A 121091-nucleotide genomic window follows, 5' to 3' on the forward strand; every position below is an offset into this window, starting at 1 on the left:
ATAAATGTTTCACCGGCTTCAAAAAAATCACATCAAAGTAAAATGCCCTATTTTTACCAACTGTTCAGGAATTTCTAGACATTTGGCAACCTCTGACTGGGCACCTTGCAGAAAAAAAACACCATTCCCTGCTCGGTTCAGCATTGAGTATTAAATCTTTCCACATAAGTTATTGGAAAAGGCTGCTGCTCTATGCACTATTTGCAGTTTTCTATGATTACCACAAGAGGGCGCTCCTCTACTGCTGTATAGTTTTCTCTAGCATTACACTAATATTCCGTTCTAAAAGATTTTTTTTTGTTATTCAGTTTTTTTCCTTGCAGTAAAATGTAAATGTTGCTGCTAAAGGAGTTCTTCACCACCACAGTATCATAAATAAAGGAAAGAGGGACAGATACTGTGGTGTATGGAGCACTGCGTGGCAATTTGTATTTCACAGTAAGTCACTTCCCAAACCTCACTCAGTTTTTTATTTGTACCCACACAGAAGTATTGTTGCTAGTGAAGCCCATTAGTGTTCCTACACAGTACAATAGCCCTAATATGGCTGCCACACACAGCATAATGCCCCCATAGTGCCTGATACACACAGTATGATGCCCCCACAGGGCTCCCTACACAGTATGATGCTCCCAAAGTCCACCACAAAGTATGATGTTCTTCACAGTACATCCCTCCATTACAATATTATGCCCCCCACTCTCCCCCAACATATGCATGAAGCCCTCACAGTGCCCCTACACAAGCGTCTCACTTGCCTAAGTGTCCTGTAACATCCATGCTCCTTTACTACTGAGCTGTTGCCCAGTCACCTGGAGTAGGAATGTTATATGACCTGAAGATCCCTCCAAGTCCTTCAGTCTATACCCAGACAGAATGTCTGACAGTAATCTGATGGCTCCACCATCATATTCAACAGTATATACATGTATATTATGGATACCTCGCAATGTTATGTTTTAATATTGTCATAATTCAAAATGGGGATGGTATTATATTCAACTGTATCTTGGTCCTGAAGATGGAGTTGAAGGCAGGACACACCCATGACCTCCGGGGACAGCTGCTAAGTTAATTCTGTATCCGCGACAGTTTTTAGGTATGTGATATTATTTAATTAACTCTTCATAGGCCATTACATCAGATAAATGAAGGTCCCATATATGGCACCCCTAGAATTAACCATTTAAAAGGAATCTGTTACCAGGTTTTTGCTACTTAATCTGAGAACAGCATGATGTAAAGACAGAGATCCTGATTCCCGCAAGGTCCTCCTGCTCAATAAGGCACATGTGCAGGCCCGTCTGAAGTTTGCCAATGAACACCTGGATAATTCTGTGAGTTATTGGGAGAAGGTGCAGTGGTCAGATGAGACAAAAATTGAGCTCTTTGGCATTAACTCAACTCGCCGTGTTTGGAGGAAGAAGAAGGAGGAGTACAACCCTAAGAACATCGTCCCAACCGTGAAGCATGGTGGGGGAAACATTATACTTTGGGGGTGCTTTTCTGCAAAGGGGATATGATGACTGCACCGTACTATAGGGAAGATGGATGGGGTCATGTATCGCAAGATTTTGGCCAACAACCTCCTTCCTTCAGTAAGAGCATTGAAGATGAGTCATGGCTGGGTCTTCCAGCAAGACAATGACCCAAAACATACAGCCAAGGCAACAAAGGGGTAGCTCAAAAAGAAGCACAGTAAAGTCATGGAGTGGCCTAGCCAGTCTCAAGACCTTACTCCCATAGAAAACGTATGGAGGGAGTTGAAGCTCCGAGTTGCCAAGCGACAGCCTCAAAATCTTAATGATTTAGAGATGATCTGCAAAGAGGAGTGGACCAAAATTCCTCCTGACATGTGCGCAAACCTCATCATCAGCTACAAAAAACGTCTGACTGCTGTGCATGCCAACAAGGGTTTTGCCACCAAGTATTAAGTGTTGTTTGCCAGAGGAATCAAATACTTATTTCTCACTGCAAAATGCAAAAAATGTATCTAATTTTTTTTTGGATATTCTATCTCTCAATGTTAAAATTAACCTACCCTTAAAATTCTAGACTGTTCATGTCTTTGTCAGTGGGCAAACTTACAAAAACAGCAAGGGATCAAATACTTATTTCCTTCACTGTATCAGTTCTCTGAATGCTGAGCTGTGTATAACCCCGCCCACACCACTGATTGGCTGCTTTCTGTGTACACTGTACATAGACAGAAAGCTACCAACCAGTGGTGGAGGCGGGTTTATATATATAGAGCTCATGAATATGGAGGACTACCTGGCAGTAGGGCTACTAGTCCTCTAGTGATAATCTCCTGCTGATAAAAGTTATTTTATCAAAACTACAACAAGCAGCCCACTAAGTGATACATTGTTGGAGTCAGGGTCTCGGTTTCTACATCATGCTGCTCTCAGATTAGGTGGCAGGATCGGTGACAAATTCCCTTCAAAAGAGTGTAACACCAGCACCCTGATACACTGTTTCATGGCCACACCTAGGCAGGTTAACGATTCAACAATATTCCTTACATCCATGGTAATACAGCAATTTCGGGTAGATGTCCAAAATACAATTGTCTCAGTCCACAAGATCCCTTCCCTGGGGCGGTAGTTGCACGGTCGGATGAGAGAAGTAGTAGCCTCCTCTCCCGACTCGGGCACCACCCGCACCGCGTTTCCGGTGCGATTTTGCGCCTATTGATTTTCATTGAAACCCAGCAATTCCGCAGGTATAGATATTCTACAGGTTTGCGGCGATTCAATGCAAGTCAATGGGTGCGAATTCGCCATGGAATCGCACAATAAATGGTAATGCTGCGGTTTTTACCGCAATGGTAATCCGGAGCGGAAATTTCTGCATCATGTGCACAGCACATCTAGATTACCATTGCTATACATGGCAGACCTATTAAAAAGCGGTTTTAATGCATTTCTGCGGTGGAAAAACAGCCGCGGAAACGCATTAAAACCGCATCGTGTGCACATAGCCTTATCTGGTAACTCATGGACATCTTTGGAATAACATAAAAACCAGAATGATGGGATCCAGCTTGATAAAGAAATCATGAATTTTCTGATCAATAATGTGTAAGGATAAATAGTGATCTACTAAACCACTAATTTTATCTCTAATCCCGTAAGTGGGGTGGTGTGATAATGGTAGATAAACCTCTCTGTTGTTGTTGAATTGAGACATAGTTTTCTCTGTATAAGCAACCCGATCCATAATAACCATGACAGCACCCTTATCTGCAGGTTTTATCACGATGTCCCTACCATCTATAAGGGACGTAAGGGCTCGCATCTCTTGAAAATTCAAATTGGAAGGACGATTGTCCTGAATTGATCTGTTGGGTGAAGTGAGAGACTTCCCTCTCAATGATGGAAATAAAAGTTTCTACAGGTGGGTTATTCTTTGAGGATGTAAAAGAACTCTTCAGTCTATGGCGTAAAAGTTGTAGATTCACAGGTATGTACTGTGCAGCGGGACATACCATACAGATATTTCCACTACACAGAGCATACCTGTGCTCATGACGTCTGTAACACACCCCGCACCTATTCCGCTGATCTCTATTAGTCTATGTAAACCACACTGGATAGCAATCACAGGAGTGCACATCCACAGGGCAATATCCCATTTACCTACTTACGCTGCTTTCTGTTGCACGCGCTTGATCATTTTGCAATCCGGTAAGCAGTGTTAACGCTTTGCACTTGTGTGTTTCTCGGTGTCGGCTACACTCACCATTGTCATTTTCCCTTATTTTCTATTAAACACACGTTTTTTTTACTATTTTGTTTTCATGTGTTTATTCTTTCTTTGCCTCCCTTTGGTGTTTCTTTCAGGTACTACATCTGAGACAATAGATTCTCATATATTGAGTCCTCTGTCTTTTATGTTCTGTGATGGGTACCCTGTTTCACTATATTAGAGACTTTATAGGATTACGTGATTTATCCTTTTCATTCAAGACTTTATTAGATTCTGACCTGTGATTTACTTTGTGTCTGTATATACTTTATGTTATTGACATATGTTAACAAATAATCATACAGTGGTGTAGCCATTTCATATATGTGTAAATTTCATTTGTTCTACTTTTTGTTTTCTTATAAGATTCTTGTCCATTTTTTCTTTATGTGTTCCCTAGTCTGAGGAAGGTCTTATTGTTAGACGGAAAATTTTATATTTTTTTGGATTACGGTTCCAATAAAGCTAAATTCTTCTAATTGCTCAATTGGAGTGCCAGATTACTTTTTATACTTATTTTTAATCCTAAATGCCTATTTATTTAATGCCATCATCTAACCTATTTTCTAATATAATTGAATTAAATATTCTCTATCCTTCCCTAACTACAGTACACCATCTGATTTTTTGGATGAGGCTCTGTTTGAGATTCCCAGTGCATGCTGGGATACTCATACAAAGCACCATCAGTGGGCAGAGGCTGCAGTCACTTCCGCAGTCCCTGCCCCCTCCCTGAAATGAAGCGTTATCAGTGATGCTTGTCTTAGGGGCTGGGCTAGTCCTTGAACAATGTGCACTTTGTCTTAGGGGCTGGGCTAGTGCTTGAACGATGTGCACTTTATCAACCTTTCCCAGGATGATAGAAACTCCTGAAAACATGAAGAGTTGCTTATAAAATGTAATTTTCATCTTTATTCAAGCATTGTTAAAAACAGCGATCACAATGATCCATATTAAGAAACAGGAATGCCTCTAGAGGGCACTGTGGAAAAATAGCTCGACACTATCAGTGCTTTTCCAGTATTTATTGCACATAGCCCATTATGACCAAACAACAGCCACATATCAATATATAGCTCAAACTATCACCATGCATAACTGTGCTAATAAGGCTTAAAGAAGTTGTCCGCTACGTTTTCATTGATGCCCTATCCTTAGGATAGGGCATCAATGTTTGAACGGCCAAGGTCCCGCACCCGGCACCCCAGCTGATCAGCTGTTACCGGTGCCGGCGGAGGCGACCGCCAGCCAGAAGTGCTCACCTACAGTGCTTGGCTGTCTAACTGTAGTGGCCACCGCGGAGTATTGCACATCAGCCGATGGAAGGCAGATGTGTAGTACCCCGCCACGTCCACTACAGCTAGTAGTACCCCGCACCCGGCACCCCAGCCGATCAAACATTGATGTCCTATCCTATGGATAGGGCATCACTGAAAAAGTAGTGGACAACTCATTTAAGCTTATGGATTTAATCCTATGTATCTGTCTGAAAATACTGAAAACAACCACTTACTAATCCACCAAACATCCATGGTGTGGCTGCCTAGTATTCTAATTGCACAGGTTTGCATAGGGTGTCATTCACACCATTACTTGAGAATCACCTCTATCCATATAGCAGCCTATTACCAATGCCCCTACTGTTACATCAGGTGGGTGGCAATATGCACCTACAGGCCAGACACCCCACATAACCCAGCCACCACTGGAAGGACCCGGCCTGTATGTCTGGTGAGTTAGTAAGTGCTTGTTTCATCAGTATTTTGCACCTGTGCTGCCCTCGCCTTTATCATGGGGGACCTGCTGCATCCTGCTTGTGAATTTGTGTCTGGACATGGTATTGCAAGTATGGCTGCTTTTTCTCTCTTTCAGTGATGTTTTTCTTTTTCTGAAGAGCCTGACTGTTTCCCACCCTCCAAAATATTGTATAGGTTAACCAGCTTCTTATGGAGCTCAACATCTATTGTTCTTGAGATTAATCATTTAATGAAAACCAAAAATCAGAAGGTCCCAATTAAACATTTAGAGTTATTGAATAACCACAAGTTGTATATTAAACCAGGCCTCAGTGAGTCAGTCACAAAACCCTCAGTCTGATATTGATTTTGGGAGAAATTTGTATCTCATCCAAAAATTCCTGGCTCTCGGCATATTCATGTGACTCCGAGAGCTGACGATTACTGAAAGCCAAATCTTGTTTGCTCAGAGAGTATTCCTGAAAAAAGAGAGGAGTGGAGATTGACACGCTGCAGTCTAAGGTAAGTGACCTGCTGTTCTCCTTCCCTGGAGTCATCAGTTTATGTAACTTCTATAGAAAGGATTTATGTGGTGATCTATTCTTCTTGTGTCCTCATAGGCCGCTGCGTCTTCAGTTTGTTTTCCTAAAAAAAATGGCTCATGGGCATTGAACAAAGTAGAGCCCTCTATTTTGTCTTTCCAATGCTATACGCACATGACGTCCATTTCAGAAGCATTGAGCCTGAAATTCGGCTGAAAGTGTCGCAAAACCGCAGCAAAAAAAAAAAAAAAATGAACCTATATAAAAGCAACATTGCTGTGCACATGTTCAGTCTTTTGTTTCTTCTCGGGCCACGTTCTCATCAAGAGCTTTTGGTAAGTTTTTGATGCGTCGAGAATGCAGCATCTTACAGTTCCAGCAGACTGGATGGGATTTACAGAAATCTCATACCCACTGTCCTTTTTTTTTTTTTAACCAGCGTAAACTGACCTGTGGTGCGTGCTTCAAATCCGCAACATGTCAATTGCGGGTACGCTGACTTTTATGTGCAGACTTTTCCCATGGACTTGCATTAGATGCAGAAAATCTGCAGGTAAAAAAAAAAAAAAGCCCCATGTTTTTAGTGCGTTTTTACACATCAAGAACGCATGTAATCCGCATCTAAGTATATCAATAAAGTTTTATCAAAGCCAAATACCAGGAAGTATCAAAAACAGAGCAGCTTTATTTAAAAGATGATGAGACAAAAACACAAAGACCCATGTAAGGCCACATTCACACGTTCAGTATTTGGTCAGCACTTTAAATCCGTATTTGTAAGTCAAAACAAGGAGAGGAACAATCAGAGGAAAAGTATAATAGAAACACGTCACCACTTCTGTATTTATCACCCACTCCTGGTTTTGGCTGTTACAAATACTGATGTAAAATACTGAGCGTGTGAACGTGGCCTAATAAAACCACACACAAATGCAAGTAACCTAATTTACTAAGTGCTGAAATTGTGCACCATTGAAAACTCATCATGGGAACATACAGCTGCAGCGTTCGGAAACCATTAAGGCGAAGTTCCCACAATGAGCTTTTGGTGAGTTTTCGATGTTGCAGATGTTCTGCACCTATTAAGTAAAATAGCTTACTTGCATTTTTTATTTTTTTTAAAAATACAGTTTAAAAAAAAAAACTCACCAAAAAACCAATAGTGGGAATGTAGCCTTACGTGAAAAATCTGCACCTAAAATGACCTGCAAGAGTAATTGACCAGTTTGGGATGTGAAACATGCATGGCAGGTCAGCTTATGCTGAGTAAAAAAAAAAAAATCACAGCGGGTATGAGATTTCTACAAATCCCAACCACTTTGCTGGAACTGTAAGACGCTGTGTTTTCGATGCTGCGAAAATACATGGCGTCAAATGCACCAAAAATTCATAGTGGGCAAGGAAGTAACCTCATTCTTCAGGCAGATTCGTTTGGATGTCAATTACTCTTTATGGCCATGTTCACAATTTGGTCATAAGTTTACATCAGGAGTGGAAACACGTCACCACTTCTGCATTTATCACCCACTCCTGGTTTTGGCTTAAAAATACTGATGTAAAATACTGACCAAATACTGAACGTGTGATCGTGGCCTATAGTTGAAAGTACAGAGCAAAGGCTGCAAATAAACAATGGCAAGACTGCCAGCAGAGCAGCTTCGGTAAAAACACCGCTGACTATTTTCACCGAAATGGCTTTGCCTAGGAAACCCCTGGAATTAAGACCGTTTTAGATTAACAAACATGATACTGCTATATAGTGTCAAGATAAAACTGCTATGCACCGTGCAGCCTACATATGACTACCATGTAGTGCCCAAAGATATGTAATATCTAAATAATTCTTCCTTAACCCCATATGGACTGGGCCAATATTTTCAATTCTGACCAATGTGTTTGAACCCTCCTGTTTGTTTTTTCCATCTTGTGTTTTGCAGTCACGTGACCATCTGCCTTTATATTCCAGCTCCGCCCTTTTGGCTGTGCTGGACTTCAGTGTTTGACTGTTTCTCTAGCCTGGTGCTTCGGTGCCTTTCTCTGTCAGTTCGCTTGGTCCTTCTGGGACCTCTAGTACCTTTTTGTCAGTTTGTCTTTTTGTGTTCTGCAACAATTTCTCTGTTTAGGAGGTGTCCCATTTTTGTCCCAGTCCTTAGTTCTTTTAGGGATGCCCTCCCTTTATGCTATAGGTCTCCATTCAGACTAGCCGAGGACTAAGGCGGGAAATTTGGCAAAAATTTAGCAACTTTCAAACTTTGAATTGTTATGCCCTTAAATCAGAGAGATATGTCATACATAATAGTTAATAAATAACATTTCCCACATGTATACTTTATATCAGCAAAATTTTGGGACAAAAAATTAAAGTTATAAGGGTTAAAAGTTGACCAGCGATTTCTCATTTTTCCAACAAAATTTGCAAAACTTTTTTTTTTTTTTTTAGGGACCACATCACATTTGAAGTGACTTTGAGGGGTCTATATGACAGAAAATACCAAAAATTGACACCATTCTAAAAACGGCGCCCCTCAAGGTGCTCAAAACCACATTCAAGAAGTTTATTAACTCTTCAGGTGCTTCACAGGAACTGATGCAATGAGGGAAAAAAAAATTAACATTTAACTTTTTTTCACAAAAAATATTAAATTTAGACCCAATTTTTTTTTTTTTATTTTCACAAGGGTAACTGATAACAATGGACTCCAAAATGTATTGTGCAATTTCTCCTGAGCACGCTGATGCCCAATATGTGGCAGAAAACGGCAGGGTTCAGAAGGGAAGGAGCGCCATTTGACTTTGTGAATTCAAAATTTGCTGGAATAATTAGCGGCCGCCATGTTGCATTTGGAGAGCCCCTGATGTGCCTAAACAGTGGAAACCACCCATAAGTAACTCCATTTTGGAAACTAGACCCCTCAATGAACTTATCTAGATGTGTGGTGAAGACTTTGAACCCCCAGGTGCTTCACAGAAGTTTATAACATAGAGCCATGAAAATAAAAAAATCACAAATTTTATTTTAGTTCTAATTTTTTTATTTTCAGAAGGGTAACAGGAGGAAATGGACCTCTCATTTTGTTGTGCAATTTCTCCTGAGGGCACCACTACCCTACATGTAATTGGGAACTACTTTTGAGGCACAGTGCAAAGGTCAGAAGGGAAGGAGCACTATATTATAGGGCAGATTTTACTGTTATGGTTTGAGGGTGCCATGACCCACTAGAAAAGCCCCTGAGGTGCCAGAACAGCAGATTCCCCCATAAATGACCCCATTTTACAAACTACGCCTCGCAATGAACTCATCTAGGGGTGCAGAGATCATATTGACACCACAGATGTGTCACAGAACTTTATACCATTAGGCATCCATTTTCAAACTGGGATAATGGATAAAAATGCCACCAAAATGTGTCCCATAATTTCTGCTGAATGTGGCAATACCCCATATGTTGCTGTACAGTACTGCTTGGGCACACGGCGACACTCTCTGGAGGGATGGAGCGCTATTTACCTCTTGGAGAGTGGATTTTCCTAGAATAGTTTGCAGACTCCTTATACAGAGCTCCTAAGTGCTAGAAGAGCAGAATCCCCCTCCCCCTTCACACATTACCCCATTTTGGAAATTATACCCCTGCCAAACATCAGGACGCTAAATGTGGTGTAGACACACTGTGGGACACAGAAGGGCGGGGGGACTTGTGAGCGCAGAATTTGCTGAATTTCTTTTGGGGGGCGAGAAGCCAATTCCAGAGCCTTTGTACTACCAATAACATGGAAGCACCCTATATTTCCATTAACACATGACAGACCTGAGTGGGGGCTTTTTATGTGAAGCTTTTATTGGGAAAATTTTACATAACATTTGGGATCACATTTATCCTGTGCTCTACACTGAGCACTTACTTTGGGGTTTCCATCAAATCTCTGAATCGCGTGATTCAGATGAAACCCCTGAGGGATCCATTCACTATAATGAGATGAGGCAGCATAGTTACTCTGGACTCCGTCTGGCATCTGTTCAGCATTGTCCTTCTTTACAGAGGTGCACAAAACTGTGGCTGACCGCGCTTTTATCTACGCCTAAAAATATGGACACCGCCGAATCATAGGCCATGGTGCCTCAATTTGCCTCATCAATGAATCTTTTGCTGGGGGTTCCGTCTAAATCACGTATTTCAGAGATTTACACGGAAACCCCGGTGGAGGCGCTCAGCGTAGAGCGCAGGATAAATGTGAGCCGAGCCTTACTGCGATGTTTCGGAGTCAGAATGAGCAAAACCGCAAGTGAAGGATTGGTTTCATTTATTTTTTACGCCGTTCCTCATGCAGTATAAAAGTGATTAGACAACTTTATTCTTCTGGTCGGTGCGATTACAGCAATACCAGATTGATATCGGGTTTTTATGATTGGCAGCTGTCACACACTAAAAGATGCTTTGTTTTTGTTGCAAAAACTAATGTTTGCATCGCCATATTATAATAGCTATAATTTTTCTAGATTTAAGCCGACAGAATCATGTGACTGTTTGTTTTTTGCAGGACAAGTTGACGTTTTTATTGGTACCATTTTCGGGAAAATTACATTTTCTGATTGCTTTCTATTCTGATTTTTGGGGAGGCAGAATGAACAAAAACCAACAATTCAGGATTTTTTTTTTTGTCATTACTTGTGTGGTAAAATTGATAATCCAGCTTTATTCTCCGGGTCAGTACGATTATAGCAATACCTCAGTTATGTAATTTTTCTTTTATGTTTTTGCGCTTTTACATAATTATTTTTTCTATAAAAGCTTTTACTATCTTTGTATCGCTTTATTCTGAGCGCTGTAACTTTTTTATTTTTCTGCTGATGGAGCTGTATGGAGGCTTGATTTTTGCGGGACAAGATGATGTTTTCAATGGTACCATTTTTATTTACAGCAGTCTTTTTTCCAGTGGTATGATGAAAAGGCATAGTTTCCCATGTGTTTTTTTTTTTTACGCTGTTCACTTAAGGGGTTAACTAGTGTGACACGTTTATAGATTGGGTCATTACGGACGCGGCGATACCAAATGTGTGTACTTTTTTTGTTTATTTTTGTTTTTTTACATAAAAATGTGTAATATATTTTATTATTTTTTAACTTACAAGTTTTTTTTTTTAAACTTTTTTACTAGTCCCACTATGGACTTTCATTTTTTTCGCAGGTATAATATATATCAATGCACTAGAATTGCAGTACATTATACCTGTGTGGAATACTTCTGAGACCATGCTGTGAGCATGGTCTTAGAAGGTTTCTGTAGCTTGGTGACCCGGGGATTGTCATGGTGCTCGAACTGACATCCTGCCATGACGGGTTATCCCTGTCATTGGGCGTTAAGGGGTTAAAGATGGTGTAAAGTGCACAAGAGCCGTAGTCATGATGGAGCTGCTGTCCGGTTACGCTCTGGCACTTTACAGGCAAACGGTGTCCCTGTCCTAGTGTCCTGTCAGGTGTGGGGTGCATCACTCTCACCAGTAGGCTGCAAGTCTCCACTACTTCCAGGCTCCAATCCTCTGGAGCCACAGTACACAATTCAGGGGACACCATGTTCTTTATAACAGGCAAACGTTTAGTAGTCAGTTCAAATTCATCAGGTGGTAACATGTGGGACAGGGTACAGCATTTCACGTTTCTTCCTTCCTTATTGTAGTACCTCTTCAGTCCTGTCACTAGTTCGTCCCAGACTACCCCTAAGCTCACTGACTCCGTCAGCCTCAGAGGTTTCCTGTCCACTTAATACAACACAAAGAGAAGAGGGGGGATGCCCAAACACTAGGGAAAGGGGGAGTGGAGACCCCTAGGCAGATCTAATATCACCCTGCCTACCCTACCATCCCTATATAGCTTCCACACCTATCACTGAGAAGGAACCTAAGCCCTGGATGGCCCTAGATATGGAGGGGGAGGGGTGAACACTGGTCAGGTCCCACTACAAACTAAAGACAACAAGGTAGACAGACAAAGAGGATAAACTTAGCTTGAGCAGACACCAGAGGAGTAATGCCAACTTTCCTTAAAGGGCAGCAGAGAAGAAGCTAGCCGACTGCTAGTGCTCCAAGCCTGTACAAAGGTACATAGAAGTATCACCAGTGATTCCCTTGAGTAAACTGAGTGTTTTTAACTCCCAGGCAAAGGTGTGTCAATCAGCAGCAGGAGGTGGTCACCGATAGATCCAAAAGGATGAAGAATTAAGAAGGCGTCTATAATGCCAAGTGTAGTGACCTTCTACAGCCAGATCCAGGATGACTGTCTACTACACCTGACACATAGTGAGAAACCTGTGAGAAAATACTGGTATATCGATTCCACATAATACTGCACATCAAATAAATACTGATTAAAACTGTCATACAATGCATCCTCCAAGAGGATCCCATTCTCACAGACATCATAGTCAGTGGAGGCCTTGGACAATCTTTGCTTTTATTAGTTATTTTTTATGGATGTCATCTGTATAGGAAAACAGTAGTTTTTATTTCTTCACAAATAAGACATAGAAAATGTGATGGTTGCTATCACTCGGGGTGGCATAGTATGATTAATGGTTGCAGAACAGCCTTAAAGGCACAGTACTCAGGATCATGCAAGCATCCACCTCACCCAATCATAGCCACACATCATCCACTTTCTTTGTGGTAAAGAGCCTCTTTTACTTGAAGCAACAAAGCCATATAACAATAAATGTCCTTATGTAAGAAGAAATAAACATTATGTTCCTTAAGGTTGATAGTCTGTTTTATTATAAGAGTATGTGTAGCACCCCGAGGGCTCGGCTGCTACAGGGGTATTGCACCTCGAACCAGAGGTGTGGTATTCCACTCCCGGGTAAGGATGGAGTGTGGACTAGAACTCAGTTAGCTGCATGCACCACATACATCCCATTTCCGGGGGACAGATCAACGGTACTCCCACCAGATAGATGTGCAGGTACGACAGCGTCTGTCCCTGGCTGGAGTGGGAGGGGGGGAGGAATATCCCAGTGGTGCAGGAGCAGAGAGGGGAGGGACTCTGGGCATAGGAAGGAGCCCATTGGTGGCTAGTCACCTGGGCTCGGGTGTCAGAGGGAGTATAAAAGGTGGGCACCATCTTAGGAGTTGAGTTCAGTCAGACAGAAAAAGAGAAGAGTAGTGACAGGGAGCAGCAGCCCTGTCTGGGTGCTGCTCCTGAAGGGAGCCAGAGAGAGAAAGACAAGAGGAAAGGAACAAGGAACAAGGAAGGAATGGAACCTGGAGAAAGGCCCAGAGACATGAAGGAAGAGGGAACCCGAACACGCTAGGAGTCAGCGGGTGAAGGGTTGGCAGATCAGGGTACCGGATCCCGAACTGGTGGAGGCCACTTATCCTCAGCCAGGAACCGGAGGTCGTGGCCACGTCTTGGCGCGACCACTCACTACACTCACCATGAAGGCACGCCACATAGGGTCAGGGAAACCGGAGATAGGTTTCGCCACCAGAAGGCCCGAGGAAGCTGGACATGGGTGGGTCCCTAGTGGGGACGGCCAGAGAAAGGAACGGAGAAAGGAGTTCAAGGTCACACTCTGGAACTGCCTGGGGGTTGGTCGAGCCCCGTACCTGGTGGACGCAGCACGGCTCGGGTCGTCATCACCTGCAGAACTGACACTGATAACATCTGTGAGTAAAGAATTGAAAACTGCAATCAGTCTCTGTGTTCCATCGCACTACCAGCACTAAAGGTACCGGGACGCCCTTTCTATCACTCCCTTCACCCGCACCAGCTGCCCTGAGGCCATACCTCTCCCGTTGGGGGTTATACCACCATTGCTGCACACATACCACCGGCCTCAGCGGACTGTTCTGCAGCGGCGGCCTTGCGACCGCAAATCAACGGGTGGCGTAGTCGACACTTAAACAACATCTACAAAGACTGCCACACACTTAGTTTGACCACCCTGGGCACGGACCGGGTCCCCGCCACTCGGAGACTACTACCCCCATCGGATCCGGCTCCGGGTATTCCCCCGCGCACACGTGCGCCGCACTACAGCACTGGCCCAGGGGGCGCGTCATATGTATTTTGCATTTAATTGTATTTAGTAATGCGTAGACATTGTCATGTGATGTATATACTGTACTTTAATGGGAAGTATTTAACTGCACACCTTAAGGTCCCCGGCCTGACGGTATGTGGGCTGCAATATTTATTGGTGCCAGCATGATTTTTTTATATAAGGTGTCATCGGGTCTCATGGTGTCCTGGTCCTCAGGTATTCAAGGACTTGCCTGAAAGAGCCTATCCCTGATGTGATGCTGGAACGCTGCAGCCAAATTCTTTTAAGGATGTTTTATGATCATTGTGTATCATGATACATTTGTAACGGGGCGCAGGGTGGTAGTCGGTGGCGAGTGTCGTGGTGCTCTCCTCATCACCCCGGCCCGCTACAGGAAAATGGGGACTGGATTGTCCCTGGGTGTGTGTTGGGTGTTGGATGCTGTGCTGTATGTTGTGGGATCCTTGACTTAATTTCATGCTAGTGTTGGACAAGTGCAGATCTTCCTTACTTGAATGAAAGAGACCACAGTTCTTAATAAAAACAGAACAGTTCCGTTTACTTTTCTCCAGCACAGCCTTAGAAACAAGGGATCACGGTTACAACAGTTACTGCAACACACGGCTTTTCAGAGATGGTATAGCACAGTCTTAACCCCCACACAGCGATGATCACTGTGCTTGCTCCTGTTGATCCTCCTAGTTTCCCCCACACACCCGTCTCTCTCTTTTCCCTTCTGACAGGTCCTTACTCCAAACTATCCCTCACTCTACTCACTTAAAAATGGCCAAAAACTAAACCCCCAGTGCTCCCTCACTCACTAAGGGCGGCCCCCAAAACAGTTAACCCTCTATGTGTCCCCAACTACCATGAGGGAAGAGTAATACAAAATGTAAACCTTTGTTGACTCTGTTGCCATCTAATGGCCAAACCCCTAAATAACACAATTCACATTACACAAACACACTTAGGCTATGTGCCCACGATGCAGAAATGAAGCGGAAAATTTCCTCTTTGTTTCTGCATGTCCTTGCCCGGAAAAACGCGTGCGGAATTTGACACCCGTTTTTCGCGCATTTTTGAAGTGTTTTTGACATGCGGAATTGCCTTGCGTTTTTAATGCATTGAGAAGGCAATTCCGCATGTGCAAACGCACAAATAATGGACATGCTGCGGATTATTCCGCACATCAAAAACGCTGCGGAAAATTCCGAAGCATGGGCATTGAAAGTGCGGATTGTCATTGAGGACCATGGGGCACGGATTACCAAACCTTTTACAACCGTTCACGCTGTGCAAAAACGCTTGAAAAAACGCATCGTGGGCACGTACCTTAAAACAGCTTTAGAGGGGAATAAGGTTCCCAGCATACCCTCACACATTTACTACTTTTATACATATATAGTTAGATCCTCAAAATAACAGGAATGATCCATTCATATACATAACATAGAGCCTACAGAGGATATTGAAGGTGCCTCTGTAGGCTCTACATTTACTACTTTGCATTTTGAGACGTGACTTTATGCACTTACTATTTTCTAGCTGCCCCTTCCTCCCTTGGTGCAATTTTATTTCCTTTTAAATATGGTCTTTAAAGAGGCTGTCCATTACTTTTACATTGATTGGCTATACTTAGGATAGGTCATCAATGTCTGAATGACAGGGCGCCAAGTATCAAGCCCTCACCGATCAGCTCTTCCCGGTGTCAGTAGCATTCGGAACAGCTCAGTCAATAGAATAGTGGCCATTGCCAGGTACTGCACATCCACCCCTTATTGATTTGAACATGAGGTATACAGTGGTGGCCAAAAGTATTGGCACCCCTGCAATTCTGTCAGATAATACTGTTTCTTCCAGAAAATGATTGCAATCACGAATTCTTTGGTATTATTATCTTCCTTTAATTTGCTTGCAAGGAAAAAACACAAAAGAGAATGAAGCAAAAACCAAATCATTGATCATTTCACACACAACTCCAAAAATGGGCCTGACAAAAGTATTGGCACCCTCAGCCTAATACTTGGTTGCACAACCTTTAGCCAAAATAACTGCGAACAACCGCTTTCGGTAACCATCAATGAGTTTCTTACAATGCTCTGCTGAAATTGTAGACCATTCTTCTTTGGCAAACTGTTCCAGGTCCCTGATATTTGAAGGGTGCCTTCTCCAAACTGCCATTTTGAGATCTCTCCACAGGTGTTCTATGGGATTCAGGTCTGGACTCATTGCTGGCCACCTTAGAAGTCTCCAGTGCTTTCTCTCAAATCATTTTATAGTGCTTTTGGAAGTGTGTTTTGGGTCATTGTACTGCTGGAAGACCCATGACCTCTGAGGGAGACCCAGCTTTCTCACACTGGGCCCTACATTATGCTGCAAAATTTGTTGGTAGTCTTCAGACTTCATAATGCCATGCACACGGTCAAGCAGTCCAGTGCCAGAGGCAGCAAAACAACCCCAAAACATCAGGGAACCTCCGCCATGTTTGACTGTAGGGACCGTGTTCTTTTCTTTGAATGCCTCTTTTTTTTTTTCCTGTACACTCTATGTTGATGCTTTTTCCCAAAAAGCTCTACTTTTGTCTCATCTGACCAGAGAACATTCTTCCAAAATTTTTTAGGCTTTCTCAGGTAAGTTTTGGCAAACTCCAGCCTGGCTTTTTTATGTCTCGGGGTAAGAAGTGGGGTCTTCCTGGGTATCCTACCATACAGTCCCTTTTCATTCAGACGCCGATGGATAGTACGGGTTGACACTGTTATACCATCAGACTGCAGGGCAGCTTGAACTTGTTTGGATGTTAGTCGAGGTTCTTTATCCACCAGCCGCACAATCTTGCGTTGAAAACTCTCGTCAATTTTTCTTTTCCGTCCACATCTAGGGAGGTTAGCCACAGTACCATGGGCTTTAAACTTCTTGATGACACTGCGCATGGAAGACACAGGAACATTCAGGTCTTTGGAGATGGACTTGTAGCCTTGAGATTGCTCATGCTTCCTCACAATTTGGTTTCTCAAGTCCTCAGACAGTTCTTTGGTCTTCTTTCTTTTCTCCATGCTCAATGTGTTACACACAAGGACACAGGACAGAGGTTGAGTCAACTTTAATCCATGTTAACTGGCTTCTAGTGTGATTTACTTATTGCCAACACCTGTTAGGTGCCACAGGTAAGTTACAGGTGCTGTTAATTACACGAATTAGAGAAGCATCACATGATTTTTCAAACAGTGCCAATACTTTTGTCCACCCCCTTTTTTAGGTTTGGTGTGGAATTATATCCAATTTGGCTTTAGGACAATTCTTTTTGTGTTTTTTCATTGAAGACAAATTAAATGAAGATAATACCAAAGAATTAGTGATTGCAATCATTTTCAGGAAGAAACTGAGTATTATCTGACAGAATTGCAGGGGTGCCAATACTTTTGGCCAACACTGTATGTGCAGTACACGGCCGCAGCCACTATAGAGTTGACAGAGCTGTGATGTGCAGCTCCATAACTGAGCAGTTCCTGCCACCAGTGACACCAGGAACTGCTGATTGGCGGGGGTTGCCGGGTGTTGCACCCCCCACCAATTAGACATTGGATGTAAAAGTAGTACACAACCTCTTTAATGATCAATTTGTAGACACCTGATGAAGGAGCCAGTTTGGCTCTGTAACTCAGCCATTTTTTACTTGTTCCAGCGGTTTTTAGAATAATGTGGATTAGTAAATCTTTGCTATGTCACCATAAGGGACAGCAGTCTAATTGAGCTACAGCCTCATTCCAGTAGATCGTTTTTTTTTTCTCTTGCTTTTCTTCTTTTCTTATACCCCTCTGTTCCAGGAAGGATTTGTCGGCAGCAGTCGGTTCTGTTACTTCCAAGGGCATTCAGCTATCGTGCACTTGGCACAGTGACATCCGGTTATTTTTCCTTCATTTTTATACATTTCTTATATTGCGATAGGTCATTCTTTAGGTACTTCTTTTTGTCTCTTGTAGATTTTTTTTTTTTGTACCACGTGGTGGCTGCACTAGACAATTAGTGATGGTGTAAACATAAGTCATAAAAAAATATGGTGATTGATTGAGTTGCCTAAGCCTTACATATGGCTGATATTAACAATGATTTGGTGTTATCCTGGGTCCCAGAATGCAGCTGTAAACTCTTTATAGCACTAGCGTGTATGCAATGTATATGTGGTTGCTGCTGGTGTAGAGTATTGTGCCTGTCCGTCTACTGCATTCATTGTAAAGGGGGAGAAGTTGTCTAAACACCCTATCTGAAGACTTCTCATATATTATTGTATTGATCTGCTGTTTTATATGTTCTATTTCATGTGATTTTACATATACTGTGTTCTGCAGTAATAAGTTAACCTAAGACAACGTTAACAGTTAGTGCCAGCCCAGGTTTGGGAGGAGTTATGTGGGCACATAGGAAGCTAGTTTCTGTTTATTAGGCAGTTGATGAATAGTCTTTGAAGGAATAAGAAGTATTGTTGTTTAGAAGTCCGCAAGTTGGAGAGTGTGTTAGCGGCAGAAGAATTGAAGGGTGAACAAGTTCTACAGTAACAGAATTCTTACACCATGTATTACAGAGATATGAGAAGGTTCTTTTACACCATCAGTTAGTACCTGCCATAGAAGAGCAGAGAAGGAGTGGGCTACAGTAAGGCAAAGTATAAACCAGTCGTGGAGGTTTAGAGAAGTCCTATTCCGACCAGGAAAGAACACAGGGTGCTCATTGCAGTGGAGGATAATCAGACTGAAGGCCAGAGATGGGAAGCTTAGAAGTACTATATCACTCTTGATTTGCAACTATACTATCAATATGCTGTTCGAAACTAGAAATAAGTATGAGTCTCTGCCTAAGGCTATGGCCCTACTATCAGTATTTGGTCAGTATTTTTCCTCAGTATTTGTAAGTCAAAGCCAGGAGTGTGTCAAAAATGCAGAAGTGGTGCACTTTTTTTTTTTTATTGTGCCTCACCTGGTCTTGGCTTACAAATGCTGAGGAAAAATACTGACCAAATACTGATAGTAGGGCCATAGCCTAATGCAAAAGAAATGTATGAAGTTTTGTGCATGTTATCAAGTGTTGAAACCCTGTTTGAGGAATTCCAGTAAAAACATTTTTATCTTTTTAAAATGGATGGATCCTGGTCTCTCTGAATCCATGACACCACTTGTGGCCTAAAAATGGGTATGCAGCAAACCCCCAGAATGCACACATACTCATGGGTACCGTAAATGGATGTTTTGGGACGGCGATGTAAAGCTTATCACGACAGAGTCCTTTACATCATGTCAGGTAGCCTGTAGGTAGTATCAGACCATAGTGACAATTGTATTTTATTGGATCATTAATTATTGTTTACATCTTGTCAGAAAAGACAGGAGGGCAGTCAAGGGTGTAAGTACCATAGCAGTAAAGTGGAGTGGAGCCAATTTTTGTAGGACCACTCCACAGCTTGTACTAAAAAAATTGTAGAAAGTTAACCCAATAATCATGAGAAAAAAAAAATGAAGTGGGGCGAGCAAACAGGTGCAAAGTATTCATTACCCAGTTGTGGTAGATTTAACTACCAAAAATAAGTCCCCCCAACTTCACGTGCACCCCTGATGGTAGATATATTAAAATTAAATTTCCAACAGGTACAACTGGAACCTCTTGCTATCTATTCAGATTACTCTGCAAGTTGGGGAAATAATAAGAAGCCTTTTAAAAATGATCTGCAATGAACCTTTGTCCACAGGATGGATTTCTGCTCACTGGTTACCGTCCTCATAGTGATTCTCATAACCAGCATTTTGGTTAACTATACAAAGATTTTGCTGGAGAAGTCCAAGCTGCCTCCAGGACCAACTCCTCTTCCCATCATCGGCACTCTTCACTTGATGAACTTCAAAGATATTGTAAAGTCTCTGATGGATGTGAGTAATGCTGGAAACAATACTTAGCACGCATTAAGGATTCCTAATGAAAATCTGTGGATATAAAGAAATGATGGCAACATTTATGTAATGTTTAGATGTTGCTTAAGATAGGTCTGTCACCATTTCAGTGTCCAGTTTTTTGCATTTATTTTATTCCCAATGTTCCCCTAAGTATTCCATTTTTTTTAAAACACTTCTCCAGTGTTTTGTTTTTTTTCACCGCTGGAGCAGTGCTTGTAATCTAAGGTCCCTGACTTTTAGGCCACAGCCACACTATCAGTATTTGGTCAGTATTTTTTCTCAGGAGTGGGAGTCAAAACCAGGAGTGGGTGATAAATGCAGAATTGGTGACTTGTTTCTATTATACCTTTTTTCTCTGAATGTTCCTCACCTGGTTTTGGCTCCTACTCCTGAGAAATACTGATAGTGGGGCCGTGGACTTACTCTTAAACTCACCTGCTGCCGTCTTCACCTTTATCACCACCGCTCCCGTCAGTCTCCAGCAGTTTGTGACATGCCAGATCACTCTAGTGTTTCATGCAGAGAGTCAGAAGTCACTTTACAATGCAAGTCTCTGAGAGTCTCATTCTGGCCTCATTCTGACTCTCATAGATTTCCATTGAGATGTTATGATGTAACTTCTGACTTCCTGACAGTCAAAAGTTGTGGTCACAAGATGGCGCTACGGGACCAAAGCGGTGCTGAAAAAAAGGTGAAGACGCCGGGGAAGGTGGTATTCGTATTTGGATTTGACAGAGTTCTCACATAGATGGTTATACACGGCAGCACTTTACACGACAGCACTTTACATTTCTTCTTCAGCACGATCTGACAGTCACATGAATACATTTTAGCAAAATCCATCTTTACTACTTTTCGCACATGTCTGAAGCAGCCACCTTTTTATGCCTTCCGATGAAGCAAGACATAGAATTCCTTCCCTAAATCTTCCACACTGGGTTGGCAAATTGCAATTCACCACTGTATAAGGGCTACCTTGTCCAGCCCACAGAAGTCTGAGGACTAACAGTAACTCTGCTCCACCATTGTTCCTGTTTGGGCCTCTCCCAGTTAACCACCAAGCTGTAATTACTTCTAGAATAATGCTTCTGAAACTCTTCCTGGCTTCCCGTTGTGGAAAAATTTGTTTTCTGTCTGGTTGATGCTCACTGTGCTGTAACTACAGGCACTCTGCAGTACTATAAATTAATGCAGTAACTTGGAAATGCACATTACATTTATTTGAGCATCTTCAGGAGATTCTGATCATTCTTCCATTCTCTTAAGCAATGACTCCTTGGTAGACAACATAATTTTTATCTCTAAATTAAAATGCCAATTTCCCAGAATCCATATGGTGGATTTACCCAGCACCCTCCAAAAAAACCCAGAATACTCAAGGGAGAGTCAGGAATAAAATAAGACTAAGTACTGGTCACAAGTGATGAGCGAGCATGCTCACAAGTACTTGGTACTCGCCCGAGCATCTCAGTACTCGAGATGCTCGGAGCTCACCGAGTACTTGAGCATCTGCCCGAGCATCTCGCGGGTCCCCTCCCTGCATGTTTGGTGCTCTTTAGAGCGCCAATCAACATGCACGGATTGCCTGCCACTCACTGTAATGCTGTAGCCATGTTGGTTGTGGCATTACAGTGATTGGCTGGCCGCACAGCGTCATCAGGTGTATATCAGACCTGACGCCACTGTGCTTGTCACAGTCACCCCGGAATCAGACAGTGTAGAGAGAGGTGCTGCTGAGCTAGGGAGAGACTTGGTTGTGTATTAGGTAGTAAAGGGAGAAAACAAGTACATTACACATATCCATCTTAACAAACAGTCCTTCTGAGGACTAATCCATCTGCAGAGATATCAGACAGGCAGTGTATATAGCATACTGCAGTGAATATAGCACAAGAGGCTCCATTCCAGTTTTGTCTGCTGCTGCTGTTAGATATTTCTAGACATAACCACAGGTCTCAGGGGCCAGGAATAATTTTTTTTGGATCTAATCCTCATTATTTGCTTAAAAAGCAATCCAGAGAACACTGTTTTTCTGCGTCATTTGCTTGTTGGCACTACAGAATACAGCCAGGTCCTTTCCATATTACAGCGCTAAAAATCCAGCTATTTAAAACGGTGGTTTGTCCGTCACACGGATCACATATAATTGCGCTGAAAATACTGCCATTTCTGGCCTCCATTCTAATTTTTTTTTCAGCGTGTCAGCAAAGTTTTTGACATCAGTTTGTTGTTCAAAATAGTTACCTACAGGCCAGGTATTTAAAACTGTGGTTTGTCCATCACACGGATTACATATAACTTCACTCCAAATGGCTGAATTTGGAGTGAGCGTGGAAGATATTGTCCTCCATTTAAAATGGGCAAGGCTCATGGCAAGGGACGGGGAACTGGACGTGATGGTGATGGTGCATGCAGAGGCCGAGGCCGTGGACAAGCTGAAATTGTGCCACAACAAACATCCACATCTTCTCGCCCGATATTCCTGTCCCAATTACTAGGGGACCACAGCACACTGCTATTGAACCCAGAGCAGTGTCAAAAGGTTGTTGGTTGGATAGTGGATAATGCTTCCAGTCACTTAGCCTCCACCACCACCACCCTGTCTTCCACACGGTCAAGTCTCAGTAGCCGTGAGTCTGGACTGCATATTTCTCACCCTGATCCTCCTTCCTCCTACCATGCCGAGTGCGCGGAGACTACTGATCCCACACTTGGACGCTCTGAAGAGCTGTTCACTTTTCCATTTATAGATTCGGGCCTCTCGCCCGGTCCACTTGAAGCGAGGCAAGAGGAGATCGCAGCTTTGGGCAACCACGGTCACACGAAGGTGACAGTGGTAACGTGTCACAAGAGGAGGACGATGATGAGACACAATTGCCAGAAAGTCAGGAGGAGGACCAGGGTGCGGATGTGGAAGAAGAGGTGGTTGGTGATATAGTAACTGACCCAACCAGGCAGGAGGACATGCAGAGCGAGGACAGCAGCACACAGGGGGAGAGAGGCAGAGCACCCCAACAGGCAGGAAGAAGCAGTGTGGTGGCCACAGACAGAAGGAAGGCAACCCCTCCCCGTTACACCAACATGAAGGAAGTTGCCAGTACAACTGTTAGGTCTTCCCGAGCCTGGTTGTTTTTTAAAGACTCAGCCGATAACCCCAAAAAGGCCTTTTGCACCACCTGCCAGGCCAGCATCAACAGGAGTGGCAAAACTTGCAGCCTGACCGCCACCAGCATGATCAGGCACATGGCAGCAAAGCACCCGACTTTGTGGGCCGAACCCCAGGGTCCAGGAACAGTGTCTGCGGGTGGCACCATTGCTTCTTATGCTGTTGTGCATGCAAGCCAATCCCCTGTCCATGGTGCATGCGAAGATGCCTCCTGCCCTGCACCTGTCGTTGCACACTCTCAAGTAGCAGAATCAGGAAGCACGTCCACGTCCTTGTCTTAGCGCAGCGTTCAGTTGTCCATACCCCAGTCCTTGGAACGCAAGCGCAAATATGCAGCCAACGCCCCACAGGCCACACTACTAAATTCCCACATTTCATGACTGCTTGCGCTCGAAATGTTGCCTTTTAAACTCGTGGAGACGGAAGTTTTCTGCAACCTGATGGCGGCGGCCGCCCTTCGGTACTCGGTCCCCAGCCGCCACTATTTCTCCCGGTGTGCCGTTCCCGCATTACACAAGCACGTGTGCCAAAACATTAGCCGTGACCTCAACAACGCAGTTACCAGGATAGCACGTGGACAAGTGCTTGTGGGCAGGGACAGTACATCTCGCTGACGGCACACTGGGTTAACATAGTGGAAGCCGGGACCCAGTCAGACCTTCGGACAGAACACGTCCTCCCGACGCCAAGGATGGCAGGCCCTAGGTCAATCAGGGTTGCCCCCACAGTCTACAGCTCCTGCACCTCATCCTCCTCAGCCTCATCCTCCTCTTCAGCCTCCATCTCCGAAATGACCATCAGTCACAAGCTGGAAGCACTGCAGCACTGCCTCAGCCAAGTGACAACAGGCTGTGCTGAAGCTAAATGCTTAGGTGACAAACCGCACAATGCTGAAGAGTTGTGGACAGCTCTGAAAGAGCCGGCAGATCTGTGGCTCACACTGCTGAACCTATTGCCAGGCATGGTCGTGTGTGACAATGGCCGGAACCTGGTGGCATCTGAGGCGAGGCGAGCTCTCACATGTACCATGCCTGGCCCATGTGCTTAACCTCATGGTTCAGCGGTTTCTCAAATCCTACCCGGAGCTGCCGGATCTGCTTGTTAAAGTACGCCGCCTGTGTGCCCATTTTAGAAAGTCACCTACAGCTTCTGCCACCCTTGCCGTCTTTCAGCAGAGTTTGCAGCTTCTGCCTCAGACTAGTGTGTGATGTCCCCACGCATTGGAACTCTACACTGCAGATGTTGGGAATGATTTGTGAGCAGAAGAGGGCAGATGTTGAGTACCAGCATCAACAAGGCCGTCGATATTCAGTTCAGACTCCACACATAAGACCTCAGGAGTGGACATGGATGTCAGACATATGTACCATCCTCCAAAACTTTGAGGACTCCACCAAGATGGTGAGCGGCGATGACGCCATAATTAGCATCACTGTCCCGCTTCTCTGTCTTCTGAAATGCACTTTGCTCACAATCAAAGAGGATGCATTGCAGGCAGAGCATGATGAGATGGAGCAAAGAACCATGCAGGGTGATTACACACAGCCAAGCCTCATCTCATCCCAACGTGGATTGGGTCACAATGAGGAAGAGGAGGAGGAGGAAGAACAGGAGCTAGTTTCACGCGCTATAGACGGTACTACCTGCACAACTGTCATACCGTCTGTTCAGCGTGGATGGCCAGAGGACAGAGAGGAGGAGGAGAGCATGGTCAGTCATTCTCTTGGTGAGGACACGGAAGTCTTGCCTGTTAGCTGTCTGGCACGCATGGCTGAGTTTATTTTATGCTGCCTTTACCCTTAACACTCGCTTCCTCAAAATTTTGGGTGACAGTCATTACTGGTTGGTGACACTTCTAGACCCACGCTACAAGGAGAACTTTATATCTCTTATTCCTGAGGCTGACAGTTCTACAAAAATGGGGCAGTACCAGAAGGCCCTTGTTGCGGAACTATTAAAAAAATTCTCATCTGAAAAGGCAGGTGGCAGAGGTCACAGTTCGTTGGACAAACAAGGAGTACAGGCAAGAGAGACACAACTACAATCCAGCAGAGGCAGGGGAACACTGTCAAAGTTCTGGGAGAATTTTCTCAGCCCCTCCCATCGCACAAGCCCTGAGGAGCGGGGTACTCTCACAAGGAGTGCAAAGTTTGGGATGATGCTGTGAGAGTACCTTGCCGACCGTACCAACGTCCTCCGTGATTCCTCTGTGCCTTATAAATATTGGGTATCCAAGCTGGATACGTGGAATGAACTGGCTCTCTATGCCTTGGAGGTCCTGGCCTGCCCTGCCGCCAGCGTTTTATCAGAGCGGGTTTTTAGTGCCACTGGTGGAATTATAACTGATAAGTAGTGTTGAGCGAACATGCTCGACACTGCTCAGTACTCGCCCGAACATCACGCTACTCGGGATGTTCAGCGAGCACCGAGCATTTCCGGGTTACTCGGGCGGGAGCTCGGGTCTCCGCCCTGCATGTTTGGTGCTCTTTACAGAGCCAATGAACATGCAGGGATTGCCAGCCAGTCACTGTAATGCCGCAGCCATGTTGGTTGTGGGCATTACATTGATTGGCTGGCCGCACAGCGTCACCTCGAGTATTTAAAACCGGGCGCCGCTATCTTGGACACTGACCGCTGGGATCAGACAGTGTAGGGACAGCGCTGCTGATTTAGGGAGAGATATATACTGCAAAATAGTTAGTGTAGGGTCTGTAAAGCCTGCCAAATAAAACAAACATTCCTTCTCCGGATTAATATCCATCCAAGATAGCAGGCAGGCAGGCTGTATAGGAGATGCAGTGGTTATACCAGTAAACGCTGCATTACAGTCCTGTGTGCTCCCTGTTGCTGAAATTGCTGGACTTAGCTCCAGGTCTTGGGGGCCAGGAAAAATCCTTTTTTTTTTCATCTAAATCCTCTTTTTTTTTTCCCTCCTTCACACTGTACAAATACTCATCTTATTAACCTTTTGGTGTCCCCCCCCCCCCTCCCCCCCCCAAAAAAAAAAGTGTGTCTTTGACAGTTCAGACACAAATTATATTTTTTTTAAAGAGTCTGGTGTAGGCCAGAGAAATAGAACTCAAACCTCTGTATTATCCACTTTTGGGACATTTTTACCTAAAAAAAACAAACAGTTTGTGTGTCGCTCACTGTTCAGCCGCAAATATATCTATTTAAAATTGTCTGGTATACCCCAGTAAACAATAACTGTGGTTTTGCCATTCCACGGTAAAAAATCTCTATAGAAAAAATACCAAAAGCTGGATAATAAAGAAAAACAGTTATAGTTTCTCCCTGATTGTTCAGATTGTTTAAAAGAGTCAGGTGTAGGCCAGAGAAATAGAACTGTGGTTTTCCTCTTCCACGGTTCTAATCTACTTTCTATTACCCTTTTTCCATTGATAGTGCGAGTGTAAGCTATTTTACTTCCTTTACAATGGGCAAAGCGCGTGGCAAGGGACGTGGAACTGGAAGTTCTGGTGAATGGTGCGTGCAGAGGACGGGGCCGTGGCCAAGGTGAAAATGTGCCACAACCAACAGCGACATCTTCTCGTTCCCACTTCTTGACCGAATTACTAGGGAAGCACAGAACAACACCAGTATTGCGAACTGGTCAGTGTGAACAGGTTATTAATTGGATAGCAGATAATACTTCCAGTTACCTGAGCACCACCACCTCTGGTCTGTCTTCCACACGGTCAAATGTTAGTAGCCGTGAGTCTCGACCGCATACTCCTCCATACCCTGATGCTCCTTCCTCCCACCATGCCGAGTGTCGTCAGACAGCAACTGATCCCACACTTGGACACTCTGAAGAGCTGTTCACTGGTCCATTTCCAAATTTGTGCCCCTCGCCTGCTCCGCTTGAAGTGGTGGAAGAGGAGATCCTATGTAGCAATGCCCAAATATTTGAACAGCCACGGCCACAGGAAGTCGACGCCGGCAATTTGTCACAAGAGGTGGACGATGACGAGACACAATTGCCAGGAAGTGAGGAGGAGGATCGTGGTGCGCAAGTGGAAGAGGAGGAGGTGGTGGATGATCTAGGAACTGACCCAACGTGGCAGAAGGACATGCAGAGCAAGGCCAGCAGCACACAGGGTGAGGGAGGCAGAGTAACCCAACAGGCAGGAAGAAGCAGTGTGGTGGCCGCACACAGAAGGCGGGCAACAGTTCCCCGTAACACCAACACGAGGGACGTTGCCAGTACAACCTGTAGGTCTTCCAGAGTCTGGAATTTTTTTAAAGACTCTGCTGATAACCCCAAAAAGGCCATTTGTACCACCTGCCATGCCAGCATCAGCAGGGGTGACAAAACTACCAGCCTGACCACCACCAGCATGATCAGACACATGGCAGCAAAGCACCCGACTTTGTTGTGTGAACCCCAGGGTACACGATAAGTGTCAGCGGGTGTCACCACTGCTTCTTCCGCTGTTGTGCTGCAATAGAACCCCCTGTTGTGTGTGCAAGGCAATCCCCTGTCCATACTGCATGCAAAGATGCCCCCTCCTCTCAGTCTTCATTTGTTATGGCAGTTTCTCAAGAAACAGCATCAACGTCCACGTCCCACCGCAGCGTTCAATTGTCCATATCCCAGACCTTTGAACGAAAGCGGAATTCCGCAGCCAATGCTCCACAGGCCACAGTCCTAAATTCGCACATTTCACGACTGCTAGTGTTGGAAATGCTGCCTTTTAGGCTGGTGGAGACGGAATCCTTCCGCAACCTTATGGCGGTGGCCATCCCTCGGTACTCGGTCCCCAGCCGACACTATTTTGCCCGGTGTGCCATCCCCGCACTACACAAGCACGTGTTCCAAAACATCTGCCGTGCCCTCAACAACGCAGTTACTTGGAGAGTCCACCTGACAACGGACACGTGGACAAGTGCTTGTGGCCAGGGACGGTACATCTCCCTGACGGCACACTGAGTAAACATAGTGGAAGCCGGGACACAGTCGGACCTTGGGACGGAACACATCCTCCCCACACTGAGGATTGCGAGCCCTATGTCAGTCAGAGTTGCCCCAACAGTGTACAGCTCCTGCGCATCATCCTCCTCCTCCTCATATTCAGCCTCCATCTCAGATATCACCACATCAGTTACAAGCTGGAAGCACTGCAGTACTGCCTCCGCCAAGCGGCAACAGGCTGTGCTGAAACTCATAAGCTTAGGTGATAAATCTCACACTGCTTGTGAGTTGTGGAAAGCTTTGAAAGAGCAGGCAGATCTGTGGCTGAGACCGCTGAACCTACATCCAGGCATGGTCGTGTGTGACAATGGCCGTAACCTGGTGGCGGCTCTGAGGCGAGATCACACACGTACCATGCCTGGCTCATGTGCTTAACCTCGTGGTTCAGCGGTTTCTTAAATCGTACCCCGAGTTGCCACATCTGCTCGTCAAAGTACGCTGCCTGTGAGCTCATTTTCGCAAGTCGGCTACAGCTTCCGCCGCCCTTGCTGTGTTGCAGCAGCGTTTGCAGCTTCCGTCACACCGACAGGTGTGTGATGTCCCCACATGTTGGAACTCTACCCTCCACATGTTGCAAAGGATTTGTGAGCAGAAGAGAGCAGTTGTGGCGTACCAGCTGCAACAAGGCCGTCGATATTCAGGTCAGACTCCACACATAATGTGCAAAATGAAGTGGACAGTGGGGCGCCAGACGCTGGAAAAGGCGCTCAAGTTGGATAAAAACATACCTCCTTATTGAAGTTATGATGCCCACTCAGTGGGCATAACTTCAATAAGGAGGTTTGTTTTTATCCAACTTGAGCGCCTTATCCAGTGTCTGGCGCCCCACTGACCACTTCATTTTGCACATTGTTCACTTTTCCTGCTGGGAGTTGTGGCTTGGGGCTGCGGAGATCTGGTTACACCTCCAGCTGCAGGACCTGCAATGATGTCACCACCCACGTGATCCGGATTAGGAACCATGTGACTGGAAGCTCCACCTGCTAACCCAGAGGAGACTCTGAAGGCATCGTGGCAGCGCTATTAGTCCAGTAGCTGTTTCACCCGGGTTGTGCAGTCTGCACAACCAACCCAGGTGAGCAGACCACCATACCTTACAGGCTCACACAAGCACTGCGCTTTTCCCCCCACCCCCCATTTAGACTCCACACATAAGACCTCAGGAGTGGACCTGGATGTCTGACATATGTACCATCCTGACAAACTTTGAGGAGTCCACCAAGATGGTGAGTGGCGATGACGCCATCATTAGCGTCAGCATTCCACTTGTCTGTCTTTTGCAACGCTCTCTGCAGAGAATTAAAGAGGAGGCATTGCAGCCAGAGTATGATGAGATGGATCAAGAAGCCGTTGCGGTCGATTACACACAGCCCAGCCTTATCTCATCCCAACGTGCATTGGGGGACAATGAGGGAGAGGAGGAGGAGGAAGAACAGGAGCTTGTATCATGCGCTGTAGACGGTAGTACCTGTACAACTGTCATACCGTCGGTTCAGCGTGGGTGGCCTGAGGACAGGGGGGAGGAGGAGGAGGAGAGCATGGTCAGTCGTCATCTTGGTGAGGACACGGAAGTCTTGCCCGTTACCAGTCTGGCACGCATGGCTGACTTTGTTACGCTGCCTTAACCATGACCCTCGCGTTGTCAAAATGTTGGGTGACAGTCATTACTGGTTGGTGACACTTTTAGACCCCCGCTACAAGGAGAACTTTCACTCTCTTATTCCTGAGGTGGAGAGGTCTACAAAAATGTGGCAGTACCAGAAGGCCCTTGCTGTAGAACTGTTAAAAAAATTCCCATCTGAACACGCTAGCAGCAGAGGTCACAGTTCATTGCCCAACCAAGGCGTACATGCGAGAGAGACGCAACTCCAATCCAGCAGAGGCAGGGGAACACTGTCAACATTCTGGGACAGTTTTCTCAGACCCTCCCTTGGGACAGACCCTGAGGCGCGGGGTACTCTCATAAGGAGTGGAAAGTTTCAAAAGATGGTGAGGGAGTACCTTGCCGACCGTACCAGCGTCCTCCATGATTCCTCTGTGCCTTTTAATTATTGGGTATCCAAGCTGGACACTTGCAATGAACTCGCTCTGTACGGCTTGGAGGTCCTGGCCTGCCCTGCTGCTAGCGTGTTATCGGAGTGTGTTTTTAGTGCTGCTGGGGGAATTATAACTGATAAGCACACTCGCCTGTCAACTGACAATGCTGACATGCTGACCCTTATCAAAATGAACAAGGGCTGGATTGGGCCAGACTTCTCATCACTACCAAATGACAGCAGAGTAACATAAAGTTAAATCCACTGTGTTATTTCGGGAGGTGTATTCACATGCACCGCTACACACCTACCCATGGGTATACGCTTCCTCATTTTGGCTGTTTTATGTTCTTCTCCTTATCCTCAGCCTCCACCACCACTATACCACCAGGGTGACCGTGGTCCGTGTTGCCATTATTGAAAGTTCCTCCGTCCTTATTTTTGTCAGCTTTTGCTTGGAAGGTGTAACGGGTCTGGGAGGCGGAACCTCTGAGCTACTATACAAGGGGGCGGCCCTTGTAAGGGAGCGGGTGGCGACCAGGCAGGCAGTCACAGCAGGTGACCGGGACAGTCTCTAGAAGAACGGGCAGGAGGTCACGGCAAGTGACCGGGGCAGTCTCTGGATGAACGGGCAGATGGTCACGGCAAGTGACCGGGGCAGTCTCTGGGTGAACGGGCAGATGGTCACGGCAAGTGACCGGGGCAGTCTCTGGGTAAAGGGTTGGTACGACCTGTGGCGGCTGATGGTAGACGTGAGCTCCCAGGTGAGCAGGCGAGAGTCTCTGGATAAACGGGTGGTCACAGCATGTGACGGCGGAGCCTCCAGGAAGACCAACAGACAGGCGGCAGATGAGCGCTCCCAGGTGAGCGGGCAGAAGTCTCTGGACAGGCGGGTGGTCACAGCACGTGACGGCAGAGCCTCCAGGTAGGCTAGCAGACAGGCAGCAGATGAGCGCTCCCAGGTGAGCGGGCAGGAGTCACTGGACAGGCAGGTGGTCACAGCACGTGACGGCAGAGCCTCCAGGTAGGCTAGCAGGCAGGTAGCAGATGTGCGCTCCCAGGTGAGCGGGCAAGCTGGTCCATAGACAGACTGACAAGAGTTGGAAGGCAGACCGTCGGACCTCAGGCAAGCAGGCAGGTAGTTGATGTGCGCTCCCAGGTGAGCGGGCAAGCTGGTCCTAAGACAGACTGACAGGAGTAGTAAGGCAGACCGTCGGACCTCAGGCTAGCAGGCAGGTAGCAGGATATCAGGCAGGAATTAGACAGCATACTGGCAGGTAACTCGCAACGGGACCTGAGGGCTGAAGCAGAGTAGTGAACAGTGCTACAACATTGCTCGGGCACCTCCATTTTGGAGGAGGTGCCTTTTATATGGGAGGTCCTCCGGCAATTGGCCGGGGACTCCTTAGGACGGCGCGCGCGGTCCCTTTAAGAGAGGGGGAGCGCGCGCGCGCCCTAAGCACACTGCCGGGGAAGGAGCGCGTGCCGGAAGCAGCGGGGAGAGCAGCGCTGGAGGACGCCGCGCCAGGAGCGGGGAGGTGAGAGGGACGGCGTCTCTGCCTAGAACGGGGCAGAGACGCCGATGCTACAGTACCCCCCCCCCCTTTAGGCCCCCTCTTTTTTTGGCCAGAAAGAAATTTCTCAAGGAGAAGCGGGGCGTTGATGTTCTCCCTGGGTTCCCAAGTTCTCTCCTCAGGACCAAACCCCCTCCAATCTACCAGAAAAAAGGTTTTTCCTCTTACCCTCTTGGAGGCCAGAATACTCTCTACCTCAAAGATGTCATCAGCGGAAACCGGAGCAGGAGGGGCACCTGGATTTTTGGAAAAAAAGTTAAAGACAACGGGTTTGAGGAGAGATACGTGGAAGGAGTTGGGGATCCGTAGGGTGGCCGGGAGTTTTAATTTGTAGGCCACAGGGTTAATTTGCCTGAGGACTTCGAAGGGGCCGATGAATCGAGGACCCAACTTGTAGGAGGGTACTTTGAGCCGCACATGTTTGGATGAGAGCCAAACCTTGTCTCCCGGACGGAATTGGGGCGGATCCAGACGTCTCTTATCAGCATATCTCTTCATCCGCTCAGAGGAGAGAAGAAGAGCGGACCTGGTGCTCTCCCAAATAGTAGAAAATTCGCTGACAAGAGACTCCGCAGCAGGGTTGTCCACAGAAACGGAGACAGGAAGTGGAATCCGGGGATGTTGGCCACCGACTATAAAGAACGGGGATTTTGAAGAGGACTCGCTCACATGGTTGTTATAAGAGAACTCGGCCCATGGTAGGAGATCCACCCAGTCCGAGTGGTGAGCATCAACGAAGTGCCGGAGGTAGCTGGACAAGATCTGATTGATCCGCTCCACTTGACCATTGGACTGAGGGTGGTAAGCGGAGGAGAAATCCAGGGTAATGTCCAGCAGCTTACATGTGGCTCTCCAGAAGCGAGAGGTGAACTGAACCCCACGATCCGACACGATGTGGAGGGGCAGACCATGGAGACGGAAGATGTGGCGGATAAAGTCTTTAGCCAGCTCGGGTGCAGACGGAAGACCAGGCAGGGGAATGAAGTGGGCCATCTTAGAAAAACGGTCAGCGACAACCCAAATGACAGTGCAACCGGCAGAAACTGGAAGGTCGGTGATAAAGTCCATAGCGATGTGTTGCCAAGGAGCAGCAGGTACGGGAAGGGGCAGGAGATGGCCGGCAGGTAGATGTCGGGGAACTTTGTTACGGGCACAGGATGAACAGGCCGTGACAAAGTCTACCACGTCCTTACGCAGGGTAGGCCACCAGTAATGCCGGGTAATAAGTTGGAAGGTCTTCTTTTGGCCAGCATGGCCAGCTAGTTTAGAAGAATGTCCCCAGCGAAGAACCCTCTCCCGATCTGGCACAGCTACGAACGTCTTACCGGGTGGAAGACGAGTCAGATCCAAGGGGGCCACATTCATTACCTTGGAGGAGTCGATGATGTGCGTAGGTTCCTCCTCTTGATCGGAGGACAGGAAGGACCGGGACAAGGCATCAGCTTTGACGTTCTTGTCCGCCGGACGGAAATGAAGAATGAAGTCGAAGCGGGCAAAAAACAACGACCACCGGGCCTGGCGAGGATTGAGTCTCTGGGCATTTTGGAGATATGCCAGGTTTTTGTGATCCGTGTAGATAATTACCGGGTAGAGAGCCCCTTCAAGCAGATAGCGCCACTCTCCCAGTGCCAATTTGATGGCTAGCAATTCCCGGTCTCCAATGGAGTAATTGCGCTTCGACGAGAAGATTTTGGAGAAGAAGCCGCACGTTACCATTCTCCCAGTAGAAGACTTCTGGGTGAGCACCGCTCCGGCTCCGGAAGAGGAGGCCTCAACCTCCAGGTAGAATTGTTTATTACAGTCCGGACGGTGCAGGACGGGAGCAGAGGCGAAGGCTTTCTTTAGGGAAAGGAAGGCCTCCTCGGCTTCAGGCGACCATGTCCTGGGGTTAGCCCCCTTACGGGTAAGTGCAGATATGGGAGCAGTCCGAGACGAGAAGTGTGGGATGAAAAGACGATAATAATTAGCGAAGCCCAGGAATCGCTGTATCGCCTTCAAACCTTCAGGACGAGGCCATTTTAGAACGGAAGAGAGCTTCTCGGGATCCATTTGCAGACCTGTTTGGGAGATGACATAGCCCAAGAACGGAAGGGAGGTCTGATCGAAGAGGCACTTCTCGTATTTGGCGTAAAGGTGGTTCTGCCGAAGCCTAAGCAGGACCTGACGAACATCCCTCCGGTGTGTGGGGAGATCCGGAGAGAAGACCAAGATATCGTCCAGGTATACCACTACGCAGGAGTACAGGAGGTCACGGAAGATGTCGTTGACTAGTTCCTGAAAGACCGCGGGAGCATTACAGAGACCGAAGGGCATCACAAGGTACTCGTAGTGACCGTCCCGGGTATTGAATGCCGTCTTCCACTCGTCTCCTTGACGGATACGGACCAGATTATACGCTCCTCGTAGATCCAGCTTGGAGAAGATCCTGGCGCCCTTGAGACGGTCAAACAATTCGGAGATGAGTGGCAGGGGATATTTGTTTTTTACCGTGATGAGATTGAGTCCTCTGTAGTCAATACAGGGACGTAGCGAGCCGTCTTTCTTTTTGACAAAGAAGAATCCGGCTCCAGCCGGGGAGGTAGATTTTCGGATAAATCCCCTAGCCAGATTCTCTTCAATGTACTCAGACATGGCTCGGGTCTCGGCTGCAGACAACGGGTAGATACGCCCACGGGGAGGAGTGGTGCCAGGTACCAGGTCGATCGGGCAATCGTATGGCCTATGGGGTGGCAACGTCTCAGCTTCCTTCTTACCGAAGACGTCCGCATAGGGCCAGTAGGGAGCCGGGAGACCAGGTAAGTTAGCTGGAGTAGGCTGAGGGCGAAGTGGACGGACCGGGACCAGGCAGGTCCTATGGCAGTCAGGACCCCATCGGAGTACTTCACCGGACCGCCAGTTCAATACGGGTTCATGTGTCTGGAGCCAAGGTAGACCTAGCAACAGGGAGTGAGAAAGTCCGGACAGCACATGGAATGAGATCTCCTCAGAGTGCAGCATTCCCACCTGCAGGGTTATGGGTTCGGTGACGAGCAGGATGGTCTCCGAGAGAAGTCTTCCATCCACGGAGGCGACTGACAATGGTTCAGCCAGGGACTTGGTGGGAATATGGTATCTCTCTACCAGAGACTGGGAGATGAGGTTTCCAGCAGCTCCAGAATCCAGATGGGTGAGTTCAAAGAGACGGTTTTCTCCCCAAGCAATAGAGACCGGTAAGGTCAGAGACGGAGAGGGCTTACTTTTGTCTAGGACGACCTCTCCGAGTGGTCCTAGACACTGGCGTTTCCCGGCTTTTCCGGGCAGGAACGGATGAAGTGCTTCATACTGCCACAATAGAAACAGCTTCCCTCTGCTCGGCGAGATTCTTGGCGAGAACCGACCATCTTGGTCTGGTCGACCTGCATAGGCTCAGGAGAGTGTAGCTGAGGAGAGACTGAGGGAGTGACGGGTTTCTGAAAAGTAGGAGCTAGACGTGGAAACCTCCTCTCACGGGTGACCTCTTTGGCACGCTCCTGGAACCGCAGGTCAATCCGGGTGGCAAGAGTTATTAGGTCATCGAGAGTGGTAGGAATATCCCGACCGGCAAGTTCATCTTTTATATGGCCGGACAGACCCTCCCAGAAGACGGAAACCAGAGCGTCATTATCCCAGGCCAACTCCGAGGCAAGGGTACGGAACCGTATGGCATATTGGCCCACGGTGAGACTTCCCTGACGGAGGCGTAGCAGAGATGATGCGGATGAGGTCTTCCATCCGGGTTCGTCGAAGACTTTCCGGAAAGCCGTGAGAAAGGCAGGCAAGTCGGACACCAGGGGGTCTGATCTCTCTCATAGAGGATTTAGCCAGGCCAGGGCCTCTCCGGTGAGATGGGACATGATGAAGGCAATTTTGGCCCTGTCGGAGTTAAACTGGTGAGACAGGAGTTCAAAGTGCAGGGTGCACTGATTTATGAAGCCCCGAGCCTGGGCGGAGTCGCCTCCGAAACGAGGAGGTGCAGAAAGCCGGGGTCCGGGGTAGGATACCATGTTATTAGTGGGCAGTGGAGCTGCCGGATTGCGAGTCATGGCACTGGCGGTGGTTGCAGGCAGAGAAGTCAGAGTGTCCAGGCGAGAATTGACATTCCGCAGGTGACCCAGGATGGACTCCTGTTGGGACCTCTGACGGGACAGTTCATGACACAGGTCCGAGAGCGAGGGAGCTTGGGGGCCACCGGGTTCCATGGCCCGAGCAAACTGTAACGGGTCTGGGAGGCGGAACCTCTGAGCTACTATACAAGGGGGCGGCCCTTGTAAGGGAGCGGGTGGCAACCAGGCAGGCAGTCACAGCAGGTGACCGGGACAGTCTCTAGAAGAACGGGCAGGAGGTCACGGCAAGTGACCGGGGCAGTCTCTGGATGAATGGGCAGATGGTCACGGCAAGTGACCGGGGCAGTCTCTGGGTGAACGGGCAGATGGTCACGGCAAGTGACCGGGGCAGTCTCTGGGTGAACGGGCAGATGGTCACGGCAAGTGACCGGGGCAGTCTCTGGGTAAAGGGTTGGTACGACCTGTGGCGGCTGATGGTAGACGTGAGCTCCCAGGTGAGCAGGCGAGAGTCTCTGGATAAACGGGTGGTCACAGCATGTGACGGCGGAGCCTCCAGGAAGACCAACAGACAGGCGGCAGATGAGCGCTCCCAGGTGAGCGGGCAGAAGTCTCTGGACAGGCGGGTGGTCACAGCATGTGACGGCAGAGCCTCCAGGTAGGCTAGCAGACAGGCAGCAGATGAGCGCTCCCAGGTGAGCGGGCAGGAGTCACTGGACAGGCAGGTGGTCACAGCACGTGACGGCAGAGCCTCCAGGTAGGCTAGCAGGCAGGTAGCAGATGTGCGCTCCCAGGTGAGCGGGCAAGCTGGTCCATAGACAGACTGACAAGAGTTGGAAGGCAGACCGTCGGACCTCAGGCAAGCAGGCAGGTAGTTGATGTGCGCTACCAGGTGAGCGGGCAAGCTGGTCCTAAGACAGACTGACAGGAGTAGTAAGGCAGACCGTCGGACCTCAGGCTAGCAGGCAGGTAGCAGGATATCAGGCAGGAATTAGACAGCAGACTGGCAGGAATCTGGCAGGTATCTGGCAGGTAACTGGCAACGGGACCTGAGGGCTGAAGCAGAGTAGTGAACAGTGCTACAACATTGCTCGGGCACCTCCATTTTGGAGGAGGTGCCTTTTATATGGGAGGTCCTCCGGCAATTGGCCGGGGACTCCTTAGGACGGCGCGCGCGGTCCCTTTAAGAGAGGGGGAGCGCGCGCGCGCGCCCTAAGCACACTGCCGGGGAAGGAGCGCGTGCCGGAAGCAGCGGGGAGAGCAGCGCTGGAGGACGCCGCGCCAGGAGCGGGGAGGTGAGAGGGACGGCGTCTCTGCCTAGAACGGGGCAGAGACACCGATGCTACAGAAGGCATAAGCAAAGACTATGGGAGACCCACTCCCCAATAATGGGAATAATGTTTGTAATATGCTGTACTGTATGGCTCTTGTAAGGGGCATTAAAACAGTCTTGTTAAGCTACTGTGACGTCCACCACTTTTCCAAGGGGCATTAAAACTGTCTTGATAAGCTCCTGTGACCTCCACCACTTTTCCAAGGGGCATTAAAACGGTCTTGTTAAGCTACTGCGACCTCCCCAACTCTTCCAGCGGGCATTGCATTTCCTCCAAATTTTAGTCAGCTTTTGCTTTTCCATGCATAGGCGAACACTAAGGGAGACCCACTCCCCAATAATGGGTAGAAGGTTTTTAGTACGCTGTAATCCACATCTGTTTCAAGTGACATTGCAGTTCCTCATAATTTTTGGAAAGCCTTCCATTCACTGCTTAGGCCAACAGTGCACAGGAGACCCAGTTGCTATAAATGGAAAAAATGGTTTAGTTAAGGCCCTCTGACCTCCATGTCACTTCCAAGGGGCATTGTAGTGCCTCTAAATTTTTTGTAGGTATTGCACTCACTGTATGCCCTATAACTGTGTAGCCGAACCGCTCCTTTTGGTACAGAAACATATCCTACACGACATGTGTGGTTGACTGGCCTGATATTGATGTGAATGGTCCCTGTTCCTCCTGCTCTTTCTCCTTTGCCACCACCTCATCCATCATTCATCACCTGAAGCTTTGTTTTAACGGGAGTCATAGAACTGGGATAGTAGCAGGAAAACATCCAGCAATCCTCGGAGGAGGTAGGATATGCGCCAAAACACTGACCACCTCAGGCCTAGCCGCTACTAGATACATGCGCTTGCATTCTAAGAAAACAAAGCAGATGCTAACTTCTGTCATCATCATCATGCTCCTCACCTTGGCACTCTCAACTCCCCTGATGGAGAAGCCAGGGCCCACCAGAGGAGTCTGGTTCTCTGGTGGGCTCGTCCAATGCTGCCCTAAAGCAAGCCAGGCTAAGAAATGTGTGGGGGAAGTTCCCAGGAGAAATAGGGGCGGCTGGGGACCGTTTATGGACACACGGGCGCCCCCAGGTGGCTGGGGACGGAGTGTGGACACCCGGGCTGGGGACTGAGTATGGATACCAGGCCGTCGAAGCTGTCATGAGGTGGTGGCCAGCTTCGGCCTACTCCAAACGAAAAGGCCCTATTTCAAGTGCAAGCTAGCAGTATGGCATTGCAGCCTGGGGGTAGGTGGGTGTCAGGCTGCACACTTACGCTTGCATTAAAAGAAAACAAAGCAGATGCTAACTTTCATCATCATCATCATCATGCTCCTCACCTTGGCACTCTCAACTCCCCTGATGGAGAAGCCAGGGCCCACCAGAGGAGTCTGGTTCTCTGGTGGACTCGTCCAATGCTGCCCTAAAGCAGGCCAGGCTAAGAAAAGTGTGGGGGAAGGTGACAGGAGAAATAGGGGCGGCTGGGGACCGTTTATGAACAACCGGCCGCCCCCAGGCGGCTGGGGACCATTTGTGGCCAACCGGCCGCGGGGCGGCTGGGGACCGAGTTTGGACACCTGGCTGCCCCCTGGTGGCTGGGGACCGAGCGTGGATATCCGGCCGCCGGGCGGCTGGGGACGGAGTATGGATACCTCGCTGCCGAAGCAGCCATGAGGTAGTGGCCAGCTTCGGCCTCCTCCAAACTAAAAGGCCCCATTTCAAGTGAAAGCTAGCAGTATGGTATTGCAGCCTGGGGGTGGGTGGGTGGCAGGCTGCATATTTGCGCTTGCATTGCAAGGAATGGGGGAGATACAATTGAACATTGCCCTGGGACAAGGACTTGCACGGGGATAGTTGCAAGTCTGCATCTTCTAATGCGGCAAGGATCACTTCTGATGGGCACACTTTTAGGCAGTGACCTGGGAGTCAGAGATGCTTCCAGGGGTCTTCCCCATGCTGTCCCCATGTCTTTTCAGCACTGTATGCATGTGTCACACAGAACATGGCCAGATAAGGTTGTAAAATGACATTTCCCGGTGAATGCATTTGTCACGGTTGAAAGCAATACAAAAGTGCAAAAACGCATGAAAAATGCTACTTGTGAACATAGCCCAAAGTGTGGAGGAGTATTTTTTGGTTATTTATTTTACCTTATACACAAGTCTTTACCCTGGAAAGGAAGTTCCTTAGCATATTTCACAGGGAAACCGTTTCAGTTTCGTTTTTGAACATTTTATTGTGAGCCTGTAAAAGTGACTTAACCTTCCTCTTGTGACCGACCCGTTTTAGGTTTTAAATGCCTACAAATTCTACATACATTTGTTTATTGCATCAAGACTTTTTGTCTTTTTCAGGAATTTATTTTTAAACAAAATACAATAAATAAAACTATTTTACTAAATTGTAAAAATGCTCTTATTAAAATTATAACATTTGTGTTGTTGGGGTCAATTTCGACCCAGGTCTAATATAAGAGTAAAAAAAACAATAATAAGTCCCAAAACTGAACTCATAAACACAATATAAACCAACATCCCACAGCCAGCTCTACCTCCAACAACTTGAGTTAGGGACATGTCCAGGCATGTATGGCCAAATCAGCTTAGAGTTGGTACTTTGCAGAGTATACATCTTCAGTTTACACATGCAACAATGAGGAGAAGATTTGATGTAAGCCAAATTCTGGATTATATCTTAGATGATAATGAATCAGAGGACACACAGCAGCAAACTGATACAGATGAACAGGTTTCTGAGGAGGAAGATGATGTGGAGTATCAACCGGAAGACACAGACAGTTCTGATCAGTCTGATGAGGAGGTCACTGGTGCTGAAGCTGCTCCCGCTGAAAGATTCAAATCCAAAAGTGGCAAGATCAGTTGGAGCTCAGTACCTCCAGATGTACATGGCAGGGCAGATGCTGCAAATGTCATAAAAATGACCCCTGGGATCACAAGGTTTGCTGTGACAAGAGTAAGTGACATCAAGTCAATAAAAAAAAAGTCATTATTGCTATGACAAACCTTGAAGGAAAAAAAGTCCACGGCAACATGTGGAATGACCTTCATGATGATGTCCTGGATGCCTACATTGGTGTTGTTCTCCTTGCTGGAGTGTACAAATCCTGCAATGAGGCCACTGATAGTCTCTGGGACGCATCGACAGACAGGAATATTTTCCGGGCAACAATGTCACTTCAAAATTTTCAAATTATATCAAGAGTCCTCAGATTTGACAACAGAGACACCAGAACAAAATCTGACAAACTTGCTCCCATCAGGGATGTTTGGGAGAAATGGGTGCAGCTCCTTCCACTGATGTTCAACCCAGGGCCAGAGGTGACAGTAGACGAACGTTTTCTCCCTTTCCGAGGAAAATGCCTCTTCCGGCAATACATGCCAAGTAAGCCAGGCAAATACGGAATAAAAATTTGGGCAGCCTGTGATGCAAAAACTAGCTATGCATGGAATCTACAGATTTACACAGGCAAGTCTGCAAGCGGCATCCCTGAAAAAAAACAAGGAAAACGTGTAGTCCTCGATATGACTACTGGACTGCAGGGTCACAACATTACTTGTGACAATTTTTTTACCAGCTATGACCTTGGACAAGAACTTCTCAGGAGGAAAATCACCATGGTGGGCACAGTGAAAAAAAACAAACCTGAGCTGCCCGCTGAATTGTTGCAGATGAAGGACAGGGCTCCACTTTCCTCAAAGTTTTGTTTTTACAGACACCACCACTGCTGTTTCATACTGCCCCAAAAAACGACGGAAAGTGGTACTGATGTCCACACTTCACAAAGATGCAGCTGTGTCATCAGGAAGTGACAAAATGCCCAGAATCATCCTGGACTATAATAAAAACAAAGGAGGAGTGGACAACCTGGACAAGCTGACTGCCACCTACACTTGCCAGCGAATGACTAGGAGATGGCCAATGGTTGTATTTTACAACATCCTTGATGTGTCAGCATGCAATTCATTTGTGTTGTGGACCCACATTCACAAAGGATGGAATTCAAAGAAAAAACACAAGCGGAGGATGTTTCTTGAGGAACTAGGAAGATCCCTTGTCAAGGTGCACATTGACGAAAGGGAACGAGTGCCCCGAGACCCAGCCGCTGCAGCCTTGGTCCGACAACTCCAGAGCTCAACAAGTGGTTCGTCCACACCCACAGCAACACAAAGAGCATCATCACCAGCATCCTCCTCAACCAGGCCTGCCTCAACATCAACCACAACAGCCACAACCCCAGTGAGACCACCGGATTCTAAAAGAAAGAGGTGTCAGGTCTGCCCTAGCAATAAGGACAGAAAGACAAACACATCGTGCTTCGGCTGCAAGAATTATCTCTGCAAAGAACACACAAAAAGTGTCACTTTTTGCCACACATGCATCTAAATACTAATGCATCTAAAAACTAGTACTTGATTTCTGGTGATTTGCTTGATTGTTGTTTGTTTGTTTGACCTAGAAAAGCTACTTTTTATTATTATTGCTATTAATGTTAATATAATTTTCATCTTTTATTTGTACTAAAGTTTTGTAAAAAAAAAATCTGTTTTTTGCCTTTCATAAAGTAGTTAGATATGGGTCAAAATTGACCCGTAACACCATAGATGTTACTAGAGTTAATAATATAAAATATGTAATATGTATACTTTTTTTTACAAGAAATGTGTTCTAAAACCCTTCAGTAATAGTCAGGTAATATAACAAACTTTTTTAAGTTTATATTATTCTCTTGGGGTTCATTTGACAATATTTTTATATTGAAAATGTAGGGTATGCTCTCAAATGAAAGGCCCAGGGGGCCACAACAAAAATATTAAAATCAATCCTTCCATGGATGAGAAACCCTAACAAGGTAACTAAGAGGTAAGAAACGAATTGGATCATAAATAACTGTTTTTAGGGTATTCTAGGGGTGATTTAAGACACGGGTCAAAACCGACCCGTTAACATAAGAAAGAGTAACAGAAAGCTAACACAAGAGGAAGGTTAATATCTCTGACCACGTTGTTGACAGCAGTGACCTGGGGGTCAGAAATGCTTCCATGGGCGATCCCCATGCTGCCCCCATGTCTTTTGAGCACTGTCACTATCATTTTGGGCACTTTTTAGGCTTTCTACAGACTGCCGGGGGTGCCGCCGCAAAAATGCTCGGGTCTCCCATAGACTAACATTGGGCTCATTGCTCGGGTCGAACACCCGAGTATCACGGTGAGCTCGGCCTGAGTTTCGAGCACCCGAGCATTTTAGTGCTCGCTCAACACTACTGATAAGCGCATCCACCTGTCAACTGAAAATGCTGACAGGCTGACTCTTATAAAAATGAACAAGGGCTGGATTGGGCCAGACTTCTCAACACCACCGAATGATAGCAGCATAACATAAACTCAAACTCAAATCCAGTGTCTTTTTTTGTGAGGTGTATTCCCATGCACCTCTTCACACCCACACATGGTTATACGCTTCCTGATTTTGGCTATTTGCTCTTGTCCTCCTACAGTATGTTCATGCATACCCCCCAGGCGTAAATGTTTGTCAGCCCTTACACTTAGTGCATGGGCATTACAAGTATAGGAGACCCGCTCCTTTCTAATGGGAACATTTTTTTATGAGGCGCTCCTCCACGTCTCTTCCAAGGGGCATTGGAATGCCTCAAAATTTTTGACAACCCTTGCATTCACTGCATAGGAAAACACAATGGGAGACCTATTTCCTAATAATGGGAACATTGTTTTCTGGAGGCCCTCCTCTAAGTCTCTTCAATGTTCTCATTATGAGGAAGTAGGTTTCCCATTGTGTTTGCCTATGCAGTGAATGTTATGGTTGCCAAAAATTTTGAGGCACTCCAATGCCCCTTGGAAGAGATGTGGAGGAGGGCCTCCTGAAAACAAAGGGGTATTGGGGTGCGTCCAAATGTTGGGCAGCCCTGTCACTCACTGCATACGCAATAACAGTATAAGTGACCCACTCTTTAGTAATGGGAACAATAATGCATCGCCGGCTGATAGCTCTCTAAGAAAAGTGAGGGCCAACTGCTGGCCCTTTAAGAATAGTAAAGGCCGCCTGATGGCCCTATAAAAATAGGCTTTGTGACTTTCAGAGTCCCTCCTTCATAAATAAAGCATGATGTATCTGATATCTCACACACCACATGGCCAGATAAGGTTGTAAAATGTTAAAATGACATTTCCTGGTGAATGCATTTGTCTTGGTTGAAAGCAATGCAAAAATGCAAAAACGCATCAAAAAACTTTACGTGTGAACATAGCCCAAGGTGTGGAGGAGCATTTTTGTTTTTGGTTATTTATTTTGATTTATTTACAAGTCATTACCCTGGAAATGATGTTCCTTAACATATTTCTCAGGAAAATCCATTTTGGTTTCGTTTTTGTATGTTTTATTGTTAGTCCATAAAAAGTGGCGTAATACCTCTGACAACGTTGTTGACAGAAGTGACTTGGGAGTCAGAAATGCTTCCAGGGGTCTTCCCCATGCTGATCCCATGTAATTTGAGCACTGTTCCCCCTCGATTTGGGCAATTTTTAGACCCTCTGCAGACCACCGGGGGGGGGGGGGAGCTGCCTGAAAAATGCTCGAGTTTCCCATAGACTTACATTGGGCTCGTTGCTCAGGTCGAGCACCCGAGCATTTTAGTGCTCACCCATCACTACTGGTCACTTTTGACCTAGTGACAGGTCCACTTTAAATTATTTACTCCTTTCATGAAGGAAATCAGCCATAACGCAGACCTTGTTAAGGTGGCTTACACACTCTAGAGAGTGATTTGCCATCACTCCCAAATTGGGTAAAGGTGATTAGTCCCTGAAGAAAACAGAGCTTATGTTACATGCACGCCGCTAGGTTCAGATAGGGGAGAGACAGGTTGCATGAATTCTTTGGAATCCTAGGGGGAACCGTTACTCAGGGCGACAATGTCCTGCAGCTTCTCTCAGGCACACAGGGGTATTGACCCTCGGGCACAAACACATAGGTTGTCTTACTTGCTGACCAGACACACTTGACAAGAATCCTCATAAATGGTAGAAAAGTAGCTTTTAATAAGAAGCCGCACACCCAGTGTAAGTTAAGTCTTATCAGCAACAGGCTCCAATGACAAACAGTGCAGCACAGCAGTTCACAGTCTTCCCAGTAGTACAGGACAGCACAGTTCTAATGCAAAGGCACATTAATGAACACGGCATTCTTTACTGTACAGTGAGATGGAGGAGGAGGAGGGGGGGTTTGCTGAGGGAGATGATCCCTGTGACACCATTTTTCCAGTCCTTATCTTTCTGCCTAACAATACTCTGCACTGTTAGTTCAGGAGCTCTACCTAACCTGTGCTTAGCTTCACTCCTGACTTGAATCCATTATACTTGCGTGGGCGCTTCTGTGAGATGCAGAACACACACACTACCTTTCTCTTCGGCTCAAGCCAGACAGTAAACAACTTCCCCACAATCCCCCTAGGGCCCTGCTAAAACACTCCCCTTCTTCTGTGACTGTGTCAACCCCTTTAGTTGCTGGATGCTTTTGTCTCATGTGCTTGTGTTACTTCTAATAGTTGCTGAAAGCTTTGAAAGCAATAGCACTACTTCTGCATATCACACTCTGCAACAGCACTACTTCTGCTTGTCACACTTAGACATATTAGATTTGAACAAAACATCCTTTATTAGTCTGAAAAAACTGCTATTAGAAATATATCTTCAGGTGTCTTGTCTCCTTCCCATACATATTGTCAACTTCATGGATTAAGTGACTTTCTCATGTTGAATTAAAGGGGTAGTTGCTGACGACTATCTGCCTGTTGTGCCCGGCGTCGATCTCTGCCAGCACATAGTGGTCACAGACCGTTTCTTCCGCTGATGTCATGTTGTCAGAGCAGCAGCTTCTTTTCTTCTTTGCTCTATTGATGGGTGTTTCTGCCGATTTCATGCTGATTGACAGCTGGCTCCCCTCTATCACCATGGTATTGGCAGTCACTGCTCGTTAACAGAGCAGCCTGGAAGAAGCGGAGCTGATCTGTTGAATTGAAGCAGCAGAATCACTAGTAGGAGTGGTCTGTGATCACTCTGAGCTGGCTACGGGTAGATGAGGCTGGTAGTTAAAAACTAACAATCAGGTAGTTACTAGGTCCATAGTAAAAAAAAGTCCTGGATAACACCTTTTAATAACTTGTCACGTTGAATTATTTTTCCGGTTTCTCTCCTAGTTGTCGAAAAAATATGGTGACATATTTACAGTATATGAAGGGACCAAGCCGCTAATCGTGCTATGCAGTTACAAAGCCATTAAAGAGACTTTAATTGACAAAGCAGAAGAGTTCAGTGGTCGAGCCTATTGTCCTTCGTTCTCTGACTTTACCAAAGGAGACGGTGAGTATTGATCTTGGTTTCATCCAGGTGGCTCTAACTTTTCATCACACTTGATGAGTGGTTGATTGTGTTTTTTTTTTTTTTTTTGAGAAATATTTTGCTCCTCCTCATCAGTTGCATATGGTGAAGGTGACTTAACTGCTTTCCTTTTGTTGTCCAAAGAATAGACATTCAAAGAGAATCTGTCCCTCCTCTTTACACCTAAAATGTTCTGGTACATTCTTTTCTTCTTCTCTTTATAGACTGTAGATCCCCTCTTTTGTGTTAGATGCTAGTTTAGGGTTATCCTCTTTACAGCACTTATTGTCTATGGTCTGTAAGATTAGTTGCTATGCTTAATCCTCTCTCGTCTTTGCAAATAGTTCTTGATCAGTCCCACTTAAGAGATATTAAGGGCTCATCTAATAAGATGGATTCTCTAATTCACAGTTCAGAGTGAACAACACGGATGGAAGGTAGTGGCGCAGTGGGCAGGACTTGCCAGCTGACGAGGATCAGCAAGGACCAGGACAGTAGGGTATGCTGGATAGCAGGTAGAGAAGTGGAACAGAAAGCACATAGCCAGGAATGACACACAAAGGAAATGAAGATATATATATATAGTCACTTCAGGGCCTGCAGCAGTGTTAGTACTGTGAACAATTCCAATGAAAAGTTCATTATGCTTACTGCAGATGAAGGGTTAATCAGCAAACAAATGGATTGCAGCTGGCAGCAATAATGAACAGGCAAACTAGTTTGAAGTGATGATCCACTCTGATGCAGCTGAGTTTTTAGTGTGAACAAATCCAGAAAATAATTTTTTTTTTTGGTTACAGCAGATGAATTAGTTAGTTACTGGTCTGAGCCAGAAAGTAAATGCAGATTGTAGAAATAAACAGGAGTTTGCAAAAAATTGCCAGCTGAGAGAACTGGAGGTGCAACTCTAAAGGTAACTAAACACAAAGCTTACTAAATACTCCTTCACAAAAGGCATAGTGTTAAGGTGTCGCATAACATTTCCGAACAACTGGAGAAACCAAATGCTGAGCACAGCAAAAGGTGGCAGCCATAGGGGAAGAGAGCAGAGCCCAACTCTGCAGCTGATACAGGTGTGTAACAATATATTTGTCATCCTTTATGTTCACGCTTGATCTTGTGAGTTGCAAGATCAAACGTGACAGATCTGTGACAGACCTGTAGCGAAAGTTTTGTTATTGGCCTGAACATGGTGAAATTGGTTTCTTCATCCACTTCAAAGGAAATGTTTCTCTACAAAAAGACTTGATTTCTGTATTGAGGAAAAGAAAAAAGTGCTGTGACAGTAGAAATCTGCGTTATGTGCCTGCCTTCGAGGTCCCACCTTCCTACCTCCATCCTTCTACATCACTTATCTCCACAAGTCTTTTTCTCATAGGTTCTATTTCAACTGTTCACTGGTGAACATCTAATAATACGATAACCAGATAACAAATGAGATAAAGACCAACGTGAAACAATACAAACATCATACAATTTTAGCAAACTCACAGTATCCTTTTCATTCATAAATAAAAATATTCATTGCTGCACCAAACAAAATCACAAAAAAAGGTAAATAAAAACAATCTTTATCAAGTACTGTGAAGACCCAGGGTCTTCCATGGGCGGAATGCTACGCAGACAACATAGGGTGAGTCTAAAACAGCGTGGCAATACTTTATTGAACCACAAAGCGGACAATAAACACAAAGAACAGTCCCAGCCAATACCCAAAATGGTACAACATTACACAGTCTCACCCTTCCTTCTCTGCCTGCCTGGGATAGAACAGCTGCGACTTTAGAGACTTCCAGGGCCGACTACCTCAACCAGTGGCCCCCCACTTCTGGCGGGCTCCAACAGAGAGAAGGTAGCGGCAACCTTTGGAAGCTAGCAGTCCATCGAGGTACAAGGACAGGAGACTCAAGGTCCCAATCTGGCATCTCCGAGTTTCCATGGGTCCAGATGACCAGCGGGTCACTATCTGGCTTCTCCGAATATCTCCATGGGTTGCAGGCGACTGGTGGGTCGCTCCTGGCAACACCAAACAACATATCCATGTTTCTCTGATGGTCAATGGAGCAAATCCGTATCTTTCCAGTCAGGGTCGATACACTTAGACTAGAATCATGTAGAATACAAATCTATGTCTCTTTGGGTAGTGCCATGCAATCCATCTGCTGTCTGGAAGGATGTCTCTCATTCTCCTTATAAAATCTTTTTCCAAGCTCTATTTCAAGTCCCTCTGCTACAGAAGCACAAGGCGCTTTTTAAGTACACATCCACAGGTCAAGGGTCATTAGTCACATGTCAGAGGTAAAGGTGCAGGGCATTACTCGCATGGCTCAGATCTCAGTGTTTTAGCTAATCCATTTACATAGTTGGTATCACAGGGGCTATTGTAAATACACATCTAGCTGACTTTTAGTATAATTTGTCATTAGTATAGTAAACATGATTGTTTCCAAAGGAATAGAATTCAATATTCAGGGTTATACAAATACTGGTCTGTTCTTATTGACCAGACACAAATACACAAAGATATTAGGGTATTTCTCTTGGATTAACAAATCTAAACGTCAGGCTTATTAAGATTTTAGGCTACATATACAGAGTAGAAACAGTGAAAAGTTACTGCAGAGAAAAAACATAACATATTGAGAATTTAGTGTGCCTCCCACTAGTTGCATATCCTCCTTTGGGCTCAAATTGACTCAAAATAAATATTCAGAATATTAAAAAAAATTGTAAATAGTATAAAGTATGAATATGAAAATATAGCTCACATAGAGGAAAATGTATGAGATCAGACTAGAAAAAAAACAAAACTGAGAGAGGGTTAATAGAACACCACATAATATATGAGCAATATCTCCCCCTAGTGGAGTAAGTAAATATATTACCAGTATTCAGTACATTTGATTAAAGTAGGTTATGGTTAATGAAAGGGTATATCATCCAGAGAAAACTGACTCTAACATATATATACTGTAAGACTAAAACTTCTGTATGTAGATAAAGATACCAATAGATAAACCAAACATCAAAATGCTACTGAAACTTTCCAGGCCCCAGACACTGAATGGACAAAGAAGCACTTAGGAGAAAATGTTAGGCATAAAAGGAAACTAAGCACATAGTAGTCACCAATGGAGTAAAATCCCGGCACTCACTATGCACATAATAGTCACCAGACCCCCCTGACGTGTGTTTCGCACTATGGCTTCTTCAGAAAGACACCCAGTCTGAGTATGGATTGTGCTGTTTGGATCATTCGTGGGTCTTGTGAAAGAGCCCCAGCTGGTTCGTACTTCAAGATCCATACTTGGAACATGTTTCACGGATGTCTGAATTCGGCCTGAGTATTGTTCTATCCCCTAAGTAGCGATGGCACACAATTAAAGGGGTTGTTTCCTTTCAATTAAATTTCTCCCATGGCTGCAGTTTGCATAAAACACCAAACCGCACTGAATTCACCTTCTGAGTCCACCGGCAATGGTTAACACCAGACCCCCTGACTCGCGTTTCACACTATGGCTTCTTCAGAAAGACATCCTTTCGGAAGAAGCCATAGTACAAAACGCGCGTCAGGAGGTCTGGTGTCAACTATTATGTACTTACTTTCTTTTTATGCCAAACGTTTTCTCCAAAGTGCTTCTTTGTCCATTCAATGTGTTATGTCTGTTACGTTTCAATAACATTCTGATGTTTATGCAATTAATGCACTAGCGCTGCCACTGTGTGTCAGCTGACGAAGGAGGATGATACTTAAAATGCATTGGATATCAGCACTCTTCTTTTTGGCATAGAGAGCCTGTAGAGTAGTGTTGTCACGCAGACACAGGGCGGCAGCATTTTTCCTTTCAAGCAGGTGACAGCTAGCGTAATCATCTGGAACACTGCCGACACTGCATCATTCAGCACAGCACAGATACAGGCTATAACATGGCTTTACTAATGAAAATGCCATCTTCTCATTTGGAGGAGTGCACGTATACCCAAACTGAGTCTACCCAGATACTCAGGTAGGCATCTAGTCGCATATTCATCTGTGTCACGCAGAGTATTTAGCAAATATCCACAGATGGCATTTAGCATTCGGATGTTTGGTTTATCTATTGGTATCTTTATCTATATAAAGAATATCCAGGATTACAGTATATATGTTTTGAATATGTTTTCTCTGGATTATATACTCTTTCATTGACCTCAACCTATCTACTTACCCCACTAGGGGGAGATATTGCTCATATATTGTGTTGTTCTATTAACCATCTGTTGGGTTTGATTTTTTATAATCTGATCTAATTTTTCTGTGAGTTATATCTTCATATTCTTACTAGATACTATTTACAATTTTTAGAACATTCAGTATTTATTTTTAGCCAATTTGAGCCTCAGGGAGAATATTTAACTGGTGAGACATACACTAATTTCTCAATAGGATGTCCCCAGAATGTTTTTTTTCTATGCAGTAATCTTCTTTAACTGTTTCTATTCTGTATATGTACTTAATTAATAAAGATTTTTTTTTTCATTTACTATTTGGAGAGGAGTCTCTTTGTATTGACTTCTTTTATTATTTTATTTTTTACATCTATTACTGAATAGATTTCTTAGACCTTATGAGGCTGGTATACTTAGCTTGAAAATCCATATAAAAATGACTTTGTAATTGTGATATTACAACGAGCATTTTATCCAGCTAAAAAGTAAGAGCGCTCATGAATCCAAGTGTACTGAATCTTCGGGTCCCCAGCCTGACAGACAGCTGCAGCTTCTATTGAGCAGTGTGAGGTCTCAGCAGGAAGGTGGGACACTGAGGATCTGTCAGTCAGACTAGGCGGACAGAAATTTAATTTTAGCCTTAAAAAGGATTATACAGCCATGCTGACCAGGATTTACAATGAAATGTCCAAGAGATCTATTTAATAATTTATGCAGGTTAAGTGAAATCTGATGACAGATCTGTTTTAATGAACAAACCAGTGAAGAGTTATAGCACTTTTTGATAAAAAAGGGTACTACATAGTGTCAAAAGTGTATAGCAATAAGCATATCCACCTGATGAGCGAAAAGCTGATGGATGCACATCTTCAACTTCTCTTGCACAATCATGATGTTAGAATAGCTCTGGCGCCTCTACATTCCCTTCCTCATCCTAGCAGTAAAGCTGTCGTGTCCACTTACCCGCCCGGGGGCTCCTGTGGTGTCTCTTTCCTCCTAGGACCTGTTCATGGTATGCAAGTCTCCTTGGAGTGTGTGAAGAAATGGCACCAGGGGGACCCCACAGAATCCCACTGTCGCCACTTCTTCTGGTGGATCCACACCCCGCAACCCACAAGACATCACACTACGCCAGACTGAGCACGTGATACGACTCTACCCCTAGCGCCAATGTGATGTTCCGCACCTCCCTTCATGGACGCATAAGGTCAGATTGGCACAGTTCTACACCATTACCTCCTGTCCACGCTGGTACAGAGAGGCACCAGGGGGTGGGACAAAGTGGTCCACTCAGACGCTGACATGGTCCCACACTCTCCCACACTCCTGACAGGCTGAGAGGCTCTTTCACTACTCTAGTGAAGCAGAGCCTTGTCGGCCTGGATAGAGCTGCCACCAGTTTTTCTATTTCATATACATACTTATCTAGGAACCAGTCCGGTAGTGGGTGGTTTACTGAACAACAGATATGAGGTTCGTGGTTCGAGATAAAAGACCAGCCCAAGATTAAATTATATATTTAATCACCATAAGGGCTCACTAAACAATCTACTATATACACAAGGTTATACCTATACAGTGGTCAGAGTTACAAGTACAAAAGCATGGTACATCAAGCATCACAGATCTTTAAAGTCAATTACTGGGTACATGGAAAGCATGGCTCGGGGGTTGGGTGACCACATGGGGACGAATGTGTGCCCTGCTTGGTTGCTGGACTTGTCCCTCACGTCTACAGGTCACAAGCTTCCCCAGAGAAAATACAATAGGCTTTTTCTACACAGACCTTCCAACTCTCTGGGAACTCCCACTACCTGCCCCCTGTTCCTTCATGGCTAAGAGACTCCCAGAACTAACGTGGCCCATACCTCCTTACTGGAGAGAGGTTCTGGTGTCAACAGACCCGGCTGGGCCCCTGCTATGTGTGGGTACCAAACACAGCAGTTGTAGGAGGTTCCAAAAGGCTGGAACGTGTATCTCCTTGTCCCTACATGCTAGAGTGGGCTAGGATGCAGTCTGGCGTTCGCTATCTTCCCCTGAGCTAGAAAATCCATTTTGTGAAGAGCTTGGACATATAGTTCTTCCACAACTCGGTATTGAAGTATAATACCTCACACAACATAGCACATGTTGAGAACAAAAAGAGGATCTCAGCAGGGGGCTTGCCTGTCAGCTCAGCTCACGCTGCAGAGGGACACTCACACTGAAGCCCCCCTCCCTTCTCCCTTACAGCTGGGAGTCGGGTTATGCTGTGCTTGGAGACCTGACAACCAGGGAACATGTGATTATTCTAGAATATCCTTCAGAGTGTGCTTATGGTGTGCGTGCGCTCCCTGCTTCTTAAAGGGGCTGTGTGCTCACTTTTGTAAAACGTCCCCAGACAATAGCTGGGGGACGCCTGCTATTACAGACTCCCTCCCCTATTGGGAGGTGCCTTTGCAACTTTAGTTATCAGTGTGTTTCCTGCTACCTACAACCCCTGGCAAAAATTATGGAATCACCAGGCTCGGAGGATGTTCATTCAGTTGTTTAATGTTGTTGAAAAAATGCAGATCACAGACATGGCACAACACTAAAGTCATTTCAAATGGCAACTTTATGGCTTTAAGAAACACTAAAAGAAATCAAGATAAAAAATGTGGTACTCAGTAAGGGTAAATTTTTTCAGACCAAGCAGGGGGAAAAAATTATGGAATCACTCAATTCTGATGAAAAAATTATGGAATCACCCTGTAAATTTTCATTTCCAAAACTAACACCTGCATCAAATTAGATCTGCTCGTTAGTCTGCATCTAAAAAGGAGTGATCACACCTTGGAGAGCTGTTGCACCAAGTGGACTGACATGAATCATGGCTCCAACGCTAGAGATGTCAATTGAAGCAAAGGAGAGGATTATCAAACTCTTAAAAGAAGGTAAATCATCACACAATGTTGCAAAAGATGTTGGTTGTTCACAGATAGCCATGTCTAAAATCTGGACCAAATACAAACAACATGGGAAGGTTGTTAAAGGCAAACATACTGGTAGACCAAGGAAGACATCAAAGCGTCAAGACCGGAAACTTAAAGCAATATGTCTCCAAAACAGGAAGTGCACAACAAAACAAATGAGGAATGAATGGCAGGAAACTGGAATCAATGTCTGTGGTCGAACTGTAAGAAACCGCCTAAAGGAAATGGGATATACATACAGAAAAGCTAAGCAAAAGCCATCATTAACACCTAAACAGAAAAAATCAAGGTTACAATGGGCTAAGTAATAGCAAACGTGGACTGTGGATGACTGGATGAAAGTCATATTCAGTGATGAATTGCGAATCTGCATTGGGCAAGGTGATGATGCTGGAACTTTTGTTTGGTGCCGTTCCAATGAGATTTATAAAGATGACTGCATGAAGAGAACATGCAAATTTCCACAGTCATTGATGATATGGGGCTACATGTCAGATAATAATAATAATAATAATAATAATACAGAATAAGCATTTTTCAAATCAAAAGGAGTGAGGGCCCTGCTCGCAAGCTTACAGTCTGAGGAAATGGGGGAGACACAAAAGGTAAAGTGTACATATATTGTATAATGCAGCCTTGATATGCTAAATAGGATAAATAATAATACATGGACTGGTCATCAGCAAGTATGTGTACAGTCCTGACCGAGGCTATTAAGTGCATGGATGGTATGTGTGGCGCCCTGCTGCGCATTGGTGCCACAGAACCCAGAAGGGTGCATGGATGGACTTCTGCACAAGAGGCCCTCACACATTCACACACCTCCACCCTACCACCTCAGACCAGCAGAAGGAGCCCTGATAGGGATATATATAGGGAGGGTGGAGCCAGGCAGCTCAGTTTAGTTTGGAGTTTTTAGTTCAGTTCCTGCTCAGACACCGAGAGGGACAGAGCTCAGAGTGAGCTGAGAGCGTGCTGACGCTCAGAGAGCAGTGAAGAGGCTGCACGCTGGCTGCTGTGCTTAGGCGGGCCAAGGCCTACAGCACGTGTGAAGGCCTAGTGAGGGCCTTGAGTGGGCCAAAGGCGAGAGGAGAAGGAAGAAGTAGCAAGGGGGCAGAGGAGCATACCAGGCTCACCCCGAGATATTTACCGGACACCGGGTCCGCGCCTACGGGGTCCCCTTATACCCAGTAGGAACCACCGGAACCCCTGGAGGACTACATGTCCCAGGTTTACCAAATGCTGACTACAGTACCAGGGCTAGGAGTCACGGAGGCCCCAGCATCCAGGGAGAGTGATCTCCAAAGAGAAGACCCTACCACCAGGTCAGCAGGTGCAAGGGAGAGAGTGAGACAGTAACCAAGCTAGGCCTAGTTCCAGGCAGGCCAGAAGCTTAGCGAGAAAAGCCACGGATCAGGAGGCCCTATACCCGCTCACTGGGGAGAGTCCAAAAGTGCACCCTTCGCCCGGAGTACCCTGGACCGTGCCTGCACCATCACCAGTAAAGGTACTGAAGCTTACCCCTGTGTGAGTGTCTGTCTTTCCTCCGGGACCGTCCTGCCGTCTCTTCCCAGCATCCTCCATAACACCCCACACTGCCCTGGAGCTAGCTCTACCTGTGGAGAGCCACACCATCCCTGCTGCCGTAACACCCGCTCCAGAGGACTGCTCCGCAGCGGCGGCACCCCTTTTGCCGCATTCCACAGGTGGCGTCACAACTCGACAAATCCCCTATAAATTCCCCTTTTTACTGACCGCCCTGGGTCACGGACCGGGCGAGCCACCGTGATATCCCCCAACCCGGCATCCAGAGGCCCAGCTGCCGAGTACTCTCACGGCCCAGGGGGCGCGTCATATGAACCTGAATTTGAAGAAGATTTTAATATGGGGAAAAACTGGGACAGACAGATAGTGTGTTGAGGCGATACGCCAGTCTAAAGAAATGGGTTTTAGGGTCCGCTTGAAGCTATGGGTATTGGGAATTAATCAAACTGTCTGTAACATCCCTGGCGGCGTGCTTGCATAGTGCACCACCTCCCACTATGCAAGACCGCAATCTTACCTGTCTTTCCAGCCAGCTAACCTTGCTCCAGTTCATGCTGTGTGCATGTCTCTTGACTGACTGCTTAGGGCGGCGGCCCGGTTAATTCCTGATTCTTATAGCTGCTGTGGGCGCACCCCTAATGCGTCTCCAGCCTATTGCTGTGAGTCACTGGATATTTAAACCCCCTCCACCCAGAAGGAGGGGCCTGAGCAACACCTTCACTCAGTTTGTCTTTGCAACTGAATTGCCAGGTCCTGTCCTGTATCTAGTCTGTTTCCGCCACTCTGGGGGCTGTATACCCAGGCCTGTTACCTGTGACTTATAGTCTGTTTCCGCCACTCTGGGGGCTGTATATCCAGGCTCATTCTTGTATCTCATTGCAGTAGCAGTTCCTGTCTGAACTGTATCCTAGCCTGTCACCTGTTTGTCTCTATGTCCGTACCTTCCCTTTTCCTGCTGTCTCTGAACCTGCACCTAACTCCAACTCGTTGTCTCTGTACTTTTGTTTGTGAGTTTTGTGTCCACTCGCTACTTCATAGTAAGTACCTTGTGTGTATCTGGTTCTGCTTGTCCCTTTTCCCTTCCTCCGTATCTTCCTCCTCTGTTCTAGCCATCTTCCTGTATTTTCCAGTCTGTTCCATGTGAACAGAGCCCTGTCCTCTCTGCCTGCACCTTCAGCCCTGTTCTGCTCTGCTTGCTCACCGCTCCAGCGGCTTCTCTCTGCTCTTACTTTCCCACCGCTCCAGCGGCTTCTCTCTGCTCTGCCTTGCCCACCGCTCCGGCGGTTCTGCTCTGCTCTGCCTCGTCCACCGCACCTGTGGTTCCACTCTGCTCTGCCTCGTCCACCGCACCTGCGGTTTCGCTCTGCTCTACCTTGTCCATCGCACCTGTGGTTTCACGCTGCTCTGCCTTGTCCATCGCTCCGGCGGTTCCTCTCTGCTCTGTCTCGTCCACCGCACCTGCGGTTCCTCTCTGCTCTGTCTTGCCCACCGTACCTGCAGTTTTCGCTCCGCTCTGCTTGTTCACCTCACCAGCAGTTCCTCTCTGCTCTGCCTTGTCCACCGCTCCAGCGGTTCCGCTTTACTCTGCTTGTCTACCGCATCTGCGGCTCTGTAACTGTCTCCCAGTCTGTACTGGACCCTATCTAGCCTGCGCTCCAACCTGCTAGTACCTCCCTGTCTGCACTCCAGCCGTGCTTGCCAGTGCCCACCGGTCTGCATACCAGTCGTGCTTGCCCGTGCCCACCTGTCTGCATACCAGCCGTGCTTGCCAGTGCCCACCTATCTGCATACCAGCTGTACTTGCCAGTACCCACCTGTCTGCATACCAGCCGTACTTGCCAGTACCCACCTGTCTGCCTACCGGCCGTGCTTACCAGTATCCACCTGTCTGCATACCAGCCGTGCCTGCCAATACCCACCTGCCTGTATGCCAGTCTAACCTGCCTGTTCCTGCATTCCCCGGTGTGGGTCAACAACTGTGACCGGGGTCTGACCTGGAGTAGCACCTGGTCCCTCTGCTCGGTTCCTCCTTAGTACATGAAGTCGACTAAGCGGCCGTGCGACCTTGGTCGGATTAGGTTGATACTTAGTTACGCCCCTCCAGGCACTCCTCGGTTCATGGTACAGTGGGATCACTAATCACACTCACGCTAGTCAGTCCGGGCGCGAGCGTAACACTGTCCTGGGTAGTGCATTCCAAAGAATTGGCGCAGCACGCAAGAAATCTTGGAGACGGGAGTGGGAAGTTCGGATTATGGACGATTTTAGTTTTAAGTCATTGGCAGAACGGAGGGCACGTATAGGGTGGTAGACTGAGAAAAGGGAGGAGATGTAGGGGGGTACTGAAGCATGGAGAGCTTTGTGGGTAAGCGTGAGAAGTTTAAATTGAACTCTATATTGGATGGGCAACCAATGCAATGACTAACACGGGAAGAGGCATCGGGTTGGCGAGGAATATGATCCTTGCTGCGTTAAGGACGGATTGGAGAGGGGAGAGTTTAGTAAGAGGGAGACCGATTAGTAGAGAGTTGCAATAGTCGAGACAAGAATGAATAAGAGCTACAGTAAGAGTTTTTGCCGAGTCAAAGGTGAGAAATGTCCTGATTCTTGAGATGCTTTTGAGGTGTAGATGACATGAACGAGCGAGTGAATTGATGTGAGGAGTGAAGGAAAGATCTGAATCAAAAATGACCCCAAGACAGCGGGCTTGTTGCTGGGGAGTAATGGTTGAGCCACAAACGGAAATGGCAATATCGGGCACTGGTAGGTTACTGGAGGGAGGAAATATGAGTAGTTCAGTTTTTGACAGATTGAGTTTTAGGCAGAGGGAGGACATAATGTTAAACACAGCAGAAAGACAATCACTGGTCTTTTGTAGTAATGCAGGGGTGATGTCCGGAGCAGAGATGTATAATTGGGTGTCATCAGCATAGAGATGGTACTGATAACCGAATCTACTGATTGTTTATCCAATAGGAGCAGTGTGTAAGGAGAAAAGAAGGTGGCCTAGGACTGATCCTTGAGGAACCCCGACAGTAAGGGGAAGGAGAGAGGAGGAGGAGCCAGCAAAAGACACAGAGAAGGAGTGGTCAGAGAGATAGGAGGAGAACCAGGAGAGAAGTGTCACTGCGGCCAATAGTGCAGAGCATAGTGAGGAGGAGCTGGTGATTCACAGTGTCGAATGCTGCAGAGAGATCCAGGAGAATCATCAGGGAGTAGTGACCATTAGATTTAGCTGTTAGTAGATCATTAGAGACTTTAGTGAGGGCAGTTTCAGTAGAATGTAAAGAGCGGAAACCAGATTGTAGAGGGTCAAGAAGAGAGTTGTCTGAGAGATAGCGGATTAGACGGGAATGGACCAGGCATTCCAGGAGTTTAGAGATAAATGGAAGATTGGAAACAGGTCTGTAGTTCGCCGTGCAGTTCTGGTCAAGGGATGTTTTTTTAAGTAATGGATGTATGCTGGTGTGTTTAAAAGAAGAGGGAAAGATACCAGATGAGAGGGAGAGGTTGAAAAATTTAGTTAGGTGAGTGCTGACAGCTGGAGAAAGGGACTGAAGGAGATGTGAGGAAATAGGGTCACTGGTGCAGGTAGTAGGGCGAGAAGATGCAAGGAGCCTGATCACTTCATCTTCCGTGACTGGTTCGAAGTCAGAAAGTGAGCAAGATACAATGTGGCGGGGGAGAGCATACAAAATGTTTGGGGATTGGGAGAAAATTTCCTGTCGAATATGGTCAATTTTTTTCTTTGAAATAATTGGCCAGATCGTCAGTGCTGAGGTCGGTGGTCGGGGGCCTGTGCTGTTGAGAATCAGGAGAGAGTGAGGAGAGAATGAAACGTGTCAAAGGCGTTTATGATTATTGGAAAGTGAGATGATGAGATTGTTAAAGTAGGTTTGTTTGGAGAGGTGAAGGGCAGAGTTGTATGTTTTTAGCATAAATTTATAATGGAGGAAATCTTCGGGCAGATTAGATTTTATCCACAGCCGTTCAGCGCACCTGGAGCACCTCTGGAGAAGACGTGTTTGAGGAGTGTGCCAGGGTTGTCGCCATCTATGCCGAATTGTTCTTTGTGTAGGAGGTGCGGCTTCATCCACGGTGCATAGCAAGTTATAATGCTTCAATGCAGAGTCGGGACATGAGAGGGGGGAGATCGGGGCCAATGATGATTGCAACTTTTTCATACATTTCTGAGTGTTAATGGTGCGTATATTTCTATAAGTGTGGAAAGTGGGGGTTTCTTGAGTAGAGTCACAGTTCTTGACAGAGAATGAAAGAAGATTATGGTCAGAGAGTGGAAGGGGAGAGTTAGTAAAGTCATGTACTGCGCAAAGCCGGGAGAAGATCAGGTCCAATGTGTTCCTGTCTTCATGTGTAGGAGAATTAGCAAGCTGTGAAAGGCCGAAGGAGGAGGTTAGGGATAAAAGATGAGCGGCAGATGGGGAAAGAGAGTCGCCAATTGGAATGTTAAAATATCCCATGATTAGAGTGGGGATGTCGCAGGATAGAAAATTTGGAAACCAGGCAGCAAAGTGATCCAGGAACTGACGGGAGGGACCTGGAGGGCCATAGACAACCGCCACTCGCAGGGAGAAGGGCCGGTAAAGTCTGACTGTGTGGGCTTCAAAAGAAGGGACGATAAGGGAGGGTACTGGGGGGATAACCTGAAAAGTACATTTTGTTCAAAGAAGCAGACCAACACCTCCACCTGATCTGTTGTCAGGTCTCGGGGTATGAGAGAAGTGTAGGCCACCATAGAAGCGCGCTGCAGCAGCCGTAGTGTCTCACTGCTGGAGCCAGGTTTCAGTGAGAGTCAGAAGGTTGAGGGAATTAGAGAGGAAAAAGTCATGGATGTAAGAGAGTTTATTACATACTGAGTGCGCATTTCAAAGGGCACAGTTGAATGAGACAGAAGATATGCAGGGAATAATAATGAGATTAGCAGGGTTTCTGAATGTAACAGGGAAAGAGTTAGTGTTATTATTACTGGAGGGTCCTGGATTAGGAGAAATATCACCTGCGACTAAGAGAAGGAAGATACAGAGAGTGAGCAGATGGTTGAGTGATTTGTGAGAGCGTTTCCTGTGTTGTATGGTGGGAATGAATGGATCTGTGTGGAATAATATTGTGAAGAGAGCATGACAGCTGTACATAGGAGAAGAGAGGAGAGAGGGGTTAATATGGATGAAGTGTGCAGAATTTGTGGGAGAACGGTGAATGTGGATGATTGTAGCAGCCAGAACGTAAATGGCACAAATACAAATGGTGAATGCTGTTTGCAAAACAGATGACCTGGAAGCAAGTTTGTTTAATTGTCTTGCATGTCTTACCTGTCTCCTGCCATATCCAACTGCCGTGGCACTTTGATAAACTATGGCACTTCGATAAAGTATACATAAATGCTATATGCATAAATTCCCCCCGCATAAATGCTGCCCCTTGACTATGTCTCAATATATAGAGACGTATGTGCTTAGATGAATGAGATATATATACCAGTGATTAGCTGCAGAGCATTGCAAGTAACATGGAGATTCAATGCAGATTTCAGAATAGATAAAGACACTGGGGAGATGGCTGTCATTACATCTTCAATAAAGTTTACATTGATATTTTGGACAGTTTTCTTATCCCATCAATTGAAAGGATGTTTCGGGATGATTACATAATTTTTCAAGATAATGCATCCTGCCATAGAGCAAAAACTGTGAAAATATTCCTTGAAGACACATAAGGTCAATGTCATGGCCTGCAAATAGTCCGGATCTCAATCCATTTGAAAATCTTTGGTGGAAGTTGAAGAAAATGGTCCATGACAAGGCTCCAACCAGCAAAGCTGATCTGGCAACAGCAATCCGAGAAAGTTGGAGCCAGATTGATGAAGAGTACTGTTTGTCACTCACTAAGTCTATGCCTTAGAGACTGCAAGCTGTTATTAAAGCCAGAGGTGGTGCAACAAAATACTAGTGATGTATTGGAGAGTTCTTTTGTGTGTTTGTTTTTCATGATTCCATAACTTTTTCCTCAGAATTGAGTGATTCCATAATTTTTTTCCTCTGCTTGGTCTGAAAAAAATTACCCTCACTGAGTACCACATTTTTAATCTCGATTTCTTTTAGTGTTTCTTAAAGCCATAAAGTTGCCATTTGAAATGACTTTCGTTTTGTGCCATGTCTGTGATCTGCTTTTTTTCAACAACATTAAACAACTGAATAAACATCCTCCGAACCCGGTGATTCCATAATTTTTGCTAGGGGTTGTAGTTGTAAGGCCACTGTGCTCCATGAACCTAATTCAGTCTACCCTGTCTGAACTTAATCCTGTACATCCTGCTGTAGCCCGTTCCTGAGTCCGTCCTTCCGCTACCCAGTCTTGAGCCTGATCCGCCTTGTCTTCACTTGTACTCTCTGAACCAGCACCTGTGTTCCTGCACCTGAATCCGCCCTGTGTTTGTGAACCTATCCTGTTCCTTCCTGATCCAGAACCTGTTCTGTTTCCAGCCATGCAGTCCTGTCCCTGAACCAGCCACATGTTCTCTTATTAACCAGTTCCTGGCCAGTCCTACCTTCCTGCCCCTTTGGGGGTCAACTGCTACGACTCCGATGTCTGTCCTGGAGTAGCAACTGGCATCCATCTGGGTTCAAGTCTAACTCCACCATCAGAAGCTTTAGTGAAGAACCAGGTGGTCGCTTAGTCATGCCCTTCCTGGCTCTCCCTGAACCGTGGCACACCACATGTGTAACAATACATCTGTTAAATCTGACATTTTTGGAGATGAAATAATTATTATTTTGAGAAAGCTACACTTCATTTAACAATCTTGACAATCGCTTGATCTCTGTGAGTCCATAGGTCTAGAAATGTTAGGGTTTATAAAAGAAAAAAAAATTCTTGGTGACTTCTGTGCAGTTATATTATAAGGTATTGGGTTTAATATTGAATTTTTCTGTTCTGTTGTATTGCACAGAACTTGCATTCAGCAATGGAGAGAAATGGAAAGAGCTGAGACGTTTTTCCCTGATAACATTGGGTAATTTTGGAGTAGGAAAGCAAAGCTTTGAGGAGAGGATACGGGAGGAGGCTCTTTATCTGACTTTGTCACTACAAAAAGCAAATGGTAAAATAAAAAAATCTCTTTATTTTACATTTAATGTAATGTTTTCTTCTATTTTATGGATTTCCAGCTTAGATTCCTTTTTTTATGCACAACATAACTATTAAATTTATACCATGAAAATGATTGTACACTACTGATTATTGTTTCACCATTGTTTTAAAGAATCAAGAACATAAGGCTGTGGCAATATTAAATTGTGCAACGTGTAGGGCGGTCTGTTGGCACCTCCTCCACTCATATAGTACACTGTCAAAAAGTGTGTAAAGAATCGCATCAAACAATGGCCAAATATATACCATACACCAAGATTCCCAATAACAGTGCCATTCATTGACCAAAAGCCAACTTCACACAGTTGTCTAGTAAACTGTGCTATACAGAAAAACCAGGAGTCAGATCATTCATTCCTCACCCAAGGGTGGCTTGGCTCTGAGGCCGAATTGAGACATCCATAATAAACGGTATGAGTGTGGATTGTGGGGTCAACCTTTCGCGGGTCTTCTGAAAGAGCCACGAATGGTTCGAACATCAAAGTCCATACTTGGACCATGTTTCCTGGATGTCTGAATTCAGCCTGAGTATTGTTCAGTGCCTAAGTAGCCATGCCACACAATTAAAGGGGTTGTTGCCTTTCAATTAAATTTCTCCTATGGCTGCAGTGTGTGTGTGTATATATATATATATAATATATATAATAATTAAAAAGGAGTGTACTTGCCTTCCTCGAGTCCACCGGCAAGTCTCCCCAATATTCCTGGAGTCTGACATTGGCTGCCGCACTGTAAAAGTGGCAATAGCCAATCAGTGAGCTCAGCGGCTCCAATGTGGTATTTCTGTGTAGACGGACCACTGCTACAGGGCTGCTGGTCTCACTGATTAGCTGTTGTGCGGTCAACGTAACTTCGCTGCCACAGCCAATGCCAAAAATGGGAACAGGCGCGGTGAATTGCCAGTAGATCCAGGGAAGGTGAGTACTGTGCAATTTGCTTTTTTATAGCAACTTGCAGTCATGGGAGAGATTTAATTGTAAGGGAATAATCCTTTAAATACAACCATACAATTCCCAAATAGTATTACAATACAGTGAACAAATAACAGCGTCATACATAAAGTAACATAATAGTACTGCTATACAGTTAAAGGGAATGTGTCACCCCTCTGGGCGATATCAGACCTCTACTATGGGCATACAGGTGATAGAAAATTAAATCTATACTTACTTGTATGGCCCATAGTAGAGGTCTAATTGCTGAGAAATCTGGTTTTATAAAGTCTGTTTTCCAGAGGTTTGGCGTCCGGGGGACGCCAAGCAAACCCCTCCGATCTGCTTACTATTCCCTTAAATCGCCGCCTCTGTGCTAAATTACCATATCCCCCCCCCCCAACCTACACGTCACAGGGCCCTGTGACAGGCCTTGTGACGTGCCCTGCTCTGCCTCCCCTCGCGCAAAGTATGCCTCCGACCCCGTTGGCTGCGTACTGCGCTGCAGTCTTGTATTGCGCAAGCGACGGTGAGTCAGAATCTTCCACTCCGCTGGCAGTACGCAGCCAAACGGGGCCGGAGGGAAACAAAGCAAGCTCCATGGGAGCAGCGCTTTGCGCATGCGCGGGAGGGAAGGCAGAGCAGGGCACATCACAGGGCCCTGTCACGTGCAGGGGAGGGGGGAATATGGTAATCTAGCACAGAGGCAGCGATTTAGGGGAATAGTAAGCATATAGGAGGGGTTTGCTTGGCGTCCCCCGGATGCCAAGCCTCTGGAAAAAAGACTTTATAAAACCAGATTTCTCTGCAATCAGACCTCTGCTATGGGCCATACAGTCTGATATCGCCCAGGAGGGTGACAGATTCCCTTTAAAATTAATATTTGTGCTGGTCACAAACCTCAGGTGACAGGTTGTAACCACCTATTCAGCAGCAGGGGCAGCTAAAATGCCCTGTAAGATCGAACACTGATGTATGTTTGCCCTTTTTTCGAGAAATTGGAAAGTTTATCTGATTGGCCATAGAGCTGTTACATGTATGGAAACTTTTTGGAAATACCCTTCAATAATAGGATAACCCATATTTTGACTACAGGGAAACTTATCTAGACATGAAATTAGACCCTGCAACTCCGCACCATAGACCTTGTTACTCTACCTATGTGCATCTTCACCTCCAGATTTACTTATTCCTTTTGTTTTAGGATCCCCTATAGATCCCAATTACCATATATTATGTTCTATGTCAAACGTGATTTGCTCTGTGGTATTTGGTAGCCGGTTTGAATATAAAGATGAAAATTTCCAAAAGCTTGTGAAATGTATTCAAGACAACTTCCGAATCATGAGCTCTTGCTGGGGATTAGTGAGTATAACCTTAGTATAAGGCCTCCATATTATTGCTTTCTTATGACTCTTCCTAGGTCATTTTTTACATGAGCCACAATGCAAAGCACAAATGATCAATCCAACAGTGCAAAAAGTCTGTAAAAGTAAAAAAAAAAATAAAATAAAATAAAAAAAAATGTTCTATTCAAATAAAACTAATATTCAAAATCTTACTTAGTGTTTGTTAATTTTTTTTGTGTGTGTTGTATGTATTTATAAAATGGCAACGTCTGAGTTGTTTTTCATAACATTTAAAAAAAATTGAAATCTTGCAATTTTCACAGTATCAAAGAAATTTGCTTCTTTCTCCTCCTGGACTGATCATTCATTCACAATTTATGGATAAAATGTGTCTTCAGTGAACACAGATTTTTCCATTACTGAGAAAGGAGATGGCAGTTGTGGCTCATAAAGTTTTATGGCGAGGGGAAGATTAGGAGCTAGGGGCAGATGCAGACATTCGACAATTACATTTTAACAAAAAAAAAAAACCTGATTTAAAAAATGGGTAATTTTCACATGATATATTCCTTTTAACCCCTAAGCAAAGTTGTAGAGATTGTTCTTGATGTCTATTTAGATGTTATAGTAAATTATAAAAAAAAGTAAAGATAAATGTTCAAACTAATTTGGTCTTTGTTTGTTTTTTGTTTTTTTTATAGCTATACAACATCTACCCAAATATCATGAAATACATACCAGGACCTCACCGAGAAATCATGGAAAACTTTACAATGATGGCAGATTTTACCAGAAAGAAGATGGAGGACAACATGAAGACTTTGGACAGTAATAACCCAAGGGATTTTATAGACTATTTCCTGATCAAAATGGCAAAGGTACAAAAAAAATTCTGTCTGTCCCATATAATATCAAGCGGTACTTTCTATCAATGTATACAATGGGGAATTCAACAAAACGTTTTCTCCAATGCAGCGACATCAAAAAGGTGCAAATCTGTTGCAGACGGTTTTTGCTGTATTGCGCCATGCTTGCAACCAGTGGCGTAACTAGAGTCCAATGGGCCTTGATGCAAAATTTGGATCTGGGCCCTAACCTGCATGTTCGTCAGATGTATGTAGCATTCCAGATCCTGTGAAGACAAATGTGTTTGTCCACTCATGTAGCAATAATAATAATCTTTATTTATATAGCGCCAACATATTCCACAGCGCTTTACAATTCAGAGGTTCATATACAACAGTCATACGTAACATAGCTAAAAATAATACAATAATGAAAGCAAAAATAATGATGACTCTGCTCGAAAGAGCTTACAATCTACAATAAGTTGTGGGTGACACAAAGTAACAATGTCCCCCCATCCTGTAATAATGTTTCTGATCCTGGCCCCGTAATGTAATAATGTCCCCCATCCTGTACTCCTTTCCTGTAATAATGTCCTCCATCCTGGCCCCTTCTGGTAATATATTTCCCCATCTTGGACCCCTTCCTGGTTTAATGTCCTTCATCCTGGGCCCCTTTCTGGTATAATATCCCCCATGTGGGGCTCCTTCCAGTAACATATGTTCTCCATCCTGATATAATGGCCCCATCCTGGGTCCACTTGCAATAATATATGCCCCCCATCCTAGTATAATGTCTCCCATTCTTGGCCCCTTCCAGTAATATATGCCCCCATCCTGGTATAATGCTCCCATCATGGGCCCTTTCCAGTAATACATGCCCCCCATCCTGGGCCCCTACCAATAAGATATGTCCCCCATTTTAGTATGATATGTCCACCCTTTTTAGTATGATATGTCCCATCCAGGGCTTCTTCCAGTAATAATGTCCCTGTTCTGCAGTTGTTTTCCAAAAAAATTTAGAAGACCAAAAAACAGATTCTACTCTTCTTCCCTTGCTCCCACGACGTGCGGCGTTCTCTTCTATAGCCGATTCAGAAGCCAGCAGCTGACGTCAGTGCACAAGCAATGGGCAGCGCATGTCATGACTGCCATGTGCCACCAGTGACTTGCACATCGACGTAAGCTGCCAGCCTATCATTGGCCGGCAGTGTATATTGCAGTGCTGGGACCAGGCAGGTTTCTGCACAGCAATACATTTCAGCTGAATGTGCATCCTCGGATGCAGATCCAGTTGAAATAGCTGCTTGGGTGAGTGGACCCCCCACCCGCATATTTGTGACCACGATCGTTACGCCCCTCCTTGCAACTTTTAGAAAAGTTGGTGTGAACATAGGCACAGTTGGCTAAGTAAATTAACTAAGACTTACAAAATACTGATCTGCTATGGAGAGTTGCCTAAGCCAAATTTATGAATTGTGATTTGTGACTTTATAAGTACACATCCCCAGTGAAAACACCTGCTTGGACTTTAACACCTTCTAAGTCATTAATCTACAGCAGGTGGTATAAGTATTGAACACGTCACCAATTTTCTAAGTAAATAAATATATTTCCAAAGTTGTTATCGACATGAAATTATCACCAGATGTCAGTAACAACCCATCCAATCCACACAGGCAAAGAAATCAAACCATAGATGTCCATAAATTAAGTTATGTGTAATAATGGGAAAAGACACAGGGAAAAAGGATTGAACACACTTACTGAAATGTAATTAATACTTTGTACAAAAGTCTTTGTTGCTGATGACCGCTCCAAGTCGCCTCCTGTGTTGAGAAACTAGTCGCATGCATTGCTCCGGTGTGATTTTGGACCATTCTTCCACACAAACACTCTTCACATCCTGAAGGTCCAGTGGGCTCCTTCTATGAACTCTGAGCTTTAGTTACTGCCATACATTTTATATTGGATTCAAGTCCGATGATTGGCTCGATCATTCTAGCAGCTTTATTTTCTTTTTTTCTGAAAGCAATTGAGTGTTTCCTTGGCTGTGTGTTTGGGATCATTGTCTTGCTGAAATGTCCACCCTCATTTCATCTTCCTCATCCTGGTAGATGGCAGCAGATTTTTTTCAAGAATGTCTTTGTACATTTGTCCATTCATCCTTCCTTCAGTGATGTGAAGTTTTCTAGTGCCGTATGCTGAAGAATACCCCACACTATGATGTTTACATCCTCAAACTTCACTGTTGGTATGTTATTTTTGAGGTGAAAAGCAGAGCCTTTTGGCCTTCAAACAAGGTGTGTATTATGGCTTCCAAAGAGTTCAATTTTAGTCTCATCTGACCAGATTATATTCTCTCAGTATTTCACAGACTTGTCTAAATGCTAAGCAAACTTTAAACGTGCTTGTACATGCTTTTTGTTCTGCAATGGAGTCTTACCTGGTGCGTGTGCATACAGGCCATGGTTTTCTTTGAAACTATTGTACCTGCTGCTTCCAGGTCTTTCTGTAGCTCTCCACAGGTGGTCCTTGGCTCTTGGACAACTTTTCTGATAATTGTTTTCACTCCTCTGTCTGATATATTGTGGGGAGCACCTAGTCATGGGTGGTTTCTGGTGAAATGATGCTCTTTTCACTTCTGGATTATGGACCCAGCAGTGCTGACTTGAACCTTCAGTAGTTTAAACATTTTTCTGTAACCTATGTCATCATTATGTTTTGCAACAATAAGGTTGCAAAGGTCTTGAGACAGCTCACTTGTTTTACCCATCATGAGATGCTTCTTTTGTGGCACTTTTGTAATGAGACCTCTTTTTATAGGCCATCAGTTGAACCAGCTAATATTATTTTTCACTAAGTGGCAGGATTGTTTTCTGATTTCTGATAGATTTCAGCTGGTGTCATGACTTTCCATGTCTTTTTGCACCTATCTTTCCCGAGATGTCTTATTTGTGCATCACATGACAGATACTAGTGTGTCGAACAGCCTCAAGAGCTGAGCCTACACCATACACAGCAGCTGTATGCTGTGTTACACAGCCACCATCTGCATGTAATAACAGTGATCAGAGATGAGCTAAGCTTTGAATACTGCTGATAACCCCTTAAATGCAGATATTAATCTTTGACCGTGGCATTTGAGCCACACGATCCCAGTTTTGGGTGCTCAATGGTGCTTATGCGACACATTCGTAGGGTGCTAATATGTTGTGATGGCAGCCATTGGCTGCCTTGTTGGTACTACTTAAAAGTCCCAAAAGTATTGCAGTACATAGAACAATCAATATATAAATCACAGGTTCAGACCCCTATGGGGACTAAAAAAGAGTGAAAAGTATAAAGTGTTTAAAAATATTATATAAAAAATAAAGACACAAAAAATGTATTCAGTATCACATTTTTTTACTGCTGCAATTTTTACAGCACAATGAACATTGTAAAAATAAAACCCAAATAATCACAAAATTTCGTTTTATTTTTATTTTTTTGCCAGTTCATCACAATTGGATTGTGTTTCTCATTTTTCAGTATATCATAATGTAAAATGAGTGGCGTTATCCAAAATGACAACTGATCCCACAAAAACAAAGGAAAAGAAATATAAAAAAAATCATTTTTAGCAAAAGGGGAAAAAAACGAATGCACAAAAAAAATCAGGGTTAAAAAAGTTGCAATTGTCACTCCTCTAGAGGGGCTGAGTGAAAAGTGGAATATTTGCTCTACACTGAAGGTTCGTATCGAAAGTTGAGCATAATTTATTAACCCCTTTATCACCTTGTCAGTAATAGTATGTAGCTGCGCCCTGGGCCTTATGGACTAGCTACATACTATTATGCGTGCTGGAATCACGCCAAGCAGTGCGAGACAATTGCCGCCGGGTGTCAGCTGATTGACAACATCCGGGTCACCAGACAGCAGGAAGTTACTTTGGTTATGCGCAGTGCCAAAGTAACTTCTCCCTGTGCAGCACTGACAGGCTGCATAGCATAGGGAGCTATATAGCCGATCAGAATGTAAAAAGTGAAAATCCCATAGTGGGACAAAGTTTAAAAGTAAAAAAAGTGCCAAAAAGTGAAAAAAAAAAGTAAAAATATATATAAAAAAATGAAAATAATCCCCCAAAAATAAAAATATATTGTACCCATAATATTTATTTATTATGAAAAAAAACAAAAACAATAAAAGTACACATATTTGGTATCGCCGCATCCAGAATGACCTGACCTATAAAACTGTCCCACTAGTTAACCCCTTTAGTGAACACGATAAAAAATAAATAAAAAACTAAGCAAAAAAAAAAAGCTTTATCATCATATCGCTAAACAAAAAATGGAATAACACGCGATCAGAAAGACGAATGTAAATACAGTTATATGAAAAAGTTTGGGCACCCCTATTAATCTTAAGCCTAATGTTTTATAAAAATTGGTGTTTTTGCAACAGCTATTTCAGTTTGATATATGTAATAACTGTTGGACACAGTAATGTTTCTGCCTTGAAATGAGGTTTATTGTACTAACAGAAAATGTGCAATCTGCATTCAAACAAAATTTGACAGGTGCATAAGTATGGGCACCCTTATCATTTTCTTGTTTTAAATACTCCTACCTACTTTTTACTGACTTACTAAAGCACTTTTTTTGGTTTTGTAACCTCATTGAGCTTTGAACTTCAGAGCCAGGTGTATGCAATCATGAGAAAAGCTACTTAAAGTGGCCACTTGCAAGTTGTTCTCCTGTTTGAATCTCCTCTGAAGAGTGGCATCATGGGCTCCTCAAAACAACTGTCAAATGATCTGAAAACAAAGATTATTCAACATAATTGTTCAGGGGAAGGATACAAAAAGCTGTCTCAGAGATTTAACCTGTCAGTTTCCACTGTGAGGAACATAGTAAGGAAATGGAAGAACACAGGGACAGTTCTTGTTAAGGCCAGAAGTGGCAGGCCAAGAAAAACATCAGAAAGGCAGAGAAGAAGAATGGTGAGATCAGTCAAGGACAATCCTCAGCCCACCTCCAGAGAGCTGCAGCATCAACTTGCTGCAGATGGTGTCACTGTGCATTGGTCAACTATACAACGCACTTTGCACAAGGAGAAGCTGTATGGGAGAGTGATGCGAAAGAAGCCGTTTCTGCAAGCACGCCACAAACAACAGAGTCGACTGAGGTATACAAAAGCACATTTGGAGAAGCCAATTTCTTTTTGGAAGAAGGTCCTGTGGACTGATGAAACCAAGATTGAGTTGTTTGGTCATACAAAAAGGCGTTATGCATGGTGGCAAATAACACAGCATTCCAAGAAAAACACTTGCTACCCACAGTAAAATTTGGTGGAGGTTCCATCATGCTTTGGGGCTGTGTGGCCAATGCCGCCACCGGGAATCTTGTTAAAGTTGAGGGACGCATGGATTCCACTCAGTATCAGCAGATTCTTGACAATAATGTTCAAGAATCAGTGATAAAGTTGAAGTTACGCAGGGGATGGATCTTTCAGCAAGACAATGATCCAAAACACCGCTCCAAATCTACTCAGGCATTCATGCAGAGGAACAATTACAATATTCTGGAATGGCCATCCCAGTCCCCAGACCTGAATATCATTGAACATCTGTGGGATCATTTGAAGAGGGCTGTCCATGCTCGGCGACCATCAAACTTAACTGAACTGGAATTGTTTTGTAAAGAGGAATGGTGAAAAATACGTTCATCCAGGATCCAGGAACTCATTAAAAGCTACAGGAAGCGACTAGAGGCTGTTATTTTTGCAAAAGGAGGATCTACTAAATATTAATGTCACTTTTCTGGTGAGGTGCCCATACTTATGCACCTGTCAAATTTTGTTTGAATGCAGATTGCACATTTTCTGTTAGTACAATTAACCTCATTTCAAGGCAGAAACATTACTGTGTCCAACAGTTATTACATATATCAAACTGAAATAGCTGTTGCAAAAACACCAATTTTTATAAAACAATAAGCTTAAGATTAATAGGGGTGCCCAAACTTTTTCATATAACTGTAAAAATGGTACCGTTGAAAACGTCATCTTGTTCCGCAAAAAACAAGCCGCCATACAGCTCCATCATCTAAAAAATAAAAAAGTTATAGGCTAGCTCTCAGAATAAAGCGATACAAAAAAAATATTTTTTCTGTTAAATAGGTTTTATTGTGTAAAAGCGCCAAAACATAAAAAAAATATAAATGTGGTACCGCTGTAAACGTACTGACCCAAATGATAAAGCTGACTTATCAATTTTACCACACGCAGAACGGCATAAAAAAACTCAAAAAAACAATTCCTGAATTATTGGTTTTTGTTTATTCTGCCTCCCAAAAATCAGAATAGAAAGCGATCAGAAAATGTCACGTGCCCGAAAATGGTGCCAATAAAAACGTCAACTTGTCCCTCAAAAACAACCAGTCATATGACCGTCGACCGAAATATGGAAAAATTATAGCTCTCAAAATATGGCGATGCAAAAACTAGTCTTTGCAAAAAAAAAAGCGTCTTTTAGTGTGTGACAGCTGTCAATCCTAAAAACCCGATATGAATCTGGTAACGCTGTAATCACACTGATCCAAAGAATAAAGTCGTCTAGTCACTTATACCGCACGAGGAATGGCGTGAAAAATGAACTCTAGGGTTGGGGCTGCGCTAGTGTTGGAGTTGCGATTTTTTTCAAAAGTAAAGAAAAAAAAATGATGACAATATGGCGACCAGTGTTGAGCGCATGTGCTACTTGAGTTTGCATCGGGGGCTCAGTTATGCATTGAGTTTCGTGTCTCCGCCCCATATGCTTCGTGGCCAAAAAAAGTTGCATGGATTGCCTGCTATGCACGAGCAATCCCCGCATGTTTTTTTTGGGTGTCTAATAACCGTGACACATGCGGGGCGGGGACTCGAGGATGTCGCTCGAGCACCCACGATACTTGGTGCATACCTGAGTACCCGATGCAAACTCAAGTAGCGAGCACTTGCGCTCAAGACTAATGACAACTTATTCAATATGATGACCTAATGTTATCAAATTCTGTGTCGTACCTCTGGGTTCAAAATGTTCACTATACCCCTTGATAAAATCCTTGAGGGGTCTAGTTTCCAAAATGAGGTCACTTGTGGGTGGTTCCACTATTTAGGCACATCAGAGGCTCTCCAAACGCGACATAGCATCTGCTCTCGATTCCAGCCAATTTTGCGTTCAAAAAGTCACAGTGCTCCTTCCCTTCTGAACCCTGTCGTGTGCCCAAACAGTGATTTTTCCCCACATATGGGGTATGGGCGTACTCATGAGAAATTGCTCAACAGTGTTTGGGGTCCATTTTCTCCTCTTCCCATTGTGAAAATAAAAAATTTGGAACTAATACATCATTTTTGTGTAAAAAGTTTTTTTTTTTTTTTTCCCCACAGCTCCATGTTATAAACTTCAGTGAAGCACCTGGGGGATCAAGATGCTCACCACACATCTAGATAAGTTCCCTGAGGGGTCTAGTTTACAAAATGGTGTCACTTGTGGGGGTTTTTCACTGTTTAGGCACATCAGGGACTCTCCAAACGCAACATGGCGTCCGCTAATTATTCAAGCAAATTTTACATTCAAAAAGTCAAATGGCGCTCCTTCCCTTCCACACCCTGCTGTGCGCCCAAACAGTGGTTTCCCCCCACATATTGAGTATCGACGTGCTCGGGAGAAATCGCACAACAAATTTTGGTGTCCATGTTTTCCTGTTACCCTTGCGAAAATAAAAAATTGGGTTCTAAAGTGCAGTTTTCAGAATGGTTCCACTTTTGGGTATTTTCTGTCATAAAGGCCCCTTAAAGTCACTTCAAATGTGATGTGGTCTCTAAAAAAAATGGTTTTGCAAATTTGGTTGGAAAGATGAGAAATCGCCTGTCAACTTTTAACCCTTATAGCTCCTTAACAAAAAAATTTTGGTTCCAAAATTGTGCTCATGTAAAGTAGACATGTGGGAAATGCTATTTATTAACTATTTTGTGTCATAGATCTCTCTGATTTAAGGGCATGAAAATTCAAAGTTTGAAAATTGCAAAATTTTTAAAATTTTCACCAAATTTCCTTTTTTTTCACAAACGCAAGTTATATTGAAGAAATGTTGTCACTATCATAAAGTACAATATGTCACAAAAAAAAAATCTCAGAATCAGGGGGATCTGTTGAAGCATTCCAGGGTTCTTACCTCATAAAGTGACAGTGGTCAGGATTGTAAAAATTGGCCTGGTCATTAACGTGCAAACCACCTTGGGGTGTAAAGGGGTTAAGCATCGTGCAAACAGCAACGCAGCTACAAGCAAAACTCGCTTAAAGAATTCTTCACTTGGTAAATTCCTCCCTTGATCTTCATATCTATTCTTCAAATCTAGGAAGAAAAGAATAAGGAAACTTTCTACAATACCAACACTTTGGTGATGAACTCTTTAATGTTGTTCTTTGCTGGGACAGAAACAGTGAGCACGACTCTAAGATTTACATTCTTACTTCTCATGAAACACCCTGAAATAGCAGGTATGTAATTAGGGTCGGACAGAAACTTGTGAAAGTCTGGTTTAATGATAAGAACTAATAGAACGGCATGTTAAAAAATATTTTTTCTTCTGCCTTAGAGAAGGTCTACAATGAGATAGACAATGTAATTGGCCAACGTCCACCAAGTTTTGAGGACAGATATAATATGCCATACACAGAAGCTTTTATATGTGAGGTCCAGAGATTTTGTAATGTTTCACCATTGGTTTCTCCCCGTGAATTGACCATGGATACTCTAATTCGCAATTATACATTCAAGAAGGTAAAAATCAACTTGGGCTAAGAAAAAAATGATCAAAAATGATAATCTGGAAAAGTTTTACTTATTAATATTTCTTAATATTCTCCTATACACAGGGAACAGCTGTCACCCTAGTGCTTACATATGTGCACAAGGACAAGACACAGTTCAAAAACCCTGATATGTTTGACCCAAAAAACTTTTTGGATGAAAATGGGAAACTGCTAAAGAAAGAGTACTTCATGCCGTTTTCTGTAGGTGAGGATGAACTGAACTAGGTTCTGACCTGTATGTGTATATTCTATCAATATCTAATCATTTTCAAAGGTGAGAATACTACTTTAAGGCTAAGGCTACTTGGCAACTTTTGACCACGATGGTCGTTGCATAACCAATGTTCTCTCAGTGCTGCTGCCACATCGCGGTGCTATAGTAGTGAATGAGGTAACATTGCGACACCCACACAACCGTGTCCGTGACAAGCAACTTGCAAAAAATCCAACGGAGTCTGATAATTTGCAAATTGCTTGTTGTGGTAGTGTAGGTGTCGCCATTATACATTCAAAAAGTTGAAAATCAACTTGTGCTTAGAAAAAAAAAGATACAAAATTATAATAAATAAAGTTCACTTATTAATGTTCTCCAAAACTCTGGGAACAGTTGTCACCCCACTGCTTACACATGTGCACAAGGACAAGGCAACTCTGAAAAGTTTGACCCCCAAAACTTTTTTTGGATGAATATGGGAAACTTTTATAAAAAATATAACAGTGGTACTGAACAAACTTTAGTTATGCAATGGCTGTCAAGGCGAAAATAGCTACATAGCCCTAGGATATGATTTACCTGCACAACCCCTTCTCTAAATGAGGGCGTGCTGGTGTTTACCTGATGACCATAGATCCTGTAGATGTGTCCCATCGTTACATACCACTATATACCAAAATATTTTGAAATTCAAATTAACCAGCTTTGCAGAATTTTCCCAGGAAATTCAATTTTTGATGAATCGATTAGTCACAAATCATTAGTCCAAAAAATCCAATTGTCCTGAAAAAAATGTGTATAACAATCTGAGATCTACTAAGACTTTATCCAACCCCTTTCAAGCTCCTTAGTGGAAAGCCTTAGTAATGTCAATATGACCTCCACATATATGGGTAAACTACCCAACAACCTATTCCCCGCACAATAATCTTCACTGGTGTGCTACCATACACTATCTGTACAGTTTCCTTAGTGCTTTATGGCTTTCTTTCCTTCTCTCCATGGCCAAGCTGTGAGCTGTGACGTTTTTTCACTATTCAGATTCAACATGTCATTTTCTATCTACATGGTTGTGAGCTGTGACATCTTCTGACTATCCAGATTCACCCCAAAATGGCTGCTGCATTCCCTATGTCTACTTTTATACAGGCTGTGATATTCTATCCTGATTAGCTCTGCTATAACATGTGATGTGATAACTTGTAGGCATTATGGGAAATCCCGCCACGCTGCACCCAAGGTGATATAAGGCTTCTCTGATGCCGTTTTCTACAATGTGTAAAATGGTGGAAGCTCTGAATTGATTCACTGATCTCTATGTGGCGTCTGTTAAAATTAATTCATATATAATCTAACACAGAATATATTGCATATTGTGTATGTTTCTCTATTCACTGACCTTTCTTTTCAGGTAAGAGAATTTGCCCAGGGAAGAGCTTGGCCGTTATGGAGCTATTCATATTTCTTACCACACTACTGCAGAACTTCATGATCAAGTCACCAGTGCCCCCCGAAAAGATCTCAGTCACTCCAGTGGGAGTTGGCTTTGTAAATTTTCCTCCCAACTTTGAGATCTGTCTTGTACCCCGAACATGTTCTCAAGAATAATATAATATTATAATAACTGAAAGCTATAATAACTGAAATCTGAAAGCTCATGGAATTTAGGTAAAGGTTTGTGAGTGGGGTAATAAACTTGGAAATAGAGAAGAAAGGCAATATTCCATGTAATACTCAAAGGGTGGGCAACAATACGAGCCCCCAGTTTCTCATGCATCGTGGTTCAGTGGTTAGCACTGTTACTTGCAGTGCTGGGGTCTTGGGTTCAAATCCCACCAAGAACAACATCTGCAAAGAGTTTGTACAGTGGGTACGGAAAGTATTCAGACCCTTTTAATTTTTTCACTCTGTTTCATTGCAGCCATTTGATAAATTCTAAAAAGTTCATTTTTTTTCTCATTAAAGTACACTCTGCACCCCATCTTGACTGCAAAAAAAATTTTTTTGCAAATTTATTAAAGAAAAACTGAAATATCACATGGTCATAAGTATTCAGACCCTTTGCTCAGTATTGAGTAGAAGCACCCTTTTGAGCTAATACAGCCATAAGTCTTCTTGGAAATGATGCAACAAGTTTTTCACACCTGGATTTGGGAATCCTCTGCCATTCTTCCTTGCAGATCCTCTCCAGTTCCGTCAGGTTGGATGGTGAACGTTGGTGGACAGCCATTTTCAGGTCTCTCAAGAAATGCTCAATTGGGTTTAGTTCAGGGCTCTGGCTGGGCCAGTCAAGAATGGTCACAGAGTTGTTCTGAAGCCAATCCTTTGTTATTTTAGCTGTGTGCTTAGGGTCATTGTCTTGTTGGAAGGTGAAGCTTGGGATAAGTCTGAGGTCCAGAGCACTCTGGAAGAGGTTTTCATCCAGGATATCTCTGTACTTGGCTGCATTCATGTTTCCTTCAGTTGCAACCAGCCGTCCTGTCCCTGCAGCTGAAAAACACCCCCATAGCATGATGCTGCCTCCACCATGTTTCATTGTTGGGATTGTATTGGGCAGGTGATGAGCAGTGCCTGGTTTTCTCCACACACACCACTTAGAATTATCACCAAAAAGTTCTATCTTTGTCTCATCAGACCAGAGAATCTTATTTCTCATAGTCTGGGAGTCCTTCATGTGTTTTTGAGCAAACTCTATGCGGGCTTTCATATTTCTTGCACTGAGGAGAGGCTTCCGTCGGGCCACTCTGCCATAAAGGCCCGACTGGTGGAGGGCTGCAGTGATAGTTGACTTTGTGGAACTTTCTCCCATCTCCCTATTGCATCTCTGGAGCTCAGCCACAGTGATCTTGGGGTTCTTCTTTACCTCTCACAAAGACTATTCTCCTACAATTGCTCAGTTTGGCTGGACGGCCAGGTCTAGGAAGACTTCTGGTGGTCCCAAACTTCTTCCATTTAAGGATTATGGAGGCCACTGTGTTCTTAGGAACCTTGAGTAATGCAGAAATTCTTTTGCAACCTTGGCCAGATCTATGCATTGCCACAATTCTGTCTCTGAGCTCCTTGGGCTGTTCCTCTTGAGCTCATGATCTTCATTTGGTCTGACATGCACTGTGAGCTGTGAGGTCTTAAATAGAGAGGTGTGTGCCTTTACAAATCAAGTCCTATCAGTTTAATTAAACACAGCTGGACTCCAATGAAGGAGTAGAACCATCTCAAGGAGGATCACAAGGAAATGGACAGTATTTGACTTAAATATGAGTGTCTGAGCAAAGAGTCTGAATACTTATGACCATGTGATATTTCAGTTTTTGTTTTTTAATAAATTTGCAAAAATTTCTACATTTCTGTTTTTATTCAGTCAAGATGGGGTGCAGAGTGTACTCTAATGAGAAAAAAAATAACTTTTTAGAATTTACCAAATGGCTGCAATGAAACAAAGAGTGAAAAATGTAAATGGGTCTGAATACTTTCCGTACCCACTGTATGCTCTCCCCGTGTTTGCATGAGTTTCCTCCGGGTTCTCAGGTTTCCTCCAACACTCCAAAGACATACTGATACGGAATTTAGGTTGTGAGCCCCATTGGGGACAGCAATGATAATGTCTGTAAAGTTCTGGATGGCGCTATATAAGCGAAGCATAATAAATATATAGTAAAACTGACTTTGTTTTCCTTGGGAATCAATCAGAGCTCAGCTTTCATTTACCAGAGAAGAAGTGTAAAGACTGAGGCCCATTGTCTCCTTCCTGCCAGTGGTGTCATTCTCTATGGAGGGAGGAAGTGTTGTGTGTGGCTCCAACATGCTATATTCAAGAACTACAACACGAAGTCTCTGTAGATGAAGGATTTCCTGTGCATGGAGATCCAAGACTCAGATGGTCCAAACCTGCACATGAAAAAAGCAAAATTTCAACTGTAAGCAGAAATCACTACCGATACGTTTAAGACAGATATGTCTTCATCGAAGTATGAGGAGATCTATGTGAGAAATGCACTGGCCAGAAATATGGGCTCTAGAAGTTTAATGAATATAAGATAAATTAGACATTTTATAATGACTAGTGAGTGTGCAACGACAGGTGCAGGGCAGGAGGCATCTTCGCATGCACCATCGACAGGGGATTGGCTTGCATGCACAACAGCGGAAGAAGCAATGGTGCCACCCGCAGACACTGTTCCTGGACTCTGGGGTTCGGCCCACAAAGTCGGGTGCATTGCTGCCATGTGCCTGATCATGCTGATGGTGGTCAGGCTGGTCGTTTTGTCACCCCTGCTGATGCTGGCCTGGCAGGTGGTGCAAAAGGCCTTTTTGGGGTTATCGGCAAAGTCTTTAAAAAACAGCCAGACTCGGGAAGACCTAACAGTTGTACTGGCAACTTCTTTCGTGTTGGTGTTACGGGGAACGGTTGCCTGCCTTCTGTCTGCGGCCACCACACTGTTTCTTCCTGCCTGCTAGGGTGCTCTGCCTCCCTTCCCCTGTGTGCTGCTATTTATCAGTAAATCTAATTTTAACATTTTACTGGCCACGTGGTGTGTGAGACATCATCAGACATCCTGTTTCATTTATGAAGGTGGGACACTGAAAGTCACAAAGCCTACTTTTACAGGGCCAGCAGTCGGCCCTCGCATTGTTAGAGGGCCATCAGCTGTTGCAATATAATGTATCCTTCTGAGGTTGTCAAATTGTCTTTTTCATATATATTCTGTAAAGTTTGAAATTTGGATGTTCAGCAGGCAGCCCTCACAATTTATAGAGTGCCAGCAGGCGTCTTGGGGACAGATGAGACCAAGATGGAGCTTTTTGGCAAAGCACATAATTCTACTGTTTACTTTAAATGGAATGAGGCCTACAAATAAAAGAACACAGTACTTCTAGCCAAATGTGGCGGAGGTTCAAAGATATTTAGGGGTTGCTCTGACGACTCTGGCACAGGGTGCCTTTTACTGTGTGCAAGGCATCATGAAATGTGAAGATTCCCAAAGGATTTTGGGTTGCCATATAGTACCCAGTGTCATAAAGCTGAGTTTGCATCCTAGGTCATCCAGCAGGACAATGACCGCAAACATACTTCAAGAAGCACCCAGAAATGGATGGAAACAAAGCACTGGAGAGTTCAAGTCTCATACCAATAGCTCTTACATACCAAAGCTGTGGAGAAACTGCGAATGGACACATTAAATCAGTAATTTTTTTTTAACTTTTATTAATTTGTCAAATTTTTGAAAATTTCTTAAACTTCGATGAATTTCTGACAACTATGATAAATTTCTGAGTATAGATCACCATAAAAAATATGAATCTGTCAATGAGTGCATGGGAAACATCAATCAAGTTATGCAGGGAGAAGATATGTATATGAACACTCATTTCCAGCTAATGATACCATCTAGCACCTGTCCCTATTCTAAAAGCAGCTAACAGCCGTATCAAAACGGAACTGATTTTTTTTTTGTTTCCTTGCAGCAGCAAGAGTATAAGGCAATAATCCCGGTCTGGATGCGCGTAATACGCTATACATAGTGCGATAGCTAACCCGTACACAAATTTCAGATCAGAGTTAATATTGTAGTATATAGAATCGATTTGAATTGGCCTTCCCATTATTAAGGAGTGGGTCTCCTAAATTGTTATTGTGCATGCAGTGAATGCAAAGGCTGCCAAAAATTAGAACGCACTCCAATACCAATTTGAAGAGACATAGTGGAGGTAAAAAAAAAATATTTTCCATTATTAAGAAGAGGGTCTCCTAGACTGGTAATGCCTGGAAAAGCATTTAGCCCTGGGGGGTATACATGTATACATACTGTATATTATATAGAATGTTAGCGGTAGGCCTCTAAAAATAGTTCCTACGGGCATCATATACACCTTTTAAAAAAATTATTGGGGTATTGCGTGATGATCACCTGGTGATATGGTGGTGGAGGATGAGGAGAAGGATAAGGAGGAGGGCGACCTAAAATAGACAAAACCCTGAAGCATGTACCCATGTCTGGGTGTGAAGGAGTGCATGGGAATAGACCCTCCCAAAAAACCCACTGGATTTGACTTTGTTCCGCTGCTATCATTCAGTGGTGTTGAGAAGTCTGGCCCAATCCAGCCCTTGTTCATTTTTATAAGAGTCAGCCTGTCAGCATTTTCAGTTGACAGGCAGATGCCTATCAGTTATAATACCCTCAACGTCACTAATTACCCGCTCTGTCAAAAAGCTTGCGGCAGGGCAAGCCAAGACCTCCAAGGTGTAGAGAGCCAGTTCATACCACATTTCCAGCATGGATACCCAATAGTTGTAAGGCACAGAGGAATCATGGAGGACGCTGGTACGGTCTCCAAGATAGTCCTTCAGCATTCCAAAACTTTTACCTCCTTGTGTCATGGTTGTGTCAGAAGTGACAGACAGTCGCCATGCAGTTGTTTGCAGGAGATCTTTGTTTGGCATTCTAGACACCTACTTAGCTGTTTCACTCTAGGACCCAGCGGCTACCTCCTTCCTGCTAATTGAACCCCCTTGGCTGGGTGTTTAAATAGTTTGACTTTGCAGCAGGAAGGGGTCGGTGATATTCACATTTTTCCTTGTGAATGCTTGGTGCTCTGACTGCTATCTTCCTCTGTGGTGCTAGGAGGATGCTTGGAGTTATCTCTCTGAATTCAACTAAAGCTAAGCTACTTCCCCGTGTCTGTCTCCCCTTACTGTCTTTAGTGTTTAGTGGGAACTAACTAGCGCTCATTCCCCTCTTCCCTATACAGGGCCAAGCGCTAGGGAAATACAGGGTTTAGGTTCGCGTGTGGCGATTGGTGAAGAACCAATATAGGAACGTTAGTGGAGACGATGATATCAGATCAGCCTAGGAGGTCTCCACTCCACCCTTTCCCTAGAGTCTGGGCTCCCTTTCCCCCTTCCCTTTGTGTTGCACTAAGTCTTTGCCACACCTTGCGTGACACCTTGTCAGAGTACCCGCACATCAGGGCCCGGGAGCTGGGAGAGTCTGAAAAAACTGTCCTAGACCTTTGACAGTGTTCCCCTGCCTCTGCTGAATTTAGTTTGTGTCTCCCTTGCTTGTACTCCTTGGTTGTCCAAGGAACTGTTAATTTTTTTAATAATTCTTCAACAAGGGCCTTCGGGTACTGCAAAATTTTATTAGATCTGTCCGCCACGGGAAGGAGAGATAGAAAGTAGCGCGGGTCTAGAAGTGTGACCAACCAGTAATTGCTGTTGCCCAAAATGCGTACAATGCGAAGGTAATGGAACATAAACTCAGCCATGTGTGCCAGACTTCCAACAGCCAAGACTTCCCTGTCCCCACCAAGAGGACGACTGTCCGTGTTCTCCTCCTCCTGGTCCTCCTCATTCTCCCCCTCTTCAGGCCATTCACGTGAAACAGATGGTATGAATGTGGTGTGGGTAGTACCATCTGTATCGCAGGAAACCAGCTCCTGTTCCTCTTCCTCCTCTTCATTATCACCCAATCCTCATTGACATGAAATGAGGCTGGGCTGTGTAGCATCACCTTGTATAGTTCCTTACTCAATCTCATCGTGCTCCGCCTGCAATGCTTCCTCTTTAATTGTGAGCAGCAAGCATTTCAGTAGACAGAGAAGTGGGATGGTGACGCTAATTATGGCACCATCGCCGCTCAAACTCTTGGTCGAGTCCTCAAAGTTCTGGAGAATGGCACAGATGTCATACATCCATGCGCACTTATCAGCTCTTATGTGCATATGTGCAGAGGCTGACTAGAATACTGAGTGTTGAAACTGGTACTCAACAACTGCCCTCTGCTGCTCACAAATCCTTCCAAACATATGCAACGTTGAGGTCCAACACGTGGTGACATCGCACACCAGTCATTGGGCTGGAAGCTGCAAATGCTGCTGAAGCACGGCGAGGGTGGCAGAAGCTGTAGCAGACTTTCGGAAATGGGCACACACATGGCATACTTCCACAAGCAGCTCAGACAGATCTGGGTAGGTTTTGAGAAACCGCTGAACCATTAACTTGAGCACATGGGCCAGGCATGGTACGTGTGCGAGTTTGCCAAGATTCATAGCCGCGACCAGGTTCCGGCCATTGTCATACACGACCATGCCTGGCTGTAGGTTCAACAGTGAGAGCCACAGATCTGACTGCTCTGTTACAGATTTCAACAACTCTGCAGCGGTGTGCGGTTTGTCAAAACAGAAAAAGCTGTTTTGTTATCATTCATAGTCTCTGAAACAAGGCCAAGAAAGCAAAAATAATGCCGGGGTATGTAAACTTTTGAGCACAACGGTATATACCCGGTGACTAGAGATGAGCGAACATGTTCAAAAAACATTCGCCAATTTGAAATTTGGCACGCACATTGCACATTTGGATTCGTGATCGGACACCCGAGCCTTTTTACTTAAAATCGGCAAAAAATCTGTAAAAGTACGGCAAATGATTTAGTTTCCGCTACAGTATTTTCAGCACTTTGGCTAGGATAGTGGTGCTGTATGATGAGCATGGGGGGAGGGGGGCGTGTTTAATCAGGGGGTGTGTGGATAGAGGTCAGAGGAGCGGCGTACTTGTAATCTAATTTTTTTTCCCTAACTTATAGTGTGCAAATTGCGGCTAGCCAATCAGGGCGCAGAAACTATCCGCAATGGGCTTCTGCTATTGACTGCTGAAATCACATGTCCTTCTCTATATAAAGAACGGACATGTTGCTTCAGTGCCATTTTGTCAGTATAACAGATCAGAGAGGCTCCTCATGGTCTGCTCCTAGATACTGAGTGATTTTAGATAGTTAGGCAGTTGCTTCTAAGTCAGATAGTTTAGATAGCCATTTTTTTGTGCCATTAGTGAGGTCCAAACAAAGACAGCAGGGTACATTTCAGCATAGAACTCTGTTGTTCACTGCTTCTATTGTACTCCCTGCACAAGTACACCTTTAAAAACTTAATTTTTCCTGTTACTAACGTAATACAGCATTAGTGTTGAGCCACCCCCGTAGTGTTCGAGTTCGGTTCGGTTCGTCGAACACCCGTGTGTTCGCCGAACTGTTCGTCAAACTGTTCGTCGAACACCTTCGAACACCGTTAAAACCAATGGCAGGCAAACAAAAACACATAGAAACACATAGAAAACACCTTCAAAGGTGTCCAAAAGCTGACAAACTGCTCAGAAGACACAACTAACACATGGAAAAGTGACAAGTACATATAGTCATGCGAAAAGAAAAGAGGTGGAGGAGTAAAAGGAGGGGGAGACACAGATATAGGCATGTCATGCCCTTCTAAAATCCAAAAAGTGAGAAGCCGACACGTTCAGTCCGCTCCTGCCCGTGCCACCTCCGTGTCGCCGGGTTTGTGCCAGAGCCGCAGTGAACCCTGACGGCCAGCCCCCCTCTCCCAATACTGGTGCCTGTCCGCTGGTGGGTCGAGCGAGCCCCCCTGTGGTGGAGGCAGCTCTAAGCTTTTTAATTTAAATTGTCTCTCTAATTTGAATGAATACACTTTAAATCCATTTACAAGGATCTATTGGAGGGCAAGTCTCATGCCAGCAGCCGCGTAATTCCAGCTCCAGTAGCGTCCACTAAAGCTGCTGCAGTTAAAAAGCTTTTATAAGGATCGAGCTCGGCTGTCCACCGCAAGGCATCCTACTGCCAGTCCCAGCCCCTATGCCTTGGGGTGCCTCCTGATGCTCTTCACTGAGTATCCCGTGGTCCCGAAGCATTTCCTTTGAAAAAATTAAGTGTCCAAACTACAGGTGGTGTAGCTTGCTTAACAGCCGGGATAATCCGCTGACTAGCAGACACTGCTACTAGGCACAAAGTATTTCCTGGGCTAGATGCAGTTAAAAATTTGTAATTAGATACTCTCGTTGGATGCTGAGAAAGCATTCCATAGAGTCTCCTGGCACGCCATATATGATTCTCTTAAAAAGCTTGGGGTAGGGGTCTAGGGGACCCTTTTATAGCCAAAATCACGGCCCTGTATCACAATACGTCACCTAGGCTGAAGATAAATGGAACTGTAGCACCCTGAGGGCTCGGTTGCTACAGAGGTATTGCACCTCACCCAGAGGTGTGATATCTCACTCTCCGGTAAGGATGGAGTGTGGATCAGGACCCCGACACCTGCATGCATTACACCACATTGCCGTGGGGCAGGGCAACCAATATGCCCCTGAGATGGGCACGACAGTCACTGACCCTGGCTGGAGTGGGGGGAGGGAACACTGAGGAAGGGGAACCCTGTAGTGCAGGAGCAGGGAGGAAGCAGTTCCTGGGTGCATTGATAAGGGAGTATAAAAGGTGGGCACCATATTAGTTCAGTGCAGAGAAGTCTGAGCAGAAGTGACAGGGAGCAGGGGCTCTGCATGAGCTCTGCTCCGGAGGCGGGCCTAGTAACACAGGCCCAGGCCTGGAAGAGGGAGAAGGAAGGAAGAGGAGTGGAGAAGGCTCCAGGAACGAGGAACGAAGGGATCCCAGGGTTGCGGACGGGCGAGTCGCCACCGCACGCCCGAATCCACCTGCGTGGAGGGGTCAGGCCAAAGGGGGAGACCGGTCCCTGAAACTAGTGGAGGCGGGAAACGACCCTCAGCTAGAAACCGGAGGCTGTGACATTTTATGTGGCGCAGCCCCTCGCTACACCCGCTAGGAAGGCACCACATAGGGTCAGGGAAACTGGTGCCAAGTTTACCAAGAGGAGGCCCGAGGCAGCCGGACAGAAGCGTTGGTAAGAAAGGCCAGACAAAGGACACACAAAGGGGGTCCTGTGAAGCGCTCCAAAGTTATCTGGGAGTTGTCTGAGCCCCTCACCTGGTGAGCACAGTACGACGTGGGCAGCCGTTACCTGCAGACGTGGTCTGGATAATAAGAACTGTGAGTAAAGGCCCTGGACTGCATCACTGACTCCGTGTCGTTACTGCTGCTGCCCTGCACCTTCACCCCCATCCTCCGCATACACTGCCCTGAGGCTATACTCCTCCCGTGGGGAGTTATACTACGCTCTGCTGCACCCACAACACCAGCCTCAGCGGTCTGCCCTGCAGCGGCGGTTCACTCTGACCGCAATCCACGGGTGGCGTAGTCGGACATTTAAACATCAAAACCACATAAATAGTTCCGCCACTGGTTTGACCACCCTGAGCCACGGAACCGGGTCGCCGCCACGAAGACTACAACCACCAGCATCCACCAAAAAGGGTCCGGCTCCGGGTGTCCCAAGGCCCAGGGGGTGCGTCAGAACATTTTCATCACCTTTCACAATCACCAATGGGACAAGGCAGGGATGTCCTCTGTCCCCTCTCTTATACATCCTAGTGACGGAGCACCTGCTCTCATCAATTCGCCATAACCCCAATATTAGGTGGATTGAGGTGGGAGGCACCGAGTACAAGTGCTCTCTATTTGCTGATGATGTCCTAGTATATATCACTCAATCACATATATCCATCCATGCTGTTATGGCTGAAATAGATCACTTTGTTACATGGTCAAATTTTAAAATCAATGCAGCGAAGTCTGAGGCCCTCGATGTCTCCCTCCCCAAATCCATATAGGATTCCATCCAGTCCAACTTTCCCTTTGCCTGGCCCTCACAGGGTATCAAATACTTAGGAACTCCTATTCATATAGACCTCTCCCATCTATGTTATCTTAATTTTGGGCCCTTTATTGAACAACTCCATACAGACCACGGTTGGCAAGTTAGAACTGTAAGATTCACTACGTGAACCACTGGTGTTTTGTGGAAAAGCACATGTACACTGTGTTCCAAATTATTATGCAAAAAGTGTTTAGGAGTGATAAGGGAAGAATTTGTTTGTTTGTCAGTTAAACTCATTGATGGTGATGTGTGTCAGGGCTCTTTATATCACTGTAAGCAATTGCAGACACCTGTGCTAATTAGTTTGGCAGGTGTGTCCAATGAAAGGCAAAACTACTTAAGAAGGCTGTCTCACATTATTAAGCAGCCTACATTTTCTGCCAAAATGGGAAAGAAAAAGGATGTGTCGGCTGCTGAGAAGCAACAAATTGTGGAGTGTTTAGGTCAAGGCATGACTACAATCAACATTGTGCGATGATCAGGATGAAGTGTCTTGGCAATCAAGAAGTATGTAGCTGATTCACAGTACACACGTGTGCGTGCTGATAAGGGCAAATTGAGGACTCTTTCCTACAGGCAATTACGTCAGGTTAAAAGAGCAGCGGCAAGAAAGCCTTGTCATAGCAGCAGACAAGTTTTTGAAGCTGCTGGTGCCTCCAACGTCCCCCAAACAACAAGATGCAGGGTCCTTCAGAGGTTTGCAGCTGTGCATACGCCATCCTGTCGACCTCCTCTATCCACTTCACACAAGCAGAAACGGCTCCAGTGGGCCAAACATTACATGAAGACTGATTTCAAAACTGTTTTGTTCACGGATGAGTGCCGTGCAGCGCTCGATGGTCCAGATGGATGGAGTGGAGGATGGCTGGTTGATGGACACCGCACGCAAACACGGCTACAGCGCCAACAAGGAGGAGGTGGAGTAATGTTTTGGGCTGGAATCATGGGGAGAGAGATTGTCGGCCCCTTTAGGATCCCTGAAGGCGCTAAAGATGAACTCCATAATGTATGTGGATTTTCTCAAACAGCACTTCCTGCCATGGTTCAAGAAGAAGAACCGTGTATTTCACAGCAAGATCATTTTTTTGCATGATAATACACCTTCTCATGCTGCACATAAAACATCTGCATCTCTGGCTGATATGGGCATAAAAGGGGACAAACTTATGGTGTGACCCCCATGCTCCCCTGACCTCTACCCCATTCAGAACCTCTGGAGCATCATCAAAAGGAGTGTCTATGATGGCGGGAGGCAGTTCACATCTAAGCAACAGCTCTGGGAGGGTATTCTGTCCTCATGCAAAACAATTGAAGGAGAAACCATCCAAAACCTGACAAATTCAATGGACGAGAGAGTTCAGAAGCTCCTTTCGAACAAGGGGTCCTATGTGAAAATGTAACATCACCTAGAATAAAGTTTTGAGTTGAAAACTGTTTGATTTCAGTTTCTAATAACCTGCTAATGCTTATAATTTCAAAAATGACCATTTTTTTGGTCTTTATTAAAATGAAAAGGTTGATCGAAAAGTTTGGGGGATCTAAGAGTGTGGCAACCCAGTAGTCAAGATTACTTCGAATTCTGACAATATGAGGGTCATGTTGCAGGTAGTGCAGCAAGAAGGCACTTATGTGTCTTGCGCATCTCGGAGCCCCAAAATTATTTTCCGGGCTAGATGCAGCTAAAAATTATTATTAATTTTAAATCTGGTGGAGCTTAGTATAGATGGCCTAATAGGATCAGTGCTGCACACTGCTACAAAGCCCAAATTATTTTCCAGTCAAGATACAGATAAACATGATTAGTAATTTTAAATCTGGTGGAGCTTATTATAGATGGCCTAATAGAATCAGTGCTGCACACTGCTACAAAGCCCAAATTATTTTCCAGCCAAGATACAGATAAACATGATTAGTAATTTGAAAGCTTAAAATGGTTAGTAGGGTGATTTTAACCAATCATCAAGCTTTTACTCTCCCCAGGATGACACAGGGGTAGAAAATTCGTTTCGGATCCATGATTTGTTCATCTTTATGAACGTGAGTCTGTCTACATTATCAGTGGAGAGCCGCGTGCGCTTATCTGTCAGCACACCACCAGCAGCGCTGAACACACGTTCAGACAGAACGCTGGCTGCGGGGCATGACAAGATCTCCAAGGCGTAAGTGGCTAGCTCCGGCCATTTATCCAGATTGGAAGCCCAAAAAGAGCAAGGGTCCAGTGACACAGTCATGGCTTCAATGTTTACTTGGAGATACTCCTGTACCATCGTCTCTAGGCGTTGACTATGTGTCAGACTTCTTGTCTCCTGTGGCCTTGCAAAGGATGGGCTAAAAAAGTGGTGAAATGATTCCGCAAAATTGATGTTACCAGCAGATACTGTGGTTCTGTTACGGTTTGAGTGCTGAACACTTGACGGTCCCACGGTTGGCAAGTTGGAACTGTGAGATTCACTACGTGCACCACTGGTGTTTTGTGGAAAAGCACATGTAAGATTCTGCAAAAGTCTCTGCTGATACTCCTGCATGCGTGCATCCCTTTCTATGGCAGGAATAATTTCTGCAAATTTACTTTTGTACCAGGGATCTAACAGTGTGGCAACCCAGTAGTCAGGATTATTTCTAATTCTCACAATTCGAGGGTCATGTTGCAGGTAGTGCAGCAAGAAGGCACTCATGTGTGTTGCGCATCCAGGAGCACCAAGTCCCTGTTGTGTTGGTGGCGAGGTAACAATCATGCTTCCTTCCTCTGTCCTCTCCCCCCAACCTCGCACAACAGAAATGTGATCAAGGTCTCCCTCATCTGATGAGTCTTCCATCAGTTCGTCCTCCACTTCTTCCTGGGCTCCTGCACCTTCCTCACTAGTTTGGCTGCTACCATGCGCCCTGGTAAAACCATCTCCCCCACCCTCACATGCCTGCCGCCTTGGTGCTGCCGACCGTCTGGACCTTGCAGATGTTAGCCCTTCTGCATACAACTCCTCCTCCTCTACTTCCTCCACCTCCTCTTGTGCCACCACCTGACTCCGAATTCTGTTTAACATGTGCTCCAGCATGTAAATCACCGAAATAGTCATGCTGATAATGGCATCGTCAGCACTAAACATCTTCGTCGCCATTTCAAAACTGTGCAGAAGGGTGCATAGGTCCCTGATCTGAGACCACTCCTCCAGCGTGATTTGCCCCACCTCTGGATCTCGTTGGCCCAGGCTATATGTCAGAACGTATTGCACCAGGGCTTGTCGGTGCTGCCACAGTCGCTGCAACATGTGCAGAGTTGAATTCCACCGTGTCGGCACATTGCATTTTAGCCGGTGAAGTGGCAGGCCCAACGACTTCTGTAGAGATGTAAGTCGCTGAGCTGCGGGATGCGAACGGCGGAAGTGAGCACACAGCGACCGTGCCCTCTGCAGAAGGCCATCTAGTCTGGGATAGTGGGCTAAAAATTGCTGGACAACCAGGTTCAACACGTGAGCCATACAAGGCACGTGTGTGACATTGCCCCGGCGAAGGGCCGCACCCAGGTTTGCAGCATTGTCGCACACGGCCTTCCCTGGTTTCAGGTCCAGTGGAGACAACCATTCATGAAATTGGTTCTCCAGAGCTGACCACAACTCCTCAGCTGTGTGACTCACATTTCCCAGACATTTCAAAGTAAAAACCGCCTGATGACGTTGAGCCCTACTGCCAGCATAGTAAGGAGGTGTGCAGGATCCCTTCTGCGCAGTTAGAAAGCTTGTGGCATGACCAGACAGGCTTTGGGTGCAGGTGGAAGACCGAGAGGAGGTTGAGGAGGCAGAAGCAGTGGAGGAACTTTGACATAAAGAGGATTGACGCACAACTCGTGGGGACGGCAAGACTTGGACAGCAGCCCCTTGTCCTGCTGTCACCATAGTTACCCAGTGCCCAGTCAGCGACATGTAACGCCCCTGTCCATGCCTACTCGTCCAAGTGTCTGTGGTGAAATGCACCCTGTCAAACACAGAGTTTCTCAAAGAAGCGGTGATGTTGTGTGCGACATGCTGGTGGAGCGCAGGCACACCTTTCTTTGAGAAGTAGTGCCGACTGGGCATCTGGTACTGGGGCACTGCGACGGACATAAGGTCTCGAAAATCCTCTGTGTCCACCAGGCGGAAAGGCAGCATTTCTGTAGCCAAGAGCTTGCAGATGGTGAAATTCAACCTCTTAGCTTTCTCATGGCTAGGAGGAAATGGTCTTTTACTTGTCCACATCTGAGGGACCGAGGGCTGGCTATTGTGCTTAGACGGGGTTGATAAGGGTGTCCCCGGCAAACTGTCGGTCTGTGAGGAAGATGCAGGCGGACATGTTAGGTTGCCTTGATCCAAAGGTGGTGCTATCGATGTCGGACAGCGCTCAACACCAGCTGGTGTTACCACCTCCAAAGAAAATGATGACCTGCCAATCACGCTGGCTGTTGCGGGTAAAGAGGTGGCAGGTCTGCGCCCCAAAACAGGTGTGACTGCTGTCCCCCCAGTCACAGAGGATGAAGAGGCCGCGGATGCACAAGATATGGCAAACGGTGGTTGGCCCGGCCGGCTAGGCCGCATTGTAGCACACTGAGCTTCCCACTGCAACTTATGCTTCATATCCATGTGCCGGTTCATGCATGAAGTACTCAAACTATGTATTTTTTGGCCTCTACTTAGCTTTTGCTGACAAATGTTACAGATAACACGAGTTGGGTCATCTTTATCGATCTGAAAAAATGCCCAGGCTATGCAAGGCTTAGCACCCATGCGACCTGAAGAGCCACCACGACTTGTGGTGAGAGGCAGAGTTGTGTTTGAGGATGCAGTTGTTGACGTGCTTCCAGTACTACGTCTCTGTCCAGGAAGGCGCAACCTGACCTCGTCGTCACTAGCATCTTCCTCCACCTCCTCTGCTGACCTCATCTCTTGGCTGACTGTGGGTTGACAGTAAGTGGGATCTCCAACCTCATCATCATCACCCTGTGCGTTATCACACCCGTCGTCCTCAGAGCCAACCTGTTCCTGCCCTGACAAAAAACTAAAGTTGTCGCTCCAATCAGGTATTTGAGTCTTATCATCGTCTTCCTCATTGTCTCCACCAACAGGAGTTACAGTTTGGGAATGAGGGTCTACATTATGGTCAGAACCTTCTGCGTCTGGTCCTGGATCCGACTCATAAAGATTCTGGGCATCAGTGCAGATCATTTCCTCGTCTGGATTCACAGAAGCGCTGGAGTCGACCTCTGATTCCCAGGCTATAGTATGAGTAAACAGCTCTGCAGACTCAACCATCTGTTCTACCTCATACTCAGACGGGCAGCTGGAGATTTGGGAGCTGTGAGGAAGCAAGTGCGATTGGGGTGACACCTTTGAGGACTGGAGTATTTGTGATGTTGAAGTTGATGTGGAGGAGAGCCCACTTAAAGGAGCACTTGATATCCGTTGAAGCACCTGCTGTTTTTGTGCCTCATCTGGAATTTGTAGCGATTGGCGTGGCCGTAAGAAAGGGATCTTATCACATTGTCCGCTAAAAGAAGTAGACATTTTAGTTTGGCAGGAAGATGGTCTTTCTTCTGCAGATGTTACTGTTGCTTTAACACCTACCCCACGGACACAACCTTTTTTCCCCTTCCCAACATGCTTATTCCCCTTTCCACCAGCAGCAGGCCTTTTTCCACTCATTTTGGTGGTTTACTAATTCACAACTCTGGAGTTGTTTGCACAAAAAAACAATGGATGGGAACTGAGCAGAGCTGAGTGGCCAAACTGTGGTATTAGGCCAAAACTATTGGCTGGGTTAGATGCAGAAAAAAATTATATTCAATTTGCAACCTGATGGAGGTCAGTATAGATGGACTAATAGAACAAGTCCCACACACAGCTAGAAGCCCAAATATTTTTTCAGAGGTAGATGCAGAAAAAAAATATATTCAGTTTGCAACCTGATGGAGGTCAGTATAGATGGACTAATAGAGAAAGTCCCACACACTGCTAGAAGGCCAAATATTTTTTCAGAGCTAGATGAAGATATAAATTATTTTTAATTGACAACCTGATGGAGGTCAGTATAGATGGACTAATAGAGAAAGTCCCACACACTGCTAGAAGGCCAAATATTTTTTCAGAGCTAGATGCAGAAAAAAATTATATTCAGTTTGCAACCTGATGGAGGTCAGTATAGATGGACTAATAGAACAAGTCCCACACACAGCTAGAAGGCCAAATATTTTTTTCAGAGGTAGATGCAGATAAAAATTATTTTTAATTTGCAGCCTGATGGAGGTCAGTATAGATGGACTAACAGAGAAAGTCCCACACCCTGCTAGAAGGCCAAATATTTTTTCAGAGCTAGATGCAGACAAAAAATTATTTTTAATTTGCAACCTGATGGAGGTCAGTATAGATGGACTAATAGAGAAAGTCCCACACACTGCTAGAAGGCCAAATATTTTTTCAGACCTAGATGCAGAAAAAAATTATATTCAGTTTGCAACCTGATGGAGGTCAGTATAGATGGACTAATAGAACAAGTCCCACACACAGCTAGAAGGCCAAATATTTTTTCAGAGGTAGATGCAGAAAAAAATTGCATTCAGTTTGCAACCTGATGGAGGTCAGTATGGATGGACTAATAGAACAAGTCCTACACACAGCTAGAAGCCCAAATATTTTTTCAGAGGTAGATGCAGAAAAAAAATATATTCAGTTTGCAACCTGATGGAGGTCAGTATAGATGGACTAATAGAACAAGTCCCACACACAGCTAGAAGGCCAAATATTTTTTCAGAGGTAGATGCAGAAAAAAAATATATTCAGTTTGCAACCTGATGGAGGTCAGTATAGATGGACTAATAGAGAAAGTCCCACACACTGCTAGAAGGCCAAATATTTTTTCAGAGCTGGATGCAGATATAAATTATTTTTAATTTGCAACCTGATGGAGGTCAGTATAGATGGACTAATAGAGAAAGTCCCACACACTGCTAGAAGGCCAAATATTTTTTCAGAGCTAGATGCAGACAAAAAATTATTTTTAATTTGCAACCTGATGGAGGTCAGTATAGATGGACTAATAGAGAAAGTCCCACACACTGCTAGAAGGCCAAATATTTTTTCAGAGCTAGATGCAGATATAAATTATTTTTAATTTGCAACTTGATGGAGGTCAGTATAGATGGACTAATAGAGAAATTCCCACAAACTGCTAGAAGACCAAATATTTTTTCAGAGCTAGATGCAGACAAAAAATTATTTTTAATTTGCAACCTGATGGAGGTCAGTATAGATGGACTAATAGAGAAAGTCCCACACACTGCTAGAAGGCCAAATATTTTTTCAGAGCTAGATGCAGATATAAATTATTTTTAATTTGCAACCTGATGGAGGTCAGTATAGATGGACTAATAGAACAAGTCCCACACACAGCTAGAAGGCCAAATATTTTTTCAGAGGTAGATGCAGATAAAAATTATTTTTAATTTGCAGCCTGATGGAGGTCAGTATAGATGGACTAATAGAGAAAGTCCCACACACTGCTAGAAGGCCAAATATTTTTTCAGAGCTAGATGTAGAAAAAAATTATTTTGAATTTGCAACCTGATGGAGGTCAGTATAGATGGACTAATAGACCAAGTCCCACACACCGCTAGAAGCCCAAATATTTTTTCAGAGCTAGATGTAGAAAAAAATTATTTTGAATTTGCAACCTGATGGAGGTCAGTATAGATGGACTAATAGAGAAAGTCCCACACACTGCTAGAAGGCCAAATATTTTTTCAGAGCTAGATGCAGAAAAAAATTATATTCAATTTGCAACCTGATGGAGGTCAGTATAGATGGACTAATAGAATGATGCTATGCCCAAAAGATTTTACTTCACTAGGTGCAGTAAAAAAATTGGTATTCTATACACAGGTGTTATATCTTGCAACACAGATAGGCTACTCCACTGACTAACACACTCTGCAATAGGCCAAAAAGGATTAGCTTTGCTAGATTCAGCCAAATGCTGTGAAAAAAACTTGCACAGCACTGGCACAGACCTGCCTGTCAAAAACTGATAGGAACTGATGTAACCTAGTCCTGAAAAGGACTGCAATTACAATTAGTCTTTAATCCCACAATCTATCTATTTAAGAGCACAGACCTGCCTGATAAAAGCCGTAGGAAATGCTGTAACCTAGTCCTTAAAAGGACTGCAATCACAACTATTCCCTACTCCCAAGCTATCTGTAGATTTGTGCGAAAATTGGCTGGAAATTAACAAGGTATAGCGCACACAGCAACAGCGGTGCCGTCTAACACGCAGCTGCAGCAGTGAGAAAATGGTGGCGACGGGGAAAATGGCTTGGTCTTATAGGGCAAGGACATGTGACATACACTGCCAATGACACATGCCCTTGCTTGTGTGAAAAAAAGCACTTCGCTCCGTGTGTGCGCTGCTGATAGGCTGACAGATTGCACCTCCCCACTGTAAATGCGGGAAAGAGAAAAAAAAATGGAGTTCTTCATTATTCCTGCAGAGATCCATCCCCTGCCCCTCCCCCCACCCCGCTGTACACTCAAACTGCGTATTAACATTAATTTTCATCATTACTGAGAAAAAATCCAGTTATGATTTTGGTGCACGAACAGTTATCGAACATAACCTCGAACAGCTGAATTTTTCTCAAATTGTTCGTGTTCGCCGAACGGCTCGAACACCGCCCAAAACAGCTCGAATTTGAGATTGGCGAACAGTTCGAGTAGAACAACGCTCATCTCTATACAGCATGCCATCTTTCAGTTTGAAATTGTTTGGAGCATATATTCTATGTAATACAGGCCTCATCCACAGTAAAAAAATACAAAAATTTTGTTGCTCCAACCACACTATCTGATCAACATGAGTGGGAAAAAGCGAGGTTGTCGTGGAAGGGGGGAATAGGCTTGATGTTCAAGGTATACATGGGGTAAGTGGTAATGTTAGTGAAAGCACTAGTGAACCAACAACGTCACGTCCTATCCAAACACAACTGACAACTTTTGTTACTGTATGGGCTACTCCACTCCCTTTCTTTGGCATCCGCACAGCGATATGCCTTGCCTTGTATATGAGGGCCAGAAAGAGCATGTGCTCCAGTGGATGGCAAGCGCTGCATTAAGTGACCTCTCATCCTCTTCCTCTCCCTCAACATCACACAGAGTACAGTCCACAGAGTTGGCACCCCAATTACCCTTGTTTCCCCCACTTCACAACTCTCCTACCGCCCAACTGACTGTAGGGAACCACAGATAGGTGAGTCTGCTGAGCTGTTCACACATTCTATGGGCATCAGAAGTCTGCTCCAAAGATTCACAGACTCGAGAGGAGAAAGCCATCTGCAATGATGCCCAAAAGTTTCTTAGGTTGGATCTGGGGCAGGACGAAGTAGGGTCCCAGCAGCATCCTGACCCTCGTCACTAGACATTAATCCCCAGGGTGAGGTGATACTGATGAGGCTCAGACACCTGAGGCTCATGCGGACTGTACTGGGCTTTCAGGGCAGGAAGAGGAGCAGGGTGACTCTCAGGGAAAGGAATGGGAAAACAGAATGGATGATGATAAGGTTGTAGATCCCATTTGGTGTAAATACAGAGTCACGCAGCTGAGTAGCTCCTCTGAGGAGGTGGAGAAGGAGGAAGATGAGGAGATTACGTTGCACCCTAAAGCACAGATACGGAGTGATGCAACTGTAGTGAGCTGGCAGGCTCTGGCTGTTCTGTGATAATTGAGATAGAGCCTGAGACAGAAATGATAATGCAGGATGGTGTTGCCACCTTGTGGCCAGAGGTTGCACCTGCGCAGGATGTGATGACAGAGAAAAAGACTGAGTCTCCTGGCTCCCTCCCTGGAGAGTCACGTGAGCAAAGTGAAAAAGAAAGCAAAACGCGCGAAGAGTCTGAGGTGGTCTGTGAAAGGAACCAGGACGGTGTGCAGGTCCTCGTGTGTGCCGTAGAGGATACTCTCAACGTGGTTTCTGTTATCTGACACCTTATCCTCAGAGTTTTCCCCAGCTTCTGGAGTGTGAACCACATAAGGGAATCCACAAGAGCTACTACCCGGATCAGAGAGACTGTAAGCGGGACCTCTGGCGAGAGGCCGAAGTATTCCTTCCTTTCAGCGAAGTCTGCTGTTCCTGTTTTCTTCGGCTGGGACGCCTTCCTGCAAAGACAGACAGGCCTGCGACGGGGGACACATCCTTCTGGAGTAAAGGACTGGTAACGTGTGAGTAGGGACAGTGAGGGTCAGCTTATAAGTACACGTTATTGCTGTGAACATTTACGGTTGTCATTTATTGTGTTCTGCTGTGTTAAAAATGTATACAAGTAAAGATACGGTTATCAAGGTAGAGTCTGTGTGTGGGGATCTTGCTGGGCCAAATCATGGATATCAACGTGCGGCCTTGCCCGCGGTCACTTCACAACCACAACAAGCACTGTATACTTAGCCACAACTGTGGCTGTAGCCAGCAGCGGTCGAAGGTCTGCAGCTTGCAGGGGCAGTATGGGTTGCCTAGTTTGGGCCTTTTTTGACACTGCAAAGGATGAGCCAACTCACATTATCTGCCAACTTTGCAAAAAAAACAAACTCAGTAGCGGGAAAAAGTGCAATAATTTGACTACTACATGCATGAACCTTCACATGCGCAATCAACATACGTTACTCTGGCAATCTTACTGCGATAAAATGCTTACCAGCGAGCCTCAGCAATCATCAGCCGCCCCATCAACCGCATCTGCTGTTCTTCCTCCTCTGTTACCGTGCCAAGTGTTGTCACGCAGGTCTACGACAGTAGAACCTCCACTTGTTTATCCGCTACAATCAAGCTGAGTGAGAGCTCGTCTACACATGACAAAGTTAAGAGGTTGAACTCCACCATCTCCAATCTGTTGGCCACGGAAATGCTGCCTTTCTGCCTGATAGATACAGATGGTTTCTGAAAGCTGATGGCCGTCGCAGTCCCCCACCACAGACACCTGGCTGAGTAAGGATGGCCAGGGGCATTACATCTCGCTGACTGGGAACTGGGTGACTCTGGTGGCGATGGGGGAAGATGAGGAGGGGGCTGCTACACAAATCTTCGAATCCCCAAGGCTTGCAAAACAAACCGCTATATTTCACACTTCCTCCAATGCTTCTGCTTCCTCCACCTCCTCTAGGGCCTCCACCTGTGCACTCAACCTGTGCCTTAATGAGACGCTCGTTCCAACAGTGCAGAGCGAATCCACACCACCTCCGTACTGCGCAGCCAGGGCTCACCGCAATTAGGCAGTGTTAAAATTAATATGCCTTGGAGATCGAAGTCATTCAGCTGAATAGTTGTGGACCGCTATCCAGGCCAAATTTGAGCAATGGCTGTCTCCGCTGAACCTGGAGCTAGGGAAGGCCGTGTGCGATAACTGTGCAAACCTAGTGGCGGCCCTACGCCGGGGCAAGCGCACACATGTGCCTTGTATGGCTCACATCCTCAACCTGGTGGTACAGCAATTTCTCCACCACTATCCCGACCTGGATGCGTTGCTGCAGAAAGCATGGAAGCTATGTGCTGACTTCCGCATTTCGCACCTCTCAGGTAATCGACTTGCATCGATACGGAGGTCTTTGTCCATGCCAGTTAATCTGTTAATGTGCGATGTGCTGACATGGTGGAATTCCACTCTGCACATGTTGCAGCGACTGTGTCAGCAGCGATGAGCCCTAATGTCATGTCGTATAGCTTGGTCCATTGCGGTACGGACGTGGGCCAAATAACGTTTGCGGAGTGGGTACATATTAAGGACCTCTGCACCCTGCTGCACAGTTTTGAAATGGCTAATGTAATGCAGCGGCTTGCGGCATTACTATAATGGTCCAGGGTGTGTTTTGGCCGACCATGTACCTCCCCTCAGGTGACTGGTCACATGACTGTGACATTACACAGGTCCTGTGCACACAGTAGGTCTGATCACATGACTGTGACATCAGCACAGGTCCTGTCTCTGCACTAGAGGATATATGAACCCTGGTAGATTTGAGACAGGTGTGAAAGGCGTGAGGCCTGTTCCCTGTGTGGGACACCGTTAGTGTGAGGCCTAGTGAGGCCTGGTGAGGCCTGGAAGGTACGAAGGCTGGATCCTTGTGTGTGAGAGATGCCAAAGCCTTGGAGGGCAAAAGGGCTGGAGACCACGTTTGGTAAGCCTTAGAGCCACAGCTGTGGCAGAACAAAGCGGACTGAAGCAGCTACGACCCGGCAAAGGTAAAAACACTGCGCTATATGGACATTGGTATAAGTGACTTTGCTGAAGGCTGTAACTGGAGCCAAGTGGGCCTGTCTGCCACTTGAAAGGCTCCCGGATGTTATGTGTGTAATATGCCGGTGAGCCACTAAGATGGACTGTGTGATAAACAGTTTATGAAGGGTAATAAACTGCTGGATTGTGAAAACTGGAAAAACGTGGCTGGTGTGCTTTAATTGACCTGGTGCAGCGAGTGTCCCCCAACATGATGACTAGCGCTGCCTTACACTACCAAGATAGTTAGTGCTGACGATGCCGTCATCAGCATCACTATTCCGGTCATCTGCATACTGTAGCAGACTTTGAATAGACTGGGGTAGCAGGTGGGGGTCCCAGGGGAAGAGGAGAAAGCAGAGGGTGATGCGAATCTGCAACCTGATCCCCGTATATTTAGGATTCAAAATAGTGTTGACTACTGTGTTGCCACTCTGTTAGATCTACATTGTAAGATTAAATTTTTTGCCAGATGCTTCTCGCCCTGGAAACGGACGCACGAATGCTGGAGTATTGAAACATATTATTACACAACCTTAAGAGAGGTTTTCCCCAAGTCAGCAGTGAGGCACACAGTGTGCATCACAGCTCTAGAATTCCAACCTCCGGCGCATCAATTCGACAACGCCAAAACATTAACCGCAACAGCAGTGTAAGTGGCAGACGCAATCTCTGGGAGTCCTTTCACACGTTATTTAGAAGAGCTTGTGCACCTGCACAACAGAGTACAAGTCTGACATGTGGTAATCGACTGCAGAGGATGGTGCAGGGGTATCTAGAGATCTATATCAATTCCATCAGGGAGGGTTTGGACCCTTTTACATTTTGGTATTCAATAATGGAAGAGTGACCTGAGCTCATCTGTCACGTCTTGGAGGTTTTTATCATGCCCGGCAGCCAGCTTTCTCTCAGAACGTGTCTTCAGGGCTGCTGGTGGTGTCCTAACTGATGAGCACAGCCAGCTGTCCCCTGAAAGTGTAGACCGCCTAACTTTCATCAAGATGAACAAGTCATGGATCTCCAAAGACTTTGGCACCCCTATCGCAGACTGTACACACTAGGCGATGTTGTAGTTTTTAGTGTGCTGCATTGATCTTGCGTAACTTTGCTTAGGCTTCTGTGCCTCCTGTTGCTGCTGCTGCTGCAGATGTTAACAATAATGTTTGGATATGTGGAGACTCCTGGTTGGGTCTCCATCTGCTGGGTTGGCTGTAGTGGAAGAGGTGTCAGTCCTAATTTCACGATTTCTACTCTACTGAAATTGATGCCACTTTGGTGGTGCCAGCCCCTAATTTTCAGAAAATGTGGAGACTCCTGGTTGAGTCTCCTTCATGTGTGTGGCCTGTGGCTGTAGGCCTCCCAGACCGGCAGTCCTCCTCTTACTTTCAGTCAACTATCCGTGGTACTATCTTTACCCATCTCATCTTAATTTGAAGTTCAATTCAAAGCAGTAAATGCTGGCCCAGACCCTTATACCTCATGCATGGCCCAAGGCTGATTGCTGCTGTGCCATTATAAAATTTGTACTGTGGGTCAATTGGTGCCACTTTCATGGTGTCTACTGTTACGCGCACGCCGCCTAAGTTCAGATAGGGGCGAGACCGGTTACATGAATTTGTTGGAATCCTGGGGGAACCGTTACTCAGGGCAACCATAGGCTGCAGCTTCTCTCAGGCACATGATAGATTCTGTTGCTGACCAGATACATCTGACAAGAGTCTTCATAAACAGTAGAACAGTAACATTTAATGAGGCACAGCCAGTGCAATGCAAATGTCTCTTTAAGTGTCAGGCTCCAGTAATAACAGTACAGTCTCCTTTGCTGCACAGCAGTACACATTCCATTATCCTATAGCACAGTACAGCACAGTTTGAATGCCTAAACAGCCACAGGCTTTTTCTTCACAAGGACTCAATAGTACACAGCATTCTTTATCCTGCATGGAGATGGAGGGGGGAAGGGTGTGATGAGGGAGATGATCCCTGTGACAGGCTTCGTTCCAGTCCTTATCTTCCTGTCCAATAATACTCCACACAGTTTGCTCAGGAAGTCTAACTGACCTTTGTTTAGCTTCCCTCTTGACCTGAATTCTGTTTCCTTGCCTTCTGTGAGATACAGATCATAAGCCACCTTTCTCTTCAGCTCCAGCTAGACAGTAAACAACTTCCCCACCATCCTCCTGGGGCTCTGCTAAAACACTCCCCTTCTCCTGTGACTGTGTTAACCCCTCTAGTTGCTGGATGCTTCTGGAGAACAACACTTCCTATCTCCTGTGCTTGTGTTACTTATAATAGTTGCTGAATGCTTTTAAAGCAACAACACTACTTCGGCATGTCACACTCTGCAACAACACTACTTCTGCATGTCACACTCTTCCCTCCTTTTTTGAGTGTCATTCTCGAAATTTGTCTTAATTGGTCAATCTGACCAATTCTGAGACAGTGGTAAAAATTGGACAACTTTATATACAAATTGGCATTATGAAATTGGTATAACATTCATAAACATTGATAACAACCTAATCTTACGACCTTTTTCTTGTAGGATGCCTGTAAGAAATAAACAACACAATTACAACAATCAGCATCTCTTCAGCTGGAGCTTTTCGTACGTCTTCAACCAGATCTCTCTCTATGCTTTAACAGTTGTTTGTTTCTACAAAGTCTTTAAAGGAAAATCAAAGCATGAAAACAAGTCTTTCCACCAGGCAACATCTTCCATACTGCCTCTCGGTTGTGAATACCACTCAAGTGGGCTTACCTGGTCCGCATGCAGAAATACCCATTTCCAGTCGACAGTCCTTGGCACTTGACTGGGTTCACCAAGTATCTAGTACATCAACATCACGGGCCTCCTCACTTCAAGTCAACATCCTCCTGGTGGGTTGTTCCTCAGAGACCGCAGGTTCTTCGGTCACCGAAGTTTCTTCCGCCGCACTCATTTCCCGTGCTTCCTCAGATGCTCTTGGAACTGCCTCTGTAAGTTCCTGTACTTTTCCTGAATCCCTTGTTTCCGCACGGTCTGATAATTCCGCTCCTCTTGAGTGTCGATTGGTCTCTTCAGGGGCCGGTGTTCGATCATCAGATCTGAATTGGACTTCATCTGTACACCTTTGTATGAACTCTGGAACCTCAGGACTTAGTTCACTCTCCTGAGGATGGTGCATCCCTCTCCTTGCCGGTCCGATAAATACAACGGTGTGTTCTTCTCCATCGGAACTTTCAAGGTCACTATCCACCTCCGGAGCTTCAGTCTGTTGTGGTCCCTTAATTGATCTCGGACGATGTAAGTTTACTTCTGGGAAGTCTTGTTTAGTGTTGAGCCACCCCCGTAGTGTTCGAGTTCGGTTCGGTTTGTCGAACACCCGTATGTTCGCCGAACTGTTCGTCGAACACCTTCGAACACCGTTAAAACCAATGGCAGGCAAACAAAAACACATAGAAACACATGGAAAACACTTCAAAGGTGTCCAAAAGCTGAAAAACTGCTCAGAAGACACAACTAACACATGGAAAAGTGACAAGTACATACAGTGCTGGCCAAAGTATTGGCACCCCTGCAATTCTGTCAGATAATACTCAGTTTCTTCCTGAAAATGATTGCAATCACAAATTCTTTGGTATTATTATCTTCATTTAATTTGTCTTCAATGAAAAAAACACAAAAAGAATTGTCCTAAAGCCAAATTGGATATAATTCCACACCAAACCTAAAAAAGGGGGTGGACAAAAGTATTGGCACCCTTTGAAAAATCATGTGATGCTTCTCTAATTCGTGTAACTAACAGCACCTGTAACTTACCTGTGGCACCTAACAGGTGTTGGCAATAAGTAAATCACACTTGCAGCCAGTTAACATGGATTAAAGTTGACTCAACCTCTGTCCTGTGTCCTTGTGTGTACCACATTGAGCATGGAGAAAAGAAAGAAGACCAAAGAACTGTCTGAGGACTTGACAAACCAAATTGTGAGGAAGCATGAGCAATCTCAAGGCTACAAGTCCATCTCCAAAGACCTGAATGTTCCTGTGTCTTCCGTGCGCAGTGTCATCAAGAAGTTTAAAGCCCATGGCACTGTGGCTAACCTCCCTAGATGTGGACGGAAAAGAAAAATTGACGAGAGATTTCAACGCAAGATTGTGCGGATGGTAGATAAAGAACCTCGACTAACATCCAAACAAGTTCAAGCTGCCCTGCAGTCCGAGGGTACAACAGTGTCAACCCGTACTATCCGTCGACGTCTGAATGAAAAGGGACTGTATGGTAGGATACCCAGTGTAGCGTCGGCGTCCCTGCCCTCTGCTTGGCAGGGACGCTGTTCCCCTCACCTCTCTGCTCCGAGCCTGGCGTCCTCCTCCCGCTCTGCTGGCAGCGCGCGCTCCTTCCCGGCCACTGTGCTTAGGGCGCGCGCGCGCTTCCTCCCTCTTAAAGGGGCCGCGCGCGCCGTCCTAAGGAGTCCCCGGCCAATGGCCGGAGGACTTTACCATATATAAGGCACCTCCTCCAAAATGGAGGTGCCCGAGCAATGTTGTTGCACTGTTCACTACTCTGCTTCAGCCCTCAGGTCCCGTTGCCAGTTACCTGCCAGATACTTGCCAGATACTTGCCAGATTCCTGCCAGATTCCTGCCAGCCTGATATTCAACTACCTGCCTGCTAGCCTGAGTTCCGACGGTCTGCCTTACTACTCCTGTCAGTCTGTCTAAGGACCAGCTTGCCCGCTCACCTGGGAGCGCACATCAACTACCTGCCTGCTTGCCTGAGGTCCGACGGTCTGCCTTCCAACTCTTGTCAGTCTGTCTATGGACCAGCTTGCCCGCTCACCTGGGAGCGCACATCTGCTACCTGCCTGCTAGCCTACCTGGAGGCTCTGCCGTCATGTGCTGTGACCACCTGCCTGTCCAGTGACTCCTGCCCGCTCACCTGGGAGCGCTCATCTGTTGCCAGTCTGCTAGCCTACCTGGAGGCTCTGCCGTCACGTGCTGTGACCACCCGCCTGTCCAGTGACTCCTGCCCGCTCACCTGGGAGCGCTCATCTGTTGCCAGTCTGCTAGCCTACCTGGAGGCTCTGCCATCACGTGCTGTGACCACCCGCCTGTCCAGAGACTTCTGCCCGCTCACCTGGGAGCGCTCATCTGCCGCCTGTCTGTTGGTCTTCCTGGGAGCTCCGCTGTCACATGCTGTGACCACCCGTTTATCCAGAGACTCTCGCCTGCTCACCTGGGAGCTCACGTCTACCATCAGCCGCCACAGGTCGTACCAACCCTTTACCCAGAGACTGCCCCGGTCACTTGCCGTGACCATCTGCCCGTTCACCCAGAGACTGCCCCGGTCACTTGCCGTGACCATCTGCCCGTTCACCCAGAGACTGCCCCGGTCACTTGCCGTGACCTCCTGCCCGTTCTTCTAGAGACTGTCCCGGTCACCTGCTGTGACTGCCTGCCTGGTCGCCACCCGCTCCCTTACAAGGACCGCCCCCTTGTATAGTAGCTCAGAGGTTCCGCCTCCCAGGCCCGTTACACCCAGGAAGACCCCACTTCTTACCCCGAGACCTAAAAAAGCCAGGCTGGAGTTTGCCAAAACTTACCTGAGAAAGCCTAAAACGTTTTGGAAGAATTTTCTCTGGTCAGATGAGACAAAAGTACAGCTTTTTGGGAAAAAGCATCAACATAGAATGTACAGGAAAAAAAAGAGGCATTCAAAGAAAAGAACACGGTCCCTACAGTCAAACATGGCGGAGGTTCCCAGTTGTTTTGGGGTTGCTTTGCTGCCTCTGGCACTGGACTGCTTGACCGTGTGCATGGCATTATGAAGTCTGATGACTACCAACAAATTTTACAGCATAATGTAGGGCCCAGTGTTAAAAGCTGGGTCTCTCTTAGAGGTCATGTGTCTTCCAGCAGGACAATGACCCAAATCACACTTCCAAAAGCACTATAAAATGGTTTTAGAGAAAGCACTGGAGACTTCTAAGGTGGCCAGCAACGAGTCCAGACCTAAATCCCATAGAACACCTGTGGAGAGATCTCAAAATGGCAGTTTGGAGAAGGCACCATTCAAATATCAGGGACCTGGAGCAGTTTGCCAAAGAAGAATGGTCTACAATTCCAGCAGAGCATTGTAAGAAACTCATTGATGGTTACCGAAAGCGGTTGTTTGCAGTTATTTTGGCTAAAGGTTGTGCAACCAAGTATTAGGCTGAGGGTGCCAATACTTTTGTCCGGCCCTTTTTTGGAGTTTTGTGCGAAATGATCAATGATTTGATTTTTGCTTCATTCTCTTTTGTGTTTTTTCCTTGCAAGCAAATTAAATGAAGAGAATAATATCAAAGAATTTGTGATTGCAATCATTTTCAGGAAAAAAACGGAGTATTATCTGACAGAATTGCAGGGGTGCCAATACATTTGGCCAGCACTGTATAGTCATGCGAAAAGAAAAGAGGTGGAGGAGTAAAAGGAGGGGGAGACTCAGATATAGGCATGTCATGCCCTTCTAAAATCAAGAAAGGCTGGAGTAAAAATCTAAAATCAGCCTACCAACACCCAGACGTCGTGACAAGAAAATTAAAAAAAGAAATATCTTTAGGTAGAATGGCGGTTCCATTCAGAACACTTTCCTTACAAGATGTAGTGGTATCCCCGTTGTGAGTTGTGCCAAAAACGGAACCCAATACATTCGGACTAATCAACCATTTGTTATATCCAAGGTGCAGGTCCGTAAACGACAACATCGACGCGGAACCAAGTACAGTAGTATATACTGTACATCCTTTGACAAGGCAATCAGGCGGATCAAGAAGTTGGGAAGGGTCACCCTAATGGCCAAAACAGACATTGATGCGGCGTTCCGGTTACTTACTACCTGTGCCTCCGAATAGTGTCCACCTATTGGGCTGCATCTGGGAAGGAGCATACTATATAGATCGCTGTTTGCCCATGGGGTGGTCCAGATCCTGCTCACTATTTGAGGCGTTTAGTTGCTTCCTCGAATGGGTTGTAATGGACATTTCTAAGGGGGCACATATTATCCATTACCTCGACAACTTCTTATGCCTGGGCCCAAAAGATTCGCCACAGTGTGAATACACGCGGTAGTCCACCTGTGAGAAGGAGAGAGCTGGAGGGAGAGCGGACACCACAGAGCCGAGGGGTTAGATGGAGAACAGAAGAATGAAAGAGGGCGAGGGAGGTAAGGGAGTACAGTGGAAGGCTGACCTGAGCTCCCCCACGTTCCTGCTGGGTGGGGAACAGCCCTGGGAAGAAAAGCCGCTTGAGCATCCCTTTGAGGTTACGGGTGCGAGCGGGCAGAGGGACTACGCTGGAGTGCCAAGCCGACACGGCCAGTCCGTTCCTGCCCATGCGACCTCCGTGTCACCGTGTTTGTGCCAGAGCCGCGGTGGACCCTGACGGCCAGCCCCCCTCTCCCAATACTGGTGCCTGTCCGCTGGTGGGTCGAGGACAATTTCCAATTTCGTGGACAATGTGATACGATCCATTTCTTACGGACACGCCCATCCCTACAAATTCCAGATGAGTCACAAAAACAGCAGGTGCTTCAACGGATATCAAGTGCTCCTTCAAGTGGGCTCTCCTCCACCTCAACTTCAACATCACAAATACTCCAGTCCTCAGAGGTGTCACCCCAAATGCACTTGCTTCCTCACAGCTCCCAAGTCTCCAGCTGCCCGTCTGAGTATGGGGTAACACAGATGGTTGAGTCTGCACAGCTGTTTAGTCATACTATAGCCTGGGAAACAGAGGTCTGCTCCAGAGCTTCTGTTAATCCAGACGAGGAAATGATCTGCACTGATGCCCAGAATCTTTATGAGTCGGATCCAGGACCAGATGAAGAAGGTTCTGAGCATAATGTAGACCCTCGTTCCCAAACTGTAACTCCTGTTGGTGGAGACAATGATGAAGACGATGATGAGACTCAAATACCTGATTGGAGCGACAACTTGACTTTTCGGTCAGGGTAGGAAGAGGTTGGCTCTGAGGACGACGGGTGTGAGAACACACAGGGTGATGATGACGAGGTTGGAGATCCCACTTACTGTCAACCCACAGTCAGCCAGTCGATGAGGTCAGCAGAGGAAGTGGAGGAGGATGTGACTAGACCAGGGGATGGGGATGACTCAGTACCCGGGCCTTTGCCTGGCCTTGGGGATGTTGCGGTGGTCGGCTCCCGGGCCCGTACCCTGGGGTCACTCTTTAAAAGGGTGGATAAATGTTAATTTTATAAGAGTTCTTGACTTCACGTGTGGTATCTGGTGAGAAGCACCAGCGCTGCAGCAGTCCACTGAGGCCGGTGATAAGGCAGCTCGATGGTATAGCTCCCCACAGGTGGAGCTAGGCCTCAGAAAAGCATATGCAGGGGGAATGCAGGACAGGCGAGACCCAGCTGGGTCAGAGCAAGAACAGGAACGGACACGGTAGTCACTTCAGTACCTTTTACTGGTGGAAATTCAGGCACATCCCGGAGCACTGTAGGGTGAAGGGTGCATATCATGATCCTCCCCAATGAGCGGGTGTAGGGCCTCCTGTTTCTTGCCTCTGCGTAGTACGTTTCTGACCTGCCTGGAGCTAGGCCTAACTTTGTCTCTGTCCTGCGCTGGCTGACCTTGTGGTAGGGCCTTGTCTTGGAGTTCACGCTCCCAGTATGTGGGGCCTAAGCGTCTCCTGGCTCTGTTACGTATCAGCACCTTAGCGATCCTGGGACTTGTAGTTCTCCAGGGATTCCGGTTATGCCTTACTGGGTCATAGAGATCCCGGTAAGCTCGGATCCGGTGTCTGGTAAATGCTTCGGGGTGAGCTGGTTAAGCTCCTCTGCCCCCTATGTACTAACTCTCCTTCGGCCTACTCGGGCCCTCACTAGGCTATACACACTAACGGCAGCTTGCCGCGCTTCACCGATCTTATGGCGCCGGCACACCTTAAGCTCTAACTGGGCTCCCTGAATTTAGCTAGCATGAGCCTCGTGCTCCACTGCTGAACTATTAACTGAGTTCTCTAGACTAGACTGAGCTCCACTGCAGACTGACCTCTCTTAGGCTTCTCTACTGCAGGAACTCTTCAGAGGAACTGAACTGCCTAGCTCCACCTTCCCTATTTATATCCCTAACGGGCTCCCTCTGCTGGTCTGAGGTGGAAGGTGGAGATGTGTGAATGTTTATGGGGGCCTCTTGTGGAGGATTCCATCAATGCACTCTTCTAGGATCTGTGATACCAAGCGCAGCTGGGCGTCACAGATGCTATTGACGACGAGGTTAGGTTGCGCCTTCCTGGACAGAGACAGAGTACTGGAAGCACATCAACAACTGCATCCTCAACCACAACTCTACCTCTGACCACAAGTCGTAGTGGCTCTTCAGGTCGCATGGGCTCTAAGCCTTGCATAGCCTGGGCATTTTTTCAGATCGATAAGGATGACCCAACTCGTGTTATCTGTAATATTTGTCACCAAAAGCTAAGTAGAGGCCAAAAAATCCATAGTTTGAGTACTTCATGCATGAACCGTCACATGGATATGAAGCATAAGTTGCAGTGGGAAGCTCACTGTGCTACAATGCGGCCCGGGACAACCACCGTCTGCCCCATCTTGTGCATCCGCGGCCTCTTCATCCTCTGTGACTGGGGGGACAGCAGTCACACATGTTTTTGGACGCAGACCTGCCACCTCTTTACCCGCAACAGCCAGTGTGATTGGCAGGTCATCATTTCATTTGGAAGTGGAAACACCAGCTGGGACACCCTACTCAACCCCGTCTACGGGCCTTGGCTACGTGTGTTCCGTCCCCTGGGTCCTATGTGGCTACCTTCTTAGTGAGACTGGTGTGGACTTTGGCCTGCAGTACATGAAATGCTGCAGCCTCCGGTTTCTAGTTGAGCCTTGCTATTTCTCCGCTAGTTGAGGGACCGCTTCCCCTTATCTGGCCTGACCCCTCTACCTCCTGGTAGCAGCGGGCGTACGGGTGGCCTTCTGCATGGCCCGTAGCCCTAGGGTCCCTTCGGTTCCTGGAGCCTTCCTGCTCCCACTCCTCTCTTCTCTCCTTCAGTCCTGGGCCTCCCAGGCTAGGCCCGCCTCTGGAGCAGAGCTCATGCAGAGCCTCTGCTCCGGTCACTTCTCCTCCTCTGACTGGCTTGCTCTTTCTAAGATGGCTTCCTATTTATACTCTCCCTGTCATGTGCTCCCCTAAGCTGCTTTCTCCACCCACACCCACTACATAGGACCCTCCCGCCAGCTAGGGACCTGGGACTGTGCTCTCCCTTAGGAGCAATCTCGCCCTACCCCCACTGCGGGTATGTGTTGGATGCAGGTGTTAGGGTCCCGGACCATACTCCTTCCTTACCTCAGGGTGAGATACCACACCTCTGAGTGAGATGCAGTACCTCTGTGGTGACTGAGCCCTCAGGAGCGCCACACCCCCTTCTGCACAGTTTTGAAATGGCGACTAAGATGTTTAGTGCTGACAATGCCATTATCAGCATGACTATTCCGGTGATTTACATGCTGGAGCACACGTTAAACAGAATTCAGTGTCAGGTGGTGGGACAAGAGGAGGTGGTGGAAGTAGAGGAGGAGTCATATGTGGAAGGGATAACATCTCCAAGGCCCAGACGGTCGGCAGCACCAAGGCGGCAGGCATGGGAGGGTGGGGGAGAGGGATTAACCAGGGCGCATGGTAGCAGCCAAACTGTTGAGGAAGGTGCAGGAGCCGAGGAAGAAGTGGAAGACGAATTGGCGATGGGCATGTAAGACTCATTGTAATGCACACGCCGGGACTGACTGGCATGTGCGTGATTAGTGATTCCACTGTGCCATGAACCGGAGAGTGCCTGGAGGGGCGTAACTAAGTATCTGCCCGATCCGACCAAGGTCGCACGACGGCATACGACGCCAGTGCACCAGGAAGGAACCGAGCAGAGGGACCAGGTGCCACTCCAGGTCAGACCCCGGACACGGCTGTTGACCCACACCTGGGAATACAGGAACAGGCAGGCTAGAGTGCCTGCTGGGTAGGGTCCAGTACAGACTGGTAGACGGGTTCAGAGCTGCAGACGCGGTGGACAAGGCCGAGCAGAGCAAAACCGCAGACGCGGTGGACAAGGCCGAGCAGAGCAAAACCGCAGACGCGGTGGACAAGGCCGAGCAGAGCAAAACCGCAGACGCGGTGGACAAGGCCGAGCAGAGCAAAACTGCAGACGCGGTAGACAAGGCTGAGCAGAGCAAAACCACAGACGCGGTAGACAAGGCTGAGCAAGGGCGAAACCGCAGACGCGGTAGACAAGGCTGAACAGAGCGAAACTGCAAGTGCGGTGGACAAGACTGAGCGGACAGGAACCGCCGAAGCGGTAAATAAGACAGGACAGAGCTAAATCGCCGAAGCGGTAAACAAAGATAAAGCAAAGGGGGACAGGGCTCTGTTCACACGGAACAGAATGGAAAAGAAAGGCAGAACCAGATACACACAAGATACTTGCAAAGAAGTAGCGAAAGGACTCCAACTCACAAACGGAAGTACAATGACAACGAGTAGAAGTTAAGTGCAGGTTCAGACTCTACAGAAAAAGGGAGAAAACGGACATAAAGACAAAACAGGTAGGAAGCTAGGAGACAGTTCAGACAGGAACTGTACTGCAACAAATACAGGAGCGAGTCTGGGTATGCGGCCCCCAGAGGGCGAGACGAACAGGCTAGGAGCGTGTTCAGACAGGCAGACAGACAGCTGGCTAGAGTACACAGACAGGACACAGTTCAGACACGGGAACTTATACCGCAAGGCAGGAAACATAGACAGGACCTGGCACATCAGTGACAAGAAACCAACTGACAGAACAAGATGCTCAGGCAAGGATTCCAAGGAGGAGCTGGTTTAAATACCAGGTGACAGACAGCAATAGGCTGAGGACGCATTAGGGGTGTGTCTGCAGCAGCTACAAAAAACAGGAAGTTCAGCGGGCGTCGCCCTAAGCAGCCAGAGCAGAGCAAAGCAGACAGTATGGAAAAAAGCCAGAGTGGCAGTCTGGACTGGAAATCAAGTGCGCTGTAATACTATTGTAGGAACTCGAGGATTCTGATAGCGTGGGGCAATGAACAAGCAGAGACGGGTTTCTTTAATGCAAATAATGTATTTGTGCAACAGCAATAACACCCAAAAACAATATACAGATAACCCGTAGTGACATACAATGAAATAAGTCCAGCGATATTAAGTCTTTGGAACCTATATAGCAAAGTCTGCAATGTTCTTACGACGGAGTCCTCACACAAATGTGATCAAAAGGAAAGTCTGACACACTGGTGACGTGGCCACAGGGAAGTCCAAGAACAAGTTCACAAGTTAATCCTAGATGAGGCGTAGATTCAGGGAAGTCCAGAAACAAGTTCACATTTAAGTAATATTCCAGTAAATAGTTCTCGCAGCCCTCCCCGGAGGGAGTGAACGAAGGGTTAAACAACAACACAGTTCAGAAACACAGTTCTTACCAGGTAGAGTGAGCCAAGGGTTAAATTCCAAAGTCAACAGGTTAATGATAACACAGTGAGTGTAGCTTACATATGCAGAGAATGTCCAGAGCCACAGGTAGAAGCTCACTGCTGCTGCTGCTGAGAAACACGTGAAGATTAACCTGGTAAATACACAAGAGATCTGGGAGATAATAGTAGGACAAGGTAGCTGGACTGAAGGGAAACGGAAGCAGAATACTCCAGCAAAGAAGCCAGCACCTGAGCCGGGTTTTAAACAAACGAACAGGAAGTAGGGCATACAAAAACAGCAAACTCCATCTTAACAAAGGGCAAAATCATTCACAAGGTTACCTAGAAAACCCGGAATACTGACATTACTCCCCCCCTAAATACAGCCTCCGGACGATCCGGGACCAGGCTTGTCCGGGTATCTCTGATGAAACTGAGCGACCTTCAGGGGAGCATTGATGTTACTTACTGGTTCCCAAGAATCGTTTTCGGGAGAGTATCCTTGCCATCTGACTAGATACTGAAGCCGGTTCCTATGAAGTCTCGAATCAACAATATCCTGTACCACAAGTTGCTCTTCACCATCAACCAACACTGGTGGAGGGGGAGATACGATACGTCCCTGAAACGTGTTAGGAGCGACCGGTTTTAATAAAGAAACATGAAATACTGGGTGTACCTTTAAAGTCCGTGGTAGCTTCAGCCGACAGGCAACAGAGCTCACAATCCCAGTGATCTTGAATGGACCGATGAATTTCTGTCCCAGTTTCTGCGAAGGAACACCCAATCTTAGATTCTTGGTAGACAACCAAACCGCGTCTCCTACCTTATACATAGGTTCCGGAAACCGGCACCTATCGGCCGACTTCTTGTAACGCTCCTGTGCTACGGTCAGGGTGTCCTTCAAAACTTCCAGATTACGTTGCAACACCGCCACTCTATCTTCAACCGCCGGTACCGAAATAGCAACCGGAGACCTAGGCAAAATATTTGGATGATATCCCAGATTGGCAAAAAAAGGCGTTACCTTCATAGAACTGCTCTGAGAGTTGTTGTATGAAAATTCCGCTAAAGGAAGTAGCTTCAGCCAATCGTCCTGCAAATGACTGACGTAACAGCGTAGATATTGCTCCAAGGTTTGATTTGTCCGTTCAGTCTGCCCGTTGGTCTGAGGATGGTATGCAGAAGACAAGCAAACATTAATGTGGAGCGCAGAACAAAATCCTTTCCAGAATCTAGAGGTAAATTGTATTCCCCGGTCAGAAATGATCTCATCTGGTACCCCATGCAGCCGGAAAACGTTCTGGATAACCAGATCCACTGTCTCTGTAGCTGAGGGAAGACCGGTACACGGAATGAAATGAGCAGCCTTCGTTAAACGATCTACTACCACCAAAATAGAATTTTTACTGCCAGAGGTGGGTAACTCCACAATAAAGTCCATCGAAATAGACCCCCAAGGGCGAGACGGTACAGGTAGCGGTTTAAGAAGACCAGTAGGTGACACGCGAGGAACTTTGTACCGGGCACAAACCTCACAAGAGCGGATATAGTCATTCACATCTTTCAAACAGGTAGGCCACCAAAAAAAACGACTTAAAAATTCCTGCGTCTTCTGTACCCCCCTATGACCAGCCAATACAGAGTCATGGACCAATTTGAGAATTCGAAGTCTCACAGCCTCCGGGACATAAATACATCGATCTCTAAGCCACACACCATTCCGAAGGACAAGATTCACGTTGTCAGGTGGAGCAGCAAGAAATACGTCACCGTCATAGGCCAGCTTGATCTCCTGCCACAAGTCCCGGTCCTGGAGCACTCCTACGAAATTGGAATCAGACAAGATGGTCTTAGACGGGGTCCCAGGCACGGAGTCCACCGTATGGATTCGGGATAATGCGTCAGCTTTCCCATTACGTGAACCTGGGCGGTACGAAATAATAAAATTAAACTGGTTCAAGAGCAAACTCCACCTAGTTTGTCGAGGAGAAAGACACCTGGCAGACTTAAGGAATTCCAAATTACGATGATCCGTGAGTACTACTACCTGTTGAGTTGCTCCCTGCAAATGATGTCTCCATTCCTTAAAGGCGGAAATAATTGCCAAAAGTTCCTTATCTGCAATATCATAGTTCAGTTCAGCAGAAGATAACCTATGAGAAAAGAAGGCACACTGGTGCAGCAAACCTTTGTCTCCGGTACATTGTGAGAGGATAGCTCCCAATGCACAGTCAGAAGCGTCCACCTCCACGATGAAAGGCAGTGCAGGATCCGGATGCATCAATATCGGAGCCGTGGTAAAACAAACCTTGAGGCGATCAAAGGCTCCCTGAGCTTGCGAAGACCATACAAACTTCTTCTCCTTCTTGGTGAGGAGAGTGATGGGACGGACAACTTCTGAAAAATTTCGGATGAAACGTCTATAAAAGTTAGCGAAACCAATGAATCGTTGTACCTCTTTAATGTTTCCTGGTACCGGCCAGTCTAAGATTGCCTTGATCTTGCTAGACTCCATATTCAATCCCTAAGGAGAAATAATATAGCCTAAAAATTGGATTTCGGAGCAATGAAATTCACACTTTTCGAGTTTGATGTACAAATGATTATCTCTCAAACGTCTAAGCACGGTCTTAACATGTTCCCGATGTTCCTGTAAGGAATCAGAGAAGATCAAAATGTCATCCAGGTAAATTACCACATATTGGTCCAATTAATCCCTGAAAATATCGTTGGCTAAATATTGAAAAGCAGCAGGAGCGTTACAGAGTCCGAATGGCATCACCAAATATTCATAATGTCCATACCGGCATCTAAAAGCTGTCTTCCATTCGTCTCCGGGACGTATACGAAGTAGATTATATGCCCCGCGAAGATCTAATTTGGTAAATACTTTGTCCTGGCGAACTCTTTCCAACAATTCCGGAATTAGCGGCAACGGGTACCTGTTACGAATGGTTACCTTATTTAACTCCCGGTAGTCTATGCAGGGTCTTAGAGTCCCATCCTTCTTCTTTACAGAGAATATAGGGGCTCCCGCTGGTGAAGAAGATGGTCGGATAAACCCCTTGGCTAAATTCTCATCTATATATTCTCGTAATGATTTTAATTCCGGAGCCGCCAGCGGGTAAACATGGCCGAAAGGAATCGCTGCCCCAGGAAGCAATTCTATGGGGCAATCATACGGTCTATGTGGGGGAAGTTGATCTGCCTTCCTCTTGTCACAAACGTCCGAGAATTCCTGGTAAATCAGAGGGAGAGTGGGTACCTGTATTGCCTCTTCCAAGTTCTGGGTGACTGGAACCGCTACCGTTGGACTGATGGTAGGACTACACTTCGGGAGGAAGGATATCTCCTTGGTTTCCCAATTAATGTTTGGATTTTGTGACCGTAACCAGGGAATTCCTAAAAGTACAGGAAAATGAGGAGAAGATATTAACATGAATGAAAGTGTTTCTTGATGGTCTGGTTCCATCTTACACTCCAGAAGCACTGTCTCCCGATCTACTGGTCCAGAAACTAATGGGGAACCATCCACCGTTTCCATAGTGACTGGTGAAGCTCTTAGTTGCGTCTTTATACCATGTTCCCTGGCAAAAGAAGAATCCATGAAATTCCCACCTGCTCCAGAGTCTATCATGGCAGAACTTGATATCCACTGTCCCTCCCACTGAATCTGAATAGGAAGAGAACAATGTGAATATTTCTCCCCTTGGTCTTTAGAGGAAGTCGGCATCAATATAGGGGGAAAAACAGCATCTAGATGTAGACTGGTCTCCGAAACTTCAGACTCAGTGTCAGTGTTATCATAATCCCCTACTACCGCCAACACCTTGTTGGGTCGCCTGGGACATTTAGGACAATTGATAAGGAAATGGTCTGATTGGCCACAATAAAAACATAAGCGCTCACGGAGACGGTATTCGTGGCGTTCATTACTCTCACGTTTTTGTAGCGAGTCCACCTCCATAGGCACCTCCTCGGCCTCCCGCAAGTTTTTGCCTGTGGTTTCCCTAGACGGAAGAGAGAAATTAGTGCTACGATTTACAGCTGCCCATTTTTCTTGTCTGCGTTCAGTTAGACGGATATCAATACGTACACAGTGTTGTAAAAACAACTCAAACTCCTGTGGAGACTCTGAACGAGCTAGCTCATCCTTGATTGCACTAGACAAACCCTTTCTAAAGATTGGCAATAAAGCATTGTTATCCCAGTTGGTGTCCACCACTAACCTTTTAAATTCAGTAACATATTCTATGACTGAACGTTTCCCCTGGCGTAAGGAAAGCAAGGCAGATTCAGCGGTAGCACGGCGGTTGGGATCGTCGAACATTTGAGCCATGGCTGTCAGAAAATCATCCAAATTATTTAGACGGGTATCATGACTTTCAACCATAGGATTTGCCCAAGCCAGTGCCCGTGATGTCAACAACATGATAATACATAGAATCTTAGATCTATCAGACCGGTAATAGGAGGCATGTACATCAAAGAATAATATACATTGGTTAACAAACCCACGGAATTGACTTCGGTCACCATTAAACCGGAATGGAGGCATTTTGGGCATACTAGTGGATGATGTAGGCTCAGTAGGTAAGGCCTCCCGGACTTCTAACTTAGTACGTAGATCTTGGAGAGCCTGACCAAACACCTGTGCGTTGTGGTCAACCTGGGATGCCATGTCTCTAATCTTATTGTGTATAACCTCTATCTCCTGCTGCAAGGAGTTAATTATGGTGAACAGCTTGTCTGCCCGTGTCTCCGTCATTGCCCCAGCAGAATCCTCCTTTTGGCTGGAGTATCCTGTAATACTATTGTAGGAACTCGAGGATTCTGATAGCGTGGGGCAATGAACAAGCAGAGACGGGTTTCTTTAATGCAAATAATGTATTTGTTCAACAGCAATAACACCCAAAAACAATATACAGATAACCCGTAGTAACATACAATGAAATAAGTCCAGCGATATTAAGTCTTTGGAACCTATATAGCAAAGTCTGCAATGTTCTTACGATGGAGTCCTCACACAAATGTGATCAAAAGGAAAGTCTGACACACTGGTGACGTGGCCACAGGGAAGTCCAAGAACAAGTTCACAAGTTAATCCTAGATGAGGCGTAGATTCAGGGAAGTCCAGAAACAAGTTCACATTTAAGTAATATTCCAGTAAATAGTTCCCGCAGCCCTCCCCGGAGGGAGTGAACGAAGGGTTAAACAACAACACAGTTCAGAAACACAGTTCTTACCGGGTAGAGTGAGCCAAGGGTTAAATTCCAAAGTCAACAGGTTAATGATAACACAGTGAGTGTAGCTTACATATGCAGAGAATGTCCAGAGCCACAGGTAGAAGCTCACTGCTGCTGCTGCTGAGAAACACCTGAAGATTAACCTGGTAAATACACAAGAGATCTGGGAGATAATAGTAGGACAAGGCAGCTGGACTGAAGGGAAACGGAAGCAGAATACTCCAGCAAAGAAGCCAGCACCTGAGCCGGGTTTTAAACAAACGAACAGGAAGTAGGGCATACAAAAACAGCAAACTCCATCTTAACAAAGGGCAAAATCATTCACAAGGTTACCTAGAAAACCCGGAATACTGACATGCGCGCTCTTGCACAGTGGGAGATGGACCACTATGCAAGGACGCCGCCAGGTATGTTACACTCATCAGATGAGGGAGACCTTGATCACATTTCTGTTGTGTGAGGTTGGGGGAAGAGGGCAGATGAAGGAAGCATGATTCTTACCTCGCTACCAACACAACAAGGACTTGGTCCTCCTGGATGCGCAAAACACATGAGTGCCTTCTTGCTGCACTACCTGCAACATGACCCTTGGATTGTCAGAATTCGAAGTAATCCCAACTACTGGGTTGCCACACTCTTAGATCCCCGGTACAAAAGTAAATTTGCCGAAATAATTCCTGCCATAGAAAGGGATTCACGCATGCAGGAGTATCAGCAGAGGCTGTTGCAGAATCTTACTTGTGCTTTTCCACAAAACACCAGTGGTGCACGTAGTGAATCTCACAGTTCTAACTTGCCAACCGTGGGACTGTCGAGTCTTCATCACTCAAACCGTAACAGTAACACAGTATCTGCTGGTAACAGCAATTTTGTGGAATCGTTTCACCACTTTTTTAGACCATCCTTTGCAAGGCCACAGGGGACAAGAAGTCTGACACATCGTCAACGCCTAGAAAGGATGGTACAGGAGTATCTCCAAGTGAACATCGAAGCCATGACTGTGTCACTGGACCCTTGCTCATTTTGGGATTCCAATCTGGAAAAATGTCTGGAGCTCGCCACTCACGCCTTGGAGATCTTGTCATGCCCTGCAGCCAGCGTTCTCTCTGAATGTGTGTTCAGCGCTGCTGGTGGTGTGCTGACAGATAAGCGCACACGGCTGTCCACTGAGAATGTAGACAGACTCACGTTCATAAAGATGAACAAATCATGGATCCGCAAGGACTTTTCTACCCCTGTGTCATCCTGGGGAGACTAAAAGCTTGAGGATTTGGTAAAATCACCTCACCAACCGTTTTAAGCAACTCTGGGGCAATTGATGCCACTTAAGTGGTGTCTGTGCCACAATTTTTGGAAAAATAGAGACTCTTTTTGGAGTCCCCTTGCTGTGTTTTATGTGATGTTGGCATCGTCAATTCCAGGTGGGTTGGGTCGCTTCCCACTCCCCCTTTTAACTGTAAGAAACTAAATACACTATGGCTTGGGGTAACACAGATGGTTGAGTCTGAAGAGCTGTTTACTCAGAGGTCTGCTCCAAAGCTTCAGTGCCTGCTGGTCAGCATAGAATTTTTAACTGCATCTAGCCTAGGCAATACTTTGGGCATAGTAGCCCAGTTGCAAAGCAAGCTGCACCGCCTGTGTATCTAATAAGAATTTTTAAATGCATCTAGCCTAGGCAGACTGTGGGGACCCCCAACCAAACCCAGAAGCTCAGCCCCCCTACCGCCCCCCTTTCCTTGACAATACAATAATGTAACTCTTACAACTGGATGGGTGAGGATCGGTCACAGCTTTATTAACTCTTTATACTCATTCCATTAGAAAGGCATTTTATTTCTAAAATAATTCAACTTGTTGCAGCATGCCCTGGGTCTCCACACCGGCATGTTGGCCAACAAGTGTAACTCTCCAACATGTCCTTTCTATTTCCAGTCCACGGAGGATCCTGCGTACTCGTATGCAGGACTCTGACCCCCATCCATCACTCTTAACGCTTGTTCCACTCCGTCCTGGAGTCCTGACAGGAATATGTCCAGTCCAATATCCATTAAGTGAACACCGTCGGGCCGTATGAGGCCTGCTTTATCTCCTTCCAGTTGTTGGTGTTGTATCACTACACCGCCTCTGTCTCTTCTAAATTTTGCCATCCGAATATTTATTACCCGCCTTGTCCGTTCGATGGCCGTGATGTCTCGCGCACCTTGCCATACCGCTATCGGCACAATCTCAGACCATACTATAGTTAGTTTTGTGAAAAATTCTCTTAAGCGCTCAGTGTCTAGTTTCATTATTGCCATTCGTTATGCACTCTTGTGATGACCTAGGTTGTTTCCCCCGGCCTGTATAACTAAGATGACCGGACCTCTTGCCTCTCTCCCTACCTTGATTACCTCCATTAGTACATGTGGCCATAGCAGGCCTCTAATACCTCTCCAGTTGAAATATGTGCTATGAAACTCTAATTTCCTCCCGCCTGGGCGGACTTTCGCCCTTTTTTCTGCCCAATATATATACGAGTGGCCTATCACCCACACTGTAGGCTTAGCGTCACCTGTTAAAGAAACAAACCACGTTAGGATAACAAGTCCGGTGTTATGTATCTCGCCAAACACGTGGATCACCATCTCCCTATCCTCTGAACTTCCGTTTCTGACAGTCCTGCTCTTGCTGCTTCCGTGGCCGCACCTATGTTATATGGTTATATATGTTTTTACTATTGTTACCCGACTCAGTGTACCGTTTGTGGGTTGTAGAAGTACCCAAGTGCCCCTGCCCGCTGGAACCGTTTTCGATTGGCGTGTGCGTAGACGTATTGCAATATTGGCTATGACTACGTCCTGGTGTAATAAGCCTCCACTGGTGGTAATTTTGGATTGAGGAACTAATTTGCTTATGCATAGCGCCCCGAAGAAGGCGATCGCAAATGCAGTAGACAGTAGTGTTGCTTCAAATTGTGAGTGTCATGTTAATGGTGTTAGGGATGTGATGTGAGAAATCCGTTTTAGTGACACGGGACGGGACGTCTACACTCCTGACTTGGCTGACCCCTTTTCTACCCTTTCATGGATTGTCTGATGATGAATCTCTTTGTCACATCTCCCCAATTCAATAGTTGGAAGTGAAATGCTACTCCGGTCAGACACTGCTGCACTGACGCCCCTGATATGCCCCTCATCATTAGCTGGTGGAGAAATTCTATGGTGACTTGTAATCTGGCTTGTTCATATTGGTCAACCCGTCTGCCTGCTACTAGTCGTGTCCACTCTTCCCATGCCTTACCGTATGCTTGCCACGTCGAAAGGGGCAACTGACGCTCTGATTAATGGCATCAACTATTCGCCACTAGATCCCATAGGGAGGGTGGGCAACTGTTGCCCGATGGGTGGGCGTTGGGGAGGAGCTCTGTGAAAATCTGCCAATTGAATTGTGATAAAGCGTTAGCAGCAGCTTTAGACCCCTCAGCATCGTGGCTAGCGCGGACCCATACATTGTGTTTTAGGCACAGGAATGCTAGCCCGCGTAGTAGGCCTAGCACTGGGAGAGACGATAATGCCATCTTATTAATGCAGTGCGCTAGGCTAGTGTTTTTTGTTATGAAGCGTATATTTTTGTTAGCCAGGCGCGCGCCCCATATTTCTATTGCTACCACTATTGGGAAGCAAAATTATTTTCCGGGATAGATGCAGCTAAAAATTATTAGTAATTTGAAAACTGGTGGAGCTTGGTATAGATGGCCTAATACAATGAGTACCACACACTGCTACTATGCCCAAAATTATTTTCCAGGCAAGATGCAGCTAAAAATTATTAGTAATTTGAAAGCTGGTGGAGCTTAGTATAGATGGCCTAATAGATTGAGTACCACACACTGCTACAGGCCCAAAAGGTTTTACTTGGCTAGGTGCAGTAAAAAATTTGTATTACATACACAGGTGGTGTAGCTTGCAACACAGATAGGCTACTCCACTGACTAACACACACTGCAAGAGGCCCAAAAGGATTTGCTTCGCTAGATTTAGCCAAATGCTGTGAAAAACACTTGCACAGCACTAAAACAGACCTGCCTGGCAAAAAGTGATAGGAACTGATGTAACCTAGCCCTCAAAAGGGCTGGAATTACAACTAGTCACTACTCCCAACCTATCTGTCGATTTTAGAGCACAGGCCTGCCTGCTAAAAGTGCTAGGAACTGCTGTAACCTAGCCCTAAAAAGGGCTGCAATTACAAACTAGTCCCTACTCCCTAAACCTTTCTGTCTATTTAAGAGAAAATTCGATTGCAATTCAGTTACACAATATAGCGCTAACAGCAGCAGCAGTGCCGTCTAACACTCAGCTGCAGCAGTGAGAAAATGGTGGCGACGGGGAAAATGGCTGGGTCTTATAGGGCAAGGACATGTGACATACACAGCCAATGACACATGCCCTTGCTTGTGTGAAAAAAAGCACTTTGCTCCGTGTGTGCACTGCTGATAGGCTGACAGACTGCACCTCCCCACTGTAAATGCGGGAAAGAGAAAAAAAAATGGAGATCTTCATTATTTCTGCAGAGATCCATCACATGCCCCTCCCCCCGCCCCGCTGTACACTCAAACTGTGTATTAACATTGATTATCAGCATTACTGTGAAAAAATCCAGTTACGATTTGAGTGCACGAACAGTTATCGAACATAACCTCGAACAGCCGGATTTTTTTCAAATCGTTCGGGTTCGTCGAATGGCTTGAACACCGCCCAAAACAGCTTGAATTTGAGATTGGCGAACAGTTCGATTCGAACACCGCTCATCTCTAGTCTTGTTGTGGTGGGAGATAATCACAGGGTAGTAGTAAATTCCAATGGACCATTCTTGTTTTCTTGTCTCCCGTTTCCAATCGGATTTCATACACTGGGCTGTCAGCTTTCCTCTTTACAATCACATACACCTTTGTCTTCCCAGTACAAACAAAGTTTTCCTGGACCGCCTTTCTCACGTACGTTCTTGACTAGCACCCAGCTTCCCGGTGCCAATACTGCTCCATAACCTTTTCGATCATAGTACTCCTTATGTTGAGGAGAGCCATAGGATCAAATAATTAATTAACCTCAAGACATAGGAGATTAAGAGAAAAGACCCATAAAATTTATTATTTTACCTTACATAAGCTTGTTTAGATCAAAAGATGGCTGCCATTTCCTGCATCATCACACCATGGTCTGGTATGCAAGATGGCAACTTGACCTATTACTACATCCTGTTGTACATGTGGCAAAGGTGGAGACTTTATTTATGACTACACCCTGTCGTACAAGTAAGTTCCGGGAACTGAATTTTATAGAAAGACTAACCAATCACAGAGCGACACGTCGCTTGGAGACACCCAATCGAGACCACGCCCCCTGATGACCTCATAGACCAACCCTGATGACCTCATGGATCCGCCCATTGACTTGCCCATCGCCCAATCCATTAACCAATGAATACATCTGGTTACTCCCATTCTAGAGCTAACTGAGCCCCTTTACAGAGTTTATATAAGTCTATGTTCGGGTTGAATAAAGGCACTTGGAGCTGTGCCATAGCTGATCAAGGAGAGTTACATCCGACTGTGTGTGTCTGATGTTATTCTTTCTTGCATGCACTTGATCATACCCATTAGGCCAGGAGCAGGCAACTAGTGAACATATCAAAGTCTTCACCCTAACACTTACTCTTGCTTTGTCCTTGCGTAACCACTTTGGATGCTATGTTGTATGCCTCTGCCATCCGTTCCTTCCATGTCCGAACGTACTCTGGATACGTTCTGTAAGTCTCTGACACCGGAGTATCGAACATGATGTCAATTGGCAGTCTTGGCGATCGTCCATACAATAGGTAAAAGGGTTAGTAACCGGTTGCATCGCTCTTTGTACAG

At 45.8% G+C, this 121091-nt stretch overlaps 1 protein-coding gene across 1 annotated transcript; it reads left to right on the forward strand.

Annotated features, from left to right (window-relative positions):
* The first annotated feature begins 5857 nt into the window (after positions 1-5857).
* On the forward strand, positions 5858-77283 carry LOC141154945 (cytochrome P450 2F2-like). Its single transcript, XM_073641518.1, has 10 exons — positions 5858-6008; positions 19797-19974; positions 45385-45547; positions 61241-61390; positions 63577-63737; positions 64423-64599; positions 72952-73093; positions 73192-73376; positions 73472-73613; positions 75034-77283. Exons 2-10 carry the CDS (start codon positions 19798-19800, stop codon positions 75228-75230), a joined length of 1494 nt encoding a protein of 497 aa, XP_073497619.1. The 5' UTR covers positions 5858-6008; position 19797; the 3' UTR covers positions 75231-77283.
* The last annotated feature ends 43808 nt before the right edge of the window (positions 77284-121091 follow it).

The sequence above is a fragment of the Phyllobates terribilis genome, unplaced genomic scaffold, assembly GCF_046119375.1.
Source record: "Phyllobates terribilis strain yellow unplaced genomic scaffold, ASM4611937v1 Scaffold_7__3_contigs__length_470593459, whole genome shotgun sequence".
Taxonomy (NCBI): Eukaryota; Metazoa; Chordata; class Amphibia; order Anura; family Dendrobatidae; genus Phyllobates; species Phyllobates terribilis.

Coding starts and splice junctions, on each gene's coding strand:
- LOC141154945 (XM_073641518.1), top strand. CDS start 19,798: ATGGATTTCTGCTCACTGGTTACCGTCCTCATAGTGATTCTCATAACC. Junction 19,975..45,384: donor TTGTAAAGTCTCTGATGGAT/GTGAGTAATGCT, acceptor TTTCTCTCCTAG/TTGTCGAAAAAATATGGTGA. Junction 73,614..75,033: donor CTTCATGCCGTTTTCTGTAG/GTGAGGATGAAC, acceptor CTTTCTTTTCAG/GTAAGAGAATTTGCCCAGGG.